A 144,179-nucleotide genomic window follows, 5' to 3' on the forward strand; every position below is an offset into this window, starting at 1 on the left:
AGTCTAGGTCTAAGAGGCTTCTAAACAGCTTCTACCCCCAAGCCATAAGACTCCTGAACACCTAATCAAATGGCTACCCAGACTATTTGCATTGCCCCCCCCCCCCTTTTTTACACCACTGCTACTTTTTTGTTGTTATCATCTATGTATAGCCACATTAATAACTCTACCTACACATACATATTACCTCAATTAACTGGTGGCCCTGCACATTGACTCTGTACCGAAACCCCCCTGCATATAGTCTTCCAATTGCTATTTTATTGCTGCTCTTTCACTACTTGTCACTTTTTTTTTATTCTTATCCATATTTTTTAAACTGCATTGTTGGTTAGGAGCTCGTAAGTAAACATTTCACTGTAAGGTGACCTGCTGTATTCGGCGCATGTGACTAATAACATTTGATTTGATTTCCTGCCTGTAGAATATGCATGTTATTGATACCATTTGAAAGGAAACACTTTGACGTTTGTGGAAATGTGAAATTAATGTAGGAGAATATAACACAATAGATCTGGTGAAAGATAATACAAACAAAAAAACATGCCTTTTCAATTTTTTTGTTTGTTCAATCATCTTTGAAATGCAAGAGAAAGGCCATACTTTCAGATAGCAGTCTAGGTGTAATTTAGATTTTGGCAACCAGATGGCAGCAGTGTGTACAAAGTTTCACACTGATCCAGTGAAGAATTACATTACTGCACAATATTTTGTATCAAGTATGCCATGGGTTTACCCAAATGTGCTGAATTGGTCAATTGATACATTTTCAAGTACATAAGGGTATACAAAAATGCTATGGTAATAAAAAATGTTCACACACCCAGAAATGTCATACATGATGGATCATTAACTTATACACAAACTTTCACACATCTAGATGGCCGGGCGATGTGGTTGTTGAGCCAGAGACAGCAGTGGGGTCAAACTGTACACCCTATGCTACATTTTATCTCTGGGACCCTCAGGATGACAAATCAGAGCAAGATGACTGAATGTAAGTACATAATTTACCTTCAGAGGTGAATGGATCAAACCAGTTGCCATGATAAAAGGTTTGTTGTTGTTGTGCACCATCCTCAAACAATAGTATGGTATTTTTTCACTGTAATAGCTACTGTTAATTTGACACCTCAATTAGAGTAACAAGAATTTAAGCTTTCTGCCCAAATAAGACATATATATGTCGCGGAAAGTTGGCTGTTGTATACAACGTCATTCTAGTTACATTAGTGCACGTTAGCAACAACCATCCCAGTTTAGGGACGCCGATCCCGTAGAGGATTTATTAGACATTTTAACTTGTCATGTATTTGAGGTTTAAAAAGGCTTCTAAAGTTTGTAATTTCCACTTAGAAATTGCAGACTTGATTTCCCCTTACGAAAAATGTATCAACCTCTACGGAAATGTCCATTAATTATAATTTTACAATTCCTGTTGTTGCAGTATTATTTTCCTGACGTAGCAAACTAGCTCAAATTAAAATCCTGCATCTGTATATAAAAAATAATGATGATTCATTAAAAAATGATATGGTACGATATCACAGGGCATGAAAGTTACAATGGTGCCGGAGGGGATTTGCTGCCGTTTACAGGCTCCTAACCAACTTCTGGATATCAGAACAGTGATTACTCACCTCGAACTGGACGAAGATGTTTTATTTAATGAGTCCGACGCGAAGGATATACTGCTTCTCCAAGACCAGGCCCAAATCCCTGTCATTTGTGTGAAGAAAAGACAGAAATACAGCGGGTGGAGTTCGGGGTGCCTTGTTAGAATTTGTTGGTGACTGAGTAACCCAACAATACAATTAATTATATTGGCCAACGTGCAATTACTAGAAAATAAACTGTAAGATCTCCGTTCGAGACTATCCTACCAACAGGACATTAAAACCTGAAATATCTTATGTTTCACTGAGTCATGGCTGACGACATGGATAATGTACATTTGGCTGGGCTTTCTGTGCATCGGCAGGACAAAACAGCTACGTCTGGTAAGACGTGGGTTGGGTGTGTGTGTCTATTTGTCAATAACTGCTGGTGCGCAATGTCTAATATTAAGTAGGTCTGGAGGTATTGCTTGCCTGAGGTAGAGTACCTCATGATAAACTGTAGACCACACTACTGTATCTACTAAGAGAGTTTTCATCTATATTTTTCTTAGCCATCTATTTACCACCACTAACCGATGCTGGCACTAAAACTGCACTCAACAAGCTGTATAAGGCCATAAACAAACAAGAACATGTTCATCCAGAAGTGGTGCTCCTAGTGGCCGGGGTTTTTAATGCAGGCAAACTTAAATCAGTTTTACCTCATTTCTACCAGTATATCACAAGTGCAACCAGAGGGGAAAAAAAACTCTAGACCATCTTTACTCCACACACAGAGACCCATACAAAGCTCTCCCTCACACACCATTTGGCTAATCTGACGCTAATTCTATCCTCCTGATTCCTGCCTACAAACAAAAACTAAAGCAGGAAGTACCAGTGACTCGCTCAATAAAGAAGTGGTCAGATGACTTGGATGCTGCGCTACAGGACTATTTTGTATGCACAGACTGGAATATGCTCATTGGCATTGAGGAGTAAACCACCTCAGTCACCGTCTTCATCAATAAGTTCATCAACAACGTCATCCCTACAGTGACCGTAAGTACATATCCCAACCAGAAGCGATGGATTACAGGCAACATCTTCACCGAGCTAAAGACTAGAGCTGCCACTTTTAAAGAGAGGGACACAAATCCGGAAGTTTATAAGAAATCCCGCTATGCCCTCAGACAAACCATCAAACAGGCAAATTATCAATACAGTACTAAGATTGAATCCTACTACACTGGCTCTGATGCCGGCTCATACACCGGCTCATTGACTACAGCTCAGCGTTCAACACCACAGTGCCCACAAAGCTCATCACTAAGCTAAGGACCCTGGGACTAAACACATCTATCTGCAACTGGATCCTGGACTTCCTGACGGGCCATCCCAAGGTGGTAAGGGTATGCAACAACACATCTGCCACACTGATCCTCAACACAGGGGCCGAACACCCCCATTCACATCGACGGGGCTGTGGTGGAGCGGGTTGAGTGATTCAAGTTCCTTGGTGTCCACATCCCCAACAAACTATCATGATCCAAACACACCAAGACAGTCATGAAGAGGGCAACACATTTTTCTACAGCTGCACTATCGAGAGCATCCTGACCGGTTGCATCACCACCTGGTATGGCAACTGCTAGTCATCCGACCGTAAGGCACTACAGAGATTATTGCGTAAGGTCCAGTACTTCACTGGGGCCAAGCTTCCTACCATCCAGGACCTCTATACCAGACGGTGTCAGAGGAAAGCCCAAAAAATTGTCAAAGACTCCAGTCACCCGAACTCATAGACTCTTCTCTCTGCTTCCGCACGACAAGAGGTACCGGAGCGCCAATTCTAGGTCCAAAAGGATCCTTAACAGCTTCTACCCACAAGCCATAAGACTGCTGAATAATTAATCAATTGGCCACTTGGACTATTTGCATTGTCACTTTACCCCTACCTTCACGTTCAAATTACCTGGACTAACCTGTACCCCCACACGTTGACTTGGTACGGGTACCCCCTGTTTATTGCCTCGTTATTGTTATTTTGTTGTGTTACTTTTTTTCTTTTATACCTTTGTTTATTTATGAATATTTTCTTAACTCAATTTCTTGAAATGCATGATGGTTAAGAGCTCATAAGTAAGCATTTCACGGTAAGGTCTACACCTATTGTGTTCAGTGCATGTGACAAATACAATTTGATTTGATTTCCCAATATACTGGGAGAAGAACTCATATCTCTGATATCCTGCCAAAAAAGGGAAACATTTACAATGTACTGCCTAAGGTGGAACCAAAGAGGATTGCAACATAAAACCACTCTGGGACTTTGCAGAAATAATCTCTAAATATGAACATGTCTATGAAAGGAAATTACACTCGTCCTCCCCTGGAGGACATTTTCATATTAAACATTGTTTGCCGGCTGCAAAAGTGGAGCTATTTTCAGCCCGGCCGTCGCACTGTGTCTTTGGAACAGTCACAGGGAGTAAGAGAAGGCCCACAGGTCAGTGGGGTGTTTCTACAACTCTCCCTCTATGGGATAGAAACACAAATAAATGACTGGCAAACTGGGTTCTTCATCTCTGTTGAAATGGGATTTGTCTCTGTGGTGAAGTCGTCAGAGAGGACAAAAGCACTCCATTATCGTACCTCCACAGGCATCTGTCTTGCCAGTTGGCACAGAATGGTCGTTTAAAAGGAGGACTCTACAGAGAGATTAGGCTAACTGATAATAGCTTTGGTTAGGTACCAGAATGATCACTATGTGAAACACTCATCGTCCTTTATTACAAAAAATGACATTGTCTATAAAAAAACACATAGAACAAATATGCACATTTATTCAGATCATACTTATTATGTTTTATACTTATTGGTTGAGGTAGATAAAGAACTATAGATGTGTAGTTGAATGAGTCATGAGTACAGTATTATCTTAATCAAACCTGTGGGTTTCACATCAAGCTGCAATACAACCTCTCTGCTCCTAAAGGACCAACACAGCTACAGGTACCTGCCAAAATAACGGAAACACTTGAGTAAATGCGGGATACGAAGTTTACTGAAAGCAGGTGCTTCAACACAGGTGTGGTTTCTGAGTCATGCTTAGGGTCATCTATAACAATGCTGAGCAGGTCATTATTTTGGCTACCATGGCTATGCCCCCATCGGATGCCAATGCCTCCATCCACAAGGCATGGGTGGTCACTGAATGGTTTGATGAGCATGAAAATTATGTAAACCATATGCCATGGACATCTCAGTCACCAGATCTCAAACCAATTGAACACTTATGGGAGATACTGGAGGGGCGCCTGAGATAGCGGCAGCTGAAACCACCATCAACAAAACATCAAATCATGGAATTTCTCGTGTAAGAATGGTGTCACATCCCTCCAATAGAGTTCTGGATAATTGTAGAATTTATGCCAAGGTACACGAAAGCTGTGGCCCTACACCCCGTTAAAATACACATTATGTTGGTGTTTCCTTTATTTGGGCAGTTATCTGTAGGTTACGAGTACTAAATCAAATAATTAAGTCATTATTTAATCGCCAGTAATCTCTCGTGGACAGATATACATAAACATAACTGGTACCATAGAATTTTTCAGGAAGGATTGGAATGCTTAAGATAAATCAACATTTTGCAGGTGTTAGCATCTTTCTAATTTTGGAAGGGGAGGTGACATTCGACCCATAGACTTGCCTGTAACTTGCAAAGAGAGAGGGTGGAGCTCCTCATTCCACTTCCACTCCTTGGTCGAGCATATTTTCATCTTTAATCAAGCAGCTGCCCAATTATGTAAGACTTTTGTTTTAGGTTAACCGAGATTACATTGCCAGGAAACATTATGGCAAAGGAAAAGAGTAGCGTATTATATACCTGGCCCCATTTCTCCTGCCTATTTGCAGCTCACCTAATTATTGTTCTTCCTGCAACAGTTCCCTCAGGAGAGCATGCATTGTCTTATTGATTCGTGTGCTCTGATTCTGCTTCTGTTGCAGCTTGACAGTTTACTCACCAAAGGAGCAGTTTGATTGTTTGCTGTTGTGTGAAAGGCAATAATGTATTTATTACCCACTGCCCAAAGCTATCTACAATGTTGTTGATCTTCTGAGTGTCCCATGTTCTATGCAACGAAGAAAAAAATATATATTCTTATTTATGTATGTATTGATATATGACGCATTTAAAACGGTAAAAGAACAACTCATCATGTAAATAGGACGGGTTGGGGATGATTGAATGTCTCAATTGAAAATATGTGCCAATTGGCGGTCTGATATTGTATGTGTAACCAACCGTATGGGACATATAGGAGAAAGAAAACAAGTTTTACAGTACAACAGAAAATAGATCAGATTATTCTCTCCATTATGCATGAGCGAGGCTATGATTGAATCTAGAGATCTGCACATTCTCCTCTCGTGATTCGATTAGAATTCAGTAGCAGGCAATCGTTTGTTGTTATTTCTGAAAATGTCTATCACTTCAGTTTCGCTCCCAAAATATTATATTTTTCAACTATTGCCTCCACAATTTTCTCCCTCTATATTTATCTCATCTGGTACTCTGGGAAGATGTAGAATTGCACCCAGTGCTATCATTTCATTTCAGCATAAATATTTCATTGTTACATATCATGTTCTTTTTACTCTATCGAGCTGACCTCCAAGGTGGTTTTGGCCATACTTTCCTCCTGGAAAGATCATTTCTGCAATATCTTTTGTGACGCATGATACTGTCTAAAAACCATATTGCAGGATGCAGATTTCAAATGAATTCTTGAAGAGATTCAATTGAGTTATTTATAGAACTCCACTTAAGAGCAGGCTATTCTTTGTGTGGCAGGGTGCATTAGTCCCCAACAATGGCTGAAATATTTGCTTGAGGAGAGAGTGAGAGAGAGACAGAGAGCGAAAGAGAGAAAGAGAGCGAGAGAGAGGGAGAGAGTGGGAGAGAGCGGGAGAGAGCGGGAAAGAGCTAGAGCTAGAGAGAGAGAGAGCTGGAGAGAGAGAGAGAGAGACAACCTGAGGGACAGCCAGTGAAAAGTGCAAAGTAATGTCGATAATATTTCCCATCTTGTTTTGTTTTATCTTTCATAACATGTCATGTGTCTTCTCAGTCATGAGAGCGAGACTGTCTTCTCAGTCATGTTGACACTGGTCCACTACCATTGCTTTAATGTATTGTTGTTCTCATTAATATTCTTGTTGTAGTTGCTGTTAATGGTAATCCCATGTCCACTACTAATATTATTATTGCTGTTGGTCCCACCATTTATTTATATATAAATATATATTATATATAAACATATATTTTTATTTTATTTATATTTTTCGATATGTATACTTTGACAATGTAAGTAATAATGAACTTGCCATGTCAATTGAATTGAGAGAAAGAGAGAGAGGACAGCACAAGAGAGAGAGAGAGGACAGCGCAAGAGAGAGAGAGAGGACAGCGCAAGAGAGAGAGAGAAGGACAGCGCAAGAGAGAGAGAGGACAGCGCAAGAGAGAGAGAAGGACAGCGCAAGAGAGAGAGAGAAGGACAGCGCAAGAGAGAGAGAGAGAGAGAGAGAGAGAGAGAGAGAGAGAGAGAGTAGGACAGCGCAAGTGAGAGAGAGAGAGAGAGAGAGAGAGAGAGAGAGAGAGAGAGAGAGAGAGAGAGAGAAAGAGCGAGAGTAGGACAGACAGACAGACAGACGCAGTGTGGGTCTTGATGTTGTGAAGATTCCAGGTCCATTGTTTGGTCTTTTAAAACAAATCACATAGGACAATAGTAAAAGACGCCATCTTTCCCTCCTTGCATTTTATAGAAACACTTTATTTTTTATCACCAGACACAACTATGTGTCTATATGAGAATGCTAGCAGGCGTGCTTTGATTCTAAACTGTCTCTTAAATGTCCTATTCCAGGTGGAAGCCCCTTTATATGAATAAACACAGATAACTCCCACACCTCATTAAATGGGTTGGAATCAATGTCTCCCCCCAGGTATTTTGTTACAGGGCAGTGATTTATGTGCAACAGCTTGTGACATGAAAACTAATACAGTGACTTAAAAGCAATTATCCCACTCCCCTGCTGTCTAACAGGCATGTCCACCAACTAACTTGAGATTCCCTCGTGTTGCGGCACTGATTTCTACGCTGCCACACCAAATAGCTTTATTCCAGGCGAAATGTGTTAAATGTCTGTCAGACTGCCTGAATTACCTGGGCTGGAGATCTGGGATTACACAATTAACAAGGGGCTGTGTTCAGAATGGAACTAGTATATGTTGGTTGCCATTAGAAGCTATACCATAGCTAATGTTTACCATACCCATACAAGAAAATAGTATCCCCCTCTACTTGAAATCATACTCTGAGAGGTGATTCCATTCCATTACAGTTGAAAATAATCAAAACATTTGTTTATTGAAAATAAAAACTCTTAGACCATAAAATGAGTTTGAGATTACAAGCATCTATTTTCAGACCATAACAGATTCCTAGACATGCATCTTTTAACCATTCAGGTAGGTCTGTCTTGGTACTAATTATGGAACTAGACCATGGGTGATTTGGTTAGATAACGAGGGTGAAGAAGTAAATAATTTATTCCTCTAATAAGAGAGTGCCCTCGGCCAGCGACCCTAATCTGCAGTTTGGAGAGTGGATGGTAATTTAATCTGTCCTACTTTAACCTTTCTCACCTAGCTTACACCTCTGTTCTGGAAGCGCGTCCATGCTCCTCTCTGTAATCAGAGCTAGGCTGAAACACGGGCTCTCTTTATTGTCCCACCCGTGTGGAGACAAATGACTCTGTCTGTTCTTCCTCCTGCTCCTTTCCCTGCCCCTTTCCCTGCTCCTTTCCCTACCCCTTTCCCTGCCCCTTTCCCTGCTCCTTTCCCTTTTCCTTTCCCTTTCCCTGCCCCTTTCCCTGCCCCTTTCCCTCTCCATTTTCCTGCCCCTTTCCCTGATTTTGATGCAAAGAGGCAGAATCATTAGATCATTTGTTTTGGTACTCTCCATATTTGTTTTGGTACTGCCACTGCATTGTCATCGTCACTTCTGGTTGTACGCGGAACGAGGAAGAGCTCGGTTTTGTTTGTTTGTAAGGTTTGTTGTTTAAAAGTATATTGGAAAGTTCTTGGTAACTACCTAGCTTCTTATGAAGCAATCCCGCGATACATTTTGCATCAGTTGCTGGGACTGCTTGTATCTTTCCAGTGTTCCCGCCGACCAAGGACGTGTCTGAGGAGCTATTTGGCATCGCAGCTAGCCTAGCTGCTAGCTAGCTGGACATCAAGCTAGTGAGGTGTTCTTGAACGCCGCCCACGACGCAGTTAGCCATTACGGCTGGGACCGCAGATTGTCCCGGGTTTGTGGCTGTCTAGATCCCTGCTGTTTGTTGTTTTCAATCTTCTCTGTGACCTGCCCTGTCTGGAACTGCAAGGAGTAACAGCCTAACATACATTGCTAGCTACCATGACAAAGACCAAAGCCGATGGGAGTACCGTTGAGGACAGTGGTGTCTCTCTCTCACATGTGAAGGATCTTTTCAACTAATAAAATGAGACCTATAAGCAGTTGTTGCAACAACAAGAAAATAGTTTCAAGTGTTTTGTCCAAATACTCGTGGATTCTACTAGTAAAAGAATGGACGCCCTGACCAGAGAGGTCCAGGACCTGAAGAACAGTTTGCAGTTCTCCCAGGGTCAGCTCGACAAGTTGAAACAGGAGAACGGCAAGATAACAGCAATCTGTAAGTCAGTGAGAGAGGACATCAGTTCTGTGTGTGAATCCATGATAACAATGACAGATAAATGAGACTATGTCGAGGGACAATCAAGGCGAAACAACATAGTTGTGGACGGAATTGCAGAATCTCCACATGAGACCTGGATGGAGTCTGAGGACAAAGTGAGGGAAGGGATCTCTGAGAAATTGAAGATGGACCACAGGAAGATTGAGGTGGAGCGCGCCCATACGACTGGAAAACCCACCACCGGCCCAGCTGACAGGCCCAGGCCGATAGTGGTCGTTCCTGAGGTTCAAGGACAAGGTAGCTGTTCTGGAAAGAGACAAAAACTTGAGAGGAACATATATTTTCCACAACGAGGACTATCCTGAAGCTGTGCTCCAGTAGAGAAAATAACTGAACCCAGCCATGAATGCTGCCATAGCGTGTGGGGAAGAGCAGCCACGTGTATCAATCACACTTTTACTAATGCTGTAGAACTTTGTTCTAAAGCTGTATCCGTACCCATTGGGTGCAGTGATCACAATATAGTGGCTATATCCAAGAAAGCCAAAGTTCCAACAACTGGGCCTAAAATGGTGTATAACAGAAAATATATTGCTGTGACTCTTATGTGGATGATGTGATTAATGATGACCATCCAAATGCTGCACTTGATGAATTTATGAAATTGCGTCTTCCAATTATTAATAAACATGCACCTGTTAAGAAACTGACTGTTAGAACTGTTAAGGCTCCATGGTTTGATAAGGAATTGAAAAACTGTATGGTTGAAAGAGATGGGGCAAAAGCAGTGGCTAATAAGTCTGGCTGCACATCTGACTGGTTTACTTACTGCAAACTGAGAAATTATGTGACTAAACTCAAGAAAAAGAAGAATAAACTTTATTATGATGCCAAGATCAATAATATAAAGAACGATGGAAAAAAAACTATGGAGTATTTTAAATGAAATTATGGGCAGAAAGACAAATTCAACGCCATCTTTCATTGAATCAGGTGGCTTATTCATCACAAACCATTTGATGTTGCCAATTATTTCAATGATTATTTCATTGGCAAAGTGGGCAAACTTAGGCAGGAAATGCCCACGGCAAACAGTGAGCAATTATATTCATGCATAAAAAACGAATAATGATAGAAAAGCAGTGCAAGTTTGAATTTTGTAAAGTTACTTTGGGAGAAATGGAAAAATGATTGTTAACGATCAATAATGACAAACCTCCTGGCATTGACAACTTAGATGAAAGCTACTGAGGATGGTAGCTGACTTTATAGCCACTCCTATCTGTCATATTTTTAATCTGAGCCTAGAGGAAAGTATTTGTCCTCAGGCCTGGAGGGAAGCCAAAGTCATTTGGCAAAGTAAACAGCAGACCTATCAGTTTGCTACCAGCTCTGAGCAAACAGTTGGAAAAACTGTGTTTGAGCAAATACAATGCTATTTCTCTCTAAACAAATTAACAACAGACTTTCAGCATGTTTATAGAGAAGGGCACTCAACATGTACTGCACTGACACAAATGACTGATGATTGGTTGAAAGAAATTGATAATAAGAAGATTGTGGGAGCTGTACTGTTAGATTTCAGTGCAGCCTTTGATATTATTTACCATAACCTGTTGTTGAAAAAAATTAAGTACTATGGCTTTTCAACCTCTGCCATATCGTGGATTAAGAGCTATCTATCTAATAGAACTCAAATTGTTTTCTTTAATAGAGGATCTCTAATGTCAAACATGTAACGTGTGGTGTACTGCAGGGTAGCTCTATAGGCCCTCTTCTCTTTCCTGGTTTTACCAATGACCTGCCATTGGCATTAAACAAATGCATGTGTGTCCATGTATGCTGATAATTCAACCATATATGCATCAGCAACCACAGCTAATGAAGTCACTGAAACCCAAAACAAAGAGTTGCAGTCTGTTTTGCAATGGGTGGCCAGTAATAAACTGGTCCTGAACAGCTGAATCTGGTAATTAATGGTGTGGCTGTTGAACAAGTTGAGGAGACTCAATTACTTGGCATTACCTTAGATTGTAAACTGTCATGGTCAAAACATATAGATTCACTGGTTGCAAAGATGGGAAGAGATCTAGCCGTAATAAAGAGATTGTCTGCTTTTTTGACACCACACTCCAAAAAGCAAGTTCTGCAGGGTCTAGTTTTGACTACTCTTGATTATTGTCCAGTCGTGTGGTCCAGTGCTGCAAGGAAAGACCTAGTTAAGCTGCAGCTGGCCCAGAACAGAGCAGCATGTTTTTTATTTTTTTTATTTAACCTTTATTTAACCAGGTAGGCAAGTTGAGAACAAGTTCTCATTTACAATTACGACCTGGCCAAGATAAAGCGAAGCAGTTCGACACATACAACGACACAGAGTTACACATGGAGTAAAACAAACATACAGTCAATAATACAGTGTATAATACAGTATAAACAAGTCTATATAAGATGTGAGCAAATGAGGTGAGATAAGGGAGGTAAAGGCAAAAAGGTAAAGGCAAAAAAAAGGCCATGGTGGCAAAGTAAATACAATATAGCAAGTAAAACACTGGAATGGTAGATTTGCAGTGGAAAAATGTGCAAAGTAGAAATAAAAATAATGGGGTGCAAAGGAGCAAAATAAATAAAATAACTAGGGAAAGAGGTAGTTTTTTGGGCTAAATTATAGGTGGGCTATGTACAGGTGCAGTAATCTGTGAGCTGCTCTGACAGTTGGTGCTTAAAGCTAGTGAGGGAGATAAGTGTTTCCAGTTTCAGAGATTTTTGTAGTTCGTTCCAGTCATTGGCAGCAGAGAACTGGAAGGAGAGGCGGCCAAATAATGAAATGAGAGCACCTGTGGGGTGGGAGTGGAGCTAGGCACTGCAGGACCTGGATTAACCTCCACATCACCAGAGGAACAGAGGAGAAGTAGGATAAGGGTACGGCTAAAGACTATACGAACTGGCCGTCTAGCACGTTCAGAACAGAGAGTAAAATGACCAGGTTTCTGGGCACAATAGCATAGATTCAAGGCATAGTGTACAGACAAAGGTAAGGTAGGATGTGAGTACATTGGAGGTAAACCTAGGCATTGAGTAATGAAGAGAGAGATATAGTCTCTAGAGATGTTTAAACCAGGCGATGTCATCGTATATGTAGGAGGTGGAACAACATGGTTGGTTAAGGCATATTGAGCAGTGCTAGAGGCTCTACAGTGAAATAAGACAGTAATCACTAACCAGGACAGTAATGGACAAGGCATATTGATATTAGAGAGAGGCATGCGTAGCCAAGTGAACATATGGGTCCAGTTAGCCGACCGGGTTAGCAAGCAAGCAGATAGCAGTGGCTAGAAAGTTAGCCTTTGGAGGACGTCGCGATGGGGTAAGTCAGTTTTTACCTCTTCATGTGGTGACGTCGATAGACCAGTCGTGGAATTAGTAGGGTTCCAAGTAGCTTTAGGTAGGTAGCAGGCCTAGCTGATTAGCATAATGGGCCTTCAGCGGGTGTCGCGCCTGAGGGGCCTGTTGGGAGTCCTCGGGCAGATTATGTCGGTATTCCAGTCGTAGGGGATCTGCGGGGTTCCATGCCCCGTACCGGCTGTAGAAGGGGTCCGGATATTGTAGCCCAGGAGTATGCTTCGGTGGTAGCCCAGGAGTATACTTCGGTGGTAGCACAGGAGCCCTGGCCGGGCTAGCTTCAAGCTAATTTGTGCTTGCTCTAGTTGTGAAGATCCAGATGAAAATGTTCAGTTTGCGGTAGGAATCCGGGTATAAAAATAAGAGGTCCGTTAGGCTCTGGTTAGAGTCACGTTTTTCGAACTGACGAGAGCTTTCCGAGCTAAAGGTTAGCTGATGACCGCTGGCAATGGTTTGCTGACTGATAGCTGGTAGTTAGCTGGCTAGCTTCAGTTTAGGGATTCCAGATCCGAAGTAAATATAAATACTTTAGGAAAAAAAAGAAAAATCCACGCCACATTGGGTGAGAGTATTTAGATGTTGAGGTTTAAATATTTTAAAGGATATGCGACGAAAAATATGTAAAAATATATATAAAGGACACGACAGGACAAAGACGTCTGACTGCTATGCCATCTTGCATTGATATTTTGCTCTTAATTAGTTTTGCTCTTAATTGTAATCAAAGGGCTGATATAAATACTATGCATGCCAGTCTCTCTTGGCTAAGAGTTGAGGAGAGACTGACTGCATCACTTATTTTTATAAGAAACATTGTGTTGAAAATCCCACACTTATCCCACCAGACATGCCACCAGGTTGTCTTTCATAGTCCCCAAATCCAGAACAAATTGAAGAAAAGGTACAATATTATTTAGAGCCCTTATTGAATGGAACCACCTTCCATCTCATATTGCTCAAATAAACAGCAAACCTGGTTTCAAAAAACAGATAAAGCAACACCTCACGGCACAACGCCTCTCCCCTATTTGACCTAGATAGTTTGTGTATGCATTGATATGTAGGCTACGTGTGCCTTTTTTAAAATGAATGTCGTTTTGTCCTGTTCTTGTCTAATGATGTTCTGTATTATGTCATTCTGTATTATGTTCCATGTTTTGTGTGGACCCCAGGAAGAATAACTGCTGCTTTAGCAACAGCTAATGGGGATCCTAATAAAATTCCAAATACCAAAATACCTCCCCTGCCCCTTCCCTGGCCATTTCCCTGCCCCAGAGTAGATAATTTAGAGACCGTCTCTTTTTTCATCCTTTTCTTCTCTGCTTCTTCGACACCAGGTCTGTACGTCACAGGCTCTGGTATGTTGTGGACCGTTAATGATGTTCTAGGAGAGATGGCCCTTAGGGTCGTGTTTGTGCATGGGCTTTACTCTTTTCTCTGTTCCACACATTAAGACCAATACAACATTAATTCACTATTCAACTTAGATTATCTTGTTTGTTTTTTATTCTGATCCCTCAATGATTTGATTAAGTACGTGTACCAGCTAACTTAATGTAATTTTTTCCAACATTATTGCTCTAACTGACATTTGTATGGCACATACATTTTGAACATGAAATAAATCCTTTGCATATCCTCTTCCTCAGACGTCATGTTAATGATAATCTCTCATGGACAGATCAACGTAGACATAACTGGTACCATAGAATCTGTCGGGAAAGAATGGGATGCGTGGGATAACGAACAGCAGTAGTTCCTGTGGTTTGGGTTTTTCCTCAAATCATGATTTCGCAAGTGTTAGTATATTTAAAATTTCGGAAGGGGAGGCGACCTTCGGCATAACAACATAAAGCAACAGGCAAATGTATCATACATTTACACAGCAGTCGTGCATGGCGTCAGTTCTATGTGCTGATCGCTTTTTTACAGAAAATGAGTTGACACAAAAATAGAGTTCACACCATTTAGATTTAAGAGGTGATTTTGCATGAGGGTTCCGATGCATGTGAAGTTCCATTCCCACGGGGAGGTTAATTAACACTGTAAGTACTCAAACATTATGCACTAATAATGTCACTAGTTATTCTTTATAGGCCTTCTCCCACGAATCCATTCAGCTTTTCTTCCGTGGACTAATACGATGCTCAAGGCATGAATCAATTGCTATTACATTGCCAAATGACCCTGGAAAGATTTCCTCTGCTATGTGGGAGGTTTAGACAGAAAGATTTCCTCTGCTATGTGGGTGGTTTAGACAGAAAGATTTCCTCTGCTATGTGGGAGGTTTAGACAGAAAGATTTCCTCTGCTATGTGGGTGGTTTAGACAGAAATATTTCCTCTGTTATGTGGGTGGTTTAGACAGAAATATTTCCTCTGCTTTGTGGGTGGTTTAGACAGAAAGATTTCCTCTGCTATGTGGGTGGTTTAGACAGAAAGATTTCCTCTGCTATGTGGGAGGTTTAGACAGAAAGATTTCCTCTGCTATGTGGGTGGTTTAGACAGAAAGATTTCCTCTGCTATGTGGGTGGTTTAGACAGAAAGATTTCCTCTGCTATGTGGGAGGTTTAGACAGAAAGATTTCCTCTGCTATGTGGGTGGTTTAGACAGAAAGATTTCCTCTTCTGTTTGGGGGTTTAGACAGAGAGATTTCCTCTGCTATGTGGGTGGTTTAGACAGACAGATGTCCTCTGCTATGTGGGTGGTTTAGACATTAATATTTCCTCTGCTTTGTGGGTGGTTTAGACAGAAAGATGTCCTCTTCTGTTTGGGGGTTTAGACAGACAGATGTCCTCTTCTGTTTGGGGGTTTAGACAGACAGGTGTCCTCTTCTGTTTGGGGGTTTAGACAGAGAGATTTCCTCTGCTATTTGGGTGGTTTAGACAGAAAGATTTCCTCTGCTATGTGGGAGGTTTAGACAGAAAGATTTCCTCTGCTATGTGGGTGGTTTAGACAGAAATATTTCCTCTGCTATGTGGGTGGTTTAGACAGAAAGATTTCCTCTTCTGTTTGGGGGTTTAGACAGAGAGATTTCCTCTGCTATGTGGGTGGTTTAGACAGACAGATGTCCTCTGCTATGTGGGTGGTTTAGACATAAATATTTCCTCTGCTTTGTGGGTGGTTTAGACAGAAAGATGTCCTCTTCTGTTTGGGGGTTTAGACAGACAGATGTCCTCTTCTGTTTGGGGGTTTAGACAGAGAGATTTCCTCTTCTGTTTGGGGGTTTAGACAGACAGATGTCCTCTTCTGTTTGGGGGTTTAGACAGAGAGATTTCCTCTGCTATTTGGGTGGTTTAGACAGACAGATGTCCTCTGCTATTTGGGGGGTTTAGACAGATTGGTGGGATCCTGTGAAAGACCTATATTGAGAATGAAGAATGTGTTTGTTTTAATTGACTGTGTTTTGTATCTTAATGTCTATATTGTCTATATGTCACATCTGCTCCTGCTACACCCCCTAGTGGACATTCGTTGTCTCCTTGACCTGCAGCCACTCCTCAAGTACACTTTCTCTCTCTCGCCCTCCCTTTCTGTTTGTTTGTGATTGTGTGGTTGGAGACTGGTGTGCTGGAGCCAGAACGGATCTTCACCAACTGCAACCTGTTCCATAATCAAGACCTCTACAAATGCTCAGTCTTGCCACTTCCACTCTGCCACATTGTAATCTCTGCTCAGTCAGTTTATGATTCTAGCTATTTATCCTCTCACTGCAGTTTTGCCATTATGACTCTGGCTCCTGTTCTAAATCTCACCACCCTGCTACCCTGTTCTGGATTCACCACACCACCACTCCATTGGATTCCTCTCCGGACCTGTTTACCCTGTTCCAACCCAGCTCACTCCATCCCTCCACATCTAATTTCCTACCACTCATCCAAGCTTCTCCGAATCTGCACTCCATATCTCCCTGTGTTACAATAAATACCTTGGTTCATTCATCCCTGTTTCTTGGTCTGAGTCTGATCTTGGGTTCCCCTGTGTTGCTCCGCTTAACACTATATTTATGTTTATCTATACTTGCCTGTTGTATGGGCTTGTTTTTGTATTGTGCAGTTCCCATTTGTAAAAGAGACTTTAGTCTCAATATGACTTCCCTGTTGAATTAAAGTTAAATAGAGTGTGCTCCTTACTGACCCAGGCTGATGTAGAAGGACGTCAATATAATGTAAAAATCCATTATAAGATCCTGTCCATGAAGGTGAAATGTTCAATATCTGTGTTGGGGATAAAGGGAGAGCATGGTACGATATCGAATTGCTAATTTCTTTTTTTGTATATTTATCTTATAGTCCCAGACAATCTAGACGTCATGTCTAACTGGGGATTGAGCTGTTTTGTGAATGCTACTGTACAAAGGGAAACATTGACATACGCGTACAAATGCATAGCTGCAAAGACAAAGTACAACTGAAAACAAATCCCCTTCCAACTACAACTGTGCACATATGAGCCTGTGTGTTCATTTATGGAAATCAGTAGCTTTTGTGCTTTGGTTTACTAAGCTTTTCTAAATATTGCTTTTTTTATTGTCATTTTATCTCTTTTATCTGAGAAGTGAAAGACAACAATGGTGGCTGGATGGGACATGTGAAAGGAGAGCAGAAGTAAATAACCCAGAGGCTCCAACACCCATACATTCAAAGAACGTTGCGAAAATCGCTGCTTTTGCAGATGCAACAACTGGTTTTGTTTGTGAAGCCTTAAGAAGCTATTGGCTATCTCAGAAAGAGATTGGTACACTATTGGCTATCTCAGAAAGAGATTGGTACACTATTGGCTAGCTCAGAAAGAGATTGGTACACTATTGGCTATCTCAGAAAGAGATTGGTACACTATTGGCTATCTCAGAAAGAGATTGGTACACTATTGGCTATCTCAGAAAGAGATTGGTACACTATTGGCTATCTCAGAAAGAGATTGGTACACTATTGGCTATCTCAGAAAGAGATTGGTACACTATTGGCTAGCTCAGAAAGAGATTGGTACACTATTGGCTATCTCAGAAAGAGATTGGTACACTATTGGCTATCTCAGAAAGAGATTGGTACACTATTGGCTATCTCAGAAAGAGATTGGTACACTATTGGCTAGCTCAGAAAGAGATTGGTACACTATTGGCTATCTCAGAAAGAGATTGGTACACTATTGGCTAGCTCAGAAAGAGATTGGTACACTATTGGCTATCTCAGAAAGAGATTGGTACACTATTGGCTATCTCAGAAAGAGATTGGTACACTATTGGCTATCTCAGAAAGAGATTGGTAGACTATTGGCTATCTCAGAAAGAGATTGGTACACTATTGGCTAGCTCAGAAAGAGATTGGTACACTATTGGCTATCTCAGAAAGAGATTGGTACACTATTGGCTAGCTCAGAAAGAGATTGGTACACTATTGGCTATCTCAGAAAGAGATTGGTACACTATTGGCTATCTCAGAAAGAGATTGGTACACTATTGGCTAGCTCAGAAAGAGATTGGTACACTATTGGCTAGCTCAGAAAGAGATTGGTACACTATTGGCTAGCTCAGAAAGAGATTGGTACACTATTGGCTATCTCAGAAAGAGATTGGTACACTATTGGCTATCTGAGAGACACACAGAGAGCGACCGAGAGAGATATTTAAAAATAGCTTTATTGGCCCACTACTCAGCTATGTGCAGAATACCGTAGCTTCTCTCTGCTACAAGACAACATCCAGGAGACACATTCAACAACAACTAACACAGGACTGTAACCTACTCCTGTTTCCGTTCAGAAGTTGTGCTGCAAAACGCACTATTCATGACTGTTCATTTAGTTTCTGTGATTCCTACATTATGCTAAGCATGTCCCGAGTGGCATAGCAGTCTAAGGCACTGCATCTCAGTGTATGATGCATCACAGGTTCGAATCCAAGCTGTATCACAACCTACCGTGATTGGGATAGGATGGTACACAATTGGCCGGTATAGGCCATCATTCTAAATAAGAATTTGTTCTTAATTGACTTGCCTTGTTAAATAAAGGTTACCTTTATAACAAATCAAATGTACTTTGTGTGGCTTCCTAAGAATAGAGTGACAGTGGGGCTGAGTTGACTCCCCGAAGAGTAAGTACTATGTTTGCCCTGATCTTCTTAGTGGATACTAAAGGCTGTGTGCAGTATGTTGAGAATGGTTGGCAGTGAGAGCCATTCAATAGTTTTGTGGGAAGGATTGTTTCCTTTTTCCTCTGCGCCTTATAACAACCTGATACACACTGATCATCTGATTGCTGTACAGGAGCGACTGCTTTCATCCGTTCTGCTGAAAAATAGATCATGTTACATACTTGTCTGAGAGATGGTGCTGCCAGTCCCAAGGTCTCCAGGTCCCTCCCTCTGAGCACACAGAGCACAATCCACAGGAAGATGTTAGGAAGATTGTTCTGCTATTTCCAACCCTGTCTTCCCCATGTACTGTAAATAAAGGTTAAAAAAATTGAAAACACACCTTCCCTATCTCCCAATTAACTACAGTAATCCTATTTATAAACCTCTCCTCCAACGTTCAACACCAACCAGGGGTTGGAACCAGTTCAGGGAACAGAACCGAAAACTGGAAAATAACAAAAAAAATTGAGGAACAGAATCAGAAACGGGAACGAAAGTGATCTATACTGTTCTGGAACAGAACCGTTATTTTAAAAGCCTGGGAACTGGTTAATTACATTATTTTAGCTTCTCTGCATTTTTTTTAAGTGCCACCAAAAAATGTTTACAAAGCGCCTACTGTATGCAAATGCCCTCTCTGTCACCGTATTCCAGTGTCTGCCAGCCAGTTGAAAATCTTTGCCAGTGTGTTTGCGTGTGTAAGATACCTGCCTCTCCCCCTCCAAAGCATTGCCTACTATAGCCTACTGACATTACAAGCGTAATTCAGAAGTTAGGGAGAGAGATGTTTAATGATAAAATAATGGATTCACTTTTTCAATATAATTCTGTGGACCTAATTTAGATAATGCATGTCATAACAAGATGCCCAGTGCTTCAAGCCTCCTCCTCCTCTCTCGCTTTCTCCCCACCCGCAAAATGTCTGTCGAATCTTTCGCCCTACACTTCTCTGTCCAATGCATATACAGTTGAAGTCGGAAGTTTACATACACTTATCAGTCATTAAAACTAATTTTTCAACCACTCCACAAATTTCTTGTTAACAAACTTAGGACATCTACTTTGTACATGACACAAATAATTTTTCCAACAATTGTTTACAGACAGATTATTTCACTTATAATTCACTGTATCACAATTCCAGTCGGTCAGAAGTTTACATACACTAAGTTGACTGTGCCTTTGAACAGTTTGGAAAATTCCAGAAAATTATGTCATGGCTTTAGAAGCTTCTGATAGGCTAATTGACATATTTTGAGTCAATTGGAGGTTTACCTGTGGATATATTTTAAGGCCTACCTTCAAATGCAGTGCCTCTTTGCTTGACATCATGGGAAGAAAAAAAAAAAATCTGCCAAGAAATTGTAGATTTCCACAAGTCTGGTTCATCCTTGGGAGCAATTTCCAAATGCCTGAAGGAACCACGTTCATCTGTACCAACAATAGTACGCAAGTTTAAACACCATGGGACCACGCAGCCGTCATACCGCTCAGGAAGGAGACGCATTCTGGCTCCTTGAGATTAATGTACTTTGGCGCGAAAAGTGAAAATCAGTCCCAAAACAACAGCAAAGGACCTTCTGAAGATGCTGGAGGAAACAGGTACAAAAGTATCTATAGCCACAGTAAAATGAGTCCTATATCGACATAACCTGAAAGGCTGCAAGGACGAAGCCACTGCTCCAAAACCGCCATAAAAAAACCTGACTATCGTTTGTAACTGCACATGGGGACAAAGATCGTACTTTTTGGAGAAATGCCCTCTGGTCTGGTGAAACAAAAATAGAACTGTTTGGCCATAATGACCATCGTTATGTTTGGAGGAAAAAGGGGGAGGCTTGCAAGCTGAAGAACACCATCCCAATCGTGAAACACGGGGGGGGGGGGGGGCAGCATCATGTTGTGGGGGTGCTTTGCTGCAAGAGGGACTGGTGCACTTTACAAAATAGATGGCTTCATGAGGAAGGAAAATTATGTGGATATATTGAGGCAAAATCTCAAGACATCAGTCTTGGAAGTTAAAGCTTGGTCGCAAATGGGTCTTCAAAATGGACAATGACCCCAAGCATACTTCCAAAGTTGTGGCAAAATGGCTTAAGGACAACAAAGTCAAGGTATTGGAGTGGCCATCAGAAAGCCCTGACCTCAACCCTATTGAAAATGTGTGGGCAGAACTGAAAAAGCGTGTGTGAGCAAGGAGGCCTACAAACCTGAATCCGTTACACCACCCATGTCAAGAGGAATTGGCCAAAATGCACCCAACTTATTGTGGGAAGCTTGTGGAAGTCTACACGAACCGTTACCCAAGTTCAACAATTTCAAGGCAATGCTACCAAGTACTAATTGAGTGGATGTAAACTTCTAACCCACTGGGAATGTGATGAAAGAAATAAAAGCTGAAATAATTAATTATATTATTCTGACATTTCACATTCTTAAAATAAAGTGGTGATCCTAACTGACCTAAGACAGGGAATTATTACTAGGATTAAATGTCAGGAATTGTGAAAAACTGAGTTTAAATGTGTTTGGCTAAGGTGCATGTAAACTTCCGACTTTAACTGTAAACAACTATAGCTTACCCGCTCCATAGCAAGCTGCTCAATCTGCACTAATTTGTGAAGTAATTGAATGTAGAGCTAAATGTAAAACAAATGTTGACTTCTGAGGTTTAAAAAGGAACAGAGAGACTGTTACTTTTTGTGGTTTCGAACCGGTTCAGAACTTTATTTTGCTGGACGGAACAGTGGAACGATACCAACAAATAAAAAGGTTCTGTTCAGAACGAACCGATTTGAAAATGTAGTTGGGTTCCATCCACTGACACCAACACATCTGACTGAACAACAAACCCACTCTTGTTTTAACGGCTCTGCATTATAAATATTTGAGAAAAATGCATTGTACTGTAGTCTATCTTTTCACAACTGGAGAAGAAATCCAACCAACAGGTCAATCATTGTACATAATGTTTTTTTATTTGATGTAAGTACATTTTCAAAATTCCTATTCTTGTATCTAAAGACATTTCAGGTGAAGTGGTACTGTCTTTAATTCATAACGTTATACACCTGTGGAGAAACATCAGCAGACACAATCCACACTTTTTGTGCTTATCTTTTTTTGCAAGTATTTTTTTTGGTAATTATTTCAGTTTTCACATGTTCACAATAACAGACTAAATTATCTTCAGTAATTCTTATACCAACATGCTCACAATGTTTCTGACCTTTTTGTAATCAAAAACAACACCAAACAACACTCTGTTTCTATGTGCTGGTCTATCGTGGCTGCTTCAGTCTATTGTGGGTTTCTTTATGGATCACAGATTCAGAAGGGCGTGTAATAAAAACAACATTACAGGACTTGAGTATTCACTTAGAACAAGGGCTCTACCACTGTGTATAACTAGCTAGAAAACAGTCTCAGACAGATCGCTCCAACTGAAATAGAAAATTGCATACTTTAATCTCCCTCTCTCTTGTAATATATGTTTTTGACGGTAAACAGATCCATCCTCATTTGCATTAATTTCATAATTGATACCTCAAACTGTGTAGGATAGAAGTTTTTTAAATGGCATGGTCTGAATATTCTATTTATTTATTTTTGTTTTGGGACTGAGAAGGGTCTATTTCTGATCATTAATTAATTATCAACTATATTCAAATACAATCCTCTCTGATTGATCTATGATAATGTTACCATATAGTGTGCATTAAGTGAGTATGTACAGGTTTATCTTTTTCAAATAATTTCTTGTTATGTACAATATAATTCAGCCAACATTGTGCAAAAAAGCTCCAGTCTCCATTTGAAGGCCACCGTGTGTCTTGTCATTCTATGCTCTTTTCCAGAACTTGTAAACTAGAGTACTTAGTAAGACTAATCTTTTTGAACTGGGTGTTAGTTTAATCTTTATTTAACTAGGCAAGTCAGTTAAGAACAAATTCTTATTTTCAATAACGGCCTAGGAACAGTGGGTTAACTGCCTTGTTCAGGGGCAGAACAACATATTTTTACCTTGTCAGCTCGGGGATTTGAGCTTGCAACCTTTCAGTTACTAGTCCAACACTCTAACCCCTAGGCTACCTGCCTCTAACCACTAGGCTACCTGCCTCTAACCACTAGGCTACCCTGCAGCCCAGTGAAGTGGTAAGTAAGGTGATGTAAGGTGGTGGTAAACAATATACAATCAACTCAAAGGAACATGATGTTTTTTAAAACACTGAACAAAAACTGCACTCAGGTCCTCACTGTCAGTTCAGTGACTCTGGTTGTAACCAACATGTACAGTATTCAGATTGACAAACACACAAAGGAAATGATCCCATATTTACAGATCTGTAAAATGGGCAGCATTCACTTTTACATCGTCATCGTATAACCATCTTTGTTGAGTGTTTAACATGCTGAATAATCCTCTTTATAGGCTCTGCTGTTGTGGAAGTAACACAAAACCACCTTGCAGACTCTCCTGGAACAGGGCTACTCATGTGAGCCTACAAAGTGTGTTACGCTCACTGCATCACCAGGTACAGCATATTACAAACTGGGTGGTTTGAGGCCTGAATTCTGATTGGCTGAAATTGATATGACAAAACATGTATTTTTACTGCTCTAATTACATTGGTAACCAGTTTATAATAGCAATAAGGCTCCTCAGGGGTTTGTGATATATGGCCAAAATACCATGGCTAAGGGCTGTGTCCAGGCACTCCGCGTTGCGTCGTTCATAAGAACAGCCCTTAACCATGGTATATTGGCCATATACCACACCTCCTCGGGCCTTATTGCTTAATTCGACTATGCACAGGCCAGTGTGAGACACCTCCCACTATGATTCTACAGGTATAATGAAAAGAACAACATTAACATCAGTCTGCTGTATTACTCAGACTTTCATTCAGTTCTCACAGGGATGAGAATGTTACAGCTTGTTGATGGATGTCATTATTTACATATAAAATATAGTACATTTTAGGGTTACTTAGAATATGATATTTACATATGAAAGGTTCTGAAGGTATCCTTGTAAACAAATGTAACTGACAACATAAAATACTTTGGAATGAAGTTAGTCCTTTGTAGCTCAGTTGATAAGACATGGTGCTTGTAACACCAGAGTAGTGGGTTTGATTCCCGGGACCACTCATACGTAAAATATATGCACACATGACTGTAAGTTGCTTTGGATATAAGTGTCCGCTCAATGGCATATGGAATATCTTGATAGAAAATGAATCTAAATGGGGAAAACCACATTGTGTACTGTATTAACCTCCAATCCTCTGTTTGGATAGGAGATCTAAACCATACCACTGAATAGTAGTCAAAATGCATGGATGGATTGTCCATGTTCTTTTTAAAGAAAACATATGTTTTGTATAGGAAGTCAACAACTATATTTTATATTTGTGCTGAGTATTTCATTATAATGTATAATTTCCATGAAAGTGATTCTGGAAAATACATAGAATGGGCAGTGCAGGGGCAACTAAAAACATCCTAACAAATAGAGACTGTTTTCGACCGAGACAAATAAATATAATATTGCATCAAATAAAGAAAAATGATGATTTCTGCTTTTGTCTTTTCACTATTTTGGTGTTATTTTAATCATCTTTCATGAGATCTGAAACAATTATCACTATTGATCAGAACTGGGTTGAAATACTATTTCAAATAGTTGAATTACTTTCCCATACATTGTAAGTAAGTATTCAGATATAATTTATTTGAAAAGACAAGTAGTTGACAATTTTAATGTATTTGAAAATTGTATTTGAAATAAGTATTTGAAAATCCTCTTAAAATTGTGCATTGAAGATTTGATTATATCTTTCAGTGTTTGATGAGCAGATATATTGAATGGGTTTCATGATATTCATAACATCCCTGTTGTATATCCAAATCCTTTCACGTCATAACGCTTTAAAAACAGACAAAGCCATCTAATAAGCAGTAAGCTAAAACTGTGAAGTCACTATGAAAAGTACAACATTCAGTAGCAATGCCTAGTGGAAATTATTGAAAGCTCAACAATTGATCATGCTGTTTAATTAAATATAGATATTTTTTAGGCTGAAGAAACGAGAACATCGTCACCCGTTTGACCTTTGAATCCATCGCTAGAGTGAAAGTATATCCAAAAGAGCGGTTCTGAGGAGAGTGACGAGGTGCCCAACAGCTCACCATCATCTAGTACAGGTTGTTGATGTTGCACATCATAGTTCTGTTGTTCAGTTAGCGTTGAACGTTTTAGCGACTAGCTCTATAGAACTGAAGTGTACTGCAGCAGCAGTTAAATAGACCATGCAGTCTGTATCTGTATCTCACGATAACAAAAGAAGATTTGCAAAGTTTGGCCATATTGTATCAGTTATACTGTATGTAATATTACACAAAATAATGACATTATTATGGAAATGATTAGAAAATGTCTGTGCTTTGTCATTTTTAATTCTCTATTGCGCATTATAAAAAATAATTGCTCACATAACAAACGTGTGTTGTGACTAAATTGCAACATAATATTTAGATGTGGTATACAGTGAAAACAAGAGCAGCATGTCCTCATCAATGACCTACAAGCCTCATCAATTTCTGCAAGGATGTCCCCAACCATGTCTATTACCCTCATCAACGTACCCCAGCACCTAATCATCAATATCTATTGACCAGCATGCCAACAACTACGACAGAAACCATCAACCTGTCATGGGATGTTGAGCAATGCTATCCTGCCTATTCTTTTCTGCACTCAAGTCACACATCCATTGTTAAAATAAGCCCCTGTGCGTGTGTGTGTGTGTGTGTGCGTGTGTTTGTGTGTGTGATTTGGTGTGTGTGTGTGTGTGTGTGTGTGTGTGTGTGTGTGTGTGTGTGTGTGTGTGTGTGTGTGTGTGTGTGTGTGTGTGTGTGTGTGTGTGTGTGTGTGTGTTTGTGTGTGTGATTCGGTCTGTGTCTGTGTGTGTGTGTGTGTGTGTGTGTGTGTGTGTGTGTGTGTGTGTGTGTGTGTGTGTGTGTGTGTGTGTGTGTGCATGCACGTGTTAACACCTACGATAACTGTTGTTAACCCCTTTGGGGAAAGCACCTTCTCAGGACTACGCCTCTCTTTTCAGTCCTGTTTCTTGGTTTTTGACTTGTATCTCACTAAAACAAACTCCTCCTTCACGACCCCTTAAGGAACATCTTAATGTGTGTCCATTTCCATCTGAAAGCTGTTTTGATATATCTTTCGGTGTTTTTCAAATTCGCCAACTGACTATGGCTGTATCCATTTTGGGAGGTTAGCCATCAGTTTGATACTTGGGGGAGTTTAAAGAATAGTGGTGAAAAAATCCCATACTTCCTCTGGAGTCTCCTGCGTTCCTGAAAGTGTTGAAATCGAACCAGCTATTCATCCTACCCACTCTGGCAGCAGGTATTTTTAGAAAGAGCATTGTCGGGACAGCATGAATAATTTATCATTCTGATGCACATTTATCTTCGACCTCCGTGCCATCTGAATGCAGCTCCTCCACCAATAACATCATGGGGTCAAAACTCATCAATGTGTGTAACACAATCTCACACACAGACCAATTGTGCTCTTTAGTGCTTTTAAAAGATTGTTGATAAAACTGTGCCATCAGATATATCCTTGGAGAGTAAGCGTTTGAGGAAGAAAGATGTCTTTTGTCCATTGTCATTATTTCATTGAGAACAGCCATCCAGAACCTAAAGCATAAGTTATACAGTAGACGCTCCGAGGCAGTGGTGAACACATACATACATACATACATACATACATACATACACACATACATACAGTGCCTTCAGAAAGTATTCACGCCCCTTGACTTTTTCCAAATGTTGTTGTGTTACAGCCTGAATTCAAAATGGATTAAATGGACACAATACCCCATAATGTCAAAGTGGAATTATTATTATTACATATTAATTGAAAAGCTGAAATGTCTCGAGTCAATAAGTATTCAATCCCTTTGTTATGGCAAGCCTAAATAAACTCAGGAGTAAACATTTTCTTAAAACATCACATAATAAGTTGTATGGACTGTGTGCAATAATAGTGTTTAACATGATTTTGGAATGACTATCTCATCTCTGTACCCCACACACAGAATTATCTGTAAGGTCCCTTAGTTGAGCATTGAATTTCAAACACAGATTCAACCACATACACCAGGGAGGGTTTCCAATGCCTCGTAAAGAATGGCACCTATTGGTAAAAAAAAAAAGAGAAAAAAAAGAGATCCCTTTGAGCATGGTGACGTTATTAATTACACTTTGGATGATGTATCAATACACCCAGTCACTACAAAGATACAGGTGTCCTTCCTAACTCAGTTGCCGGAGAGGAAGGAAACTGCTCAGGATTTCAACATGAGGCCGATGGTGACTTTAAAACAGTTAGAGTTTAATGGCTGCGATAGGAGAAAACTGAGGATGGATCAACAACATTGGAGTTACTCCACAAAAATAACTAAATGACCAATTGAAAAGAAGGAAGCCTTTACAGAATAAAAAATATTCCAAAACATGTATCATGTTTGCAATAAGGCACTAAAGTAAAACTGCAAAAAATGTGACAATTTTTTAAACTTTTTGTCTTGAATACAAAGCGTTATGTTTAGTGCAAATCCAACACAACACTGAGAACAATCACTGAGAACTACTCTTAAGAGTTTCAGGATAAAAAAATAAACCGAATGGAGCTAAGCACAGGCAGAATCCTAAAGGAAAACCTGGTTCAGTCTGCTTCCAAAGGACACTGGGAGACAAATTCACCTTTCAGCAGGACAATAACATAAAACACAAGGCCAAATCTACACTGGAGTTGCTTACCAAGAAGACAGTAAATGTTCTTGAGTAGCCGAGTTACAGTTTTGACTTAAATCTGCTTTAAAATCTATGGCAAGACTTGTCTAGCAATGATCAACAACCAACTTGACAGAGTTTGAAGAATGTTGAAAAGAATAACAGGCAAATGTTGCACAATCCAGGTGTGGAACGCTCTTAGAGACTTACCCAGAAAGACTCACAGCAGTAATCACTGCCAATCCAGGTGTGGAAAGATCTTAGAGACTTACCCAGAAAGACCCACAGTTTTAATCACTTCCAAAGGTGATTCTAACATGTATTGACTCAGAGGTGTGTATGCTTATTTAAATTAGATATTTCTGTATTTTATTTTCAAAACATGTTTTCACTTTTTCATTATGGGGCATTGTGAGTAGATGGGTGGGAAAATCAATTTATTCCATGTTGAATTCAAGCTGTAACATAACATAATGTGGAATAAGTCAAGGGGTAAGGATACTTTCTGAAGGCACTGTACATATATTAAAACATACATACGTGCAAACATACATACATACACACATACAATACCTACATACATACAATACATACAGTTAGCTAAACAGTCATGGTTTTATGCTTGTCTTTGTGACTCCTACAGCAGCTAGCCTGGCTCCGTCTTTGTGACTCCTACAGCAGCTAGCCTGGCTCCGTCTCAGAGACGGTACTTTCTCAGCAGCTCCGCCTGCCACATGTACTTCCTCTCCGGGAAGCGTTCAGGGATCTTGATCTTACGAAAGTCCTGGATGCACTTCTCCAGCTCCTCCTCAATGGTCATCTTCTCCTTAGCTGGCCTCTTCTTACAGGTGCTGGTGTCTCGGGAGCTAGTGGTGAGCGTGCGGAGGAGATCACTCTTCCTGCGCTGTTCTGACTGCTGCAGCATCTGCACTGGGCCCTTCTTCAGCGGCCGGTCCAGGGTCTGGACATGGGAGTGGGACTGCCGGTTGACTGGCCCACAGATGACGGTGCCCTGGGGTGAGCTGGCCTCTGACTGGCTCTCAGAGCTGGAGGTGGAGAGCTCGTTGAAGGAGGTGCCGCTCTCGCCCTCTCCGTCACCCTTGTGGTTCTTGCAGCAGCAGTCACAGGGTGGGGAGGACCACCGAGAGGTGCCACCTGGAACACAGAGGGAAGAGACGGTGAGACAAGGTCTAGCAACAAAATACAACACAATAACAAGGTTAATTTGGCGCTGGCAATATGCTGCTGTCACTACATATGGCAAACCTGTGAGCATTACATTTTATCTAAATTGTGTCACCTAAAACATGGATTGTCCTTGGACAAAGAAATGGACTCTAAACAAATAAACACACACCAAAGAAGTGAAGTAATCTCTGACACAGAGGAAGAGGAATAATAGACAAAGAAAGGTCACAGAACAATGTCCCTTCCTGAATGACTTGGTTGCTTTACATAAGAATCAAAGATCCAGGCAATTTTTGTTGAAGTTTTAGTCACAATAGGTGGGTCGGAAAGTCTATAGACTATTTATCTGGAATCTTCTTCAGATGTGTTTGAAGCAGACAGCACACTCACCAGCCCCAGACTCAACCGTGCATTGGTAACTTCCTTTGACACTTGGCTATTGTTTGCATGCAACTTTGTGTGTGTGCTTCAATTGTTCCCCAAAAAATGTAACTCAAAGGAAGTGATGTTATGTAAGAAATTGCTGGTTGTATAGTAGAGCAGTGTTCTCAGCTGTAACGTTTAGGTAGCATAGAAACCAAGGCTTATTTATGTTTCATGGTTACCTCTTAAATAATTCAATAAAGAGGGAGCTATTGCCTAGGAATTTATTTCCAATTTAGCAAGAAGAAGACATCGCCTCTTGAAACACGTTTGCTTTGCACACATTTTCTTTTCATCAAGTTTAACCCAACAGTTTCATTTTATGTACAGCACAGCATTTAACATAAATAAAAAGTATCTACTGGCAAATATATAATTTAGCTTTTATTAATCTAAGCATCAACAGTGGTTTAAGTTTGTTTACTTACTAGCATGACGAGAATCTATTTATACATCCTACATGTAGTCATTTTATACCCCAGTCTTTCCACAAGACCCACCATGAATCACTCACAGTAGGCTATAAATCTATACAGTAATTACAGTCATATAAATACAATATTATTTGCAGTCAGATTTCAGGGAGCTCTGATGTCGTTTTCCAACACTCACTGTCATCTAAGTATAACCAGTGCATAGCTGCACACAGTCGAGTGCTACCTCTGTGGAATAGGGCATGCCATCAAATCTTGTGACAGAAATGGAGCGAAACGCCCTCAGTCACAGCCACTCCGGCAGCCACACAAAAACTCCATGGCTGCCTGCCCTAAGGGCCCTGGTCGAAAGTAGTTCACTACATAGGGAATAGGGTGCCATTTGGCATGCAGCCTGTAATTACCACTGACAGCACAACACATCTTCCCCTACTCACTGGAGGACTGTGAATACTAGGCTGACATCTGACATGAGGGTTGGGTTCTTTCTAATGTGTTTATGTGCCGGGGAGGGAAGGCAACAGACATCTCTTGTGTTTATGTGCCAGGGAGGGAAGGCAACAGACATCTCTTGTGTTTATGTGCCAGGGAGGGAAGGCAACAGACATCTCTTGTGTTTATGTGCCAGGGAGGGAAGGCAACAGACATCTCTTGTGTTTATGTGCCAGGGAGGGAAGAACACAGACATCTCTTGTGTTTATGTGCCAGAGAGGGAAGGCAACCAACCTGGACCCAGGGGTAAACGTAAATCCAGGACACTCCAATTAGTATGATACAGTATTCTAAGTTTTGTATGGTATGTATTCATTTGTGGATGTCCATCATCAATTTCGTATGATAAACTCAGCAAAAAAATAAACGTTCCTTTTTAGGACCCTGTCTTTCAAAGATAATTCGTAAAAATCCAAATAACTTCACAGATCTTCATTGTAAAGGGTTTAAACACTGTTTCCCATGCTTGTTCAATGAACCATAAACAATTCATGAACATGCACCTGTGGAATGGTCGTTAAGACACTAACAGCTTACAGACGGTAGGCAATTAAGGTCATAGTTATGAAAACTTAGGACACTAAAGAGGCCTTTCTACTGACTTTGAAAAACACCAAAAGAAAGGTGCCCAGGGTCCCTCCTCATTTGTGTGAATGTGCCTTAGGCATGCTGCAAGGAGGCATGAGGACTGCAGATGTGGCCAGGGCAATAAATTGCAATGTCCGTACTATGAGATGCCTAAGACAGCGCTACAGGGAGACAGGACGGACAGCCGTCCTCGCAGTGGCAGACCACGTCTAACAACACCTGCACAGGATCGGTACATCCGAACATCACACCTGCTGGACAGGTACAGGATGGCAACAACAACTGCCCGAGTTACGCCAGGAACGCACAATCCCTCCATCAGTGCTCAGACGGTCCGCAACAGGCTGAGAGAGGCTGAACTGAGGGCTTGTAGGCCAGACAGGACTGGCAAAAAATGCTCTTCACTGACGAGTCGCTGTTTTGTCTCACCAGGGGTGATGGTGGGATTTGCGTTTATCGTCAAAGGAATGAGCATTACACCGAGGCCTGTATTCTGGAGTGGGATCAATTTGGAGGTGGAAGGTCCGTTATGGTCTGGGGCGGTGTGTCACAGCATCATTGGACTGAGCTTGTTGTCATTGCAGGCAATCTCAACGATGTGCGTTACAAGGAAGACATCCTCCTCCCTCATATGGTACCCTTCCTGCAGGCTCATCCTGATATGACCCTCCAGCATGACAATACCACCAGCCATTCTGCTCGTTCGATGCATGATTTCCTGCAAGACAGGTATGTCAGTGAAGAGCCCGGATCTCAATCCCATTGAGCACGTCTGGGACCTGTTGGATCGGAGGGTGAGGGCTAGGGCCATTCGCCCCAGAAATGTCCGGGAACTTGCAGGTGCCTTGGTGGAAGAGTGGGGTAACATCTCACAGCAAGAACTGGCAAATCTGGTGCAGTCCATGAGGAGGAGATGCACTGCAGTACTTAATGCAGCTGGTGGCCACACCAGATACTGACTGTTTCTTTTGATTTTGACCGCCCCCCTTTGTTCAGGGACATATTATTCAATTTCTGTTAGTCACATGTCTGTGGAACTTGTTCAGTTTATGTCTCAGTTGTTGAATCTTGTTATGTTCATGCAAATATTTACACATGTTAAGTTTGCTGAAAATAAACACAGTTGACAGTGAAAGGACATTTCTTTTTTTGCTGAGATGATATTACAAATTACAATTCATATGGTATGTAAAAAATTGTAATTTGTACAATATCTTACAAATTTGCAGAACGTATGATATGTTACAAATTCCAATTTGTTGTGGCTAACATTACCTAGGTGGCTAATGCTAACTTTAGCTAGGTGGCTAACGTTAGCTAGGCTAGGGGTTAGGGGTTTAAGGTTAGGGTTAGGGGAAGGGTTAGCTAACATGCTAAGTAGCTGCAAAGTAGCTAATAAGTAGAAAGTAGTGACAAAGTTGCTAATTAAGTCAAATGCTGAAGTTGTCTGTGATGAGATTGGAACAAGCCGAACCATCCTACTTTAGTTTTTGTCTTAAGTAACTTTGTACAAATCTGTCGTTCTGCCCCTGAACAGGCAGTTAACTCACTGTTCCTAGGCCGTCATTGAAAATAAGAATTTGTTCTTAACTGACTTTCCTAGTTAAATAAAGGTTAAAATAATTTATTTTTTTAACCATACACAAACGTATAAACGTAACATATCATTTAGTGTCCTGGATTTACATGTACTATGTCTATGAGACTAATTGTGTCACTCAGCATGCATAGGGACTTTTGATCGATGAGCTGGTGCCTCAAAATTGGTGTTGATAAAAATGGGCCCTGACTATACAGAACGGCTAAATCCGCTAGTCAATTTTCATGTCCAAATAAAATTAACAGCTACACCAAAACAGTATTGAAAAATGTTGCCTGTTAGACTTGGTCAGGGTTGGGTAGGTTACTTTCTAAGTGTAATCCGTTACAGTTACTAGTTCTCTGTCCAAAATTGTAATCAGCCACGTAACTTTTGGATTACCCAAATTCAGTAACATAAACTGATTACATTCCGTTATTTTTAGATTACTTTCCCCTTAAGAGGCATTACAAGAAAACAAAAATGTATGTTACCAAATTAATGACATCTATTGCAGGATAAATCAATGTTAAAGTTAACAAATCTGGCCATATATGGATGTTAAATTTTACTTCTTCTAACCCATCGCTTTCTACTACATATAATAATACAATTAAATTATATCTTTACATTAAAAACCAAAGTCGATCAGAATTCCAGTCACTGCAATAAATGTTATACCCCTTGATCTTCAAGAATAGGACTTGGAAATATGGAAGTATAGACTAGCCAAATTGTTTTACCTGAGCATGACCCCAAAACTAAGGACTTATTAGCCAGCCCTACTATGTTTAATATTTAGTTGTCATGGAGGACTGATTGGGTTCATTGACTCCAGTTGAAAATAAATGCTGCGCTCATGGAATGGCATGCTTTCAGCACTACTGAAATGTGCTATTTTTAATTTTTATTTGTTATTTTTATTTCACCTTTATTTAACCAGGTAGGCTAGTTGAGAACAAGTTCTCATTTGCAACTGCTACCTGGCCAAGATAAAGCATAGCAGTGTGAACAGACAACAACACAGAGTTACACATGGAGTAAACAATAAACAATAAACAAGTCAATAACATAGTAGAAAAAAATAATCTATATACATTGTGTGCAAAAGGCATGAGGAGTTAGGCAATAAATAGGCCATAAAAGTGAATAATTACAATTTAGCAGATTAACACTGGAGTGATAAATGATCAGATGAACATGTGCAGGTAGAGATACTGGTGTGCAAAAGAGCAGAAAAGTCAATAAAATAAAAACAGTATGGGGATGAGGTAGGTAAATTGGGTGGGCTATTTACAGATGGACTATGTACAGCTGCAGCGATCGGTTAGCTGCTCAGATAGCAGATTTTTTAAGTTGGTGAGGGAGATAAAAGTCTCCAACTTCAGAGTTTTGCAACTCGTTCCAGTTGCAGGCAGCAGAGAACTGGAAGGAAAGGCGGCCAAATTAGGTTTTGGCTTTAGGGATGATCAGTGAGATGCTCTTGCTGTGTAGAGTATTGGAAGCTATTTTGTAGATGACATCGCCGAAGTCGAGGATCGGTAGGATAGTCAGTTTTACAAGGGTAAGTTTTGCGGCGTGAGTGAAGGAGGCTTTGTTGCGAAATAGAAAGCCGACTCTAGATTTGATTTTGGATTGGAGATGTTTGATATGAGTCTGGAAGGAGAGTTTGCAGTCTAGCCAGACACCTAGGTACTTATAGATGTCCACATATTGTTACGGTGCGTGAATGAGGACCCAAAAGCGAATTAACTTAAACAGAGCTTCTTTAATTACCAAACATAGGTAGGCTCAGACGGACCGGCAGATTCCGACAGGACAAGACAAGGTTACAGCAAACATGACGACAGTCTGGTTCAGGCATGAAACACAACAAACAAGAATCCGACAAGGACAGGAACAAAAACAGAGAGAGATATAGGGGACTAATCAGAGGGAAAAGGGGAACAGGTGGGAGAAGGGGTGACGAGGTAGTCAAGAGGAGACAAGGAACAGCTGGGGGAAAGCGGGGGAGAAAAGGTAACCTAATAACGACCAGCAGAGGGAGACAGGATGAAGGGAAAGGACAGAGACAAGACACAACATGACAGTACATGACAGTACCCCCCCACTCACCGAGCGCCTCCTGGCGCACTCGAGGAGGAAACCTGGCGGCAACGGAGGAAATCCTCGATCAGCGCACGGTCCAGCACGTCCCGAGAGGGAACCCAACTCCTCTCCTCAGGACCGTACCCCTCCCAATCTACGAGGTACTGGTGACCACGGCCCCGAGGACGCATGTCCAAAATTCTACGGACCCTGTAGATGGGTGCGCCCTCGACAAGGATGGGGGGGGGGGGGGGAGACGAGCGGGGGCGCGAAGGACGGGCTTGATGCAGGAGACATGGAAGACCGGGTGGACGCGACGAAGGTATCGCGGAAGAAGAAGTCGAACTGCGACAGGATTAATGACCCGAGAAATACGGAACGGACCAATGAACCGCGGGGTCAACTTGCGAGAAGCCGTCTTAAGGGGAAGGTTCTGAGTGGAGAGCCAAACTCTCTGACCGCGACAATATCTAGGACTCTTAGTTCTACGCTTATTAGCAGCCCTCACAGTCTGCGTCCTATAACGGCAAAGTGCAGACCTGACCCTCTTCCAGGTGCGCTCGCAACGTTGGACAAAAGCCTGAGCGGAGGGGACGCTGGACTCGGCGAACTGAAATGAGAACAGCGGAGGCTGGTACCCGAGGCTACTCTGAAAAGGAGATAGCCCGGTCGCAGACGAAGGAAGCGAGTTGTGGACGTATTCTGCCCAGGGGAGCTGTTCTGACCAAGACGCAGGGTTGCGAAAAGAAAGACTGCGTAAGATGCGACCAATAGTCTGATTGGCCCGTTCTGCTTGACCGTTAGACTGGGGGTGAAAGCCGGAAGAGAGACTGACGGAAGCCCCAATCAAACGGCAAAACTCCCTCCAAAATTGAGACGTGAATTGCGGACCTCTGTCCGAAACGACGTCTGACGGAAGGCCATGAATTCTGAAAACATTCTCGATGATGATTTGTGCCGTCTCTTTAGCAGAAGGAAGCTTAGCAAGGGGAATGAAATGAGCCGCCTTAGAGAACCTATCGACAACCGTAAGAATAACAGTCTTCCCCGCTGACGAAGGCAGTCCGGTGACAAAATCTAAGGCGATGTGAGACCACGGTCGAGAGGGAATAGGAAGCGGCCTGAGACGGCCGGCAGGAGGAGAGTTACCGGACTTAGTCTGCGCGCAGACCGAACAAGCAGCCACGAAACGACGCGTGTCATGCTCCCGGGTGGGCCACCAAAAACGCTGGCGAATGGAAGCAAGCGTACCCCGAACGCCAGGGTGGCCGGCTAACTTGGCAGAGTGAGCCCACTGAAGAACGGCCAGACGAGTAGGAACGGGAACGAAAAGAAGGTTCCTAGGACAAGCGCGCGGCGACGGAGTGTGAGTGAGCGCTTGCTTTACCTGCCTCTCAATTCCCCAGACAGTCAACCCGACAACACGCCCCTCAGGGAGAATCCCCTCGGGGTCAGTGGAGGCTACTGAAGAACTGAAGAGACGAGACAAAGCATCAGGCATGGTGTTCTTAGAGCCCGGACGATAAGAAATCACGAACTCGAAACGAGCGAAAAACAGCGCCCAACGCGCCTGACGCGCATTAAGTCGTTTGGCAGAACGGATGTACTCAAGGTTCCTATGGTCAGTCCAAACGACAAAAGGAACGGTCGCCCCCTCCAACCACTGTCGCCATTCGCCTAGGGCTAACCGGATGGCGAGCAGTTCGCGGTTACCCACATCATAGTTACGTTCCGACGGCGACAGGCGATGAGAAAAATACGCGCATGGGTGGACCTTGTCGTCAGAGAGGGAGCGCTGAGAAAGAATGGCTCCCACGCCCACCTCTGACGCGTCAACCTCGACAACGAACTGTCTAGAGACGTCAGGTGTAACAAGGATAGGAGCGGATGTAAAACGATTCTTGAGGAGATCAAAAGCTCCCTGGGCGGAAACGGACCACTCAAAGCACGTCTTGACAGAAGTAAGGGCTGTGAGAGGAGCTGCCACCTGACCGAAATTACGGATGAAACGACGATAGAAGTTCGCGAAGCCGAGAAAGCGCTGCAGCTCGACGCGTGACTTAGGGACGGGCCAATCAATGACAGCTTGGACCTTAGCGGGATCCATCTTAATGCCTTCAGCGGAAATAACAGAACCGAGAAATGTGACGGAGGAGGCATGAAAAGTGCACTTCTCAGCCTTCACAAAAAGACAATTCTCTAAAAGGCGCTGGAGGACACGTCGAACGTGCTGAACCTGAATCTGGAGTGACGGTGAAAAAATCAGGATATCGTCAAGGTAAACGAAAACAAAGATGTTCAGCATGTCTCTCAGGACATCATTGACTAATGCCTGAAAGACAGCTGGAGCGTTAGCGAGGCCGAAAGGAAGAACCCGGTATTCAAAGTGCCCTAACGGAGTGTTAAACGCCGTCTTCCACTCGTCCCCCTCCCTGATGCGCACGAGATGGTAAGCGTTACGAAGGTCCAACTTAGTGAAAAACCTGGCTCCCTGCAGGATCTCGAAGGCTGAAGACATAAGAGGAAGCGGATAACGATTCTTCACTGTTATGTCATTCAGCCCTCGATAATCTATGCAGGGGCGCAGAGACCCGTCCTTCTTCTTGACAAAAAAAAACCCCGCTCCGGCGGGAGAGGAGGAGGGGACTATGGTCCCGGCGTCAAGAGCTACAGACAAATAATCTTCGAGAGCCTTACGTTCGGGAGCCGACAGAGAGTATAGTCTACCCCGGGGGGGGGTGGTTCCCGGAAGGAGATCAATACTACAATCATACGACCGGTGTGGAGGAAGAGAGGTGGCCCTGGACCGACTGAACACCGTGCGCAGATCGTGATATTCCTCCGGCACCCCTGTCAAATCACCAGGCTCCTCCTGTGAAGAAGAGACAGAGGAAACAGGAGGGATAGCAGACATTAAACATTTCACATGACAAGAGACGTTCCAGGAGAGGATAGAATTACTAGACCAATTAATGGAAGGATTATGACAAACTAGCCAGGGATGGCCCAAAACAACAGGTGTAAAAGGTGAACGAAAAATTAAAAAAGAAATGGTTTCACTATGATTACCAGAAACAGTGAGGGTTAAAGGTAGCGTCTCACGCTGAATCCTGGGGAGAGGACTACCATCCAGGGCGAACAAGGCCGTGGGCTCCTTTAACTGTCTGAGAGGAATGTCATGTTCCCGAGCCCAGGTCTCGTCCATAAAACAGCCCTCCGCCCCAGAGTCTATTAAGGCACTGCAGGAAGCTGACGAACCGGTCCAGCGTAGATGGACCGACAAGGTAGTGCAGGATCTTGAAGGAGAGACAGGAGTAGTAGCGCTCACCAGTAGCCCTCCGCTTACTGATGAGCTCTGGCCTTTTACTGGACATGAAGTGACAAAATGACCAGCGGAACCGCAATAGAGACAGAGGCGGTTGGTGATTCTCCGTTCCCTCTCCTTAGTCGAGATGCGGATACCTCCCAGCTGCATGGGCTCAGCACCCGAGTCGGCAGAGGAAGATGGTAGTGATGCGGAGAGGGGGGCAACGGAGAACGTGAGCTCCTTTCCACGAGCTCGGTGACGAAGATCAACCCGTCGCTCAATGCGAATAGCGAGTTCAATCAAGGAATCCACGCTGGAAGGAACCTCCCGGGAGAGAATCTCATCCTTTACCTCTGCGCGGAGACCCTCCAGAAAACGAGCGAGCAAAGCCGGCTCGTTCCAGCCACTGGAGGCAGCAAGAGTGCGAAACTCAATAGAGTAGTCTGTTATGGATCGATTACCTTGACATAGGGAAGACAGGGCCCTGGAAGCCTCCTCCCCAAAAACAGATCGATCAAAAACCCGTATCATCTCCTCCTTAAAGTCCTGATACTGGTTAGTACACTCAGCCCTTGCCTCCCAGATTGCCGTGCCCCACTCACGAGCCCGTCCAATAAGGAGAGATATGACGTAGGCGACACGAGCAGTGCTCCTGGAGAAAGTGTAGGGCTGGAGAGAAAACACAATATCACACTGGGTGAGGAACGAGCGGCATTCAGTGGGCTCCCCAGAGTAACACGGCGGGTTATTGATTCTGGGCTCCGGAGATTCGAAAGCCCTGGAAGTGGCCGGTGGATCGAGGCGGAGATGGTGAACCTGTTCTGTGAGGTTGGAGACTTGGGTGGCCAGGGTCTCAACGGCATGTCGAGCAGCAGACAATTCCTGCTCGTGTCTGCCTAGCATCGCTCCCTGGATCCCGACGGCTGAGTGGAGAGGATCCGAAGTCGCTGGGTCCATTCTTGGTCGGATTCTTCTGTTACGGTGCGTGAATGAGGACCCAAAAGCGAATTAACTTAAACAGAGCTTCTTTAATTACCAAACATAGGTAGGCTCAGACGGACCGGCAGATTCCGACAGGACAAGACAAGGTTACAGCAAACATGACGACAGTCTGGTTCAGGCATGAAACACAACAAACAAGAATCCGACAAGGACAGGAACAAAAACAGAGAGAGATATAGGGGACTAATCAGAGGGAAAAGGGGAACAGGTGGGAGAAGGGGTGACGAGGTAGTCAAGAGGAGACAAGGAACAGCTGGGGGAAAGCGGGGGAGAAAAGGTAACCTAATAACGACCAGCAGAGGGAGACAGGATGAAGGGAAAGGACAGAGACAAGACACAACATGACAGTACATGACACATATTCTAGGTCGGAACCATCCAGGGTGGTGATGCTAGCCGGGCGTGCGGGTGCAGGTAGCGAACGGTTGAAAAGCATGCATTTGGTGGTACTTGTTACTTATTTACTTGTGAAAAATGAATGCCACATGCTGCATTTGCTATAGGCCTATTGTTTACCTTGTTGTTGGTGACACTGATATCTTGATAATATGCAGCTGTATAAAGGGCAAATCCATTGATGAAACAATAACAACATGGTCGCCCCTCCTCTGTTTACGTAAAAAGCTGAGGGATGGACTTGGAGAAACTTATCCACTCTCAGATGAATAGACAGAGCTATGGATGCAAGGACTAATCATCTATGATATAACAGTAAAAGTATTGTTTTAACCAAGTATTAAAGTAGTAAAGTAGTAAAGTAGTAAAGTATTGTTTTAACCATGTTATGAGGGTATACAGTGTTTGTTTACATTTACAATGTTTACAAACATTGGAGAAAGACAAGCTTATATTTTGGGTTCTCATGGAGTGTGACAGTTTAACCCACGAGGCATTTATGAGTTACATTCTGGATATATATAATTTATAAGTTCAAAAATTGATGTAGCAACTACAGATTGTCCCTTTAAGTCTATCAAAAGTGTGTGAGTTTGAGCATGTGTCCGTTAGGCCTATGGATATGTATTTATCAGCATCAATTAGATTGAGCAATAAAAGCCTATGTTATTCCATAGGCTTGGATCGGCACTATGCACCTGTTGCGAGAGCACATTTTTCACTGGCTGTCCACTGGTTTCAAAAAAAATGATTGATAGGCAGCTTAAACTTCTTGAATTCAACCATTATTGGGTTCAAATACACATTAAGAATTGTGAACAGCCATCCACAACAACCACAATCCGTAAGGCGCAAATAGCAAACATCAATACACTATGTAGATATCAATAATAAGTGATATCCGTATCACCGTAGACTACACCACTGCTGTCATCCTTACCTCCAAGCATTTATTCAAGGTGGAAGACAGCAGTCGCACCATTTGAAAACATAGCTTGGACTGTAGCTTACAAAAAACTATTCGTGCTCTTTTCTCACGATTGATCAGATATATTTGGTGTGTCATAGTGGTCTCTGACATCATAGTGGTCTCTGACATCATAGTGGTCTCTGACATCATAGTGGTCTCTGACTTGTGGTCAGACTCACTCAGGTGGAACAAACTTAAACTTGTGTCTTTTTCAATTCTGATTTTAATGTCATTGACAAAACAGAGAAGTGTCAAATATATTTTATTTTTTGCAAACATCCTTTCTGATTTTAAAAGTAATCCTCAAGGTAATCATCTAGTTTTTCAAAATATATATATATATATATATTTGTAATTTAATGGATTACAGTTACCATTTTTTTGTAATCCCTTACATGTAACAGATTACATGTATCTGTTACTCCCCAACCCTGGACTTGGTTGTGGGGACAGTAGTTAGGAACTGTACTGCTATTATTTTCTTACAATCTGTTAGGTAAATGACCTGGTGTTGACAGACACCTTGGACACCTTTTACAGTGTTTAAAACACATGGCATGGTCCTATATACTCTTCTCTCACATTCACATCTGGAATGATCACCTGTTTGTCTACGATAATTGAAATTCTTATACAGTGCCTTGCGAAAGTATTCGGCCCCCTTGAACTTTGCGACCTTTTGCCGCATTTCAGGCTTCAAACATAAAGATATACAACTGTATTTTTTTGTGAAGAATCAACAACAAGTAGGACACAATCATGAAGTGGATCGACATTTATTGGATATTTCAAACTTTTTTAACAAATCAAAAACTGAAAAATTGGGCGTGCAAAATTATTCAGCCCCTTTACTTTCAGTGCAGCAAACTCTCTCCAGAAGTTCAGTGAGGATCTCTGAATGATCCAATGTTGACCTAAATGACTAATGATGATAAATACAATCCACCTGTGTGTAATCAAGTCTCCGTATAAATGCACCTGCACTGTGATAGTCTCAGAGGTCCGTTAAAAGCACAGAGAGCATCATGAAGAACAAGGAACACACCAGGCAGGTCCGAGATACTGTTGTGAAGAAGTTTAAAGCCGGATTTGGATACAAAAAGATTTCCCAAGCTTTAAACATCCCAAGGAGCACTGTTCAAGCGATAATATTGAAATGGAAGGAGTATCAGACCACTGCAAATCTACCAAGACCTGGCCGTCCCTCTAAACTTTCAGCTCATACAAGGAGAAGACTGATCAGAGATGCAGCCAAGAGGCCCATGATCACTCTGGATGAACTGCAGAGATCTACAGCTGAGGTGGGAGACTCTGTCCATAGGACAACAATCAGTCGTATATTGCACAAATCTGGCCTTTATGGAAGAGTGGCAAGAAGAAAGCCATTTCTTAAAGATATCCATAAAAAGTGCCGTTTAAAGTTTGCCACAAGCCACCTGGGAGACACACCAAACATGTGGAAGAAGGTGCTCTGGTCAGATGAAAGCAAAATGGAACTTTTTGGCAACAATGCAAAACGTTATGTTTGGCGTAAAAGCAACACAGCTCATCACACTGAACACACCATCCCCACTGTCAAACATGGTGGTGGCAGCATCATGGTTTGGGCCTGCTTTTCTTCAGCAGGGACAGGGAAGATGGTTAAAATTGATGGGAAGATGGATGGAGCCAAATACAGGACCATTCTGGAAGAAAACCTGATGGAGTCTGCAAAAGACCTGAGACTGGGACGGAGATTTGTCTTCCAACAAGACAATGATCCAAAACATAAAGCAAAATCTACAATGGAATGGTTCAATAATAAACATATCCAGGTGTTAGAATGGCCAAGTCAAAGTCCAGACCTGAATCCAATCGAGAATCTGTGGAAAGAACTGAAAACTGCTGTTCACAAATGCTCTCCATCCAACCTCACTGAGCTCAAGATGTTTTGCAAGGAGGAATGGGAAAAAATGTCAGTCTCTCGATGTGCAAAACTGATAGAGACATACCCCAAGCGACTTACAGCTGTAATCGCAGCAAAAGGTGGCGCTACAAAGTATTAACTTAAGGGGGCTGAATAATTTTGCACGCCCAATTTTTCAGTTTTTGATTTGTTAAAAAAGTTTGAAATATCCAATAAATGTCGTTCCACTTCATGATTGTGTCCCACTTGTTGTTGATTCTTCACAAAAAAATACAGTTTTATATCTTTATGTTTGAAGCCTGAAATGTGGCAAAAGGTCGCAAAGTTCAAGGGGGCCGAATACTTTCGCAAGGCACTGTAAATATGATAATGTCCTTTTAGTGTAAGAGCTGTTTGAAAATGCCGCCTAACATTTTTGCCTGTTTTGGTGGGATGGAATTTTGGCCTGACATCATCAGGCAGTAATTTTTTACTATTTTTGTTTCTAATTGACCATTTTGAAAACAATCACAGTGACTTGCTAAGAAGCTATTTTTGTTTCTAGTTGACCATTTTGAAAACAATCACAGTAAGGTACTTAATTGTTACACAGAAATGATTTGATATTGAGATCAAATTGGCTGCATAGGACCTTTAACAATGGTTGTGAGTGACAGCCTGAGATAAAAATATTACAGACATGACATGACAATGAACTCTAATTCTCTACACTAAAACGGTCAAGAGATTACATTGAAGATGTTTCTGCTCATCACAGGAGGTTAGTAGAAAACATATTAGTGGCTCGGGCTCTGACAGCTCTATTCACATCATAAACCACTGGATCAGTGCAGATGAAGGGGAGGAGACAGGTTAAAAAAGTTTTTGTTAAGCCTTGATACAATTGAGACATGAATTGTGTATGTGTGCCATTCAGAGCGTGAATGGGCAAAACAAAATATTTAAGTGCCTTTGTATGGTACTGGTACAGTATGGTACTGTAGTAGGTGCCAGGCACAGCGGTTTGACGGTGTCAAGAACTGCAACGCTGCTGGATTTTTCACATTCAATACTTTCCTGTGTGTATCAAGAATGGTCCACCACCCAAAGGACATCCAGCCAACTTGACAAAACTGTGGGAAGCATTGAAGTCAACATGGGCCAGCATCCCTGTTGAACATTTTCTACACCTTGTAGAGTCCTTGCCCTGATAAACTGAGGCTGTTCAGATGGCAACTTAATATTAGGAAAGTGTTCCTAATGTTTTGTACACTCAATGTATAATCTAGTCAGCAACATATACCGTATGCCGTGGGGGATGGGAGGATAGGTTGTTACATGAGACGTGGGCCAGAGTCTCTCTCTCTGTGTCAATCCATACCTCCCATGTTGTAAGCCACGTCTGTGGCTGGCATCTCTCTTTCCCCTGGCACTGTCACCACACCATCACCTGCCCAGGCAGGGGTAGAACATGCTATGTTCAGATCCCTGCTTGGTCCAAGGCTGTGGGGCTGTGGGAATAGAGGCTGTGGAGCTGTGGGAATAGAGGCTGTGGGCTGTAAGAATAGAGGCTGTGGGAATAGAGGTTGTGGGGCTTTGGGAATAGAGGCTGTCGACTGTGGGGATAGAGGCTGTGGAGCTGTGGAGCTGTGGGAATAGAGGCTGTGGAGTTGTGGGAATAGAGGCAGTGGGGCTGTGGGAATAGAGTCAGTGGGGCTGTGAGACAGTGGGAATAGAGGATGTGGGGCTGTGGGAATAGAGGGTGTGGAGCTGTGGGAATAGAGGCCGTGGAGCTGTGGGAATAGAGGGTGCGGAGCTGTGGGAATAGAGGGTGTGGAGCTGTGGGGCTGTGGGAATAGAGGTTGTGGGGCTGTGGGAATAGAGGGTGTGGAGCTGTGGGAATAGAGGCCGTGGAGCTGTGGGACTGTGGGAATAGAGGGTGTGGAGCTGTGGGAATAAGGGTGTGGATCTGTGGGAATAGAGGGTGTGGAGCTGTGGGGCTGTGGGAATAGAGGGTGTGGAGCTGTGGGAATAGAGGTCATGGAGCTGTGGGACTGTGGGAATAGAGGATGTGGGCCTGTGGGGCTGTGGGAATAGAGGCTGTGGTGGGAGCTGGTTCATGTGATCTCCTGTGTTCTCTCTGACTCTGGTACGGGAGGTCTGAGGCTGTCGTTGTCCATCCCCAGCCCACATGCTCCTCCCTCCCTCTCTGACAGACTTCCTATGCCCTGAGCTATTGATCTCAGATCTCAGAGGGGACCTCTGCCGTCTCAGTTATCAGAGCCCACAAAGGGAGCTGCCTCACCTCCTCAGACAGCCACCTCCCTCCTCCTCCTCCTCCCCTTTCATCACACAGCTCTCCTCCCTGCATGGCACTAAGCGTCCCTATCAATCTGCCTGCTCCTCCAGCATGCCTACCCGCGCTGCTCTGCTCTGCGTGCCACGCATCTTTCTCCCCTCTGTCTCTCCGTCCACCCATCCATCTTTCTCCCCTCTGTCTCTCCGTCCACCCATCCATCTTCAGGCCCCTCTGTCTCTCCATGTACCAATCCATCTATCTCCCCTCTGTCTCTCCATCCACCCATCCATCTATCTCCCCTCTGTCTCTCCGTCCACCCATCCATCTATCTCCTCTCTGTCTCTCCATCCACCCATCCATCTATCTCCCCTCTGTCGCTCCGTGTACCCATCCATCTATCTCCTCTCTGTCTCTCCGTCCACCCATCTATCTATCTCCTCTCTGTCTCTCCATCCACCCATCCATCTATCTCCCCTCTGTCTCTCCATCCACCCATCCATCTATCTCCCCTCTGTCTCTCCGTGTACCGATCCATCTATCTCCTCTCTGTCTCTCCATCCACCCATCCATCTATCTCCCCTCTGTCTCTCCATCCACCCATCCATCTTCAGGCCCCTCTGTCTCTCCATCCACCCATCCATCTCTCTCCCCTCTGTCTCTCCGTCCACCCATCCATCTTTCTCCCCTCTGTCTCTCCGTGTACCGATCCATCTTCAGGCCGCTCTCCAACCATATCAGTTAATCAGCATCAGTGGAGGTGTGCAGACAATTTCCCTCTGATTGATTTCTGTCATAAAGCGCCAGGGTATTCACGGAAGAGAAATCATCTCTGTTGAACAAAAGCAAATAACCCCTCTCATTGTAATTTGTTTCAGTTTGGCACGGCAAAGCGACTGACATGCATATTTCTAATAGGCTAAGACAATGTATTCCTTGTTAGAAATAGTGGGTGAGGCTAGATTTGCAGAGTAAAGGCAGGACAGATGTAGGATCTTAATTTGAGCCAGTTTGCTACAGCAGGAAAATAATCCTGCAGCAGCATGAAATGTGAATTAATATGTGGATTATAATTCATGGACACAGGGATGCTGGCCCATGTTGTCTCCAATGTATCCTACAGTTGTGTCAAGTTGGCTGGATGTTCATTGGATGGTGGACCATTCTTGATACACACGGGAAACTGTTGAGTGTGAAAAACCCAGCAGCATTGCAGTTATTGACACACTCAAACCGGTGAGCCTGGCACCTACTACTGTAGGGCAGCCTAGCCCCAGAAGTAACTCTTCTTATCAACTGTATGCAAGAATTTCATTGTGTTGTCTTGGGAATTCAGCCTTCTCTGTGTTGATCTTGCCAAACCCCATTGTTACAACTCTGAGAAGCATACGTTACATCCTGTAGGTCTGATATCTGATTGGAGGTTCACTTTACATGTACAGTAATATTATTGGTCAACAACTCAGGTTTTGAATCCAAGTAACTCAGATACTTATTAAAGGGTTTAAGATTCATTGTTCTTTCTCTTATGTGTCCCTGTCCTGCTGTGGTGAGATGCTCTCTTTCCTTCTCCACCTCATGCACTTCTGGGGCGTGGCCTTTCAGGCTATGGTTTCAATTCAATTCAAAGGGCTTTATTGGCATGGGAAGCATATGTATACATTGCCAAAGCAAGTGAAATGGATAATAAACAAAAGTTAAATAAACAATAAAAAATTAACAGTAAATATTACACTCACAAAAGTTCCAAAATAATAAAGACATTTCCAATGTCATATTATGTTTATATACAGTGTTGTAATAATGTGCAAATAGTTAAAGTACATATGGGAAAATAAATACACATAAATATGGGTTGTATTTACAATGGTGTTTCTTTATCACTGGTTGCCCTTTTCTTGAGGCAACAGGTCACAAATCTTGCTGCTGTGATGGCACACTGTGGTATTTCACCCAAGAGGTATTTGAGTTGATTTTTTAAAATTCTTTGAGGGTCTGTGTAATCTGAGAGAAATATGTGTCTCTAATATGGTCATACATTTGGCAGGAGGTTAGGAAGTGGAGCTCAGTTTCCACCTCATTTTGTGGGCAGTGAGCACATAGCCTGTCTTCTCTTGAGAGCCATGTCTGCCTACGGCGGCTTCTCTCAATAGCAAGGCTATGCTCACTGAGTCTGTACATAGTCAAAGCTTTCCGTAATTTTGGGTCAGTCACAGTAGTCAGGTATTCTGCCGCTGTGTACTCTCTGTTTAGGGGCGAATAGCATTCTAGTTTGCGCTGCTTTTGGTAAATTATTTCCAATGTGTCAAGTAATTATCTTTTTGTTTTCTTGGTTGGTCTAATTGTGTTGCTGTTCTGGCTCTGTGGAGTCTGTTTGTGTTTGTGAACAGAGCCCCAGGGCCAGCTTGCTTAGGGGACTCTTCTCTGGGATAATCTCTCTGTAGGTGACAGCTTTGTTACGGAAGGTTTGGGAATAGCTTCCTTTTAGGTAGTTGTTGAACTTAACAGCTCTTTTCTGGATTTTGTTAACTAGCAAGTATCGGCCTAATTCTGCTCTGCATGCATTATTTGGTGTTTTTCTGCATGCAGAGTCACAATTTGGTGTTTGTCCATTTTGTGAATCCTTGGTTGCCATAAGGGGCAATGGGTTCTATAACTGATTCAAGTATTTTTAGCCAGATGCTAATTGGTATGTTGAATTTTATGTTCCTTTTGATGGTGTAGAAGGCCCTTCTTGCCTTGTCTCTCATATCATTCACAGCTTTGTGGTGCTGATGTTTAGGTTGAAGTAGGCATAGTTTTTTTGTGTGCTCTAGGGCAACGGTGTCTAGATGGAATTTGTATTTGTGGTCCTGGCAACTCTGACCTTTTTTGGAACACCATTATTTTTGTCTTACTGAGATTTACTGTCAGGGCCCAGGTCTTACAGAATCTGTGCAGAAGATCTAGGTGCTGCTGTAGGCCCTCCTTGGTTGGGGACAGAAGCACCAGATCATCAACAAACAGTAGACATATGACTTCAGATTCTAGTAGGGTGAGGCCATGCGCTGCAGACGGTTCTAGTGCCCTTGACAATTATTTTATATATATATGTTGAAGAGGGTGGGGCTCAGTTGCATCCCCACCCCTCAGCCCTGTGGTAAAAAACAAATGTGTGTTTTCTTTTGTTCAATTTTAACTGCACAATTGTTGTTTGTGTACACCGCTTTTTATCAATTTGTATAGAAGAGCCTCATGCCAAATTGAGTCAGAGGATTTTTTTTTAAATCAACAAAGCATGAGACGACTTTGCCTTTGTTTTGGTTTGTTTGCTTGTTTGTCAATTAGGGTGTGCAGGGTGAATACGTGGTCTGATGTATGGTAAAAAGCTCAGTTGACATTTGCTCAGTACATTGTTTTCATTGAGGAAATGTACAAGTCTGCTGTTAATGATAATGCAGAGGATTTTCCCAAGGTTGCTGTTGAAGCATATCCCACAGAAGTTATTGGGGTGAAATTTGTCTCCACTTTTTGTGGATTGAGGTGATCAATCCTTGGTTCCAAATATTGGGAAAGATGCCAGAGCTGAGGATGATGTTAAAGAGTTTAAGTATAGCCAATTGGAATTTGTGGTCTGTATATTTTATAATTTCACTGAGGATACCATCAACACCACAGGCCTTTTGGGGTTTGTATTTTCTCCTGTAGTTTATTTAATGAAATTGGAGAATCTAGTGGGTTCTGGTAGTCTTTAATAGCTAATTCTAAGATTTGTTATTGATAATGTAAATATTTTTGCTGTTTGTTCTTTGTTATAGAGCCAAAAAGATGGGAGAAGTTGTTTATCCATACATCTCTCTCTCTCTCTGACCATGCTGAGATGCTTTGTAATGCTTTGTAATGCCCGTTAATGCTTTGTAACTTAAGTTTATGCCTTGTATGTGAATCCATTCATTTACAAAGTCATTAAATACACTTGCATAAATTATATTATCCTACATTTTCTTATTTGCCTATTACTGTAACTCTACTATAATGTTCTATTACTCTAACTCAATTATAGTGTTCTATTACTGTAATTATAGTGTTATATTACTGTAACTCAACTATAGTATTATATTACTGTAACTCAACTATAGTGTTCTATTACTGTAATTATAGTGTTATATTACTGTAACTCAACTATAGTATTATATTACTGTAACTCAACTATAGTGTTCTATTACTGTAATTATAGTGTTATATTACTGTAACTCAACTATAGTGTTATATTACTGTAACTCTACTATAGTGTTCTATTACTGTAACTCTACTATAGTGTTCTATTACTGTAACTCAACTATAGTGTTCTATTACTGTAACTCAACCATAGTGTTCTATTACTGTAACTATAGTGTTCTGTTACTGTAACTCTACTATAGTGTTATATTACTGTAACTCTACTATAGTGTTATATTACTGTAACTATAGTGTTCTATTACTGTAACTCTACTATAGTGTTATATTACTGTAACTATAGTGTTCTATTACTGTAACTCAACTATAGTCTTAATATTCCTATTTATCCTATGGAGTCAGATAAAGATAATTAATTTACAGTTTTTTACAATCACTAGGACCCATTTCTCAATACGTGAGAAACTCTTCACACAGTGAGCACAACAGCAGTCTATGTGGGCTAAACTGTGGAGCATTTTTCATTGCTTTGGCACAAAATGCTTCTTTCAAATTTCATGAATTATTTTCTCACTCCGACACAACCACCACCAAAACTCCACGTACCTACAGGCCAATTTGCACATGTTTACATTCTCTTTTCAAAACTGTTAAATTTAAGTTCAAAACCTAACATAACACACATTTAATAAGACAGCAATTTGCTACATTTCTACAATAATACCGTATTGAAATATATTCAAAATCTAAAAAATGAAATACTATCCAAACAATTAGACCAACCACAGCTGATTCCCATTGTATCTGAACACCTACCCAGGTGTTTGTCTTTCAATTTCATTATCATCTATACAAAAGAGGACATTTTAAGAATAATTCTGTACTGTAATGTGAACATGGACCCAGCCAGAGATAGAGAAGTGGCTGACAGAGGAAGAAGAGTGGCTGGGAGAGGGAGAGGGAGAGGAGTACGTATGCATGGTGGAAGAAGACTGAGAGGAAGATCAAGAGCTGTAGTCTCAGATGAGACTAGGGCTACTATAATTGATCACGTAATAAATCATGGTCTATCAATGAGAGAGGCTGGTCTGAGAGTGCAGCCAAATCTGCAACGCTCAACAGTGGCATCTATTGTGAGAAATGTCAGTCAAAACAACAGGTAAGATGTGCATTCTGCAAGGGCATCTGACTGAACTGCACATTACAGAAGTAAATTGAGCAAAGCCTCCAAACCCACTTGTGTGTAATTTTTTGGATATTTCTGCTTAGGACCCAACTGTTACCTCCCACAGGTGGGAGAGGTAGGATTTTCATTGCTGTGCAGGAAACTGCAATCTTTGATATGGTCATCAGAAACAATGGCCTAAAACTCACAGAGATTTGGGACAGGGTGTTGGCAGAGAACATTACATTTGGAAATATTCACAATGTAAGCATAACAACTATTTCTAGAGTCCTGAAACAACATCAAGTCAGGGTGAAGCAGTTGTACACTGTCCCCTTTGAGAGGAGCTCTGAACGAGTCAAGCATCTCAGAAACCAATATGTCCATGTAAGATGACTATAAAATACAGAACTGGTTTTGAACAAAACCAAACAGGGCAGAGGCACACAATAGCATGTTTTAGGTATAATGTAAACTACTGTAATAGCCTAACTCTTATGTTGCCTTGTGGATTTATTTTATAGAGTCATGGAGATTGAAGCCAGGCAAACACCCCATATATTCATCTTTGTGGATGAGGCTGGTTTCAACTTGGCCAAAACACGGCGGCGCGGAAGGAATGTGATTGGGAAAAGCGCCACAGTGGATGTCCTGGGCCAAAGGGGTGCCAACATCACAATGTCTGCTGCAATATCCTCTGATGGATTGCTGTTACACAAATCGCTAATTGGGCCATACAACACCGAGCATCTCATTTCATTCCTGGATGACCTCTATGGAAGGGTTGTGCCATTCAACACCGAGCATCTCATTTCATTCCTGGATCACCTCTATGGAAGGGTATTGTCAGGTGTGGAAAGGGTTGTAGTGAGGCGAAATCGGCCAACGTTTGTAATTGTATGGGACAGTGTGGCATTTCACCACTCCCATGAAGTCACAGAGTGGTTTGCAGCCCATCCCAGGATGGTGTCACTTTTCCTCCCACCTTACTCTCTATTCCTCAACCCAATAGAGGAATTATTTTCCTCCCACCTTACTCTCCATTCCTCAACCCCATAGAGGAACTATTTTCCTCCCACCTTACTCTCCATTCCTCAACCCCATAGAGGAACTATTTTCCTCCTTCCTTACTCTCCATTCCTCAACCCAATAGAGGAATTATTTTCCTCCCACCTTACTCTCCATTCCTCAACCCCATAGAGGAATTATTTTCCTCCCACCTTACTCTCCATTCCTCAACCCCATAGAGGAATTATTTTCCTCCCACCTTACTCTCCATTCCTCAACCCCATAGAGGAACTATTTTCCTCCCACCTTACTCTCCATTCCTCAACCCCATAGAGGAATTATTATCCTCCCACCTTACTCTCCATTCCTCAACCCCATAGAGGAATTATTTTCCTCATGTAGGGGGAAGGTTTATGACCACCATCCACATGATCAAATGTCCCTCCTGGACACAATGAATGCTGGATTCCTGGACATATCTGCAGAAGATTGCCAGGGACGGACCAGGTATGCCAAAATAATCTTTCCTGGGTGTATTGTCCAAGATGACATAAGATGTGATGTGGATGAGAACCTGTGGCCAAATGCAGAAGACAGGGTTGACTAGCATTGCTACTGTATCTGTATCGGTAGACGGTGTATATACACATTGTTGTATTTTGGAATCACTCAATGCCATTCAATGACATAAAACATATTGAAGCATATTGCATAATGCATGATTCATTCCTGTAACATATACTGCAGTGAATTCTAAACCGTAGAGAGGTGTCATTCTTGTTTTTTCAAGACATTTGACAAAACAAAACATTGTGTAATGCTACCTGTTGTTAGTGTTTTTTAGGTCATTGTTTTATTAGTGACAAAGTGTGCTTGTTGGGTGACAACCTTTGCTATAGTGTTATGGAAGAGCGAGTTGATTTGAGACATGCATGAAGTGTTTTAGTAGTTTTAGTACATTTTGGATGTGAAATTAACTGCTGTGCCAGTTAGGAGAACTGTGTGAAGAGTTTTGAAAAAGTGACCTACAGTATGTATTGAGAAACGGGTCCTAGCGATTGTAAAAAATAACTGTAATGGGCTAATTGCTTATTCTTATTACGAGTCACATGTGAGGTTTTTATGATATCATACATTATAAATATTATGCCCACTACACTATCATATCCCGTTCAAAAGGCACTTAGATATTTTGTATTGCCCATTCACCCCTTGTCTCAAGACTTAAAAATCCTTCTTTAACCTGTATCCTCCCCTTCATCTACACTGATTGAAGTGGATTTAAGAAGTGATATCAATAAGGGATCATAGCTTTCACCTGGAGTCACCTGGTCAGTCAACGTCATGAAAAGAGCAGGTGTTCCTAATGTTTTGTCCACCCAGTGTAGATTAAACTATATGGAACATCTTGAGTGATGCCTTTGACTGCATGGGGTCTTCAAACTGCAATCGTTTTACATCAGTCCCTCTGTCTTTTATAGCTGTTGTGTGTGTGTGTGTGTGTGTGTGTGTGTGTGTGTGTGTGTGTGTGTGTGTGTGTGTGTATTTGTGTCCCTCTACTCCCTTGTGAAAATGTCTTGCTTCTTTAATTTAGCAGGGTGTTATATATTTGGGCTAAAAGTGACACTACTTGGTGACAGGTCTCAGCAAGACACTTTTCACATCCCATTTGTTCAGCAGTGTCTGTAGTAGTGTGTGTAGCAGTGTGTGTAGCAGTGTGTGTAGCAGTGTGTGTAACAGTGTGTGTAGTAGTGTGTGTAACAGTGTGTGTAGTAGTGTGTGTAACAGTGTGTGTAGCAGTGTCTGTAGTAGTGTGTGTAGCAGTGTGTGTAGCAGTGTGTGTAACAGTGTGTGTAGTAGTGTGTGTAGCAGTGTGTGTAGCAGTGTCTGTAGTAGTGTCTGTAGCAGTGTGTGTAGCAGTGTCTGTAGTAGTGTGTGTAGCAGTGTCTGTAGCAGTGTCTGTAGCAGTGTGTGTAACCGTGTGTAGCAGTGTGTGTAGTAGTGTGTGTAGCAGTGTGTGTAGCAGTGTGTGTAGTAGTGTGTGTAGCAGTGTCTGTAGTAGTGTCTGTAACAGTGTCTGTAGCAGTGTCTGTGACAGTGTGTGTAGCAGTGTCTGTAGTAGTGTCTGTAGTAGTGTGTGTAGTAGCGTCTGTAACAGTGTGTGTAGCAGTGTGTGTAGTAGTGTGTGTAGTAGTGTGTGTAACAGTGTGTGTAGCAGTGTCTGTAACAGTGTCTGTAGTAGTGTGTGTAGCAGTGTCTGTAACAGTGTGTGTAGCAGTGTCTGTAACAGTGTGTGTAGCAGTGTCTGTATTAGTGTGTGTAGCAGTGTGTGTAACAGTGTGTGTAGCAGTGTGTGTAGTAGTGTGTGTAGCAGTGTCTGTAGTAGTGTGTGTAGCAGTGTCTGTAGTAGTGTCTGTAACAGTGTGTGTAGCAGTGTATGTAGTAGTGTCTGTAGTAGTGTGTGTATCAGTGTCTGTAGTAGTGTGTGTAGCAGTGTCTGTAGTAGTGTGTGTAGCAGTGTCTGTAGTAGTGTGTGTAGCAGTGTCTGTAGTAGTGTGTGTAGCAGTGTGTGTAGCAGTGTCTGTAGTAGTGTGTGTAGCAGTGTCTGTAGTAGTGTGTGTAGCAGTGTCTGTAGCAGTGTCTGTAACAGTGTGTGTAGCAGTGTGTGTAGCAGTGTCTGTAACAGTGTGTAGCAGTGTCTGTAACAGTGTGTGTAGCAGTGTCTGTAGCAGTGTCTGTAGCAGTGTGTGTAGCAGTGTGTGTAGCAGTGTCTGTAGTAGTGTGTGTAGCAGTGTGTGTAGCAGTGTCTGTAGTAGTGTGTGTAGCAGTGTCTGTAGTAGTGTGTGTAGCAGTGTCTGTAGCAGTGTCTGTAACAGTGTGTGTAGCAGTGTGTGTAGCAGTGTCTGTAGTAGTGTGTGTAGCAGTGTCTGTAGTAGTGTGTGTAGCAGTGTCTGTAGTAGTGTGTGTAGCAGTGTCTGTAGTAGTGTGTGTAGCAGTGTCTGTAGTAGTGTGTGTAGCAGTGTCTGTAACAGTGTCTGTAACAGTGTGTGTAGCAGTGTGTGTAGCAGTGTCTGTAACAGTGTGTGTAGCAGTGTCTGTAGTAGTGTGTGTAGCAGTGTGTGTAGTAGTGTCTGTAGTAGTGTGTGTAGCAGTGTCTGTAGTAGTGTGTGTAACAGTGTCTGTAACAGTGTCTGTAGCAGTGTCTGTAGTAGTGTGTGTAGCAGTGTCTGTAGTAGTGTGTGTAGCAGTGTCTGTAGCAGTGTCTGTAGTAGTGTCTGTAGTAGTGTCTGTAGCAGTGTCTGTAGTAGTGTGTGTAGCAGTGTCTGTAGTAGTGTCTGTAGTAGTGTCTGTAGTAGTGTGTGTAGCAGTGTCTGTAACAGTGTCTGTAGTAGTGTGTGTAGCAGTGTCTGTAACAGTGTGTGTAGCAGTGTCTGTAGTAGTGTGTGTAGCAGTGTCTGTAGTAGTGTGTGTAGCAGTGTCTGTAGTAGTGTGTGTAGCAGTGTCTGTAGTAGTGTGTGTAGCAGTGTCTGTAGTAGTGTGTGTAGCAGTGTCTGTAACAGTGTCTGTAACAGTGTGTGTAGCAGTGTGTGTAGCAGTGTCTGTAACAGTGTGTGTAGCAGTGTCTGTAGTAGTGTGTGTAGCAGTGTGTGTAGTAGTGTCTGTAGTAGTGTGTGTAGCAGTGTCTGTAGTAGTGTGTGTAACAGTGTGTGTAACAGTGTCTGTAGCAATGTCTGTAGTAGTGTGTGTAGCAGTGTCTGTAGTAGTGTGTGTAGCAGTGTCTGTAGCAGTGTCTGTAGTAGTGTCTGTAGTAGTGTCTGTAGCAGTGTCTGTAGTAGTGTGTGTAGCAGTGTCTGTAGTAGTGTCTGTAGTAGTGTCTGTAGTAGTGTGTGTAGCAGTGTCTGTAACAGTGTCTGTAGTAGTGTGTGTAGCAGTGTCTGTAGTAGTGTGTGTAGCAGTGTCTGTAGTAGTGTGTGTAGCAGTGTCTGTAGTAGTGTCTGTAGCAGTGTCTGTAGTAGTGTCTGTAGCAGTGTCTGTAGTAGTGTGTGTAGCAGTGTCTGTAGTAGTGTGTGTAGCAGTGTCTGTAGCAGTGTCTGTAGTAGTGTGTGTATCAGTGTCTGTAGTAGTGTGTGTAGCAGTGTCTGTAGTAGTGTGTGTAGCAGTGTCTGTAACAGTGTCTGTAGTAGTGTCTGTAGCAGTGTCTGTAGTAGTGTGTGTAGCAGTGTCTGTAGCAGTGTGTGTAGCAGTGTCTGTAACAGTGTGTGTAACAGTGTGTGTAACAGTGTCTGTGGTAGTGTCTGTAGCAGTGTCTGTAGTAGTGTGTGTAGCAGTGTCTGTAGCAGTGTTTTTGCAGTGTCTGTAGCAGTGTGTGTAGCAGAGTGTGTAGCAGTGTCTGTAACAGTGTGTGTAACAGTGTCTGTAGTAGTGTGTGTAGCAGTGTCTGTAGTAGTGTGTGTAGCAGTGTCTGTAGTAGTGTGTGTAGCAGTGTCTGTAGCAGTGTCTGTAGTAGTGTGTGTAGCAGTGTGTGTAGCAGTGTGTGTAGTAGTGTGTGTAGCAGTGTCTGTAGTAGTGTGTGTAGCAGTGTCTGTAGTAGTGTGTGTAGCAGTGTCTGTAGTAGTGTGTGTAGCAGTGTCTGTAGCAGTGTCTGTAGTAGTGTGTGTATCAGTGTCTGTAACAGTGTGTGTAGCAGTGTGTGTAACAGTGTCTGTAACAGTGTCTGTAGCAGTGTCTGTAGTAGTGTGTGTAGCAGCCCCATATGAAGAGCCTCTGCTGGGCCTGCTGTGCTCTCCTCTTCATTAAGCTTTTATTTGTGTAGTGTCTGTAGTAGTGTGTGTAACAGTGTCTGTAACAGTGTGTGTAACAGTGTCTGTAGTAGTGTGTGTAACAGTGTCTGTAGTAGTGTGTGTAGCAGCCCCATATGAAGAGCCTCTGCTGGGCCTCTGCTGTGCTCTCCTCTTCATTAAGCTTTTCTTTGTGTAGTGTCTGTAGTAGTGTGTGTAACAGTGTCTGTAACAGTGTGTGTAACAGTGTCTGTAGTAGTGTGTGTAGCAGTGTCTGTAGTAGTGTGTGTAGCAGTGTCTGTAGTAGTGTGTGTAGCAGTGTCTGTAGCAGTGTCTGTAGTAGTGTGTGTAGCAGTGTGTGTAACAGTGTCTGTAGTAGTGTGTGTAGCAGTGTCTGTAGTAGTGTGTGTAACAGTGTCTGTAGCAGTGTCTGTAGTAGTGTGTGTAGCAGTGTCTGTAGTAGTGTGTGTAACAGTGTCTGTAGCAGTGTCTGTAGTAGTGTGTGTAGCAGCCCCATATGCAGGGCCTCTGCTGTGCTCTCCTCTTCATTAAGCTTTTCTTTTAATTAGGGACATCTATTTCCAGGCCATTGAAAAATGGCCTTTTTATGTTTAGCTTTCAGACTCCTAACCTCGTTTCCAGTGACCAAGTCTACATAAATGAATGGGACCAATTAGTGATAAAGATCATAGTGCCGAACCACAAAGTCTTTAAACACAGAGTTGTAGGGACCACAGGTCACCCTCCTGGGAGCAGGACCTGATAGTCTGTCTGTGTTTAGCGTTCTCTTACAAGGCCTCTGACCAGACCTCTCTCACCTTCTCCCAAATAAACTTCCATCCTTACAGAGACTATATCACTATATAATCAAGTACTGGCATGCTCCACTCTGTAATTCATAATCAAGTATTTGCGTGCAGGGTTTAGAAGGCATGTAGACTAGAATATAAAGACACTCATTAACTGTTAACGCATACCATAATTATCTCTTTTGTATACTCCATTTTACTTTACTACATTTGACACACATTTAGCATATAAGCAGTATTTTGCCTTAGCATTGCAAAAGCAATGCAAACTCTATCTAAGAGTATGTAGAACTGAAATGTCCCCCTATAAAGCTCTGCAGACATCAGACCACTTCAATATGGAAATGTATCAGACGAGTTCCGACTGCTCCCAACGCTGTTTCCACGTCATTTCAACAAAAAAATTATATGTGATGACGTTGAATCAATGTTGAAAACTGATCGGATTTTTAAAAAGTCATCAACATAAGGGAATTTAGTATTTTTTTCCACTTTCAAACTAAATCCAACGACACTCTGAAATGTTTTATTGATTTAACATTTTCAATTCACGTTAGTTGACAACTCAACCAAATGTCGATCAAAACTAGACATTGAACTGCCGTAAGTGGCCAGTGGGCTGTCTCGTACTATGATAGAGAAGGATCTTGTTCTTGTTCAGTCTCGGCCACAGAGGACCGTCTGCGTTAGTCTTTAAAATTACAAAGCTGCATCGATGGCCGTGTAAAATCAAAACATTTTATATGAGAAAGACCCGGTAGGATATCTTACTAGTCACATCTTGTTTTCACATTGTACTACAAATTCTACAATAACCACTACTAGTATGAATACGGACATTCCCAAACTACAGTATGCAATGGGTGTTTTGCATGTCAATTACAAATCTTCCAGTTTTTTGATAGGATGTAATGTGATGACTGTTAGTCCCACAAACTGATTCTACTGCAGCCCTAGACTGAATACTGTTACAGTGTAGGCAGACAAACACTCTCCAACACACTGGCCTCTGATTAATTATGAACAGATGATGTCTATATAAACGTCCCATCAGCGGCAGTTCTAGCCTGTATGGCTCCCTCGGCGAACCCCCCACCATTCTGCACTAACTGTCATTTTTATTCAGACATTTGGAACAAAACAAATAAATAATCAGAACAGTTAAAACAATATACATATAAAAATATATAAACAAATAGAAGTAACAAAGACAAATATAAACACATTTTGTGTTGATTTGGCACTCGAGCATCAATACATTACCCATCCCCCAACACTGTCAACCAAGAGTCAAGACTAAACCGATTCACCTTGGTGGTGTGTAGACTGGTTTTATATTATTCTTAAAGATTTCACACAAACCAGAAACAAATGCAACAACATGTCTGTGAAACTATATATTCACAGTATTATGGATGAATTGAGGTTTATTTGGTAGCATTTCGTAGTGTGACTGATTGACTAATTGCATTAGTACTGTACAAAGTTAGAGGTGCGATATTTGATAGATTCCCCCGCTCCCCCTACCTCGGGCTTCCAGTGTGGAGACCTTAGGTCAACCTATCCCCGCCCCCCTCCCCATCTCGTACTTTTGAGTGGGAGACCTTCCCAGGCAGTAGCCTGCCTAGCTCACAAACTAGAACCATGGCGCCCACTCCGACAAGGTTAATTGACCCACTGTCCCACACGGTGACATAATATCATTGACGTGATGTGCAAATGGCCGATAGAAAATCGATCGCACAAATGTCACCACTCCCCAAAAAATTGTGCGGGCAGCCCTGTGCCGGCCCCGGCAAGATGCCGCCCTGGGCGGCTGCCTATGTCGCCTATACCTAAATCCGCCACTGCATCCCATAATCTGCAAACAATATCATAACTATTATCATGCACCAACAGAGCCCTTCCGCCTTTCTCTCGCTCTTTCTGATGTTCAATTTCTCTCTCTCCCTTATCCTTCCTCCCTCCCGCATGTGTGCCCCTCTCCCGCTGTCCGCAAGAGCTGCTTACAGAGAGCAAACATATTGGTATGGCCATGCTGATTCCTTTATCTGTCTCGCTGCAGGAACAAAGTGTTGATGCTGCATTCGGGGGAGAGTGGTCCGGCGGTAGATAAACGGAGAAATCAGAGCTCCAGGACACCAATAATGAGCAAAATTAGCACTGCATCCACTCTCCCTCAGCAAACAATTGACCGCCTAATTCATGGCCAGCTTTTCCCACACAGAAACCAACCTCTTTTGAGACTGGGGGATGTCAAAGTAAGAAAGGCTCAGGTCATTTTTAAAGGGAGAGCAGATTGATGGGTGTCAGATCAATATGCTGTATTAGACGTAAATCCCCTTATCATGTCACCGCTGGCTCGGCGTCTCTGCCTGCCGCTCAGATCTATGCTCGGAGATGCTTATCTTAAAGGGCATGTGAAGGAGGGAACAGGGGAAATGTGTGTCCAGCAGCAGCATCACTCATATCCCACCAGGGAGGGAAGGAATCTCTCTCTGGCTACTGATGGATCTGTCCCCAACACTGGCTCTGAGCGTGTGTGTGTGTGTGTATGTGTGTGTGTGTGTGTGTGTGTGTATACACTGTAAACAAAATCAGGGATGACTAGATAGGGAACAAGTAGTCTCTCTATTTCTTTACTAAGGTAGGCCTGGATTTCAACACAATGTCTTCTGTAATTAGTCTGACCAGGCTCCCAGCTAGTTGCAAACAGCCTGATATTTGAAAGATATCAGTCGAGCATCCTGAGAGTATATACAGTACAGAGCAGTAGACTAGAAGTTTTGTTTGCACACTTCCTGACACTTTTAAAATGGGGCACATTTTTCTATGACTGCCTGGCTTTTAAGCTCGATCAAATTATTTTATAGCAATGCTGTCGTTCCTTCCCAGGAATTGTTTAGAAAATACGGATTTTGCGTCTGGTCATGCCAGCTCACTGAGACTAAAATGTCATATCTTGATGACATGCAGGTATGATAGCAGAAAACAACGCGCTGAAAGAGTTCCTAATGTTTTGTACAGTCAGTGTATATAAAGCCTTTCCTGTGAATAAATATGATAACATTAATATGATAATATAATACTGGTGATGATGCCAGTCTGTTCTCACCACGTGGGCCAAACGCAGGCCTTGAGATTCAAAGGCAGCTAGAGACAGTCTGGAAATCAATGGAGCCATTCCCAGGGGTCTCATTAGGGCTGGGGGAACGAAACGGCATTGTGGATATGGGACACAAACGCTGGAGCGAGCCTCCAAATATGCCCTAACTATGCTAATTCAAGTCGCAATTAAGCCATGTGTTTTTCAGCTTATCGGCTGTGACTTAGAGACGTTTGTGCATATGCTAGCTCACCACAACTTAAGACGGAGAGAGAGAGAGCCTCAATGAGCTTGGCGACATCAATGCAATTTCATACAGAGGCTGTAAGCTACAGTAGCTCATTTAATTCTCACTTTTTAGCACAGCCCTGTGTTCTTGACGAACTTAATGGCATTAAATGTGACGTGTGCGTCAGCTCGGTTTACAGCGCTGAGCTGTGTGTGTGGTGGGTCACTAGGTACAACAGCTTTGGCTCGTTGTGGCTTTCTGCCTCGCGCCAGACTTGCTCTCACAGAATATCATTACATAGTTACGTCAGTGTGTTTCACACATCTGCTGTTTGTCAGGGCTTTAGCAGCGGGGCCGTGGATCTGACACACTGCATTTAGCTCCACATAGCACTCTACATGAAGCCTCCTCCTACACATATTAGTCATATTAAAGCCAATAAATACTACATATCATGGAGATAACATGTTTCTCACAACATCAGTGAAGCTTATGAATCTGCCTTATGAAACATAAATATATTGGTAAATTACTCTTAAATGTCAACCTGCAGTTGCCACATCCATTTTTGGACTTATAAATTAATGATGTGTAAAAAATAAAAATAAATAAAACCCATTGAGTATTGAAGAATATAATTTATAAATGCATTATTAGCTTAGTACAACTATCGTACCCCATCAAAACCCAACATTTACTCCAATGTTTATAAACAAAGCAAATGTAAACACCATATACCATTAAAAAAAACATTCAAACTATAATTTTGATATATATCATGGATGATCAGTCCTTGCATCCATAGCTCTGTCAATTAATTTGAGAGGGGTCCATTTCTCCATGCTCATCCCTACGGTTTTTACAGAAAGTGGTGGGGAAGACACATAGTCATTGTTTCAACTGCTGATTGTTACTTTAATGAAAACCACTAACATTGTTGTGGCGTTTCTGAGGGTTCAAAGGTTGGCCACTATGACGGACACAAAAGAACAACATAGATCTGTAGTCATGGTTACGGCAACGCATATACCTGTCAGCCCCTCACAGCTTGAGCAGGCACAGTGGATAGTTTAATGGCTCCAGCAATGTGCTTAGATGTTGCATCTACTGTGGGAGAAAAATCCAGCTCTTTGGTAATTTTCCATTACCCATGTTGGAGAGTCTCCGGTCGCCTAGTAATCCCATACTATTTCCTTTGGAAGTAGGAAGAAGAAGCAGTATAAGACTAAGCGCAGGAGTGGTCCAAAACAGAGTTAAACATTAGACATAATGAAATAGAACTACAGTATTTGTAATACATGTATTATTCCTTATAGAGGACCTGTGGGTGCACCACCAATATAATCTAACCTAAGCCAGATGTGGGCGTACACAAGCCAGAATTAAGTCACAAAGATAATAGTGGCGTGTGGCCAAGGGGAGTTAATCATCTACATGAGAAGGAGGGAACATGTCTGGTGGAAATACTGATGTTCTGAACAAGAAGGGCAGTTCCTCCATGGAGTTGCTCGGCTTTGTTACTTTCTGTAATAAAGTCTATTTGAGTTCACAAGCTCCTGTATCTGAGAAATATTTGACTCAATATTTCCACTACACTATCAGCCTCTTTCAGGCAGGCCTCAAAACCATAGAAACCACGAGCAGGACTGTCAATAACCCAATTCACTGTAGCATGAAAGACAACATGGAAATTACGAGTATGTAGCAGCTCAGATGTACCAGGTGCAAAACAACGCGGGCATCAACCTAATTGTGTTTGGCAGAGTCTCGTGTTGAAATTGCACAGCTTGTACATATGGCAGAAAGTTCCTCTCCCTGATTTGGTGACAACATTATTTTTAAAACCTTGAGTAACTAATTTTTTGGTTGAATACCCCTCCATAGTGAATTTACTGGTGAATGACTAGCCATCGGGTTCGGTTTATGACTGTCCATTTGCAGCAATCAGCCAGCTAAGATCAAAACCCTTCTGCTCCTATCCTAGGTGTTAAAGGCAGATGCTGCTCTGTCATAAACGCACGGTGTGACCGGCAGCCAGAGACGGATGGCTGGGAGCAGACGCCGCTTCCTTTTAGTGGTGTTTAGAAACAGCAGGTCTTTATAGGGACTGGAGTGGAGCCCTACTCTTATTCTGCCAGATGTTGCCTCTTATTCAGCATTCTGGGCCTTGGCCATCTCTGTCTCTGTGTGTCTGTGTGTCTGTGTGTCTGTGTGTCTCTGTGTCTGTGTGTCTCTGTGTCTGTGTGTCTCTGTGTCTCTGTGTCTGTGTGTCTCTGTGTCTGTGTGTCTCTCTCTCTCTCTCTCTCTCTCTCTCTCTCTCTCTCTCTCTCTCTCTCTCTCTCTCTCTCTCTCTCTCTCTCTCTCTCTCTCTCTCTCTCTCTCTCTCTCTCTCTCTCTCTCTCTCTCTCTCTCTCTCTCTCTCTCTCTCTCTCTCTCTCTCTCTCTCTCTCTCTCTCTCTCTCTCTCTCTCTCTCTCTCTCTCTCTCTCTCTCTCTCTCTCTCTCTCTCTCTCTCTCTCTCTCTCTCTCTCTCTCTCTCTCTCTCTCTCTCTCTCTCTCTCTCTCTCTCTCTCTCTCTCTCTCTCTCTCTCTCTCTCTCTCTCTCTCTCTCTCTCTCTCTCTCTCTCTCTCTCTCTCTCTCTCTCTCTCTCTCTCTCTCTCTCTCTCTCTCTCTCTCTCTCTCTCTCTCTCTCTCTCTCTCTCTCTCTCTCTCTCTCTCTCTCAGCAGGTCCACTGTGCATCCAGTCTACCAGGATGGGCAAATCTTCAATCTCCTAATAGTCACTGCCATTACCTGAATCAGAGGTGAGGGAATCAATAGAGGCAGATGTCATGCTCTCCATTCCGCCACTGGGAAACGATGACATCAGTCATCCTTTTCAGGGGACCAATCTAATACAGCATTGTTTAATTTGTCTTTATTAATACATTGAATTTCTTAGACTTGGTTATGGACTTGGATATTTCCAACTCCTTCCATCATCTACCAACACAGTAATGATCAATCCAACAGCATTCAATCAATGTTGCTGCATCTTCTCAAATGATACATTTGATCTTCCATTCAATGACATGTTTTATTGCAGGTTTTAATGGACTTTGATGGAAGATGTGAATGGAAGGAAAATAACGTTGAAAGAAAAGCCAGGCGGTGCCCATTTAGCAAAATGAAAAAGGTCCCTGGAAATAATAATAACGACCACAGACATTCCTATTTCTATTTCAATGTGCAGTGCAGAAGCATCCTTTCCTAAATGTGAGTCGGTTCAAGAATTAATACTGTAAGTCTTTATCATTGTGGTTCACTGATGAAAGTTTGAAAAGTTCATGAAATACGGCTGACAATCCACTCTGCGAATGCCTATAATTAAATAAATCATTTTTGATAGATGAACAATTGCATATGATCGCCATTATGAGAATGGTATTACTCAGTTGAAAGAGCAGTGGACTGTGAACGCACACCTTAGATTGTACAGTATATATCATTAAACAGCCCACACATAGGACTAGGCTGTCATTAAAACATCCCTGGCTATAAAGTCACTATAAATCTGTTCTTAGAGTAAACAACTGTTCTGATGATGGATAAATGCCATCGGCCCAGTGCACTTTGACAAGATCAGCACTCCACACCAGTGTTGTTTTGGACAACCAACTACCAAGCCAATAAAGCTTTGATGAAGATGATGGATGTGTTCTATTTCTTTACTGTAAATCTTAACGTAGATATGTGAGGCTAAAGTTAAGTTGTGAATTAGCTGTGTGACATTTGCAACTTTTTTCATTAAAAGCCCAAAAGTACAGGATCCACTAAATGTCAAAAATGACATGAAAATAAATTGAGGGACAAGAGGTTGCCCCATGGAATGGAAATATTGTTTTTTCCCCACCTTATTTACAAACAACATATATGAGCCTGACACTATCAGGAAACGAGAGCGCCACTGCTAAGCTCTTCATTACACTTGTGTCACTATACGTTGACAAACAGGCCTTATGGAGAAAAAAAAAAGAACGTATTAATGGATTGACATATTATGATTGCCTATTCACCTGTAAAGATATACATGATATATATCACATATGTAAGTCTGTGCAAACCATTTCAATAACAGCTAAATGTTGAATGAATCCAAGCACACAGATACTAACACATTAACTTTGAAAAGTAATAAAGAACTTAGTTAGATAGCAGACTCCCTGCATGTCTCATTTGGTGGTCTCTGTGTTCAGCTCCACTAAACTGTGCATAGTCCTCAAAAGCTCTTATTCTAATCCACCAATTAATGTCTAGTCTGTGGGGTGGCCTCCAATGCCCTCAAAGGTATTCTACTGCTCCACTTCCCACCAAACTTCTCACAGCAGAATTCATTAGCATGTCAAGCACAGAGCCAATTATTTGGCATTAGAGTGTCTGGCTAAAGGGCTTACCTACAGTACATGAACTTGTCAAATCACACTTGCATCAACCCAAACTAGCGTTGCATAGGGAGGTTATATTATTGGAAACTTTCTAAGTTTACCAGTAAACTACCCAGTAAACTACTCAGTAAACTACCCAGTAAACTACCCAGTAAACTACTCAGTAAACTACCCAGTAAACTACTCAGTAAACTACCCAGTAAACTACCCAGTAAACTACTCAGTAAACTACCCAGTAAACTACCCAGTAAACTACCCAGTAAACTACCCAGTAAACTACTCAGTAAACTACCCAGTAAACTACTCAGTAAACTACCCAGTAAACTACTAAAATAAAATGAATGACAAAGCTGTAAAACATTATTCTGAATATAAACCATCAACTAAGTGAATACCATTGTTGTTTAATATGAGGGTTTCTGCATGAAATATCCTTGATTTATTTTTTTAAACGCACTTTAGTTTATTTTGCTATGTCAATATGTCTTTGTTTTGAATGTTTTGCCGCCAAACTGGTAACAGTTGTGAAAAAGGAAAATAGTTGGAAAAGGTGCAGAGTTAATTGGAAATAATGGCATTGATGATTAGATGTTTTTTTTTTTATTAATTAGGCTACTTTCTCTTGTTTTTCATATGGTCTATCCTATAAAAACTCATGGACCTTATGGACATATAATATGAATAATAAATAGGTATTCCTTTTTGAAAAGTTAAAGTATAAATTACCAAAATTACCATAGACTGCCATAGAGTACTTGTTAATTACCAAAATTACCATAGACTGCCATAGATTACTTGTTAATTACCAAAATGATAGAAGATTCCTGTAACTACCTCATCCCCATATTGTTTTTATTTACTTTTCTGCTCTTTTGCACACCAGTATTTTTACTTGCACATCACCATCTGCTCATCTATCACTCCAGTGTTAATTTGCTAAATTGTAATCACTTCGCTACTATGGCCTATTTATTGCCTTACCTCCTAATGCCATTTGCACACACTGTATATAGACTTTCTTTTTTTTCTATTGTGTTATTAACTGTATGCTTGGTTATTTCATGTGTAACTCTGTGTTGTTGTTTGTATCACACTGCTTTGCTTTATCTTGGCCAGGTCGTTTTTCTGGAGGCTTTAAGAGTGGGCTCTTTAAACATTAATGGGGGAAGAGACAGGAATAGGAGGGCTGTAGTGTATGAGTTTAGTAAGATACAGGAATAGGAGGGCTGTAGTGTATGAGTTTAGTAAGAGACAGGAATAGGAAGCTGTAGTGTATACGTTTAGTAAAATATAGGAATAGGAGGGCTCTAGTGTATGAGTTTAGTAAGAGACAGAAATAGGAGGGCTGTAGTGTGTAAGTTTAGTAAGAGACAGGAATAGGAGGGCTGTAGTGTGTAAGTTTAGTAAGAGACAGGAATAGGAGGGCTCTAGTGTATGAGTTTAGTAAGAGACAGGAATAGGGGGGCTGTAGTGTATGAGTTTAGTAAGAGACAGGAATGGGAGGGCTGTAGTGTATGAGTTTAGTAAGAGACAGGAATAGGAGGGCTGTAAAGTGTATAAGTTTAGTAAGACACAGGAATAGGAGGGCTGTAGTGTATAAGTTTAGTAAGAGACAGGAATAGGAGGGCTCTAGTGTATGAGTTTAGTAAGAGACAGGAATAGGAGGGCTGTAGCGTATGAGTTTAGTAAGAGACAGGAATAGGAGGGCTCTAGTGTATGAGTTTAGTAAGAGACAGGAATAGGAGGGCTCTAGTGTATGAGTTTAGTAAGAGACAGGAATAGGAGGGCTGTTGTGTATGAGTTTAGTAGGAGACAGGAATAGGAAGCTGTAGTGTATGAGTTTAGTAAGAGACAGGAATAGGAGCGCTCTAGTGTATGAGTTTAGTAAGAGAGGAATAGGAGGGCTGTAATGTATAAGTTTAGTAAGAGACAGGAATAGGAAGCTGTAGTGTATGAGTTTAGTAAGAGACAGGAATAGGAGGGCTGTAGTGTATGAGTTTAGTAAGAGACAGGAATAGGAAGCTGTAGTGTATGAGTGTGTTAAGAGACAGGAATAGGAGGGCTGTAGTGTATAAGTTTAGTAGGAAACAGGAATAGGAGGGAGGTAGTGTATACGTTTAGTAAGAGACAGGAATAGGAAGCTGTAGTGTATAAGTTTAGTAAGAGACAGGAATAGGAGGGCTGTAGTGTATAAGTTTAGTAAGAGACAGGAATAGGAGGGCTCTAGTGTATGAGTTTAGTAAGAGACAGGAATAGGAGGGCTCTAATGTATGAGTTTAGTAAGAGACAGGAATAGGAGGGCTGTAGTGTATGAGTTTAGTAGGAGACAGGAATAGGAAGCTGTAGTATATGAGTTTAGTAAGAGACAGGAATAGGAGCGCTCTAGTGTATGAGTTTAGTAAGAGAGGAATAGGAGGGCTGTAATGTATAAGTTTAGTAAGAGACAGGAATAGGAAGCTGTAGTGTATGAGTTTAGTAAGAGACAGGAATAGGAGGGCTGTAGTGTATAAGTTTAGTAGGAAACAGGAATAGGAGGGCTCTAGTGTATGAGTTTGGTAAGAGACAGGAATAGGAGGGCTGTAGTGTATAAGTTTATTAGGAGACAGGAATAGGAGGGCTGTAGTGTATGAGTTTAGTAAGAGACAGGAATAGGAAGCTGTAGTGTATAAGTTTAGTAAGAGACAGGAGTAGGAGGGCTGTAGTGTATGAGTTTAGTAAGAGAAAGGAATAGGAGGGCTGTAATGTATAAGTTTAGTAAAAGACAGGAGTAGGAGGGCTCTAGTGTATGAGTTTAGTAAGAGACAGGAATAGGGGGGCTGTAGTGTACGAGTTTAGTAAGAGACAGGAATAGGGGGGCTGTAGTGTATGAGTTTAGTAAGAGACAGGAATAGGAGGGCTCTAGTGTAGTGTATGAGTTTAGTAGGAGACAGGAATAGGAGGGCTGTAGTGTATGAGTTTAGTAAGAGACAGGAATAGGGGGGCTGTAGTGTATGAGTTTAGTAAGAGACAGGAATATGAGGGCTGTAGTGTGTAAGTTTAGTAAGAGAAAGGAATAGGAGGGCTGTAATGTATAAGTTTAGTAAGAGACAGGAGTAGGAGGGCTCTAATGTATGAGTTTAGTAAGAGACAGGAATAGGGGGGCTGTAGTGTATGAGTTTAGTAAGAGACAGGAATAGGAGGGCTCTAGTGTATGAGTTTAGTAAGAGACAGGAATAGGAGGGCTCTAGTGTATGAGTTTAGTAAGAGACAGGAATAGGAGGGCTGTTGTGTATGAGTTTAGTAGGAGACAGGAATAGGAAGCTGTAGTGTATGAGTTTAGTAAGAGACAGGAATAGGAGCGCTCTAGTGTATGAGTTTAGTAAGAGAGGAATAGGAGGGCTGTAATGTATAAGTTTAGTAAGAGACAGGAATAGGAAGCTGTAGTGTATGAGTTTAGTAAGAGACAGGAATAGGAGGGCTGTAGTGTATGAGTTTAGTAAGAGACAGGAATAGGAAGCTGTAGTGTATGAGTTTGTTAAGAGACAGGAATAGGAGGGCTGTAGTGTATAAGTTTAGTAGGAAACAGGAATAGGAGGGAGGTAGTGTATACGTTTAGTAAGAGACAGGAATAGGAAGCTGTAGTGTATAAGTTTAGTAAGAGACAGGAATAGGAGGGCTCTAGTGTATGAGTTTAGTAAGAGACAGGAATAGGAGGGCTGTAGCGTATGAGTTTAGTAAGAGAAGGGAATAGGAGGGCTGTAGCGTATGAGTTTAGTAAGAGAGGAATAGGAGGGCTGTAATGTATAAGTTTAGTAAGAGACAGGAATAGGAAGCTGTAGTGTATGAGTTTAGTAAGAGACAGGAATAGGAGGGCTGTAGTGTATAAGTTTAGTAGGAAACAGGAATAGGAGGGCTCTAGTGTATGAGTTTGGTAAGAGACAGGAATAGGAGGGCTGTAGTGTATAAGTTTATTAGGAGACAGGAATAGGAGGGCTGTAGTGTATGAGTTTAGTAAGAGACAGGAATAGGAAGCTGTAGTGTATAAGTTTAGTAAGAGACAGGAGTAGGAGGGCTGTAGTGTATGAGTTTAGTTAGAGAAAGGAATAGGAGGGCTGTAATGTATAAGTTTAGTAAGAGACAGGAGTAGGAGGGCTCTAGTGTATGAGTTTAGTAAGAGACAGGAATAGGAAGCTGTAGTGTATGAGTTTAGTAAGAGACAGGAATAGGGGGGCTGTAGTGTATGAGTTTAGTAAGAGACAGGAATAGGAGGGCTCTAGTGTAGTGTATGAGTTTAGTAGGAGACAGGAATAGGAGGGCTGTAGTGTATGAGTTTAGTAAGAGACAGGAATAGGGGGGCTGTAGTGTATGAGTTTAGTAAGAGACAGGAATAGGAGGGCTGTAGTGTGTAAGTTTAGTAAGAGAAAGGAATAGGAGGGCTGTAATGTATAAGTTTAGTAAGAGACAGGAGTAGGAGGGCTCTAGTGTATGAGTTTAGTAAGAGACAGGAATAGGGGGGCTGTAGTGTATGAGTTTAGTAAGAGACAGGAATAGGAGGGCTGTAGTGTATGAGTTTAGTAAGAGACAGGAATAGGAGGGCTGTAAAGTGTATACGTTTAGTAAGAGACAGGAATAGGAGGGCTGTAGTGTATAAGTTTAGTAAGAGACAGGAATAGGAAGCTGTAGTGTATGAGTTTGTTAAGAGACAGGAATAGGAGGGCTGTAGTGTATAAGTTTAGTAGGAAACAGGAATAGGAGGGAGGTAGTGTATACGTTTAGTAAGAGACAGGAATAGGAAGCTGTAGTGTATAAGTTTAGTAAGAGACAGGAATAGGAGGGCTGTAGTGTATAAGTTTAGTAAGAGACAGGAATAGGAGGGCTCTAGTGTATGAGTTTAGTAAGAGACAGGAATAGGAGGGCTCTAGTGTATGAGTTTAGTAAGAGACAGGAATAGGAGGGCTGTAGCGTATGAGTTTAGTAAGAGAAGGGAATAGGAGGGCTGTAGCGTATGAGTTTAGTAAGAGAGGAATAGGAGGGCTGTAATGTATAAGTTTAGTAAGAGACAGGAATAGGAAGCTGTAGTGTATGAGTTTAGTAAGAGACAGGAATAGGAGGGCTGTAGTGTATAAGTTTAGTAGGAAACAGGAATAGGAGGGCTCTAGTGTATGAGTTTGGTAAGAGACAGGAATAGGAGGGCTGTAGTGTATAAGTTTATTAGGAGACAGGAATAGGAGGGCTGTAGTGTATGAGTTTAGTAAGAGACAGGAATAGGAAGCTGTAGTGTATAAGTTTAGTAAGAGACAGGAGTAGGAGGGCTGTAGTGTATGAGTTTAGTTAGAGAAAGGAATAGGAGGGCTGTAATGTATAAGTTTAGTAAGAGACAGGAGTAGGAGGGCTCTAGTGTATGAGTTTAGTAAGAGACAGGAATAGGAAGCTGTAGTGTATGAGTTTAGTAAGAGACAGGAATAGGGGGGCTGTAGTGTATGAGTTTAGTAAGAGACAGGAATAGGAGGGCTCTAGTGTAGTGTATGAGTTTAGTAGGAGACAGGAATAGGAGGGCTGTAGTGTATGAGTTTAGTAAGAGACAGGAATAGGGGGGCTGTAGTGTATGAGTTTAGTAAGAGACAGGAATAGGAGGGCTGTAGTGTGTAAGTTTAGTAAGAGAAAGGAATAGGAGGGCTGTAATGTATAAGTTTAGTAAGAGACAGGAGTAGGAGGGCTGTAGTGTATGAGTTTAGTAAGAGACAGGAATAGGAGGGCTGTAAAGTGTATACGTTTAGTAAGAGACAGGAATAGGAGGGCTGTAGTGTATGAGTTTAGTAAGAGACAGGAATAGGGGGGCTGTAGTGTATGAGTTTAGTAAGAGACAGGAATAGGAGGGCTGTAGTGTATGAGTTTAGTAAGAGACAGGAATAGGGGGGCTGTAGTGTATGAGTTTAGTAAGAGACAGGAATAGGAGGGCTGTAGTGTATGAGTTTAGTAAGAGACAGGAATAGGAGGGCTGTAAAGTGTATACGTTTAGTAAGAGACAGGAATAGGAGGGCTGTAGTGTATAAGTTTAGTAAGAGACAGGAATAGGAAGCTGTAGTGTATGAGTTTGTTAAGAGACAGGAATAGGAGGGCTGTAGTGTATAAGTTTAGTAGGAAACAGGAATAGGAGGGCGGTAGTGTATACGTTTAGTAAGAGACAGGAATAGGAAGCTGTAGTGTATGAGTTTAGTAAGAGACAGGAATAGAGGGGCTCTAGTGTATGAGTTTAGTAAGAGACAGGAATAGGAGGGCTGTAGCGTATGAGTTTAGTAAGAGACAGGAATAGGAGGGCTCTAGTGTATGAGTTTAGTAAGAGACAGGAATAGGAGGGCTCTAGTGTATGAGTTTAGTAAGAGACAGTACTAGGAGGGCTGTAGTGTATGAGTTTAGTAGGAGACAGGAATAGGAAGCTGTAGTGTATGAGTTTAGTAAGAGACAGGAATAGGAGCGCTCTAGTGTATTAGTTTAGTAAGAGAGGAATAGGAGGGCTGTAATGTATAAGTTTAGTAAGAGACAGGAATAGGAAGCTGTAGTGTATGAGTTTAGTAAGAGACAGGAATAGGGGGGCTGTAGTGTATGAGTTTAGTAAGAGACAGGAATAGGAGGGCTGTAGTGTATGAGTTTAGTAAGAGACAGGAATAGGAGGGCTGTAAGTGTATACGTTTAGTAAGAGACTGGAATAGGAGGGCTGTAGTGTATAAGTTTAGTAAGAGACAGGAATAGGAGGGCTGTAGTGTATAAGTTTAGTAAGAGACAGGAATAGGAGGGCTCTAGTGTATAAGTTTAGTAAGAGACAGGAATAGGAGGGCTCTAGTGTATAAGTTTAGTAAGAGACAGGAATAGGAGGGCTCTAGTGTATAAGTTTAGTAAGAGACAGGAATAGGAGGGCTCTAGTGTATAAGTTTAGTAAGAGACAGGAATAGGAGGGCTGTAGTGTATGAGTTTAGTAAGAGACAGGAATAGGAGGGCTCTAGTGTATGAGTTTAGTAGGAGACAGGAATATGAAGCTGTAGTGTATGAGTTTAGTAAGAGAAAGGAATAGGAGCGCTCTAGTGTATGTGTTTAGTAAGAGAGGAATAGGAGGGCTGTAATGTATAAGTTTAGTAAGAGACAGGAATAGGAAACTGTAGTGTATGAGTTTAGTAAGAGACAGGAATAGGGGGGCTGTAGTGTATAAGTTTAGTAAGAGACAGGAATAGGAGCGCTGTAGTGTATAGGTTTAGTAGGCGTAAACGTTTAAATTTGGTGGTCCTACAAGAGACACACAGTGATGGTGGTAATGAGGTAGTGTGGGGCACGGAGTGGGAGCGGGAATATTTCCAATGTAAGTGCAGGAGAAGCAGATTCTGTTCTCACCATGTCTAGATCTTAAAGTAATATCTACCTCAGAGGTTGAGAAGGGGCAGGTGTTTTTTTCTGCATTTGTTTGTTCATTTCTATGCTCCCAGCAGGGGGGCTGACCGGGTGCAGCTTTTTGAAAAGCTTAGACAGGTCCTGCTGCAGTATGACAGGAATAGCTGTATTGTAATTGAGGGGGGGTGGGGACTGTAACTGTACGACAGATTACATACTAGATAGGAACTGAGAGGAAGCTCATCCACAGTCGGGGGTGGTCTTAACCAACATGTTGAAACAGCATGGACTAGTAGATATGTGGAGAGACAGAATCAGGGAGACAGGAGCTACACATGGTTGAAGGTGGTGGAGGGAAAGATTAGTGCAGCTAGACTAGACAGGATCTAAGGGGAGCTGTAAACAGGGTTCTGGGCTCCTAGTGGTTTATCAGGATCTATGTCAGTAAGGGGAGCTATAACAGGGTTCTGGGCTCCTAGTGGTTTATCAGGATCTATGTCAGTAAGGGGAGCTATAACAGGGTTCTGGGCTCCTAGTGGTTTATCAGGATCTATGTCAGTAAGGGGAGCTATAACAGGGTTCTGGGCTCCTAGTGGTTTATCAGGATCTATGTCAGTAAGGGGAGATATAACAGGGTTCTGGGCTCCCAGTGGTTTATCAGGATCTATGTCAGTAAGGGGAGCTATAACAGGGTTCTGGGCTCCCAGATCTGCTCTAGTGGCTTTTCAGACCATCACATGGTAACGATTGAGTATAGCTTGTCAGGTGTACCTCGTCCAAGGTTTTACTGTCACTTTAGTGCTAAATTATTGCATGATTCCCCTTTTTCTGATTGGTTTGGTGTCTTTTGGGAGAGTTGGAAAGGAAAGAAGGTTGAGTTTGAGAACCTAAGACAATGGTGGGAGGAAAACACACTGCCCATGGAACAGCTAGGATAAGGTCTACTATTCAGAATTTGGAGCAGGATATTAGAGACATTGAGAATAGCCTTATTGGGCAGCAGGACTTAGGGTCAGAGAGGGAGTTCAGGGCTAAGCGGACACAGCTGGGGTATTATTTTACAGGATCAGGTGAAGGGTACGCTCATTAGAGAACGGATGCTACCCTGACGGACATAGATGCTCCTAAAGCCGGAGAAGAAGTTGGCGCACCTTCTACTTGATGTGACCTTCACAGTCTCTGACGTCGGATCCAGCGGAGATGAGGAGGATGACTATGGATTCCTATGCAAATGTTTCTGTGGTGTATTTCGGGTGTCCTTTGAGAACTCTGAACTACCAGTCAGCTACCAGCAGGTAGTGCTGTCACTACTGCCGTAGAAGGGGGACTTAGTTCTATTGAAGAACAGGAGGAAGGTATCGTGCTCTGCTTGGATTACAAAATACTGTCCAAGTGTTTGGCAAATCGGCTGAAAGGTTGTTTGGAACCAATAGTTCACAGGGACCAGGCATACTGTGTGCCTGGGTTGGACAATAATGGGCAACTTATTTCTTTTGAGAGATGTGATAGACATCACTGGGATGCATGAAGGTCCGATTATAGGGAGATGGGCCAGAGCAGGATGTCCTAGTCTTCCTGGGGGGCTACAGTGGGGCAGAGCAGGATCTTCCTGGGGGGCTACAGTGGGGCAGAGCAGGATCTTCCTGGGGGGCTACAGTGGGGCAGAGCAGGATCTTCCTGGGGGGCTACAGTGGGCCAGAGCAGGATCTCCTCGTCTTCCTGGGGGGCTACAGTGGGCCAGAGCAGGATCTCCTCGTCTTCCTGGGGGGCTACAGTGGGCCAGAGCAGGATATCCTAGTCTTCCTGGGGGGTTACAGTGGGCCAGAGTAGGGATGAAGTTCCTAGGGTTGTTGGTGGAAACTGGGAGGGGCTGGTGGAGAAGGTTGTGGCTAAGTTGTCTAAATAGCAGTGGTTGTTGCCACTGATATCTTTCAGGGGAAGGGTCCTGTTCGCCTGGCCACAACAATTTTTTAGCACAGGCTGATGATATTGGATCCCCCACAGTGTCTTGTCAAGCAACTTCAGAGGTTACTGGTGGATTTATTTTGGTTTGGCCAACACTGGACACGTGCAGCAGTGTTAAACCTCCCTTTGTATGATGGGGGTCAAGGGCTGGTAGACATTGGATCCAGAGTTACAACGTTCCATCTACAAGCTGCACAGAGACTTCTGTAACAGCAGGTGGTGTCTTGGAGAGACACTGCTTGGGCTGTTCTGAGGAGAGCAAGAGACCTTGTTCCTGTTGGATCAGGAGCAGGTCGATATGTCAGCCATTACTCCGCTGTACCGTGCCGTGCTTTGGGCGTGGGGAAAGACTATCTGTTCACAGAGATGTTTCACGGCCAGGAGCAAGGATAATGGAGGAGCAACTGTTTCACAATCCACTCATCCAGACCTCTGTCAGCTTGCGGGCCAGGCTTGTGAGAGTGGGGTTTCCTAAGTTGGGTGACCTGCAAGAAGAGTCTGGGTGGAAATATGGCAGCGACATGGTGGAGGCTTCCTCCATAAAGTCAACCAGGCTGCTGCAGTAGGTGGTGGAGGGGTTCCGAGCTGCACTGACAGACTCGTTCAGAGAGCTGCTGGGGACTAGGCAGAGACTGAACCGTCTAACTACGAATGACACTGACCTACCTCCGTTCACCATTGCTGCCGCTGCAGGGGAATACCAGGAGGGTGAGGGAATGATGTTATCGTTTAAGACTCCGGAGCTGGAGTCCTTTTGCACAGCCAGCAAAAAAGCTCTGTATGCGGTGGCTGTGAAGGTGGCTCTGAGGGCAACAGGGTGGCCGGGGTTTTGGGACCGGGCTCTTCTCTGAGAGGATGTTGGCGCTACCTGTATAATCCTCCCATAGAGGAGCTTATTGCTGATCTACAGTGGAGGATTATTCACGGAGCTATCGCTACAAACAGATATGTGTCACACCTTGATCAATCAGTGGGGAGGAGGTGTCTTTTCTGTGGGGAGGAGTTTTTTTCTTATTCCAGGTTGGTAGGGATGTTTTCTGCGTCTTGGGGGGTGGTGCACAGGCCTAGGTTTGGGATTGACTGTGGACCTATATGTAGCAAATAGGCGTAGTGGATTACATGGGGGGCAAAGTTTCAATATGGAAGAAGAGGAAACATGAGATGCTGGGTGTGGGACGTAGGGACCCCAGAGCTGTGTTGCTGTGGCTGGTGCGGTCTCGGCTACAAGTGGATTATGTATATGGGGCGCTGGTGAACCGTCTGGGGAATTTTGTGGAGATGTGGGGTATCAGGGGGGTTCTATGTGCGGTGGGAGGGGGAGGCTTGGTTTTAACTTTCAAGTTTGTTCAAATTTAATTAAGTTTGTGTTTTAATGATGTAAGTATTTGTGCCAAGTGAAGGTATTTTTAAAATCATATCTCTCTCTCTCTCTCACCAGCAAGATCTCGCCAACGAGATCTCATGGTCTCATTTCAGTATTCAATGTTTGTCCAGGGAGGGTTAAAACAGGAATAAAAATATGATTAAATGTAGGCATTTATTCTGACGGGTTGTGGTAAGTAATAGGGTTTCGGATAGGATTAAAACAGAAAAATGAGTGCCTAGCACGGGGATTGAACCTGCGAATCTCGGAGCCGTAGCTCGCGGTTTAAGCACGCTCTATTGCAAACTGCTTGCCTACTAGATGGTAATAGTTGCTCATGTTGCCCCTAGTGGATGGTATCGAAGGCATCTCCCTACTAGATGGTAATAGTTGCTCATGTTGCCCCTAGTGGATGGTATCGAAGGCATCTCCCTACTAGATGGTAATAGGTGCTAACATTGCCCCTGGTGGACAATATCGAAGGCATCTCCCTACTAAGGATGCCTTCGCATTACCATCTCCCTACTAGATGGTAAAGAGGACTGGAATATGTTCCAGTCATCCTCAGAGAACAACATCAACCTATGCTCTGACTCAGTGAGTGCATTTATAAAGAAGTGCATTGGAGATGTTGTACCCAGAGGTGAGACCAAGTCATTGTTTTACAAGTCACAAGTAAGTCTCAAGTCTTAGCACTCAAGTCCCAAGTCAAAACAGGCAAGTCCGAGTCAAGTTTGAAGTCCTAAACTTTGAGCATCGAGTCCTAAACTAGTCATAATGTGCTCTTCACCAAATGTAATACCATTTCATATTTTTAACAAGAGTAATAGTTAGTATATCACATTTATGCAAACCATGAATGCTTTAAAAAATATCTTTATGTTTACTGCTTTCCAAATAAAGGTTATATTTCCATGGGAATACATGGGTAGTCATGTAGTGATGTATCGACTATCGGGACCGCTATGGGGCGCAGTCGGGCGATGTAGGCTTGTACACAATCACACACACACACACTCTCTGTGTGTGTGGTTATAGTAGACTAACATATGTCAATTGTTTTAGGAACAGCAGTAACATCAGGCAGGATTTAGGCTACTAACTGCCTAGCCAGTTTTAGCTCAATCTTGGGTGCAATGATCACGTTCCCGCACTCACTGACTGTGTGGAGGCTCATTGATTTAACATTACGTTAGCCTACATGCAACACTAGCAAAGTTATAAATTACATAGCTGCCGGCATATTAGCCATGACTTACAGTTCTTTGTGCAGCTTCAAATGTCGAACAAAGTTGGAAATTGCTGCACCTCCGTTTGTAATTTTCTTCCTGCTTGTTTTGTAAGTTGCAATCCGCTTTTGTTGATACAGCGTCGTCTTTATATCCAAAAATAATAATTTTGGGTATCATCTTTCCAAGGGCTCCATCTGAATTCACCCGCCGACGTTCCTCTGCACTGCCACGCACAACTTTTTCTCAGCTGGCACAATTTGATTGGCTGCTGTCCGATTAACACTGTAATCCGTTAAATGAAGAGTTGATGCGCTGCACATTTTATTTAATAGCATCATTTTTAATATTTGGGCTTGAGGAGGGTATCAAGTCTGGTCGAGTCAAAAGGCTAAATTCCAAGTTAAGTCATGAGTCACTGGTGTTAAAGTCAAAGTCGAGTTGCAAGTCATCATATTTGTGACTCGAGTCCAGGTCATTTGACTCGAGTCCACACCTCTGGTTGTACCCACTGTGACAATTAAAATCTACCCTAACCAGAATCGCCATCACACTGCCCTATCCCATCTGGACAAAAGGAATACCTATACCTAAGAATGCTGTTCATTGACTACAGCTCAGCATTCAACACCATAGTACCCTCCAAGCTCATCATCAAGCTGGAGGGCCTGGGTCTCAACCCCACCCTGTGCAATTGGGTCCTGGACTTTCTGATGGGCCGCCCCCAGGTGGTGAAGGTGGGAAACAACATCTCCACTTCAATGACCCTCAACACTGGGGCCACACAAGGGTGCGGTTCAGTCCCCCAAGGGTTCAGTTCCCTCCTGTACTCCTTGTTCAATCACGACTGCGTGGCCATGCACGACTCCAACTCAATCATCAAGTTTGCAGACAACACAACAGTAGTGGGCTTGATTACCAAAAACGACGAGACAGCCTACAGGGAGGAGGTGAGGGCACTCGGAGTGTGGTGTCAGGAAACCTCACTCAACATCAACAAAACAAAGGAGATGATTGTGGATTTCAGGAAACAGCAGAGGGTGCACCCCCCTATCCACATCGTGACAACCTCAGGAGAAATTTGACTTGTCACCCAAAACCCTGACAAACTTTTAGAAATACACAATCGATCACTAGTCACTTAATACAATGAACTCTAAATAATGCCACTTTAATAATGTTTCCATATCTTACATTACTTATTTCACATGTATATACTGCATTTTATACCATCTATTGCACCTTCGCCATCACTCATCCACACTTGTATGTACATATTCTCATTCACCCCTTCATATTTGTGTGTATTAGGTTGTTGTTGGGGAATTGTTAGATTACTTGTTAGATATTACTGTTAGATATTATTGTTAGATATTACTGTTAGATATTATTGTTAGATGTTACTGCACTGTCAGAAGCACAAGCATTTTGCTACACTCGCATTAACATCTGCTAACCATGCGTATGTGACAAATAAAATTTGAAATTATTTGATTTAGGTGCTCATGTTGCCCCTAGTGGACGGTATCAAAGGTATCTCCCTACTAGATGGTAATAGGTGCTCATGTTGCCCCTAGTGGACAGTATCGAAGGCATCTCCCTACTAGATGGTAATAGGTGCTCATGTTGCCCCTAGTGGACGGTATCAAAGGTATCTCCCTACTAGATGGTAATAGGTGCTCATGTTGCCCCTAGTGGACAGTATCGAAGGCATCTCCCTACTAGATGGTAATAGGTGCTCATGTTGCCCCTAGTGGACAGTCTTGAAGGCATCTCCTGATGTCCTGAGGACCTGGACAAATGTCTAAAACTGCTGTGGATCTGGTGTGACCTGGCTGCTCTCACACACACACACACAAGAATGAGTCACACTGTGCAGAATGCACTCATACACACAAACACACACACACACACACACACAAACACACACACACACACACACACACACAAACACACACACACACACACAAACACACTGATTTATATCTTCAGTCTCCTGGATCAAACCCCCCAGCTCAGTCTGAAGGACACATTGAAAGGCCAGTACACACATAAAGAGCAAATTAGTCAACTGTATAACAGTGGAGGCTGGTGGGAGGAGCTAGAGAAGGACGGGACTCATTGTAATGGCTCTAATGGAGTAAATAGAATGGAGTCGATCATGTGGTTTCAATGTGTTTGATGTGTTTGATACCGTTACATTTATTTCATTCCAGCCATTACAATGAACCCGTCCTCCTATAGCTCCTCCCACCAGCCTCCTCTGCTTTAGAAGTTGTCTGTCATAGTACTATGAAATAAAATGGGAGTCCTTTTACCTTTCATACCCTTTTTATACATTCACCTATTCATTTTATTTGGTAGTCAAAGACGTTTTTTTTTCCCTTTTCACTGCTGTTGCTGAAGGTTTCGCTGCGTTGTTTTCGATATTCTGGTGACCTGATTCCGCGTGTGACCTTGTTCTGTAAATGAGAATCTTCGTCCCTAACCATAGAACATGGAATAAAAATTAGCTTGAAAATAGGAAAGGAACGCTGCTGCAGACCTCAGACTCCATGCAGTCAGCTGTCTGAGGAGAGGGACGTGGGCTATGACAAAAAAGGAAAATAGACGATCACAGGAACACTCTAAAGTCCTTTGTGCCTCTGAAGGAGAGAGGGATGAAATGGATGTGAGCACTCTTGTCTCCTGGAGGGCATGATGAAAGCACATTCCTCCCTGGCTGTTTATTTAGTTAGACTTTGGTTTGGGGTCGGATTGTGTGGGTGGCTTGGGAAGATGTTAAAATGCTTCAGTGCATTTTTCCATTTGTCTACTTTTCTCAATGCCGCTATGCATCCTCCATCCTCAACAGTACCCCAGCTATGCTGCAGTCCCGCTCCTGCCTCCATCCACAAGAATACCCCAGCTATGCTGCAGTCCCACTCCTGCCTCCATCCACAAGAATACCCCAGCTATGCTGCAGTCCCACTCCTGCCTCCATCCACAAGAATACCCCAGCTATGCTGCAGTCCCACTCCTGCCTCCATCCTCAAGAATACCCCAGCTATGCTGCAGTCCCACTCCTGCCTCCATCCTCAAGAGTACCCCAGCTGTGCTGCAGTGCCACTCCTGCCTCCAAGGTTAGGGTTAGGTTTCAAATCAGATTTTATGACTTTGTGGCTGTGCCAGTTAGTGACCATTCTGCAGACCTGCCTCTAGAACAAGATTCATGACGAAAAAAACATTAACTTGCGTGAGAGTCACAGGTCAGTTATGCTGTCGGTTCCTGAATTAACTTGAATTCACTTATTAAGATGGCTTGTTAGACCAAGGTAGTTTTACAGTAGTAGTCCCCTGTTGAAAATGATAACACATTTTAGAAAATGCATGTACAGTAGTATTGTTATTATTATGATGAACTGTATGCATGTTGTACTAACTACAGCACTGCTAAAAGCACTGTACTATGTTCGCTCATTACATTATGTAACATTTCCTCAAAGTTCTTCCTTTCAATTGCACAATATATATTTATTTGTTTATTAGTAGGGAACTATTAATTTAAGATTAATGAATAGGAATAAAATTAATGCTTCAAGTTGACTAATGTTCTTGGCTTATCAAAGAAGCAATTTTCCAGTTCTCTTTAATGTAACAAATCAGAATGATGATAACAATCTTTTCCCCAGACAAATTGATTGTGTCTACGATCATTGTAATCAGGCTCTCATACGGCTTTCTGCTGGTGCTCTTTAAATCTGAATTTATGGCTTGGATAGTCTGTCAGATTTGACTGCCAGGCAGGTGTGGAGAGCTAAGGAGGCTGTATCTCTTTAATGTGCATTGGGTTGGCAGGATGAGAGCCTGGCTTTGACATCAAAGAAGAGATGAGCACATCCTTATCCAAGCTGTGTGCTTCAGAGGAACTTCCCAGCTGCCTATCGTGTAACTCCTTGTCTCCATCCACTGTTAACACCTCCCCATGTCAGACTGGACCACTGACCAACATGCCTCTAGACTTAAGACTTTTTATTTTAACAAGCCCAATGTTGCAGCCACAGAAGAGAAGTGTGTCCACTGCCACAGCTCTGAAGTGAGACGTGGACTTCCTCTGTGGTTCTGTCTGTGTGAAGTGTGTTCTCATATTTATGGTGGCAGTTGCTGGAGCAGCCCCATTCAGTCACTAGAGAGGCTGTCTCCATCATTCCTCTGACCTCCTGCAGTTAATGAGGCACAGGACCCCTGTACCGCACCCTCCCTCTCTCTCTTCCCAACCACCTCTCCCTCCAGCCCCTCTACCTCACCCCATCCCAACCGCTCCTCATCCTCCTCCCTCTCTCTCTTCCCAACCACCTCCCCCTCCAGCCCCTCTACCTCACCCCATCCCAACCGCTCCTCATCCTCCTCCCTCTCTCTTTTCCCAACCACCTCCCTCTCCAGCCCCTCTACCTCACCCCATCCCAACCGCTCCTCATCCTCCTCCCTCTCTCTCTTCCCAACCACCTCCCCCTCCAGCCCCTCTACCTCACCCCATCCCAACCGCTCCTCATCCTCCTCCCTCTCTCTCTTCCCAACCACCTCCCCCTCCAGCCCCTCTACCTCACCCCATCCCAACCGCTCCTCATCCTCCTCCCTCTCCTCACGTATTCATGACTCCCTGCCAAGGACGATTACTTATTCAGAAAAAACTCTATAAATCATGTCATACAGGGTGTGACAGCCGTTGAAATATGGCCTTGCTGGAATTTTCGGTCATACTGACAATTAACTCTAGTATTGATTTTATTTTAGCGCCTCTGACAAACCTAAATGCTGATGCGAAAGCTGCAAATCCAATATTCGAGCTAAACCTAGAACAGTTTACTCACAACCACATTGGTATATTGACGTGTGGAAATGGCTCAATTTTTACTGCTTTAACAGATTATTAGAGTAGATGACAGTAAAAGACAACTATAGTTATTAGAAGCTAAAACCTTGTGGCGAACTTTAACACCTGGACATTGAGCTGAGGGTGGATAGTAGAGCATCATAGGAGATGGTTGCTGACCCCAGCATGCTCCTATCTGATGGGTGTCGCACACACATCTGGGGATTTCTCCCTCTACATCTCTACGTTAACGGTACATCTCTACACTAACGCTACATCTCTACACTAACGCTACATCTCTACACTAACGCTACATCTCTACACTAACGCTACATCTCTACACTAACGCTACATCTCTACACTAACGCTACATCTCTACATTAGCGCTACATCTCTACACTAACGCTACATCTCTACATTAACGCTACATCTCTACACTAACGCTACATCTCTACACTAACGCTACATCTCTACACTAACGCTACATCTCTACACTAACGCTACATCTCTACACTAACGCTACACCTCTACACTAACGCTACACCTCTACACTAACGCTACATCTCTACACTAACGCTACATCTCTACACTAACGCTACATCTCTACACTAACGCTACATCTTTACACTAACGCTACATCTCTACACTAACGCTGCATCTCTATACTAACACCAGCACCACCACTGCAGCACCAGCAGCAGGAAAATTAATAGGTAGCTGATAAGTTACAGCCACTCCTCGCCTGTCTAATAAGTTACAGCCACTCCTCACCTGTCTAATAAGTTACAGCCACTCCTCGCCTGTCTAATAAGTTACAGCCACTCCTCGCCTGTCTAATAAGTTACAGCTACTCCTCGCCTGTCTAATAAGTTACAGCCACTCCTCGCCTGTCTAATAAGTTACAGCTACTCCTCGCCTGTCTAATAAGTTACAGCCACTCCTCGCCTGTCTAATAAGTTACAGCCACTCCTCGCCTGTCTGATAAGTTACAGCTACTCCTCGCCTGTCTGCACAGCGGGATACAGATGGAGAAACAGAAGGGAAGAGAGAGCCGATGGCAGTTTCTGAGAAAAACAAAAAATAGAGAAATATGGAGAGAGCAGCCAATTGGTGGTGCCAAACGACGGCACGGCCATAATGTATAATTACCTCCATTACCATCATTACTCTTGTATTGAAATGTACCCACTTTCCCTCTCCGTCTACAAATGCCCCAAAATAGCTTTGAATTTTAAATTATACATTGTGATGGAAATAGATGAACCCCCACCCTCACGCTTCTCGTCTTCTCTCACAGATTTTTTCCAGAGCACATGCTCTCGTTAGTCGTGCCCCTCTATCTTTCTGAGCACTGAGTCAGCTGATGAGACGGGGGCCATCTTGACAGACCCATATTAACTCCAATAAGAGTGGGCCATTCCTGTTTTTGTTTATGTTCTTTGCCTCCGCCTCCGCAATTACCGCAGAGTGCCTTTCAAAGCACTCATTAGGAATGCAAATAGCGTTTTCTTCACATCGACAGACACAAGCCCTACAGCTAGTTGGTCATTTTTTATTCACATCGGTCTAAGAGCCCCTGATAGTGAATACTATATACAGGACGGCCTTAACATGCCACTGTAAAATATGGCTCATTTACACAAATAGGATTTGCCTGAAAAGCAATGCAATGACACGATTACTGGTTGTCCCAGGTTGGGAAGGAGGCAGTGATGAATACACACAGCTGTTTTATACTGAACAAAAATAGAAAAGCAACATGCAACAATTTCAAAGATTTTACTGAGTTACAGTTCATCTGAGGAAATCAGACAATTGAAATAAAGGTCCCGATTTAAATTACATTCAGCATGACGCCTTCAAAAGAACTATACAAATGTGTTACAAAGCATCTATAACTGTATGTCATGCTTTATAAAGGGTTTATAAATGTGGCATAACTGTGTGACAAAATCACCAATATGAAATGTGACATAACCCACTATGTCGAATATGATATAAATATGTGCTCTATAAATGGTGACATGTGGTGCTGAAGGATGACACACGCTCTAAAGTAAAGTCATGTTCGTCACATTACACCTAATCTCCTTCCCAGACACATCTGCCCAGATGCACGAAAGGTTTCGTGGACCAACGCATCAAACTTTGACCTTCAGTAGTTAGTTAGGGTTAGGTTAAAAATAACATTTTAAGAAGATATATTTTGGAAATGGGAGGGTTATAGCCATAATTATGACTGTGGCTGTCCTTCATAAATCAGCAGAACATTAATAACCTATTTATTGACACTATGTCGTGTCCTGTAATACTTTGTTTGAAGTGAGACACCTTTGTACATAACACATAACACATGCATATAAATGCCTTATGTCGCACGATGCTGTATTTACTTTAAAGTTAGACCCCTTTGGTAATTTATAACACATACATACAAGCCTTATATCGTATGATGCTGTACTTACTAGAAAGTCAGACACATCAGAAGTCTACCCCTGATGAGGTTTAAACATTGTTGTGAACACAGAAAATCAAATTTTGTTATTTTTCCATTAAAAAAGTGGGGTAAAACCGAAGCCTGGAAAAACAAAACATGTAATTTTCTTTTATAAATTTGAAAAAGGCCCTACAAACGTATTTTGCTGTTTATGACTGCACTTTAGAGTGTGTCATCCTGCAGCATTGCATTTTGGGGAAAGTTGAGGTCAGCTCCAATATGCACTCAAAAAGGAAAGAGATTGGGCCATCCTAGAAATGTTTTATAGTAATATAATGTATACAATTTAACAGACACTTCTATCCAAAGTGACTTACAGTCATGTGTGCATACATTTTTACATATGGGTGGTCCCGGGAATCGAACACATTATCCTGGCGTTGCAAGATGCATGACAAGGTTATAAATGCTTTGTGAAGCCTCAATTTAGTATGATTTATAAAGCCTTTATTATGCGGTGCTTATGCCACCCTTTATAAAGCACAGGTTTATGTCATATTTAACCTCGTGATTTAAGTCACATTTGACATTGACGGTTATGTCACACAGTTATGGCACATTTATGAACCCTTTATAGAACATGACATACGGTTATGGATGATGTAATGTAATGTAAAATGTAATGTGATGTTAACCTTCTAAATGAGAAAATATGGGTTTTCATATAAAGTATATAAACCAAATCAGTGGCCACGCCCACGTGAGTATAGGCATTACGTCGGCGTCATGGACCGCCCTTTTCTCAGAAGTGTATAAAACCCACTCCTGACAAAATGTATATTAGACTAGAAAACATGCAGCTGATGCTACATGTGAAATGGTTAAGAACTACAACTCTATAGGCCATTAAGACTAGAACACATGCAGCTGATGCTACATGTGAACTGGTTAAGAACTACAACTCTATAGGCCATTAAGACTAGAAAACATGCAGCTGATGCTACATGTGAACTGGTTAAGAACTACAACTCTATAGGCCATTAAGACTAGAACACATGCAGCTGACGCTACATGTGAAATGGTTAAGAACTACAACTCTATAGGCCATTAAGACTAGAAAACATGCAGCTGATGCTACATGTGAAATGGCTAAGAACTACAACTCTATAGGCCCAGGAGACCATACAGCGTGTAGCGTTGGCTACACGTCTGGAAATGGTTAAACTCTGAGACTATGGATCACTACAGAATAAGATCAAATCCTAGACGTAGAATTACTAGTCTGCAGCTGGAAATTACGTAAGTCTAGTACGGGAATACCGACAACCTCGGAAGCATCTATTCTATGCAACAACCATCTGTACGCCTGACGTATCCATTACAACAGACACTTTCCAAACCCTCTGAGAAAGCTACAACCACGAAAGACATTGTGACTTCTAGGGAACACTCTGATGAACTGACTCTCCAGCATACGGACCAGCGATTCTAACAGAGAAGACAACAACGACATACGGGCATGAATATATACATTGCAATTATTTTTGAATGAACAGCCGTTCATGTGCAAAGGATTAGCATTTCAATTAATATAATTATCAACTGTGTGTAGTGAATCCATGTTGTCTTTCCCGCTTTTTATCTGTCCCCACTCCTTTCCATTGTCTACCAAGCCGTCATACAGGTTTAGCCCACAAGGGACTTATCAATGCATTGTGTTAGTAACCAATAACTACGTTGTTTGTTTATGTAATTCTGTGATTTGATTAGTTAGTTAGTAAATAAATAATTAAACCAATTTGTATATGCTTATTCATTTTGGAGGCTAATGTTAATGCTGATATCTAAGGGTTTGCGACGTTCAGTAATGAGAACTGATGAGGTAATAATAATACATTAATACAACAGTGTACTTGACAAGATATGAAAATATCTGAAGAGTTATATTAGGGAATTGAAACTCTATAAACATCATATTCCTGTGGTGCCCCGACTTCCTAGGTAATTAAAGTTACATGATTAGTTTAATCGCGGAATTAAATTACACATAGAGAATTGATTTGATAAGATACAATCTTCACATTTAATGACAGTCCAGACACGACAAAAAAATGCTCACTAACAAGGATATAAACAAATGTATACAGACAGTATAATAAGCTTTTTTGTGTGTCTGGAAAATTTCTGGGACCTTTTATTTCAGCTCATGACACATGGGCCAACACTTTACATGTTTCGTTTATATCTTTGTTCAGTGTAGTATGATCTCATGGAGAAATGGACACGCTAACATTGTTTATTTACCTTTCAATTCCTTGGAGCCATGAGTGTGTGATAAAAAAACAACATCAATCATGCAATTACGTTCCTCACAGAGGTAATGCTTGTTAATCACCTGTCACGCCCTGACCATAAAGAGTCCTCGGGGTTCTCTATGGTGTTTTAGATCAGGGCGTGACTTGGGGGTGTTCAAGTCTTTAATTTCTATGTTGGTGTGAGTATGGTTCCCAATTGGAGGCAGCTGATGATCGTTGCCTCTAATTGGGGATCATACTTAGTGTGGTCCTTTTCCCACCTGTGTTGTGGGATATTGTTTTTGTTTAGTGCTTTGTGCGTTACGAATAGTTTATTTATTTGTTGTTTTGGATTTCACTTAATAAATATGTGGAACTCTACTCAACCTGCGCCTTGGTCCGCTCATTATAACAAACGTGACATCACCAGGGTCACGGTTCATGTTCATGTTTTACTGGACATAGAGCTCATCCATTTCAGGTGTCCAAATCAAGTGTCTGAAATTCAAATGATCAGACAAAAAGAAGAAGTACTGTATTAATACATTATTTACTGGTTGAATGCAAACTCATATCATACTCTTATTTACATTCCTACAGACTCCATCCTCCTTTAGTTGCAATAGGTCATTAAAAAGTACTGAAAAAAATAGAGAAATACAGTAGCTAAAACGGCAGCTTGAGGGCATACATTAATAAAACAAAATACATTTTCCAAATGATGATTGTGTTTATTAACTAGAGTAATTTGACTGTCAATTGTTTCATTCTCCCATAACTGTATTGGCATTTTAAGAATGTGTGGACTTAAAGCTGTTAAATATTATCCGATAAAACTGATGAGCACACACCAAACCGTTTTAGTTGCAAAAGTCTTTTGGAAAGTTAGAGCCATTCATCAGTGACTAGTACGGACTGCGATCAATGTGCTCGACATTTAGGAAATGTAATGAACAATCCCTCTCCGCACTGCAATGCTAAAATTGCTTTGTGTGAAATGTCTACCGCCGGTAATGGTGATATTTTCCGAGGAGAGGGAGAGAGAGAGAGCACTCTGGATGAAGTTATCGACTGGCTCTAAGACTGAATAAACCTGACACGGTAATCCCTTCCCCCAGAGCCATCCTCTTGCTTACCTCTCAACAGCCCTGCTAAGAGGAGAGTTCCTACTACAGCCATGGAATCCCTTGGCCTAGGACTGAGGGCGGGCAGGCAGGCTGCACACACAGCCTCCTGAACGGGTGATGATGCTGCCAGGTCCTGGTGGACAGCTCTAGGGGAGGTGGATAACATACCTGTAAATGATGTAGTCCCTCTGCTCTGTTGAAGTAGAACATTAGTCAGTTGGGTTCCTTGTCATGGAGATTCCGAAGAGTTAATTGGGAAAGGGTTATTTTCAGAAGCACTTAACCTGCTTAATTTCCTCCTGTCTGTTGGTGCAATTACATCCAAAATCAGACACAACAGCACTTAATGCTCAGCCCAATTCAAACGGATGCCGGACTAGAGTAAACGCAGGCCTACAAATTAGCATCTATTTAATTACAACTGGTGTTTCCTTATAGTCAAATTGCTTTTCAGCAACTAACAGAAAATGGCCTTAACTATCTGAAGGCTCAGTGTATCATACACACTAAAGAACCACGTAAAACTGCCTAAAAAACATTGGCAACAGTGAAAAGAGGGCAAAAGATATTGGGACAGAATACATAACAAACACAATACCTTAAGCTCTAACTAACCTGACGTCATGCATCTTGCTCCTCCACCTGTGCCCCCTGCTGATTCTCCCCCTGAACACAGAGATAATGACTCATTTAAGACGCATTAGCATGTAAACCATTCCACCTCTACCTGCTGTCAAAATGGGCACATCACGTTCCCAGGAGAAATTCCAGGAGACAGCATCAATGCCAAGTCGTCCCTCGTAATAAACAGCATGAAAAAAGTTCCAATGATCAAGTCAGAAGCACGGGGACCCATTGAAACAGCGGAACATGCATGAGTAAGTGTTTGACATTTTGACAAGAGCATTTTGTATGCGGAAGGACCGGAGGGACGTAGGGAGAGAGAGACAGAGACGGCCCGCAGTTCCCCTTTTGTCTTCTGTTTTGTTGGGTTATTCAGAGTGACTGTTCAGATAGAACTAGGAGGAGGCTGGGGCTGATGCTGGGGCTTGTCATGCAGAGGCACGCAGCCTTGGAGCCCATGGGTGAGACTCAACCTTAACGTGCCAACCAGCCATTGCATGGTGTGCCAGTCAGTCAGTCCTGTGGACCAAGCTGTCCAGGTTTAGCATTTCCAGCAGCATATCCTATCCTACTGTAATAGCTTCATGCAGCACCTCTTGCTTCTTCCTCTGTCCCCATACAACCTCAGAGGCCCCACGAGTCTCTCAAGTGACCTGTCCTTTTACAGCTGCCAGAGACGATTAGCAACCTATGAAAAACCTGCTTATTATTACTACCAGAAGCGGAACACTCCATATTGTTCACTTTGTTTGTATCAGCATAGTATCTGACCAGAAGTGTAGGGGGGCATTCAAGCCTGGCTGAGTGCTGGCTCAGAGCTGGCCGAGTGGGGTCAAGGGTCAGAGGAAAACATATCCATCAATTTGCTAAGCTGCAGCCTAGGGCTGGGCTTCTGGACATTAGAGCACACTGGCTATGACTTATTATGACTGTATACTTTACGGGCATGTCTCTCTTCGTGAGGTGTATAGCACTACATTCAAAAACAAGGCTTCTTGATGAGAATTAGCATAGGGATCTAGCCAAGTAGTGATTTAATGCAGTAATCCATGCAATTAGTAAGATATTGAGCATGGTTCAATGCTAAGCAGCCTGCAGAATTTGATCTTGAGTATGTCCTTCCTCACAATACAATATTTTCCAAATGCCAGTCATCCAATATTACAAACAGCTTGCTGTATAATTCAATGCAACAGAATGCTGACTCAATTAGGCGTTAGAACTTTTAGAAAGAGCTAATCGTTCTTGTTTGAGACACCACTAACCAGGCATTGAGGCCTGCTTCGAGTATATGCCTGCCCTATATGGATCTCTGATCACGATGCAATAGATAGCCTGTCACCAGTGACTGGCCTAATGTAGGTCCAACAGCTTTTAGCTAATGTAATGGCTAAGTGCTAGACTCAGACGGCCACTGCTCTCTCTTACTGTATTTCAGAGGTTTTGGCTCTCTCTTCCTGTATTTTAGGTTTTGGCTCTCTCTTACTGTATTTCAGAGGTTTTGGCTCTATTTTACTGTATTTCAGAGGTTGTGGCTTTCTCTTCCCTGCTATATACAGTACCAGTCATAAGTTTGGACACTTGTCCCGAAGCTACTCCTGCGTGTCTTGGCTGTGCACTTAGGGTCATTGTCCTGTTGGAAGGTGAACCTTCGCCCCAGGCTGAGGACCTGAGCGCTCTGGAGCAGGTTTTCATCAATGATCTCCCTGTACTTTGCTCTGTTCATCTGTGCCTCGATCCTGACTGGTCTCCAAGTCCCTGCCGCTGAAAAACATCCCCACAGCAAGATGCTGCCACCACTATGTTTCAACATAGGGATGGTACCAGGTTTCCTCCAGACTTCACACTTGGCATTCAGGCCAAAGTGTTAAAACTTGGTTTCATCGAGCCAGAGAATCTTGTTTCTCATGGTTTGAGTCCTTTAGGTGACTTTTGGCAAACTCCAAGCAGGCTGTCATGTGCCTTTTACCAAGGAGTGGCTTCAGTCTGGCCACTCTACCACAAAGGTTTGATTGGTGGAGTGCTGCAGAGATGGTTGTCCTTCTGGAAGGTTCTCCCATCTCCACAGAGGAACTCTGGAGCTCTGTCATACTGACCTTCGGGTTCTTGGTCACCTCCCTGAAAAAGCCCCTTCTCCCCGCAGTTTGGCTGGACGGACAGCTCTAGGAAGAGTCCTGGTGGTTCTTCTTCCATTTAAGGATCATGGAGGCCATTGTGTTCTTGGGGACCTTCAATGCTGCAGAAATGTTTTGCTACCCGTCCCCAGATCTGTGCCTCGACATAATCCTGTCTCAGAGCTCTAAAGACAATTCCTTTGACCTCGTGGCTTGGTTTTTGCTCTGACATGCACTGTGAACTTTGGGACCTTATATAGACAGGTGTGCACATTTCCAAATCATGTCCAATCAATTTAATTTACCACAGATGGACTCCAATCAAATTGTGGAAACATCTCAAGGATGATCAATGGAAACAGGATGCACCTGAGCTCAATTTCAAGTCTCATAGCAAAGGGTCTGAATACTTATGTAAAAACAAAGGTTTTTCAATTTCTAAAAACCTGTTTTCACTTTGTCATTATGGGGTATTGTGTGTAGATACCTGAGGATTTTGTTTTTATGTAATTGATTTTATAATAAGGCTGTAACATAACAAAAGGTGGAAAAAGTCAATGGGTCTGAATACTTTCCAAAGGCCCTGTATATATATATATACATGAGATCTGTGTGTATATATATATATATATATATATATATATATACTGAACAAAATGTAAACGCAACATGTAAAGTGTTGGTCCAATGTGCTGAAATAATGCACAATATGCACTAAAAGCTTATTTCTCTAAAATGTTGTGCACAAATTTGTTTACATCCTCGTTAGTGAATGTTTCTCCTTTGCCAAAATAATACATCCACCTGTCAGGGGTGGCAAATCAAGAAGCTGATTAAACAGCAGGATCATTACACAGGTGCACCTTGTGATGGGGACAATAAAAGGCCACTCTAAAATGTGCAGTTTTGTCACACAGCACAATGCCACAGATGTCTCAAGTTTTGATGGAGCATACAATTGGCATGCTGACTGCAGGAATGTACAGCGGAGCTGTTGTTACAGGTTTTCTCTACCATAAGCCGCCTCCAATGTCATTTTATGGAATTTGGAAGTACATCCAACCAGCCTAACAACTGAAGACCACGTGTAACCATGCCAGCCCAGAACCTCCACGTCCGTTATCTTCACCTACGGGATCATCTGAGACCAGCCACCAGGACAGCTGATGAAACTGAGGAGTATTTATGTCTGTAATAAAGCTGAACAACCCATGGCTGCACCCCTGCCCAGTCATGTGAAATCCATAGATTGGGGCATGGTATATTTATTTAAATTGGCTGATTTCCTTATATGAACTGTAAATTGTTGCATGTTGTGTTTATATTTTTTGTTCAGTGTATGTACACTACTGTTCAAAAGTTTGGGGTCATTTAGAAATGTCCTTGTTTTTTAAAGAAAAGCAAATGTTTTTGTCCATTAAAATAACATCAAATTGATCAGAAATACAGTGTAGACATTGTTAATGTTGTAAATGACCATTGTAGCTGGAAATGGCAGATTTTTTAATGGAATATCGACATAGGCGTGCAGAGGTCCATTATCAGCAACCATCACTCCTGTGTTCCAATGTCATGTTGTGTTAGCTAATCCAAGTTTATCATTTTTAAAAGGCTAGAGGAACTGGATAGAGGAACTAGAAGGCCAGCATCCCCTTCACTGTTGACATTGAGATGTTGGTGTTGATGTTGATGTTGGTGTTTTGTGGGTACAATTTAATGAAGCTGCCAGTTGAGGACTTGTGAGGCATCTGTTTCTCACACTAGACACTCTAATGAATTTGTGCTCAGTTGTGCACAATGGTTGGGTGCTGTGCTCCCACTCTTCTTTCTATTCTAGTTAGAGCCAGTTTGTACTGTTCTGGGAAGGGAGTAGTGCACAGCGTAGTACGAGATCTTCAGTTTCTTGACAATTTCTCACATGGAATAGCCTTCATTTCTCAGAACAAGAATAGACTGACAAGCTTCAGAAGAAAGTCTTTCTTTCTGGTAATTTCGAGCCTGTAATTCAACCCACAAATGCTGATGCTCCAGATACTCAGCTAGTCTAAAGAAGGCCAGTTTTACTGCTTCTTTAAGCAGAACAACAGTTTTCAGCTGTGCTAACATAAATGCAAAATGGTTTTCTAATGATCAATTAGCCTTTTATAATGATAAACCTGGATTAGCTAACACAACATGCCATTGGTTGCTGATAAAGGGCCTCTGTACGCTGATGTAGATATTCCATAAAAAATCTGTTGTTTCCAGCTACAATAGTCATTTACAACATTAACCATGTCTACACTGTATTTCTGATCAATTTGATGTTATTGTAATGGACAAAAAATGTGATTTTCTTTCAAAAACAAGGACATTTCTAAGTGACCCCAAACATTTGAACGGTAGTGTATATATATACACAAAGGTATGTGGACACCCCTTCTGTCTCGCCCTGACCATAGAGAGCCCTTGTTTCTTGATGGTATAGTAGGTCAGGGCATGACTGGGGGTATTCAAGTTTATTATTTCTATGTGGTGTTGTAGTTTATTTTTCTATGTTGGTGATTTGTATGATTCCCAATTAGAGGTAATCGTTGTCTCTAATTGGGGATCCTATTTAGGTAGCATTTTTCCCACCTGTGTTTGTGGGATATTATTTTGTGTTTTGTGCATGTGCACCACGTAGTCACGTCTCGTTGTTAGTTTATTTGATTTATTGTTTTGTTTTGCTAAGTTTCACTTTATAATAAATGTGTGGAACTCAACACCCGCTGCGCCTTGGTCCGTCTCTCCTCACGTTCGTGACACCTTCAAATTAGTAGATTCGGCTATTTCAGCCACACCCATTGCTGCCAGGTGTATAAAATCGAGTACACAGCCATGCAAACTCCATAAACACACATTTGTAGTAAAATGGCCTTACTGAAGAGCTTAGTGACTTCACATTTTGTCAAATATATGCCCTGCTAGAGCTGCCACGGTCAACTGTAATTGCTGTTATTGTGAAGTGGAAATGTCTAAGAGCAACAACTGCTCAGCCGCAAAATGGTAGGCCACACAAGCTCACAGAACGAGACCACCGAGTGCTGAAGCGCGTAGTGTGTAGAAATTGTTTGTACTTGGTTGCAACACTCACTATTGAGTTCCAAACTGCGTCTGGAAGCAGTGTCAGTACAGCAACTGTTTGGTGGAGGCATCATGAAATGGGTTTCCATGGCCGAGCAGCCACACACAAGCCTAATATCACCATGTCCAATGCCAAGCATCGGCTGGAGTGGTGTGAAGCTTGCCGCCATTGGACTCTGGAGCAGTGGAAATGCGTTCTCTGGAGTGATGATTCACATTTCACCATCTGGCAGTACGACGGACAAATATGGGTTTGGCGGATGCCAGGAGAACACTACCTGCCCCAATGCATAGTGCCAACTGTACCTTTTGGTGGAGGATGAATAATGATCTGGGCTAGGCCCCTTAGTTCTAGTGAAGGGACGCTACAGCATACAATGACACTCTAGATGATTCTGTGCTTCCAGCTTTGTGGCAACAATTTGGGGAAGGCCCTTTTCTGTTTCAGCATGACAATGTCCCCGTGCACAAAGCAAGGTCCATACAGAAATGGTTTGTCGAGATCAGTGTGGAAGAACTTCACTGGCTTGCACAGAGCCCTGACCTCAACCCCACTGACTACATTTAGGATGAATTGGAACGCCAACTGCGAGTCTGAACTAATCGTGCAACATCAGAGCCCAACCTCACTAATGGTTGAGAGCAATGGTTGGGTGCTGAATGGAAGCAAGTCCCCACAGCAATGTTCCAACATCTAGTGGGAATCTTTCCCAGAAGAGTGGAGGCTGTTATAGTCAAAGGGAGGACCAACTCCATATTTATTCCCATTATTTTGGAGTGAGATGTTGGATGAGCAGGTGTCCACATACTTTTGGTCATTTAGTGTATACAGAGAGAGAGCGAGAGAGAGAGAGAGAGAGAGAGAGAGAGAGAGAGAGAGAGAGAGAGAGAGAGAGAGAGAGAGAGAGAGAGAGAGAGAGAGAGAGAGAGAGAGAGAGAGAGAGAAAGAGAAAGAGAAAGAGAAAGGGAAAGAGAAAGAGAAAGAGAGAGAGAGAGAGAGAGAGAGAGAGAGAGAGAGAGGTGAGTGAGTGAGTGAGTGAGTGAGTGAGTGAGTGAGTGAGTGAGTGAGTGAGTGAGTGAGTGAGTGAGTGAGTGAGTGAGTGAGTGAGTGAGTTAGAGAGAGCACTGGGAGGGCTCTGATGGGGCATGAAAATGGTCATGCTATTGTTTGCAGATTATGGGATGTTTATATAGACATCATCTGTTCATAATTAATCAGAGGCCAGTGTGTTGGAGAGTGTTTGTCTGCCTACACTGTAACAGTCCATAGAGAGACTGCAGAGAAGGAATTTAGAAAGATCTAATCACATTCATATTGAATGTGCAGGAATTAGAAGCTAAAAGGCCCCCAACACAACACAAAGCAGACTGCCACTGACATTTCCACACCCAATTAACTATTTGGAGCTACACTGAACAAAAATATAAGCATGTAAAATGTTGGTCCCATGTTTCATGAACTGAAATCAAAGAAATGTTCCATACTGTACGCACAAAAAGTTTATTTCTCTCAAATGTTGTGCATAAATGTGTTTACATCCCTGTTAGTGGGCATTTCTCCTTTGCCAAAATAATCCATCCACTTTACAGGTGTGGCATATCAAGTTGATATGAAAGGCTATGAAATATAGCAACCAGTGCATTAAATGCTGATGAGATTATTCCATTATTCATCATAATGTTTGGAGATTAACATTTATTTCCAAATGAGTTTACTGTATTGTAAAGGTTGTATTACAAATATTTTGACTGATTGAGGAATTAGGCAGTGGCATGGGAATAGCCTGTAGGAATGGCTCATGAAGATGAGGATAAACTGAGCATAGCCCACAGTTCCGTTGTCATAGTCAGCAACATACTGTCAGCAAACAAAACATTTTGGTACACGGCTAAGGATAAACATTGGTTTTATATGTGCATAATAACTTACTACTCTATAAGGCCACAAACCCCTGAAACCATGCTGCTAGCTGATGCAGTGGATTTAACTACTGCACAACATCTCAGCTTATTTCCATGCAATCATGTCCTATCTGTCTAAATTTCAGGATTATACTGGCTGTGGTGCAATCTGAGTTATTTTCAACATGATTTGCTGTCAGTGCAATTGGTGCAATGAGGCAAACTTGGACATCATGACATACGGCAAGAGAATGCGAGAGTGAGAGAGTCTGACAGAGACAAATTAAGCAAAACAATGGCACATCAGACTAGAAATGTTATTTTTCTCAGAGAGGATTAACTTGTGTTTGTCTTAAGGGACGACTGGGGACGTTTTCCTCTCAGAGCCACCGTTCCTCAAAGCGCATGCAGTCAGAGAGCCATAACAGGCGGAACCGGACACATTGTCTTTCTCCCTCCATTGGTGCTGCTGATGTTGGAGCTTTACTGCAGAGCTAATTCAGTTACCGTGTGCGAGTGCTGCATTATGAAGTGTGCAGTGCATTTCCTCCCTCCATGCCTGAGTGAATGTGAAAACAGAATAACGTCCTGCTGACGTGTTTTCTCTCTCTCTCTCTCTCTCTCTCTCTCTCTCTCTCTCTCTCTCTCTCTCTCTCTCTCTCTCTCTCTCTCTCTCTCTCTCTCTCTCTCTCTCTCTCTCTCTCTCTCTCTCTCTCTCTCTCTCTCTCTCTCTGTCTCTCTCTCTCTCTCAAACCTGACTAGGCTTTGATGTCTGGAAGACTCGCTGGAAAACTTCAGCCGTCTCTAGGAAGGCACGGAAACCGTTTGAAGAGCAAATGCAAACTTCCCTAATGGCGTGTGTGTGTGGGTGGAGGAAAGGAAGCAATGTTGAAATGATCTTACGATTTGACAATAAAAATGGTTGTTGGTTGTTAACCCTAAAACTGTGATTCGAAATTTACCCAATTGGCTTCTTATGGCATGACCCTGGTCTTCACACAGCTTGTACAGAGAATCAATGAAGCTACTGCATCTTCCCCTCAGAGTTCTCCTGCCCCTCCCTCCTTAGCTACAGTTCCTTGGGTAAGGAAGGCATAGTTCAAATAACACAGACGTCATAGAGGAATACTCTACAATTTACTTCCCCTGCCACCCAAACCTAGTCCTCTGGGACAACCAGGTTTCCTAGAACTGTTTACACTAGAAGCATTGGAGAGGACATCTTTATTCAATTGATACTGACCTTCAATCCCACCTATAACGCCTATAACGGCCATAGGCCACATTCCCGGATCAGCCTTCCTCACATGTCCACTTATACACATTCTCATCACAGCACAGCAAAGCTAAGAGCCTCCAGAGAGTATAATTGTCCTTAGCTAGCACTGTTCCACTGCTCATTGGTAGGAAAGAGTTGTTGAGACGAGGCGATTGTTGACTCAGGCATTCTCATGCAGTAGAGGGAATTGTGTGCTCATTAGCCAAGACTATGATCTTGCAAACATTTGTCTTCAAATGTACACTTGCAAAGTAAGCGAACAGTAAGCAGATACGTTTGTGAACAGAAGGATAATACAAATCTTCATTGCACTAATGGCAGATATATCCACACGTCTAGAGCTTACTGCATTCTAACACATTAGTAGTATGGAGGTATTATGCTTGGTCAGGACTGGGAAGTGGCCACTAAAGGCCACAGCATATAACCACAGCATATAACCATTTTGAAGGGAATAATCACACATGATGATATTCACCCAATGTTGATCATAACTGTTGCTGGACCTCCCACGGATGACATTTGGAGAGATTATGTTAATGAGCACTTTGGAGGAAAAGCAGAGACCCATAGTCTGTGTAGCACAACGGACTCAGCAAACCTCTAGGGTTCTCAGTGACATTTTGCTTAGAAGAAATGTATAAATATTTATTTATTATTTTTGATGTTGAAAACAGTTTCTAATTAATTTCTACTGTTTGAGTGGAAGATTGCTTCCACCAGGATTACCGTTTTTTTAAAGCAATTATATTTTCCGTTATTTTGTCTCCGATGTGATTGAGCATCATTCACATAGTCATCACACTAAATATTTTCAGTGTTTAACCATAATAATATGTTTTCTGTCTATAGAGAAATGTGCTGTTGTGTTTAAATTTTGCCTAAACCAAATTCACTCACTTGTTTAATGAAACACTGTATATTGTATGTGTATAAACATGCATGGAAAGCATATCTCAGGCCGACTAACTATGTCTATAAGACTTTATCAGACAAAGATTTCATTCTCTTTGTTATGTTTATCTATGCCACAGCCATTCTATATACAGTAAGATCTGTGAGAAGATGTGCTTGGATGGTGACAGCAGGACAGTGAGATATCTTCTGTTTCATCATCTAGGGATGATTTAGCACTTACTATTTATCATTCTGGAACGAATTGGGAAAATCTCTGAAGCTGGTGACTTTTATCTCCCTCACGAACTTTAAACATCAACTATCTGAGCAGCTAACCGATCGCTGCAGCTGTACATAGTCCATCGGTAAATAGCCCACCCAATCTACCTACCTCATTCCCATACTGTTTTTATTTTATTTACTTTTCTGCTCTTTTGCACACCAGTATCTCTACCTGCACATGTTCATCTGCTCATTTATCACTCCAGTGTTAATCTGCTAAATTGTAATTATTCACTCCTATGGCCTAGTTATTGCCTACCTCCTCATGCCTTTTACACACAATGTATATAGATTCTTTTTTTTCTACTATGTTATTGGCTTGTTTATTGTTTATTGTTTACTCCATGTTTAACTCTGTGTCTGTGTCACACTGCTTTGCTTTATCATGGCCAGGTAGCAGTTGCAAATGAGAACTTGTTCTCAACTAGCGTACCTGGTTAAATAAAGGTGTTCTCAACTAGCCTACCTGGTTAAATAAAGGTGTTCTCAACTAGCCTACCTGGTTAAATAAAGGTGTTCTCAACTGACCTACCTGGTTAAATAAAGGTGAAAATAAAAGTCCAATACATCAAAGAGTTGTATAGGTAAGCATGCTTGTCCTTGCTGCATGTCTTCATATAATGGGCTATTTTTCTTTTTTCTGGTGCGTGGAAAACGCCTTACTCCAAATATACACGACAGTCATGGCTTTGTCACAGTGAGGTATATAAGCATATACACGCCCCTACAAAATAAGAACATTAAATGTCCCGCGTGGCTCAGTTGGTAGCGCATGGCACTTGCAACACCAGGGTTGTGGGTTTAATTCCCATGGGGGACCAGTATGAACAAATATGAAGACTTATGCACTCACTACTGTAAGTCATTCTGGATAAGAGTGTCTGCTAAATGACTAAGATGTAAATCACGTCTAAATCACCATGTGATGTGTGAGTAGGGGCAGTCCAAAGGGGAACATGCTCTACCAAAATATACCAGCGCAAAACTACCAGAACCTCTCTCTCAGGGGTCAGTATCTGTCAAAAAGTTTCAAATGAGTGGTGTGTGTGGTTTCCTGAAATTAATTAAATTGCCAGACTGAATTAAAAGCCCTGGACATATTTAATGCAAGAACTCTTAATTGCAGTTTGTTAAATTACTGCTGCCTAGTCACAATTTCCCTTCATGTTCTGAGCAAGGGTGTTTGTCATGCCTCATCCCTGAGAGAAGAGAAGGATTCCTTAAGATAGCTCCTTGACAGGGATGTGTTCCAAACGGCAACCTATTCCCTACATAGTCTACTACGATTGGCCAGAGGCCTATGGGCCTTGTTAAGAAGTAGTGCACTATATATCTAATAGGATGACTTTTGGGACAGAACAGGGGCAGCACAGCCAGTTTCACACTGTTGTAGACTTCAAGGTGGGTCATAATAGCAAGCTGAGCACGTCACAATTATAATCAAACTCACATCTCCTCTACATGCTGCCCACAAAGCTGTCCCAGTTGCATACCAAGAAAAAGTCATTTTACCTCCACCGTAATATTTCTACAAAACATCAGACAATTCGTGCAGCCATCAGCAGAGATATTACAAGTTACAATATTTCAAGCCAAACCGATCTGTCCTTAAAAGGCATGCTGACGGAGACTTAACGTCATTCTCCATCTCAAGGTTATATTTCTGAAGGGCTCCTGGATAGAGAGTTTCCTTCAGACCCTTTCAGGCATTTTTTATTACTGCATCATTGAAGTGAAAACACAGCTCAGGTATTATCCATCTCCCCACATTCTACTGTAGGTAAGATGTGGCTACATTCCAGACAGCCATCAGAGCCCAGCCGACTGTGTTTTTTTGAAAAGAGCATTTCCCTGGCAGGCTGGCACCGATCCTGCCAGTCAGTCCATTATGGCTGGAAGGTTTCACATGAGTTTTTCCCCACAAAAGGGCTTTATTACAGACATAAATATAAAAAAATGTCACATAAACTGAAATTAGGCGAACTATTAGAATTTTAGCAACCAGGAAACGGTGGAGAGATTTCTGCATATTGCACATTTAAGTGAGAGAATGTATCTGCACCCTGTGTTATTCACTGTTTACTGAATTTCTCTCAAATTGGTTTTCTTCTATAAGGTCTCCCAGAGGTGTGGGAGGCTCAGGCAATTTGCCAAGCAGTTTCCCAACCTGTCAGAGGGCACACATCGGGTGATCAATTGTACTCTAAATACCACAAAAGATGCTGAACTGAAAGGAAATATGAGTTGATAACGTTAGATGTGATTTCTTACTTTTTCCAAACCTTGTGACCTTGTAATTTATGATCCACATAAATGCTCGTATGAGGGAAGATTCATAGGGAATAACTTAAAAAATAAAGTAATGATCAGTAAAACTTCAGTAAGATGTTATATGACACTTATATACTGCACTGAACTACACATCAGCTGTGTAACATAATTCAATTGTGATTGCGCATTCAATTCAAATGTACTTTTAAATATACATAATATCTCAGAATATCCAAAGTAGACTATCTTTTATACGTGTATCTATAGCTGCAAAGCTACAAAGTTTACTATTTCTGAATGTCTACTATCAGGTGTGAATTATTTTAAGCTAATTTCCCGCAATTCTACACCCTTTGCATGGGGCAGAGATTTTTTTGCTGTTTTAAAGCTAATTTCCCACAATTCTACACATTTTGCATGGGGCAGAGATTTTTTTTTCTGTTTTAAAGCTAATTTCCACAAATTCTATGCATTATTCCATGTCTTCTGTGTGTTTATATGATACCAGGGGTCAAACCTAAGCCCGACCTAGTAAAAAAATGAAGAAGAAGAAAATTTGAGTATGGAGGGTATAGAAGATGCACCAATTCACATCATAAAACCCACCCATTCTAGAACCTCATCCTTCATGAGCTCTTGGGAATAAGTCAATAGCCCTATTCCTGCAATATAGCTCAAGGGATCCTCCAGTGAGTGGGTGACCCAGGAACTCCCAGCTGGCTAGGGTCTAATGGGAACTTATTGTGCGAAGGCGATGACAAGCTGAGACATTCTTCTGCAGTCATTTACTGTCTACCAAATACAGACAGACAGGGTGACAATTTAATCTCATGATTGACGGTGACAATCTGGGCCATTTTTCTGTGTCACAGAGGGGTCGAGAGGAAATCAGTTCTGCACTCAGGAGAGTTTCTCAGGAGCTGCAGAAAGGAACAAACTGCATCCCTTCATCAAACCCCTCATCAACTGTAAAAATATGTATAAAGTAAGATAAGGCAGGAGACAGACAGAGAGCACCTCCACTGAGTTTCCTCCCTTTCCAGGACCCTCAACCACTGGCAGAGGGACACAGCATAAGCTGTAGTCTAGCCATGTCAATTAGCTCCATCAGCCATGTATGTGCAATGCAGTATGATTTACCTTACAATCTACAGCCAGGTTCTTCAGCCGTGTATATGAAATGCAGTATGGTTTACCTTACAGTCTACAACCAGGTACTTCAGCTGGGTATGTGAAATGCAGTATGGTTTACCTAAAGATCTAGAAGCTTCCAATTGTATCAAACTGTCAAATTTAAGGTTCTCAAGCGTTTATTTAGTTGTAAATCATCTAGGACTGATTTTACCTCACCATTGGAACTGTTGACAGTAGAATTCAAAACCTGAAACTGTGTATACTACACTTAATGCCATATCTATGAGCAAGTAATGTCAACCTTACGGAAAACCACTACATTCACACAGAAAGCCAAGGCAATATTGCATCTCACTCCCTTCTACATAAATAGACTTGGTAACCTTGCATTGTGGGGCAGCAGTGGCACAATGACACAGTCATAGAAAATTGAATTTAGAATTAGAAAAACTTTATTGTCCACACATTGTGGACATTTGTCTTTGGGTAATTTTGTGAAGTAGAACAGCACCAGTAACTGCTAAGGTGGAAATAATGAGGTAATGAAGTGCAGCAATGAGAGATGAGACTAAAACAAAAGCACCCACCCATCAGCCCCCGGCTCTGCATGCTTCAGCTGAAGTAAAGAAATCATTGGAAATGCAGCATACACCAAAACTGGAGAGAACAGTCGGCCCAGCTATCTACAGTTCAAGTCAAAAGTTTACATACATCTTAGCCAAATACATTTAAAGTCAGTTTTTCACAATTCCTGACATTTAATCTGAGTAAAAATTCCCTGTTTTAGGCCAGTTAGGATCACCACCTTGTTTTAAGAATGTGAAATGTCAGAATAATAGTAGAGAGAATTATTTATTTCAGCTTTTATTTCTTTCATCACATTCCCAGTGGGTCAGAAGTTTACATACACTCAATTAGTATGCAGCAAAGCACCCCCACAACATGATGCTGCCACCCCCGTGCTTCACGGTTGGGATGGTGTTCTTCGGCTTGCAAGCCTCCCCCTTTTTCCTCCAAACATAACAATGGTCATTATGGCCAAACAGTTCTATATTTGCTTCATCGGATCAGAGGACATTTCTCCAAAAAGTAAGATCTTTGTCCCCATGTGCAGTTACAAACCATAGTCTGGCTTTTTAATGGCGGTTTTGGAGCAGTGGCTTCTTTCTTGCTGAGCGGCCTTTCAGGTTGTCGATATAGGACTCATTTTACTGTGGACATAGATACTTTTGTGCAAGGTCCTTTGCTGTTGTTCTGGGATTGATTAGCACTTTTCGCACCAGAGTAAGTTCATCTCTAGGAGACAGAAAGTGTTTCCTTCCTGAGCGGTATGACGGCTGCGTGGTCCCATGGTGTTTATACTGCGTACTATTGTTTGTACAGATCTACGTGATACCTTCAGGCATTTGGAAATTGCTCCTGAGGATGAACCAGACTTGTGGAGGTCTACAATTTCCTTTCTGAGGTCTTGGTTGATTTCTTTTGATTTTCCCATGATGTCAAGCAAAGAGGCACTGAGTTTGAAGGTAGGCCTTGAAATACATCCACAGGTACACCTCCAATTGTCTCAAATTGTGTCAATTAGCTTTTCAGAAGCTTCTAAAGCCATGACATAATTTTCTGGAATTTTCCAATCTGTTTAAAGGCACAGTCAACTTACTGTATGTAAACTTCTGATCCACTGTAATTGTGAAACAGTGAATTAATTATAAGTTAAATAATCTGTCTGTAAACAATTGTTGGAAAAATTACTTGTGTCATGCACAAAGTAGATGTCCTAACCGACTTGCCAAAACTATAGTTTGTTAACAAGACATTTGTGGAGTGGTTGAAAAACGAGTTTTAATGACTCCAACCTAAGTGTATGTAAACTTCCGACCTCAACTGTACCTGCACAGTCAGCCCAGCTATCTACCTGCACGATCAGCCCAGCTATCTACCTGCACAGTCGGCCCAGCTATCTATCTGCACGGTCGGCCCAGCTATCTACCTGCACGGTCGGTCCAGCTATCTACCTGCACAGTCGGCCCAGCTATCTATCTGCACGGTCGGCCCAGCCATCTACCTGCACGGTCGGCCCAGCTATCTACCTGCACAGTCGGCCCAGCTATCTATCAGCACGGTCGGCCCAGATATCTACCTGCACGGTCGGCCCAGCTATATATCTGCACGGTCGGCCCAGCTATCTACTTGCACAGTTGGCCCACCTATCTATCTGCACAGCGTTTACATGCTCTAAATGCTACAGAAAGAGTACAAAGGCTTGATCCGAGAATCGAGTGCATTAAACTCCCTGGACTGCAGAGTGTTCTGCAGCTCTTAGTGCAGTTACACAGTGCATTAAGCTGCCTGGGAATGAGACAAACCTTTTCTGGCTGTTGTTAGCGTGGCGTTTGTTAGCGTGGTGGCTGTTAGCGTGGCCGTTAGCATTATGTCTGCCTCTGCAAGTCGAAGGAAATAGTTCACCCTCTGTAAGAGTTGAAGGGAAACCAGAGGAGGAATGTGGGGAGAAGCTGACCCACTCAATAGTAGGTTTTGAAGATGAGGGAGAGCTGAAAAAACTCTCTGAAGCCAAGGAATCAAAACAATAAAGCCGTCCTTCAGTTGCCCTTGGTGCAATATAATCAGGAGGAAGGATCTGGGCCCCTCGCTGGTACAGATCAGGACAGATCATTACAGCATATACGTTTACACGTTTATACGTATCTGCGCTTATCTCCCTGCTTCACAGTTTTAAGAGCTTAACCAGTGTTGACCATTTTTGTGTTGCAAGCTAATTGCTGTGGGTCCAGCTACAATGTCGCTGGTCGGCGCTCTGCTGGACAGGATGTGTGCTGATTGCAGACATCCTGGCAACACCGTGGCGGAAGGCGTAGTGATTAAACGGTAGCTCTGCACAGAAATGTCAGCCTATAACATCTCTAATGGGCAAACATTTGATTCAGGGGTGATGGATTCTGATAATTGTCTGCTATGTCTGCCTCTTCCACACACATTCCCCTCCACAGGCACGCACACCCTTCTGAATACATTACCAACACCTTGGGCCCCCATCAACAGAGCTGAACATACTGATCTCACAATTAGAGGTATTCCTCCGAGGCATGTTTGGTATCTTGACCATGGCCCCCGCTGACTTCTCACACTATTCAAAAAGCGGGGTCTAAAGCCAGTCCTGAGTCCTGATGCAAACAAATTAAATATTCTATATGTTTGCTCAAGTGCAACACAAGGGATGAAAAATTCAAAGCACATAGGAGATTTCCCTGAGGCTCGGTATGTAGCTCTTTAAAACATGTAAGGGGACCTTCAAAGCTGGAATATCTAATCTTAATTTGACCTATACTGTCACAGCAACATAATCCTGCAGCAACAGGATTTTAACGTTTAGTCCATAACAATATGGTGGGTGCTTATATTTGTTCTATTTCACACCTGATTTTTGCATATCCCACTCTTCCCGAGACCCCCACAGAGCAGGGTCACAGCCAGGGTTTGACATTCAACAGCAACCCTGGAGGTTTTAGGGTTAAGTGCCTTGCTCAAGGGCACATCAGCAGATTTTTCACCTTGTCTGCTCTGGGATTCAACCTAGCAATCTTTCGGTTACTGGCCCAACGCTCTAACCACTAGGCTACCTGCCGCCTTGTTGCTTGATCAGTGGTTAGGCTATTAGCTGGCCAAAAGTAGGCTACATGAAAAGTGCAAAACTGTTAAAATAACTGTGTGTTAGTGTGGGTTCAGTAAATGTATCCTACATTTGTACTATCACAAACACACACAGTGAGACTACAAAACAAACTCTGTCATCCATAAAGATCGGAAAATCATATATTCCGGGACCACATACGCACAGATGCATATGAAGCTCAGGTTTCAGGATTAAGGATTGTATTCTTAATAGAATCTTGATCCATTGCAATACCACTTCTCAAATCCATATCAACAATGCCACAGGTCATCAAGCTATAGATCAGGGATGGGAAACTCCAGTCCTCGGGGGCCCGGAGTGATGTCACACTTTCCCCCCATCCCTAGCAAACACAGATGATTAAACTAATTGGATTCCAAACTGAAGATCATGATTAGTTGATTATTGTAGTCAGATGTGTTAGCTGGAGCTGGGGCAGAAGTGTGACACCGATCAGGCCCTTGAGGAATTGAGTTGCCCATCCCTGCTATTGCTATGCCATCAAGGAAGAACTGCTGGTCATATCTTGGTGGAATCTTCACTGGGATTCTATTGAAATAAACATTTTTGAAACAATATTATCCTGCCCAAAGCCTAAGACGCTGGATAGCCTTTCATAAAATTGATATTGGCTACACAAGTATTAAATTCTCAAGAACATCTCTACAGTTCCATTATAGGTAGAAATGATTCAGCTCACCAGAGTAACATAAACGTGTTAAAGTAAGCGGAGAGCATAATCTTTCTAAAGGCTCATTTTAACATCGGTGGGCCCATTGCACCCATCTTCCTCTAGAATTACAACAAGAATAACTCTACTCTCCAAATGGGAGATGTCATGGCCACTTTCTGGCTAAATGGGTACCAAAACTGTGCAGTATCAAGCAGTTGAGATGGGTACTTAAAGTTAGATGGGTATGAAGGGTCAGTATCCTCACCATGTAGATATCCACATTCAAAAGTGCAGATTGGTCATTTAAGTTTCATGGGTATAAAGGGGCAGTATTATAAGGAATAGTCTCATCACCATGGATATCCACATTCAACAGTTTCCTTTGTTATTCTTATAGTTGGTGACATGTACTTCCTTGGATAAAGATTACATTTCTAGACAGTCTACAGACAGACTTGGATATGCTGTGTATATAAATCAGAGGTCTCCTTCCTCTAAGTTACATGTAGATGCTGATTACCATTTGATTGTCTAAGTGCATCAAATGCAAGAGAGGATTTATCGAGCACCTACTCTAACCTCAACAGATATCCAATAATGCAATGACATGCACGTATTTATTCGAAATTGTCATTGAGATTAGGGCTTTTTTTTTAAACAAATGCTTATGTTATTTTCAATACTCTGCCAAAGCCAAGTGCCCAGTGTTACGCTATGTATGGCAGCATCAGCGTATTTGTGAAGTCCCTCCAGTCACTCTTTGTCCCATTATCTGTTGCACCAGAGAGCACTTACTCCATCACAACAGCAGAGGCATCCGCCTTTTCAATCCACTGTGCATACAACCATGCATAGAAAACATCAGAAAATAAAATGGATTGATAGAGACGTGGGAGCAGGTTGTTTGCGCTGTGCAATCTTTCCCTCAACAGGTCTTACTTAGTCAAATGCACAGCATCTCCAGAGTTCCCAGGATTGCCTTGGGGCCTGTGATTGCAGTCATTACACAGTTTGGAGAGCAGGTCAAGGGCCAGCCAGACAATCCATTCCATCCTATGCAGATATCCTTCCTCTCTCCTCTCTTCCCCTGCCTCCCTGGTTCTGTCTGAATAATGCAGACTTTGGGCTTGGTGACTGCCCCCCTGACAGACTGGACTGTGGAGCAGCTGCACCTATCAAGAGCAGTCTTTGCACTGTCATGCCTTTTCTCCAGATAAGCAAATTGGTTGAAACAGGCATAGCGCTCCATCCCAAAATATCACACCAACATTTTACTGTAAAATGTTCATTATTTTTAGCACCTTGATCCAGCTGAAACCGGTGCATGTGTGTTTTTATGATTCCACTCTGATGGGGTGTTAAGGTCTTGAAAGTGTGGGGTCACAAATGGTGCCATACACCCTGCCACCCACCTGCCACAACACATTACAGGAGAATTATTCATTTCTAAGCTAATAGAGTTCCCTGTCACACGACTTACCATCAACATATGAAAGGCTTTCGCAATGACAGAATCTTCTCTAACGTAATCATTTAATGTACACATTTACACCAAAAGGAGGGGCCCAGGCGAAATTAATAATTTTGCAAACAGTTTAGAAATTATTATTTTGCCACCAAAAATGATAGCATGATTTATTGTGTCTTCGACATGCAGGCCCTAGCAGTGAGTCCTCATAATGTCTTTGCAAATGATTGATTATCAATCACTCTAACCATGCGACAAATTGGTAAATAAATTAGCTTGCGAAGGATAGCAGGCGACGCAGCCGCCGAGACGGAGCAGTGAGGCCTATGAAAGGCAACTGGTGCACTCTGCCAGGGGCGACGGGGGAGCAGGAGCGTGCCAGGGAGCCAGAGAGGGAGAGAAGACTAACAAGAGGCTGTCACTGACTTCATTGATTCCACTGGGTGCCTTCAACCTTTACACACTTCCTGTGTGCACTCACCAGCTAAATATTGGTTGACCGGATCCAGAAAGCAATGTTATTTCACTGTAAACAAGGAGAGGTCTTCGGAGCATACTCTCATTGACAAATAGACAGGGTGTCACTGGAACTTGCGTTTGTGTAGACCAGACAGTGACAATTGCATGCTACTCATCAGAACTGTGTGACTCGTGACACAGATTTACCTACTGTGGAATAGTATCTGCTCATTTTCTAAAGGAATAAACTTGGAGAATCTCGAGATTGTTGCACCTGTTAATCAGGAAACTTAGAATGCTCCCAACATTGGAAGTCTAATAACATCTCCCTTTAACTTAATGACACAGCAGTATCTACAGTATATGCTTTAAAAAAAGGTCTCAATATGTTTTATGAGCTCAGAGTGGAATGCAGTCACAGTATAAGCTTGCTTTGCGTTCTACCTTTTGGCAGAGCCTTTGCAGCAAAGGAACACAGTATGTACTTTCAACTCTGATTGTATGTGGTATTTTGTTGCACCATAAAATATTATGAGAGCCATTATAAAAGCCATCATCCTACCCTGCCTCCAAATGATGGCTTGGAGAGAAATGAAGAGAGGCTGCAGCACACTCAGTATGGAAGATGAATAGCACTTCCAGGTAGGAATTTCTGGAAACAAATGGGTTTAGGCCCATGGGGGAATTCAACAGAGCACTAAGAGGGAACTCATATAAACCAATTAAAGGAGTGAAATCGATTTAGATTAGCTCCAGAGTGGGCAGACAGACTGTCCTCAACACATACCAGCAATCACAATACACATGATGTTGTTCAATTTGTAGAAGGCTGTTTTCAGTTGTCTTTTTACAGGGTGGATTGGAACATACCATTTCCACATAAGATACACAGTTTGGCAAGCATTGATCACTGGCACACACAGCCGGGGACTGAGTGACTATCTCTGTGCATCATGTTCTTGTGCGTGTGTGACCACTCTCAGAACTACTTCAAAAGCAGAATGCCTGGGGGAAACGTGTGAAGCAAGTGTGCCTTCTAGTGGTGACTTGGAGGACTATTTGACATGGGGTGTGTAGTTAAACTGACACCTGGTAAAAACGAAAGCCACTTACGATAAAAGATGTATTCAGTGTAACTTGACCAGATCTTGTCTTCTGTGTGTTGATTCACGGATGACGCTGTGACTGAAGAGTTACAGGCAACCATCTGGAAACCACACTCGGACAGCATGTCAAATGATCTCTCAAGGTGTTTGAACTTCAGGTAAAACCTGGAAGTATATCGATCCGGTGTCCTGTCCGGATCTCGACTCTCGTTCAAGGTCTCCCCAAAAACTTCCTTGGCTAACGCAACCCTCCCACAAATCAAAATCCGCGGGACCCTTCTGAATTTGGAGTCGGTTTGACTCTCTCTGCCTATTGTACAAGAGCCCCTGTACCCAACCGTAATAAATCCACTTTTTCGGTCTGCCGGAACGAGTGATGACGGCGGACACATCTTGTGGTCGCTGCCTTGAGAACCATCTTCAAAATCACTGTGGAAGTATTCGTCTGGGCTGTGTTTTAAATCTTCGGGCGTCAATAGTTTGACCAAGTCTGGCAACTGGAAGTACTCCGCCTCTTTCCTAAGCCTCCCCTTCTCTGGAAAATGGTCGGGCAGTACAACTTGTTTGTCTCTGAGGTAGTCCAACACATATCGAAATAGAAATCCATCTCTGTCGATAAAATAGCGTCCCTTAGGGTCCCGCGCCAAATCATTAGTGGCATCCTTCTTAGGTGAGAATATTTTGCCCAGCAAGGAATTTGGGGTGCTTACTAACGTTGCATGACGCGTGTAATACACCTGTCCCCCGACATTTAATTCTACAACATCTGGGAAACTATTCTGAACAGATCCTTGTTCTTTTGACGTAGGGTTAGTCCTACAGTTTCCACTCAATGCCATTGTTTCCGTCATGAATGACTAAAAACTCCACCGAATTTTAGATGGTGGATTGAAGTCCAAAAGTTGCTCTCAATGTTTACTTGAAATTAAACAAGGTATCTTGGTGTTTGATTATTATTTTTTAAAGCTACAATTAATAATTCAACAAACTGAACGTAGATTTTGATAAAGAAGCCGTATAAAGCCAGTCATTCACCTACCAGTCCTAGTGGTCGTAGAATAATAGCCTAGTGGAGGATGTCCAAGAGACCGCTGTCAAAATGTACAATTAACAGAGCTGTGCAGTTGAAAAATCTGTGTTCTGAGAGTACAAAAAAATATACGGACGCATCAAAGGTTTGCACCGTACCAGCCTGCATCAGTTGCTCTGCAATAATTGGCCCTGGGAGAAGAACATTACCGAGGGAAATGACTGAGGTTCATGAGAATCACCGCGGCCAGATAACATAGAAACACTGACAAACGGAACATCAGCTGTCTTTCTGCTGTTTGCCAGAGCAAATTGAATATAGATAATACTCTACATCAATTTCAAAATATATCTACAATATGTTAAATAAAAAAAACTCCCCCCAACAACTTCCAAAGTCCAAAGGGAAATGTATCGTTATCACCGGCGTTTTATCTTTAACTTCCTTTGAACACGAGGAATTGGTCTTGCTGATGAAAAAGACTGTCTGAAAAATAGTAACTTCACATGGGTTGAATCCACTCCGCCCTAAGGAGCCATGTAGTGTAGTAGCCTATTACTGAGAACACCTGGTCCAGATTGAAATCTATCCAATTGCAGAGACAAACCCAGTGCTGAGGTTGTGCTGTTAGCGGTCCGAGGCACTCATTTTGTCATGGGCGTGCGCGCGCTGAAGGCTGGATAGCTGGAGCTGTCGGAGGATATGAAACGATTCTCCCGGTCCCCTCCGAGCAGGGTGGTGCCCGTAAAAAAAACGTCTCTGCTGATGTTGCCTCAGCGGTGCAGGGATAAACCATAATGGGTATTAAATAATGACATAATCTTAAAGGAATATACTGAAATATAAATTGAATATACTGAAATCCACCTTTCACATTTTTTTATTTCGACCTCTGATAAAATTACAGTATAGGTTAGTCGTGTGCCAACTGAAAATGAGCCTAACAAGACTACGTTTCAAAAGCCAACACCCAATCCGAGTGCGATCATTTCTCCATTAGCTCAGTCCATGAGAGGTTTTCTTGAGTATTTAAAACGTAAACAATTTCAGACTCGGATAGAATGGGCCTTAGGGTTGTCAACCAGAGTAAGCCATGATAATCAAAAACAAATAGGCCTACTAAACAGTATCAATTTGCACTGCAATTCAAAGGTCTGGTGTTGCTTACAGCTACTGCCTTAACTGTTAACTTCAACTTTCTGATAAATATGCAACAGCGCCACTCGCTGTATGTTCGACGCTCCGAAATAAAACGCTCCTTGTTTCAGAACCACGGACAGCTCCACCCGCTCACTGGCATCTTGCACGGCGACGCGCCACTATAGTTTGCTGCACGTGCACGTTTTGGCATTCTTTGTTGAAGTTTGTTGAAACTCAACGTGCTAAACAATCAAAAAATTAGGGGTTCAACAAGGGTTCTTCGAAGAACCTTAGGGTTCTTTGCACTGAAAATTGCCCCCGAAAGGTTATTCCAAGAACCAAATAGGAGGTGGAGTTCATCGAGGAAACTCCTTAGTTGGTGTGGGTTCCTGCAGGAAACTAACTGCCCAATTGAAACATGTAAAGATCTCCTCAATTCAAGGTACGGTTTGTCCCTTGTATGATTTAAATGTATCTTGTTTTAGATATCAATCAACAAAGAGGTAAGAATATGTAGGGTATAAGAATATGTTGAAGGATAGCTGTATTGGGTGCAGATGACTGAACTGCTCACTTTTGTGTCTGTGTCTGCAGGTTTACGGATGAGGAGGCATACAAAGGTATGTCATTTGGTATTGGTATGTTATACAGATCACGTTAACCATCCTCCTCCCTTACCTCGTCAATGAATATCCCATAGGCCTCTACATTATGACAATGTATATGTATGAAAACCATTATCAAAACAGTTTTTTTTTCATTCACATTCATCACAAAACCAAGGTATGAATACTGTCATGTGCATGTTTTGTATAATGTGCATCTGTTTAATTACTATTTTTGGGGTTCACAGATTCTGATGAAGATAACAGGAAACCTGTTTGATCACCATGCACTGTAAAAATCCTTCTGGCTATGGATACGGAGAACATCAACATGTCAGAGGATAGATCTACTGCTGGGAGTTAACCTCATATTTAGATTTAGTTTATTCTGCTTTGCCACTAAAATCAAAATTGTTGTTATTGTTATAGGTATTATTATTATTAATAATAATAATAATAGGGGGGTAGTTCAAAAATGAACCCCAAACGGTTCTTCAAAAGCTTCTTCAAGGATCCATTAAAAGGGGTTCTTTAAAAGAACGTATAGGGGGTTCCACACATTTTCAATTTGAAGAACCCTTAAATGATACTCCAGGAACCTTTTCTTTTTGTAGTGTAGTCTGTGTTAATGTCTGTTAAGTGTTATTCTACATCTCATACAAGAGTAGAATAGTTATCTTGGATAGAAGTGTTAGGGGCGAACAAGGCAATTATTGAGCCCCCGATACACAAATCATTTGGCCTAGCGATACTTTTTCATGGATAAGGCTAAAAAGCCCTATTGATTTTAGAAGCCAAGATTGCACACAGTACCCAAATAGACCATGTTTGGAATAACTTGACAATATGTTCAAGATAACTACTAAGTCTACATTTCAAAACAAAAGATAGTACCGCTACTACTTTGTTAGATACAAGTTCTCTCTGGATTTGGACGTGACTGGAAGTCCCAGCAGTCATTGTAAATGGGTGTTCTGTCCAAGATGCCACATTACATCTGAGAGGGGTGGTACCTTCATATTTAAAATAACTTACCTTCAATTTGAATATTTGATGGATTCCTCCCTCTGCAACTTTCATCAAGTGATTAAAAACCGCTCTAGCGGTTTGACCCTGGATGATACTCAGTTACTTCAACAGGCCAATACAGTAATTAGAAGAGAAGATGCAATTGCCCTCTTTTAAAAAAAGACTAAAACTGTAAATGTTTGTTTTCTACTCAATGTCTCCTGTGGTATTTCTGCAGGCCTGCTGCTCCTCAGAGAGGGGGCCTTGCTGAGACCTCTGTGCACTCAGTTGGAAGTAGGCCATGGCTGTAATCATGAATAAATGCATGCAGCCTTCACCAACGCCATGTGCTGCTATTTAAAAGGCCTATGATGACCACCTGTAAGTTGTTATACTGTTGGTGTAGTAGGGTTATGGCAGTTTCAAATGAGGTACATTACAAATCAACATCACGCTCTTGCATTTCCATCTGTTGTCTCTCTTTCATCTCTTGTCTCATTGCAAAACTTAGAGGCTTTGTTCAGTGAGCGGGAGATGAAAACCTAGTTAATTGTAACAATCTATCATCATTAGACACCTGCAACTGACTGGAGGAGCGGGTCTAGATCTACTAGATCTACTTTACCATTGGTAAAGACTACAGCCCCTCTCAGACTACAGCCCCTCTATGGATGGGGCTTAATGGAAGCATCTCAGGGACAGAGAACCCCCTACTCACTCACATCTCTCTAGACAGAGAACCCCCTACTCACTCACATCTCTCCAGACACAGAACCCCCTACTCTCTCACATCTCTCTAGACAGAGAACCCCCTACTCACTCACATCTCTCTAGACACAGAACCCCCTACTCACTCACATTTCTCTAGACAGAGAGCCCCCTACTCACTCACATCTCTCTAGACACAGAACCCCCTACTCACGCACATCTCTCTAGACACAGAACCCCCTACTCACTCACATTTCTCTAGACAGAGAGCCCCCTACTCACTCACATCTCTCCAGACACAGAACCCCCTACTCACTCACATCTCTCTCGACAGAGCCTATGATGTATAATAACTTAATAATTCAAATCAGGATTATTTGGTGTGTGTGTGTGTATGCGTGCGTGCGGCATGCTTGCTTGTGCTTCCTGCCCAGATGAATCCCTCTGCATTTCATTGCACTGCTTTCAGCCACTTGCAGCAGGGGATTGGGGCCCCTCCAGAACCGTGTGGATGAGATTCAGGGGGAACTGGCGCCTCGGAGGAAAAACTGATTATAGATCTGAGAAGCAGATAGATGGCAGCATGTCCCTTTATTTAGCACTTATCATTGAACCTGATAAGAGTTATTGCGGGGTTTGTGTCTGTGCGATAAGCCAGGCGGTTGACAACTTGCTATTAGAGGTGTTGAGTGGGCCTTGGCCTTAGTGGCTTAGTCATCCACATCTCTATCACCACAACTGTGTTGCTGCTCTGGGGAGACAATTATATTGGAAGACTTCTGCAGTTTTACATACAAGCTCACGTATCAATGCCAAGTCCAGCCTTTAGGCCAAAGTAGGTTCAGGAGGACAGACAGAGTGTTGTTTAAAAGTGATTATGTGTGTATTTCTTCTAAATCCGGCCTAGTCCAGATTCAATGGAGGACATTACAGCATGTGTTCTAAATATATAGCATGTGTTCTTAGACCATCATGATGAAACATGCAGTGACAAGAAAAAGCATGTGAACCCTTGGGAAATGCCTGGATTTATGCATAAATTGGTCATAAAGTTTGACCTGATCGTCATCAAGGTTACAACAATAGACAAGCTAAGTCTGCTTAAACTAATAACACACAAACAATTGTACGTTTTCATGTCTTTATTGAACACACCGTATAAACATTCACAGTGCAGGGTGGGAAAAGTAGGTGAAGCCTTGGATTTAATAACTGCTTGACCCTCCTTTGGCAGCAATAACCTCAACCAAACGTTTTCTGTAGTTGCGGATCAAACCTGCACAACGGTCAGGAGAGATTTTGGACCATTCCTATTTATAAAACTGTTTCAGTTCAGCAATATTCTTGGGATTTCTGGTATGAACTGCTCTCTTGAGGTCAAGCCACAGCATCTCAATCGGGTTGAGGTCAGCTCTGACTGGGCCACTCTAGAAGGCGTATTTTCTTCTGTTGAAGCCATTCTGTTGTTGATTTACTTCTGTGTTTTGGGTCTTTGTCCTGTTGCATCACCCAATTTCTGTTGAGCTTCTATTGGCGGACAGATAGCCTAACATTCTCCTGCAAAATGTCTTGATAAACTTGGGAATTCATTTTTCCATCGATGATAGCAAGCAGTCCAGGCCCTGAGGCAGCCAAGCAGCCCCAAACCATGATGCTCCCTACACCATACTTTACAGTTGAGATGAGGTTTTGATGTTGGTGTGCTGTGCATTGTTTTCTTCACATATATTGTTGTGTGTTCCTTCCAAACAACTCAACTGTAGTTTAATCTTTCCACAGAATACTTTGCCAGTAGCGTTGTGGAACATCCAGGTGCACTTTTGCAAACTTCAGACGTGCAGCAACATCTTTTTTGGACAGCAGTGGATTCTTCCGTGGAGTCCTCCTATGAACATCATTCTTGTTTGTTTTTTTACGTATCGTAGATTCGTCAACAGAGATGTTAGCATGTTCCAGCGGTTTCTGTAAGTCTTTAGCTGACACTCTAGGATTCTTCTTAACCTCATTGAGCATTCTACGCTGTACTCTTGCAGTCATCTTTGCAGGATGGCCACTCCTAGGGAGAGTAGCAACAGTGCTGAACTTTCTCCATTTATAGACAATTTGTCTTACCTTGGAGTGATGAACATCAAGGCTTTTAGAGATACTTTTGTAACCCTTTCCGGCTTTGTGCAAGTCAACAATTCTTAATCTTGGGTCTTCTGAGATCTCTTTTGTTCGAGGCATGGTTCACATCAGGCAATGCTTCTTGTGAATAGCAAACTCAAATTTTGTGAGTGTTTTGTATAGGGCAGGGCAGCTTTAACCAACATCTCCAATCTCGTCTCATTGATTGGACTCCAGGTTAGCTGACTCCTGACTCCGACTAGCTTTTGGAGAAGTCATTAGGGGTTCACATACTTTTTCCAACCTACACTGTGAATGTTTAAATGATGCATTCGATATAGACAAGAAAAATACAATGATTTGTGTGTTATTAGTTTAAGCACACTATGTGTGTCTATTGTTGTGACTTAGATGAAGATCAGATCAAATTTGATGATCAATTTATTCAGGAATCCAGGTAATTCCAAAGGGCTCACATACTTTTTCTTGCCACTGTATATCATCTGATGTACTGGGTGCAACATAGTGTTTCTAGTCCTCGTACATACACACCAAAAAGAAAAGGCTTATTGAGTATCCTTCAGGGGTTCTTCAAATTGAAACTGTGGGGGAAGCCCTTTAAGTTCTCTGAAAAAACCCTTTCTGGATCCTTGAAGAACCTTTTGAAGAACATATCTGCCCCCCCCCCCCCCCCTATTATTATTATTATTAATAATATGCATAACAATAACAACAATAACACAATATTATAGTTGTCAGTGTTTATTATGATGTTAGTGGCAAAGCAGAAGTAAATCATCTAAATGAGATAAACTCCCAGCAGAGCCCCAAGTCCGATGGATATATCCTCTGGCTTGTTGATGTTAAGGTGTTGATGTTCTTATCTAAAGCCAGGATGATTTTGCTGTGCATGGTGACGTAACAAGTTTCCTGTTATATTCATCAGAGGTGTAGGGAGGGAGTCTGTCAATCAAAAAAAATGTAATTATACAGGTGATTAACAAAACACACTCACGACAGAATTCCTACCGTGGTTTTGTGATGAATGTGAATGAAAAAACCTGTTTTGATAATGGTTTTTATACACATACCTTGTCCATAATGTAGAGGCCTATGGGATATTCATTGACAAGGTAAAGGACGAGGATAGTACATGTGATCAGCATAACATTCAGGCTGTATCACAACTGGCCGTGATTGGTAGTCCCATAGGGACAGCGCACAATTGGCCCAGAGTCGTCTAGGTTTGGCCGGTGTAGGCCGTCATTGTAAATAAGAATTTGTTCTTAACTGACTTGCCTAGTTAAATAAAGGTTAAATAAAAAAATATATATATAAAAAATGACAAATGACATACCTTTGTACGCCTCCTCATCCGTAAACCTGCAGACACAGATACAAAAGTGAGCAGTTCAGTCATCCTCACCCAATACAGCTATCCTTCAACATATTCTTATAGCCTACATATTCTTGTTATTGATTGATTTCCATTTTCTATTTTAGAATGATTTGCACAAATATGAAAAGATAGATGGTATCATCATTAAACAAGATCAATTTAGATCATACAAGGGACAAACCTTACCTTATGTCACGCCCTGACCATAGTTTACTTTGTATTTTCTATGTTTTGATTGGTCAGGGTGTGATCTGAGTGGGCATTCTATGTTACATGTCTAGTTTGTCTAGTTCTATGTTCGGCCTGATATGGTTCTCAATCAGAGGCAGGTGTTTGTCATTGTCTCTGATTGGGAACCATATTTAGGTAGCCTGGGTTTCACTGTGTGTTTGTGGGTGATTGTTCCTGTCTATGTGTTTTTCACCAGATAGGCTGTTTTAGGTTTTCGTTACGTTCATCACGTTCTTTATTTTGTAGTGTTTGCATTGATTCGTGTTTTACGTTTGTTCATTAAAACATGGATCGCAATCTACACGCTGCATTTTGGTCCGACTCTCCTTCACATACAGAAAACCGTTATAGAATCACCCACCACCAACGGACCAAGCAGCGTGTCAACAGGCAGGAGCAGCGCGAGGAGACGCGCAATAAGGACTTCTGGACATGGGAGGAAATCCTCGACGGGAGAGGACCCTGGGCTAAACCAGGGGAGTGTAGCCGCCCAAAGGTGCAGCAGGAGAAGAAGCAGCAGGAGCAGCTGCAGTGGGAGAGGCTGCACCACCTGGAGAAATGGACATGGGAGGAAGAACTGGACGGTAAAGGACCCTGGGCTCAGCCTGGAGAATATCGCCGCCCCAAGGAGGAACTGGAGGCGGCGAAAGCTGAGAGGCGCAGATATGAGGAGGCAGCACGACGTAGCGGATGGAAGCCTGAGAAGCAGCCCCAAAAATTTCTTGGGGGGGGGCTAACAGGGAGTATGGCTATGCCAGGTAGGAGACCTGGGCAGACTCCCTGTGCTTACCGGGGGGCTAGAGAGACCGGACAGGCACCGTGTTATGCAGTGGTGCGCACGGTGTCTCCAGTGCGGGTGCATAGCCCGGTGCGGTATATTCCAGCTCCGCGTGTCGGCCGGGCTAGATTGAGCGTCGAGCCTAATGCTATGAAGCCGGCTCTACGCAGCTGGTCCCCAGTGCGTCTCCTTGGGCCGGTTTACATGGCACCAGCCTTGCGCTCGGTTTCTCCGGTTCGCCTGCATAGTCCAGTGCGGGCTATTCCACCTCGCCGCACTGGCAGGGCGACCGTGAGCATTCAACCAGGTAAGGTTGGGCAGGCTCGGTGCTCAAGAGCTCCAGTGCGCCTGCACGGTCCGGTTTTTCCAGTACCACCTCCACACCCCAGCCCTCCGGTAGCAGCTCCCCGCACCAGGCTTCCTGTGCGTGTCCTCGGCCCAGTACCACCAGTGCCAGCACCACGCATCAGGCCTACAGTGCGCCTCGCCTGTCCAGCGCTGCCAGAGCCTCCCTTCTCTTCAGCGCTGTCGGAGTCTCCCGCCTGTTTAGCGCTGTTAGAGCCTGCCTTCTCTACAGCGCTGCCGGAGTCTCCCGCCTGTTCAGAACTGCCAGTTAGCATAGAGCTGCCAGTTAGCATAGAGCTGCCAGTTAGCATAGAGCTGCCAGTTAGCATAGAGCTGCCAGTTAGCATAGAGCTGCCAGTTAGCAAGGAGCTGCCAGTTAGCAAGGAGCTGCCAGTCTGCAAGGAGCTGCCAGTCTGCAAGGAGCTGCCAGTCTGCATAGAGCTGCCAGTCTGCATGGAGCTGCCAGTCTGCAAGGAGCCGCCAGAGCTGCCAGTCTGCAGGATGCCGCCAAAGCTGCCAGTCTGCAAGGAGCCGCCAGAGCTGCCAGTCTGCAAGGAGCCGCCAGAGCTGCCAGTTAGCATGGAGCAGCCAGGGCCGCCAGTCAGCATGGAGCAGCCAGGGCCGCCAGTCAGCATGGAGCAGCCAGGGCCGCCAGTCAGCATGGAGCAGCCAGGGCCGCCAGTCAGCATGGAGCAGCCAGTCAGCATGGAGCAGCCAGTCAGCATGGAGCAGCCAGAGCAGCCAGTCAGCATGGAGCAGCCAGAGCTGCCAGTCAGCATGGAGCAGCCAGTCAGCATGGAGCAGCCAGAGCTGCCAGTCAGCATGGAGCAGCCAGTCAGCATGGAGCAGCCAGAGCTACCAGTCATCATGGAGCAGCCAGAGCAGTCTGCTAGCATGGAGCAGCCAGAGCTGTCAGTCAGCATGGAGCAGCCAGAGCAGCCAGTCTGTGTCGACCAGATCTGCCAGTCGTCCAGACTCTTCCAGATCTGCCAGTCGTCCAGACTCTTCCAGATCTGCCAGTCGTCCAGACTCTTCCAGATCTGCCAGTCGACCAGACTCTTCCAGATCTGCCAGTCGACCAGACTCTTCCAGATCTGCCAGTCGACCAGACTCTTCCAGATCTGCCAGTCGACCAGACTCTTCCAGATCTGCCCGTCGTCCAGACTCTTCCAGATCTGCCAGTCGTCCAGACTCTTCCAGATCTGCCAGTCGACCAGACTCTTCCAGATCTGCCAGTCGACCAGACTCTTCCAGATCTGCCAGTCGGCCAGATTCTCCCAGATCTGCCAGTCGGCCAGATTCTCCCAGATCGGCCAGTCGGCCAGATTCTCCCAGATCGGCCAGTCGGCCAGATTCTCCCAGATCGGCCAGTCGGCCAGATTCTCCCAGATCTGCCAGTCGGCCAGATTCTCCCAGATCCGCCAGTCAGCCAGGATCTTCCGGATCCGCCAGTCAGCCAGGATCTTCCGGATCCGCCAGTCAGCCAGGATCTTCCAGAACCGCCAGCCAGCCAGGATCTGCCGGATCTAACTACCTGCCTGGGCTTCCTCTCAGTGCTGAGCTTCTTCTCAGTGCTGAGCTTCCTCTCAGTGCTGAGCTACCCATCTGTCCCGAGTTACCTCTGTCCCGAGCTGTCCCTCTGGCCCATGTTATCATTGTGGTGGGTAACCTATTTAGGGACGTTTAGGAGGGGGATTAAAACTGTCATGGAGTGGGGTCCACGTCCAGCGCCAGAGCCGCCACCGCGGACAGATGCCCACCCAGACCCTCCCCTATAGGTTCAGGTTTTGCGGCCGGAGTCCGCACCTTGGGGGGGGGGTACTGTCACGCCCTGACCATAGTTTACTTTGTATTTTCTATGTTTTGATTGGTCAGGGTGTGATCTGAGTGGGCATTCTATGTTACATGTCTAGTTTGTCTAGTTCTATGTTCGGCCTGATATGGTTCTCAATCAGAGGCAGGTGTTTGTCATTGTCTCTGATTGGGAACCATATTTAGGTAGCCTGGGTTTCACTGTGTGTTTGTGGGTGATTGTTCCTGTCTATGTGTTTTTCACCAGATAGGCTGTTTTAGGTTTTCGTTACGTTCATCACGTTCTTTATTTTGTAGTGTTTGCATTGATTCGTGTTTTACGTTTGTTCATTAAAACATGGATCGCAATCTACACGCTGCATTTTGGTCCGACTCTCCTTCACATACAGAAAACCGTTACACCTTAAATTGAGGAGATCTTAACATATTTCAGTTAAGTGCCTGCACCTGCTGCCCTTTCAAATCCAAATGTTTCAATTGGGCCGTTACGTTCCTGCAGGAACCCACACCAACTAAGGAGGTTCCTCGATGAACCCCACCTCCTATGAGGTTCTTGGAATAACCTTTTGGGGGACATTTTCAGTGCCAAAAACCTTAGAAGAAGTGTAGTTGAGTCTTGATGCAGTACATTGCAGGTGACTGATTGTTATTTGATCACCCAGTTGCAGGAGAAGTTTCCAGCAATGCAGGAAATGTCAAACCTGCAATGTATTGGAGGTTTATCAGACTTGATTTTGCCTTACGAAAACATCCATTAATTATAAACCTCATAAAAATTCACATTTCCTGTTGCTGCAGGATTATTTTCCTGCTGTAGCAAAACTGGCTCCAATTAAGATCCTACATCTGTACATTACCTCTGGCTACTGGATGAGTCATTAATACATTATTTGATTTATTCAGTAGCCTCTCTGATTTGTTGGGGCACAGTCAGAGGGTCCTTTGGTGACTTTGAAGCATTTTCTAATTTGCAGCCGCTTTTGTTGCCCTAATTTTCATTTTGAAGTGTAAGCTAATTATTTGAAATTGGCAATTCCAAAATCATCACATTTGGTTGTGTTTTAGAGTGTGCATAGGGACTTATAAAACAATTATAGGAATGTCTTCTGAAATGATTTCCCCTCTCCAATTCTCCTATTCACTTTCCCCTCAAACTAGCAGTATAGTGTTCCCTTGTTTAATCAATCAGTTGTAGTGTAGTGTTTCCTTGTTTAATCGATCAACAAAAATTATGTTTAATTAACTTCAGTACACAACGGACTGTGTATCTACTGTACCTTGGACCATCATGGCAGGGATTTGTTAGTGAGGGTGCTGCCACAGGAATCTGGCTGATACCAAACTCAAAATCCTCCTGACTTGAGAGGCTGTTTTGATGTTGTCAGCACCATGCGTTGATAATGAAGGGGCTGTTATTTTCTTGGTTGGTTCTCCTCTTCGTCTTTCTCACTCAAACACCCACAGGCACAGCCACACACTGCCTCCGAAACCACCCCCTACCATTACAACAGGCACAGCCACACACTGCCTCCGAAACCACCCCCTACCATTACAACAGGCACAGCCACACACTGCCTCCGAAACCACCCCCTTCCATTACAACACTTAGGGGTCAACCAAAAAACATTGTAGAGAATCAATCAATTCGTCCACTCAATTTCTGAGCAAATACTTCATTAACAAACAGCCTCCTTTCCAAACCAGTGAGGCACAGCTCATCCTCGCTGTGTGGTCACGTGGGTCATGTCAGCCAGGCTAGTGCCACACCAGGTTAAGATTTTTCCTGAGCCTTTCTCAGTGGCTGCTCCATATACTTTGGGCACAGGCAGGCAGTTTTCTCTGCTAAACTAGGTCCAAGGCTGTCCCCAGAGAGAAGCAGCTTTAACATGGAGCCTAGTGCACATTAAGGGCTTTGGCAGGCGCTCCAGGAGCTGAAATAAGTGGGGCCACCAGACAGGGAAAGAAATTGGAGTGCTTGTCCCAGAGCCAGCAGCTCTCTCAAATCAAGTGCAGGGCCATCATCCTGTTGTCTAATGAAGGAGCCTGCTGCAGGTGCAGGGAAGGATCCCTGGCTGCGGGCTAAGTCAGATTGGGGTAAACAGAAAAGCAATAGGAAACAAAAGTGATTATACGCCCACCGTTGTTGTATACAATGCCCATCTGATGCCGCTGGCCACCGGGTCTCAGCCCCCAGGATTCTGGAATCCTGGTTGGTTGCCAAGTTGCCATAGTTGAGCAGGATGACATGATTCATTAATCAGTGTTCAAGTTCTGCATGTTACCTGTCGAGAGCATATTCTCTGAGCTGAAGACATGTGGACGGGTTTAGAGATACATGGAGCTTGATTACAGTCTATTAGGATGGGAGGTGGGAGATGAATGGGGAACAGTTCATTTTACAGTATCGTATAGGCCTAAGCGAATTACATGAGCATGCAATGTTTTACATAATGCATATATGTTGAATATATACTCACTTGCCTATTGTGTATTCACTAGCTTGATTATGTATTCACTCAGTAGTCTTTAGTTGTGTACGTCAGCTGTACATTGTTGAGGTTACATAACATAACTCTCCGCACTCAGCCTTGTGGTGTCTGTGGTTGCTTGAACTATAGGATAAGTTCTGCACTATAGAGCTTTGAGATAACTCTGTAATGAAAAGCGCTATACACATCAAATGTATTATTATTATAGCTTTACTCTCAAACTGGCTGGAATAAGAGCAGAGTACAAGAGATGGAGCAAGTAAAGGGGATTTACACCACTGTAACCCCAGTGACATCGCATTCCCTTGAGTTGTTTTTGCTGTAGTTTTACGACACATTTACCAGCATGTATAACTCTGTGGTGTCTCCCATGGGGGGCTTTTGATATGTGGCCACTCTTTGGAAGAGTGGTATCCTCCCAGCTTCTAGGACATTAACCCTGTTGATTTGGTAAATCATGCAGAGGAGATGTTGCTAAGCACCCGCTCTGCTTCTGTCTGGGGAGCTGCCACTTTGGCTTTATACACTGGAGGATTTATGGGGCTGCTCTCAGTAATACTAAGGCTGTTTGCTTTTATTATACTTTCTCATTGTCTTGTCTTATGTTTGTATGGTCCAGGTGCCTGTCAGGGGCATGTCAGGGGCATGTCAAGGGCATGTCAGGAGCATGTCGGGGCTGATGGCTGTTTTCCTTCCCTTCTCCTGGGCAAATTTTTACGGAGGTCATCAAGGCCTCTAATCTCTCGGTAGTGGATACCATTAACTGGCATCTGATCAATCAATCTTTTCTGAAATGTCAAGGGGGCATCATAAACTAATGCTGTGGTTATTGATCAAGTTTTTATCAATAGAATGTGTTATTTTGTTCCATAACAGTAGGTGCATAGAAAAATGCCCCTTCTAGTAAAAAGACCAGTGGTAAATGAATTCTTATCAAGGATAAAGAACAGTCTCTGCTCTCATTTAATGTCAACAACCACCGCAGTAATAACCTTACATCCACATTAAACAGAATAACGTGCCTGCCTAGAACATGGACGCCTCTGAAACTTGTTTTTGGCTTTATGTTACAAACAGGAATTCTGGGAGATAGTTAACAATTCATTATTTGTGTGTGAGTCAAAGGGAAAGTGACACACCAGATCTGGAGAATGTATAATTCAGTTGTAATATATGTCTTCCAATGAGTTTTGTTTCTGCCAGCTGTGATTCTATCAGAAGTGGAGCACATCTGTGGGCGTGGTCCTCTCCTTCCTTTATTTCCTCTTCACAACATTTTGCCTCTCACAGACATGTGGAGAAGTGCTATGACATAACAGCAGGTACTAGTGAGTCGACTCTCGCACCAGTTCCGGGATTGTAGATAACTAATTAAATCGGCCATGTAGTTACACCATAATTGGCTGAGAAATGGATGAAAGGATAAAACGTGTTAACATGTGAAATATACATTCTGAGTTATAGCGTGAGTAAAATATTTAGAATTCAGACTTTGCAGAGTATGTGTCATTTTGTCTGTCACTTGCTTTCACTGAGAAACATGTTATTATGAAAATGTACACCTATTTCACTTTGTAAGAGTTCCATGCTGAGAAGAGCAGAGAGGGACGGGGGTGGAGATGGTGGTAAAAAGGCTGTTGTAAACCACTCAGATACTCAGGCAATAACACAGCATTAAAGCAAACTGTTTAGCAGTAGGTTATTATTCCTGCATAGCAATGCTCTGACCTAGATTCTCCACATTCTCTGTCAGTTTAACATGTTCTCTAATTAAGTGGAGAAAGGAGAGACATGTTTTGAAATGATTAGAGGGGAAAGCATTTTTAGGGCCATGATTAGTCAAGGTTTTTTTCCCTGAATGAATTTGAGTTGGTGTATCAAATTGATTTCTCTCGTACCAGGAAAAAAGACGGATTCATGTCTGCATCCATACGTGGTTTAAGTGATTTATTGTATTTTCTCCTCTCCCCCAGTGTTTGGAAGTCGGTATTGTCAGATCTGAGTCTGTCAAGCTTTGACTCCATGTGTACCTATGAATTTGTATATAATTGATGTAAGTGCACATCAAAAGAACAGACGCTACAGTGCGAAGTGACTATCCCACTCATATTAATGTCACAGAAATTATATGGTAATAGCTACAGAGTAGAGTCAGAGGACAGAATATTTCTGTCATTCTGTGCTCCTTTAGCTCTTTGTACTCCTTCGTCCATTTTGTACAGGTGAAATCTACATCAGTGTTCATAGTGAACCTTACATCACGGTCACTGACTTTCAGTCTCTTCCTGCACATTTTTCCATTAGAAGCCATATCCTCCTATTATTTCACAGTGTCTCTCACCATCAAAGGTGAATCCTCCCACAGCATGTGTCAGTCCCCAGTCCTCCTAATCACACACCTTCCTCTGAGTTTCTCCCTCACAGAGCCATTGATCTCTTCCTCTTCCTCCTGATGAAAGAGGCTGGCATTGTTCATGCAGGGCATCTCATAGACTTGTCTTTGAAAGATTTCTGCCCTCAGATTCTATCTGTTACTAATAGCCTTTACAACCCACCCTCCTATACCTACACTAACCCATTCATCTTATCAGAGCCATTCCCAAATCAGGTGTACTTTACTGTGAAATGCTAACTTATTAGCCTTTTCCCAACAATGCAAGTTAAAAAGTAAGAAAAATTGTCAAAAGAAAAAAGAAAATAGTAAAACAATAAAATAACAATAATGAGGCTATATACACTGAACAAAAATATAAACACAACATGTAAAATGTTGGTCCCATGTTTCATGAGCTGAAATAAAATACCCCAGAAACTTTCCATACTGAAAAAAATGATTATTTCTCTCAGATTTTGTGCACAAATTTGTTTACATCTCTGTTAGTGAGCATTTCTACTTTGCCAAGATAATCCATCCACCTGACAGGTGTGGCATATCAAGAAGCTGATTAAACTGCATGATCATTACACAGGTGCACCTTCTGCTTTGTCACACAACACAATGCTACAGATGTCTCAAGTTTTGAGGGTGTGTGCAATTGGCATGCTGACTGGCATGTATGTCCACAAGAACTGTTGCCAGAGAATTGAATGTTAATTTCTCTACAATAAGCCGCCTCCAACGATGTTTAAGAGAATTTGTCAGTACGTCCAACCAGCCTCACAACTGCAGACGTGTGGCGTTGTATGGGTGAATTTTATCGATGGCAATTTTAATGCACAGAGATACCGTGACGAGATCCTGAGGACCATTGTGGTGTCATTAATCTGCTGCCATCACCTTATGTTTCAGCATGATAATGGACGGCAAAATGTGGAGATCATCCGTTCCCCTACTCTGCGTCTCACAAAGACACGCAGGTTGGAACCAAAAATCTAAAATTTGGACTCATCAGACCAAAGGACAGATTTCCACCGGTCTAATGTCCATTGCTCGTGTGTCATTTACTTGAACTCTGTGAGACATTTATTTGGGCTGAAATTTTGGAGGCAGGTGACTCTAATAAACTTATCCTCTGCAGCAGAAGTAACTCTGGGTCTTCCTTTCCTGTGGCAGTCCTCATGAGAGACAGTTTCATCATAGCACTTGATGGTTTTTGCGACTGCACTTGAAGTTGGAGTGTCAGTGTAGTACGTGTGAGTGTGTGGGTAAAGTCCAGTGAGTATGCATGTGTCCCAACCACAGCCTAAACATGTATCATGGTACCATGGTTCTCAAAACATACACAGATTGGCAATGACGCCACGGTCTCTACACACCTTCATGAACAAAGCTCTCATCTGAACAATTGTTAAAGGGGTGATTTAATATAATGTATATGTTCCACACAAATAAGGGCCACAATGGAAATACTGTGGTTCCTACCATGTCACAGACATTTCTACCTTTATATTTCTATAATCGGATAACTTCCTCTGAGTTTTTAAAATATTTTGGTGTGTAATACTGTTTCCTCTCTCCATGCAGTACTTTTGCTTGCCAGAAGGTGGCGCCAAAATGTATTCGCAAACAAGAATTTGAACCCTTTGATGCAGCATCTGCAACCTAGCACGACCAGGGAAGACAACACACATTTATTCATTTTTCTCATTAGCGTCATGACAGAGACACCAGCTAGATCAAACACAGAAGAGTATGAAGATAGGCTAAAACTGCTTCTCCAATAGAAATCACCGATCACACTTGTAGGCGATGTTATTGCGACGGTGGCTACTTAAGCGCATGCGCAGAAATACGCCATCGGTTGTCTTGTACCGAACTGCGTAAGTGTGCACCGTTAACCCAAAAGCACTCCTTGAATATAAAGTGTTTTTTGACGACAATTAAATTGTGTCAGTTTGCCTCTTTCATGAGGTTGGAGTAATAACATGTTCAACTACTTAAAACATTGGCTGTAATCTAGGTTGTGCCTTTAGATTTCGAGAAAATTAAGGAAGAATTTTTCACATTGACTTCTCAACCCCCCCCCTCCTCACCCCAACCCCGGCAAGCGTTCCCGGAAGTCTCACGATGTTGAGTCTACGGGTTCAGAAGCTCTGTACCTGGATCCTATCCACATTAAGACTTCCGGTTATTGGATTTTGCCTTCCAAATAAAAGCTTTGCGTAGTACATTTCTTAAACATTGAAATGTAGTGTTAAATAAAAGTTTTATTGTACTTTTGTTGTATTTGTAACAGTACTCTTCTTGCGTTGTGTACAATCAGTCATCGACACGGAACTCCATGACACCAGTCATGTAGATTTATTCTGATAGGAACGGCACAAAATTGCACGTCATGCAATGCACGTCTCACCATCCAACTCTGCACTCACGCACGCTGGTTTGGTGCTTGTTCACTGGGCTAGTTACCAAAATAATACAATTACAATATAATATCTTTAACAATGCACCTGATAGGAACTGCACAAAATTGCACGTCATGCAATGCAATGCACGTCTCACCATCCAACTCTGCACTCACGCACTGTACAAAATATATGAACCCCCCCCCCCCACCAGATACAGTAAGTTGCTAGCTAGTACTGGCGGGAATTCTTTACAACAAAATGCACAACAAATATTCTCCAAAAACCGCTGCATCTTATGTGTGATGTTTGAATAACATTTACAAACAATTTGATATAAATTGTACATTTAAATCATCACTTGAGAGTATAAAAATCACTTTTGATGTACAGTGCTTTGCAACCAACAACTTACCGCTTGTTCACTGGGACGATTCTTACTGGAACATCCCCCCTCGTAAGCAAGCTACGCAAACCAGCCAATAAGATGCCATGTTGAGTAGGTGAAGACAAGACAAACTCAAACCAAAAACCCATTGGCTTAACAATAAAGTGGCAAGGGGAATCACCAATATAACCCTGTAACATATTGCACAAACAAATTGCACTGTACAGGAACAATTATTGACTATGTGTCCATAAAACCAGGGCCCAGTCTAGTCACTGCAAATCAAATGAGTTTGAACAAAAAGGTAGGACATAAGAAGTGTTGCTGGACTTTTACTATGGTCAAACAGCTTAAAATGGGGTGCCTGGACACTATATGGTACAAATACTGCACTGTACAGGAAAAAAGCTTACTTGTGCCGATGTAAAAGTGGGGTGGGTAGTATTCAGTAGGGTCTGTAGAATGTTGTCATCTCATGGGGCTCATAATAATATGGAGTGTTGCTGGACTTTTATGTGGTCAAACAACTTAAAGTGGGAGGCCTGGACACTAATGAGGTACAAATATAGCACTGTACTGGAAAAAACGATTGATTGTGTGTCCATAAAACCAGGGTCCAGTCTACTCACTAGAATACAAATACAAATCTCCAAATACTGTATGTGGCAAACATGTGGCCCATAAGCATATTAATGTGATTGCATATTTTAGTCATTGCCAGATGACGCACTGGTAAAGAGAAAACGTCACTACCTGTCTCAAATAAACTGGAGTGGATAATACTCAGTTGGGGTTCTACGAACCAAATGTGTTCAGTTTTCCAGGGGGGCTGTCGAGCAGCCTGCTGGTTATTATTTGGTTGTTCTTGTAATGCTTACATTTAATCCTGCATGTTATATTCATTCCAAAACAATCAATGAATTGACTGTTTTGTGTTTAATATCAGTTGGACAAATAAAACACCTTAACTTTTTGTTGTTGTTGTTGTTGTTGCTTACCCTAGTGTGAAATAAATCGCCATACCATACACGACTTTCAAGCACTACTGCCTTGCACTAATGGCACTAATGGATGCGCCAAATACAGATTATTAGCAGGTGATTAGTTAAGACTCCAACTGCTTCAAAGACTGCAACAATCATGGACTGTCATACCTGTATGACTGAGACACATTTATACATTATGTTACTAGTGACAAGGTGAAACAAAACAAAATATTATAAACAGAGAATGTAAACGAGGCTCATGTTCAGAACCTATTGCCTGAGGAGAGTTCAAATGAGGGATTGTCAACTGCTCAGCGAAGACCCTCAGAGTGCAAAATTTACACACTTTTGATGATAAAGAACATGCTTCTGATTTTCATCCTGATGTAGCCAAGATGTCATATGATGGAGTGTCAGTGGAGCAGCTCAATCAAATCTCAGAAACCCAAGATACAGAAAGTTATGGTAGAAGTTTATCAGATGAGGCAATCTTAAACTCTATGAAAACTGAATCAGATGAGCAGCATTTAACCGGAGAGGTTGAAGTTGAAATAAGCGAGGATACACTGAAATGTGTTTTTGTCAGATGAGGCAAATTTTGGAGGGTTTTGTTGTACAAATCATAATAATTGTGTGTTTACATTGACTCGTGATGAAGGGGAGAGGGTCCTTTCGGAGAGATGAGGTAGGTACTGTACTTCAAAACATTCTCATGGGTAGGCCTATTTGCATGAAAGATTGAAGAGTCCAATCCTTACTGTGTAGTACATTTTCGATATCCTAACATTTCAGTCACTCAGAAAAGGATCAAGCTCCAGAGAGGGAGCAACTTGCATTGTCATGACATAATAGTGCCGTATATAAGGTGCTCAGGGAATGAATAGCCAATGCCGACCTCTGATGTTTGGCTGCTCAGATCAGAAGCGTGTGATTGGACGAGATACATAAAGTCTGTACAACACAAATAACTTTTGGGAAATCAAGTCACTGCAATTACTGAAAGAAAAACTTAAACATCGGCACAAATAATCATTTTTCCTGTACAGTGCTATATTTTTACCATGTAGTATCCAGCGGAGTATGTGAGCGGAGCGGAGCTGGAGCGTTAAGGAGAGAGGAGCAGAACACACCCAATTTGACTGGAGTGAAGAGCGAGATTCCAAAAGGCTAGCTTCAGCCTTCTCGCCCGCTCCAGTAGCGCTCCAAATAGCGCTCACTTCACGATCTCAGGACATGCCCGGCCCAGTATGCATTTGTAGTCTACGTGTGTGCTGCTATAGCCCTTGCTTTAGCTACTGTTATGGAGTTCGCAAAATATTTTCAGAAAGAAACTGACAAAAGACAAAGGTGCAAAATCAAGGTGACTTACTAAGATGAGGACCAAGAGCAAGAGAGAGAGTGCGGTGATGTAGTGTCCACAACTAAAGAATCATTGAGGAATCTGAAAAGACACATATCCCGAAAGCATGATGGTGTACTTGTTACATACACATGCTAAAATAAAGGAACGAGTTGGGTAGCTAAGTAAGTGTGTCATTGTAGCAAAGTATTATAAACAAAACATCTGATCTCTTAAAAGTTTAGTTCATTTGTGTTATATTATCTATACAATAGGCCTGGTATATCCTCACTTTCAAGGAGCTTTCCGTTTTGATTGGGTTATTTTGCCTTAAAACCTTTAGGCCTACTTATAGAAGAAGACAAAAAAAACTGGGGCTCTCCAAGGGCTCTGAAGGGTGTTTTGCATCCCCAAGGGCTCTGAAGGGTGTTTTGCATCCCCAAGGGCTCTGAAGGGTGTTGTGCATCCCCAAGGGCTCTGAAGGGTGTTTTGCATCCCCAAGGGCTCTGAAGGGTGTTGTGCATCCCCAAGGGCTCTGAAGGGTGTTGTGCATCCCCAAGGGCTCTAAAGGGTGTTTTGCATCCCCAAGGGCTCTGAAGGGTGTTGTGCATCCCCAAGGGCTCTGAAGGGTGTTGTGCATCTCCAAGGGCTCTGAAGGGTGTTTTGCATCCCCAAGGGCTCTGAAGGGTGTTGTGCATCCCCAAGGGCTCTGAAGGGTGTTTTGCATCCCCAAGGGCTCTGAAGGGTGTTGTGCATCCCCAAGGGCTCTGAAGGGTGTTGTGCATCCCCAAGGGCTCTGCGAGTGGAGAAGTTATTCTCTGCTGCTGGCCTACTCTCCAGGCACCATCGCAGGAGACTGAAACTCGTGTTTCTTAAAAACAAATTCAAGGGCACTGAGCCTAATAAGGCATTTTTTGTTTAATTTGTATTTAATTCTAAGTCACAGCCTGTATGGGCAATTTATAATCCATAATGTTTTAATACAAAGAAATGTTGTTTAAATGGTGAGCGCTTTATGTCCCTACCAGCCTGTTGTCGCACTCCCAAATACTTCACAATGCATTTCTTTGTAGGCTATAGCCTTGAAATAATTATAATAATATAGCCTAAATAATACATTTTAGTTCCTTCTTAGGCTCCCTGTCTGACTCCTGACCTATTTAGTGTTTATATGCTGTTTAATATGACATGTAGCCTATTTGAAATGATGAGCGCTTCTTACATTCTCCTTTTCATGTTTATTAAAATACTTTTTATTCAAATCATGTGGTAGCTCCAGGTATTCACAAAAATTGATGGGTGTTGGTTAAATTGTGATTTTAATGAATGGAGTGAATTCGGAGCTGCAGTTTTTTTCCTGTGAGTGCAGAGCGGTTTTTAGCATTGGATGTGGAGCACCATGAGTGATGTGCGGGATTACCGACCCGTTCAACTCCTCTCACATACTCTGGTGTCCAGACACCTCATTGTAAGCATTTTGACCACAGACAAAAAGTCCAGCAGCACTCCGTATTATTCTGAGCCCCGTGAAATGACACCAAATATAGATTTTACATACCCTACTGAGTACTCCTCATAATACTTTTACTGCAGCACCTAGAATAGTTTATGCTCTATAAGCTCATGTGTATTTCAGATACATTGATTTGCATTGGGGACATTTATTTGACCTTAGAACATGTTTTAAAACCCAAATATATATTTTTAATTTTATTCCACCTTTATTTAACCTGGTAGGCTAGTTGAGAACAAGTTCTCATTTACATCAGCAACCTGGCCAAGATAAAGCAAAGCAGTTCGACACATACACCGAGTTACACATGGAATAAACAAACATATAGTCGATAATACAGAAGAAAAAAGTCTATATACAGTGTGTGCAAATGAGGTAAGCTAAGGGAGGCAAGGCAATAAATAGGCCATGGTGGCGAAGTAATTACAATATAGCAATTAAACACTGGAGTGATAGATGTGCAGAAGATGAATTTGCAAGTAGAGATACTTGGGTGCAAACGAGAAAGATTAATAAATAAATACAGTATGGGGATGAGGTAGTTGGATGGGCTATTTACAGATGGGCTATGTACAGGTGCAGTGATCTGTGAGCTGCTCTGACAGCTGGTGCTTAAAGTTAGTGAGGGAGATATGAGTCTCCAGCTTCAGTGATTTTTGCAGTTCGTTCCAGTCATTGGCAGCAGAGAACTGGAAGGAAAGGTGGCCAAAGGAGGAATTGGCTTTGGGGGTTGACCAGTGAAATATACCTGCTGGAGCGTGTGCTACGGGTGGGTGCTGCTATGGTGACCAGTGAGCTGAGATAAGGCGGGGCTTTACCTAGCAAAGACTTGTAGATGACCTGGAGCCAATGGGTTTGGCGACGAGTATGAAGCGAGGGCCAGCCAACGAGAGGGTACAGGTCGCAATGGTGGGTAGTATATGGGGCTTTGGTGACAAAACGGATTGCACTGTGATAGACTGCATCCAATTTGTTGAGTAGGGTATTGGAGGCTATTTTGAAAATGACATCGCCGAAATCGAGGATCGGTTGGATGGTCAGTTTTACGAGGGTATGTTTGGCAGCATGAGGATGCTTTGTTGCGAAATAGGAACCCGATTTTAGATTTAATTTTGGATTGGAGATGCTTAATCTGAGTCTGGAAGGAGAGTTTACAGTCTAACCAGACACATAGGCACTTGTAGTTGTCCACATATTCTAAGTCAGAACCGTCCAGAGTTGTGATGCTGGACAGTCGGGCAGGTGCGGGCAGCGATTGGTTGAAGAGCATGCTTTTAGTTTAACTTGCATTTAAGAGCAGTTGGAGGCCACGGAAGGAGAGTTGTATGGCATTGAAGCTCGTCGTTAACACAGTATCCAAAGAAGGGCCAGAAGTATACAGAATGGTGTCGTCTGCGTAGAGGTGGATCAGAGAATCACCAGCAGGAAGAGCGACATCATTGATGTATACAGAGAAGAGAGTCGGCCCGAGAATTGAACCCTGTGGCACTCCCATAGAGGCTGCCAGAGGTCCGGACAACAGGCCCTCCGATTTGACACACTGAACTCTATCAGAGAAGTAGGTGGTGAAACAGGCGAGGCGGTTATTTGAGAAACCAAGGCTGTTGACTCTGCCGATAAGAATGTGGTGATTGACAGAGTCGAAAGCCTTGGCCAGGTCGATGAATACAGCTGCTCAGAATTGTCTTTTATCGATGGTGGTTATGATATCGTTTAGGTGCACCCATGACTAGCTCTGATACCAGATTGCATAGCGGAGAAGGTACGGTGGGATTCGAGATGGTCGGTAATCTGTTTGTTAACTTGGCTTTCGAAGACCTTTGAGAGGCAGGGTAGGATAGATATAGGTCTGTAGCAGTTTGGGAATAGAGTGTCTCCCCCTTTCAAGAGGGGGATGACCGCAGCAGCTTTACAATCTTTGGGAATCTCAGACGATACAAAAGAGAGGTTGAACAGGCTAGTAATAGGGGTTGCAACAATTTTGGCAGATAATTTTAGAAAGAGGGGGTCCAGATTGTCTAGCCCGGCTGATTTGTAGGGGTCCAGATTTTGCAGCTCTTTCAGAACATCAGTTACCTGGATTTGGGTGAAGGAGAAATGGGGAGGCTTGGGCGAGTTGCTGTGGGGAGTGCAGGGCTGATGACCGGGGTAGGGGTAGCCAGGTGGAAAGCATGGCCAGCCGTAGAAAAATGCTTATTGAAATTCTCAATTATAGTGGATTTATCGGTGGTGACATTGTTTCCTAGCCTCAGTGCAGTGGGCAGCTGGGAGGAGGTGCTCTTATTCTGCATGGACTTTACATGTGTGTCATAATGCGTGTGTCACTTAAATATGGGATTAATATTTTTATATGACATGAAGAAATACAGGTTGTTGACACTTTTCTACTATTACGTGGAGGACTTTTATTTTTTAAATGTTCGGGATTCGGGACCCGGAAGTACTGTTTTAGTGTTGCTGATATTATTCTCTTGACACGTAGCTAAGTTGGCGGAGTCCAGAGTAGAATTGTTCTACGTTGCAGGTAAAACAGTTAGTATTGCTTTGTGAAGGCCATAGTACATAAATATATATAGCTTGATTAAGTATTTTATCGAGGCCCACATTAATTTAGTATGTTTTCAGTTGTGCTATAAACGAGCTAACGTACCAGCCACTCTGACATTCTGCTCTAAGTCTAAGCTAGGCAGCAGCCAGTTAACTTTAAATACATTTGCATAGTTAGCTGATAATTAGGTAGCTACCACCGTTTTTAGTGAATTAACGAGTTAGCTAGATATCGTTTTAATTTAGCTAACATTTCGCTACATTATTATTGGCTCACGTTAACTGTGCCCTAGCTAGCTGACCTCGTTAGCAAACTACCTAGCACCTTTTTCGGTTGGTTGGCTAGCTGGTCACTACTTTGGCTAACACAATTAGTTAGCTAACTAATGTTACCCAACAATGACTTTACCGTTAGGTAACGAGCCCGGTGCCGAATTGTGTAGTTTAAAAAAACGAACGTTAGCTATAATTTCATTGAACTCCTGATTAAAGCTAAATCTGCCTGGGTACTTTTACACAGGCAGCCTTGTTTTCACTAATGTGGCGTTTTTCTCAATCAGTTCAGCTCTGACAAATATCTGATGTGATTTGTCAAAATACCTATTGGTGTAATAAAAAATAATTATGGGCTGCCTGTAAATGCAGCCTAAAATTGGTAAGAAACGTAAATACAGTATTTGCTAATCTAGCAGTAAAGTAAAGAGGTCAACCACAAACTAAGACCTTAGTTTCCTGGAAACCAAACATTGAATTACGTTGATTTCTATATCGTGGAGAAATTATCGTTTGAATCAAGAAAGCTACCTCTCATGTCTACAAGTCAGAATTGTTGAATGCAATTATATCTTCATTATTTTCACGTATTTTACTGGTTGTCTGTGTGGATGGCCCTTTTTGTCGGTAGGAATGTGAAACAATATATCCACAGGAAAGTATAATTACATAAACTTTTCAAAGCCTGGTAGTGTGTTCAGATTTCTACATCTACACGTGAAACATGCGGGCAGAACAAAGTAAACTCGTGCACCAGCTATATTTTAATATTGTGCCATGCTTCAGGTGATAGAAATGTAAATGCACTACCAGCGCTTTAAAACGTTCATTTAATTACACTTTCCTGTGAATATTGTCTCACATGCCTACCCCCAAATGGACCAACCGCACGGACAACTGGCAAAGTTAAAATATGTTTTTATTCAACATTGTGACTTGTAGAGGATGTGAGAGAGAACTTTCCTGATTCAAACATTAATTTCTGCCCGACGTAGAATTCAATTTTGGGTTTCCAGGCGAAGGTGTTGGTTATCAGTATCTTCGCTGCACCGACATTATTAGCTGTTAGCTATCCAGCCAGATAGCTATGTAGCAGCTAGCTAGCTATTATCCCAAATGAAAACTGAATGCTTACAGAGTTCGGTATGATTGCACAACATCAATGTCACTGTTCAGATGGATTAACGTCTTGAAAGTTGGCGAATGGCGTTCCCCATGATGCTGCGTTTCTAGCTAACGTTTGCCATCTCACTAGGCTAATCTGATTTAGCTAGTTACTTGAAAGGATGAAAGGCAGGAATAACACACACAATAACTTCCCAGATACCTATGCGTCAAGAAGCTGTGCTATGCCATCTATTGAATACTGTTGACAATTTTCTCCTCCAGCCTTACTAGTCTTATATGAACCATTTGTTTTTTGCAGACGGTCAGAAATGTCAGGGTTTGACAACCTCAACACAGATTTCTACCAGTCCAGCTACAGTGTAGATGACCACGGGCAACCAGCTGGATATGGCTACAGTAACACAGAAGATCCCTACAAACAGTAAGTTTTGTCAACCTGTTAGTAGTGCTTTAATCATGAAGTGCTTTGAGAGGCAAGTTAAGGACCAAGTTAAGTATCACTTCCACCTTTTACATTTTTTATTTGACCTTTATTTAACTAGGCAAGTCAGTTAAGAACAAATTCTTATTTTCATTGACGGCCTACCGGGTAACAGTGGGTTAACTGCCAACTTGCAGACCTGCCAACATGCCTGCATTTTGCGTACCAACTGTGCAATTCTGTTCATGTACGAGATCCGAGTTAAAAGTACGCAGAAATGAATAGGGTCTGATTATTTATTGAATGAAAAATAAATCTAACATCCCGATTCTCGAGCTGCAACATGTAGACATGTACAGAGTTTGTGTCAATGGACATGGAGATGAATACATCATTATTCGATGTAGCTACCCCCGTGTCTGCCCTTCCTCTTTTTTGTGATGCTGAGTTTTCCGACTCAGCTGTACGTAAACACATGGACAAATCCCTTATCGACTCCGTGTGTTGTGGAAAGGTAAACACTAATTGTTTCAAGCTAACGTTAGCGAACATAAGATGGACGTTCAGCGGGCTCTAAAGTGCCAGCAGTTCACTCGCATTTGCTAGTGAAAGAAATTAAATGCAAATACGAAAAATATCTGGTTGAATTTGTGCGAGTTTGATACATTTAATTCTGCGTCCCATTAGTTGTATTTTCCACGTAACATTACGAGGATCACGCATCCTGATAGACTAACTAATTATGATCCACGTCACAAAAAGCATAACAAAAGTAAAATAAATATAAATATCTTGGCATTAAATGGAGTGGGGAGTTTAGAAGACTGTGTGATGGAGAATGATTCAGTGTCAGGTATTAGCTAAAGAGGTAATGCTTCTAAAATGTCTTTGCACTAGATTTGAGATTTTATCAATTTCGAAAATCTGAAAGTATGTATGTGCTGCAAAGAAATCTAATAGGCACCTTCACATCGGCTGAAACGGCAGACTCTTCTAGCGAACAGCGGTCAGATTCCCTTTGAGGTAGCCTACTTAAGCCCACTTAAGTGAGGAGGAGAGCACTCTGACAGAAGTGGTACAAGGAAGTGGTACAAGGAAAATAACCTCTCCCTCAACTTCAACAAAACAAAGGAGCTAATCGTAGACTACAGGAGACTGCACAGCAGATGACCTGGCCTCCACGATCACCCAACTTCAACCCATCTGAGATGGTTTGGGATGAGTTGGACCGCAGAGTGAAGGAAAAGCAGCCAACAAGTGCTCAGCATATGTGGGAACTCTGTTGGAAAAGCATTCCACTTGAAGCTGGTTGAGAGAATGCAATGTGTGCAAAGCTGTCATTAAGGCAAAGGGTGGCTTCTTTGCGGAATCTCAAATATAAAATAGATTTTGATTGAACTTTTCTTTGGTTACTACATGATTCAGTATGTGTTATTTCATAGTTTGTCTTTATTATTCTACAATGTAGAAAATAGTAAGAATAAAGAAACCCTTGAATGAGTAGTTGTCCAAACTTTTGACTGGTACTGTATACACACACACACACAGTGGCCATTTTATTAAGTACACCACCCTGTTCAAGAAATGGTTCGCTCCTACAGACAGTGAGTCACGTGGCAGTGGCGATATATAGATAGCAGACATCGAGGCATTCAGTTACTGTTTGATTGAATGTTAGAATGGGCAAAACAAATTACCTAAGCAACTTTGAGTGTGGTATGATTGTCAGTGCCAGGTGTGCCAGTTTCAGTATCTCAAACATCCGGCCCCCTGGGCTTTTCACATATGACGGTGTCTAGGGTTTACTGAAAATGCTGAAAAAACGGTAGTCCTTTGGGCGAAAACAGCTCGTTGATGAGAGGTCAAAGGAGAATGGCAAGAATCGTGCAAACTAACAGGCAGGCCACAAATGGGCAAATAACAGCGCAGTACAACAGTGGTGTGCAGAACGGCATCTCGGACCGCATAACATGTCACCACACCGGTTTTCTTTCCAATCAGCTAGAAACAAGAAGCCGCTCCAGTGGACACATTGGACAATTGAGTGGAAAAACCACGCCTGGTTTGACGAATCCCGTCATGCTGATGGCAGTCAGGATTTGGCGTAAGAGGCATGAGTCCATGGCCCCATCCTACCAGGTGTCAGCGGTACAGGCTGGTGGGGTGATGGTTTGGGAAATGTTTTCCTGGCGCACGTTAGGTCTCTTGATACCAATTGAGCAATGTTTCCATGCCCCAAATAAATCGGGCTGTTCTGGAAGCAAAGGGGCTTAATTTACTTGACTTTATGTGCGTTTTGTATTGCTAGGTATTATTACTACACTGTTGGCGCTAAAAACGCTAGAGTATCGCTGCACCTGAGAACATCTGCAAATCTGTGTATGCAACCAATAAAAGTTGATTTGATCAGTCACTTCTCTAACTCACTGTGATCTGAGAATAGCTACACTTTAGAAAAGCCTGTCTCCAATTTCTCACAAGGGCCAGTTTTGTTAGTTCTGTTCCCATGTTGCTTACTAGCTTGAGACGTGACATGTTTGTGTTTTAATAAAGCCATGGAGGGGTTCTGAGAAGTGTTCCTATGTGTCACCCCAGGGGTCAATATGGTCAGTATGACTACTCCCAGCCAATGGGATACGCAGCCCCAGGGATGATGCAACCTCAGCAGCCCTACACCGGCCAGATCTACCAGCCCACACCGGCCTTCACACCTTCCCCCACACAGTCCATGTACGGCAGCAGCTTTGACGACGAGCCCCCGTTGCTGGAGGGTAAGGATAACCCGGTGGTGAGACTCCACGGGGGAAAGGGATGGTTAAGAATGCTTTATCCCAAATCAAGCCCTTTCATCCACCTCCCTAGGCACCTTTGTTGATCTGAGAGGATTGGCTAGTTTTAAGCAATATGGCACAAATTCCACGTGATCTATCAGAAGCCAGGTGGAGGTTTTCGATTGGATCCTATACTCTCAGACCTATGCCAGAGCATGGGGGCCAGAGCATGGGGGCTTCATACTTGGGATTGATTGGGGGAATGAAAGACGCTGGAATTTCCTCAAGGTGAAAGAGTGGTCAGAGGTCGAGGTCGACCGACGATTTGTCAACGGCAATTCCGATTTATTGGAGTTTAAAAAAGCAGATACCGATTTTAAATCGGATATTTTATTTATTTATATATTTGTAATAATGACAATTGCAACAATACTGAATTAACACTTATTTTAACTTAATATAATAAATAAAATCTATTTAGTCTCAAAAATAAATAAATAAATAGTGAAACATGTTCAATTTGGTTTAAATAATGTAAAAACATGTTGGGAGAAGAGAGTATGTGCCATGTAAAAAAGCAAACATTTAAGTTCCTTGCTGAGAACATCTGAAAGCTGGTGGTTCAATATTCCCAGTTAAGAAGTTTTAGGTTGTAGTTATTATAGGAATTATGATGCGTTGACTTTTTCTCTACCATTTGTATTTCATATACCTTTGTTCTTATAGGCACTGGAATTGATAGGCTTGAAGTCATAAACAGCGCTGTGTTTCAAGCATTGCTAGACTTTTTCTCTCTACCATTTGTATTTCATATACCTTTGTTCTTATAGGCACTGGAATTGATAGGCTTGAAGTCATAAACAGTGCTGTGTTTCAAGCATTGCTAGACTTTTTCTCTCTACCATTTGTATTTCATATACCTTTGTTCTTATAGGCACTGGAATTGATAGGCTTGAAGTCATAAACAGTGCTGTGTTTCAAGCATTGCTAAGAGCTGCTGGCAAACACAGTAAAGTTTGAATGAATGCTTACGAGCCTGCTGCTGCCTACCACAGCTCAGTCAGACTGCTCTATCTAATCATGACTTAATTATAATAAGCACACAGAAATACCAGCCTTTGGTCATTTAATATGGTTAAATCCGGAAACTATAATTTCAAAAACAAAATGTTGATTCTTTCAGTGAAATACTGTCCAAATGTTTCTGTTACATTGCACAACCTTCAATGTTATGTCATAATTATGTAAAATTCTGGCAAATTAGTTCACATTTCGCAACGAACCAAGCAAATTGTTGCATATACCCTGACTCTGCTTGCACTGAACGCAAGAGAAGTGACACTATTTCCCTAGTTAATATTGCCTGCTAACATGAATTTTTAACTAAACATGCAGGTTTAAAAATATATACTTCTGTGTATTGATTTTAAACAAGAAATTTATGTTTATGATTAGGTACATTTGTGCAAAGATGGCTTTTTTCGGCAATGCGCTTTTGTTAAATCACCCGTTTGGTGAAGTTGAAGAAGGCTGTGATTCGATGATAAATTAACAGGCACCGCATTGATTATATGCAACGCAGGACAAGCTAGTTAAACTAGTAATATCATCAACCATGTGTAGTTAACTAGTGATAGTTTTTTTTTATAAGTTAACAATCTTAAGTTCAATGCTAGCAAACAACTTACCTTGTGGATGCAAGGAGCCAAGGTCCTTTAGACGCTGCACTCGCTTAACAGGTGGTCAGCCTGCCACGCAGTTTCCTCAGATTGTAATGTAATTGGCGTCCATGCCGATTTAATTGGTCGACCTCTAGTCAGGGGAGCCCTATGATGGGTTTCAGATGTCTTCAAATCAAATGTTATGTCGCATGCTTCGTAAACACCCGGTCACTAACAGTGAAATGCTTACTTACTGGCCCTTCTCAACAACGCAGAGAAAAATATACAAATAAGTAGGAATAAATACACGGTAATGATAACCTGGCATTATACACGGGTACCAAGTCGAAGTGGAAGGGTATGAGGTAATTGAGGTAGATGGTACATATAGTTAGGGATAAGTTGACTAGGCAACAGGATATAAAATGAACAGTAGCTGCAGCATATGTGATGAGTGTGTGCAAAAAGGGTCTATGCAGGTAGTCTGGGTAGCTATTTGGTTAACTATTTAGCCGTCCCATGGCTTAGGATAGAAGCTGTTCAGGGTCCAGTTGGTTCCAGACTTGGCGCATCGATACTGCTTGCTGTGAAGTAACAGAGAGAACGGTACATGCCTGGCAGGAGTATTGGAACATTTTTAGGGCTTTCCTCTGGAGCTCGGCCCCAGTGATGTACTGGGACATAGTGTCTTGCAGTCGTATGCCAAGCCGTTGCCATACCAGGCGGTGATGCAGCCAGTCAAGATGATCTCAATGGTGCAGCTGTATAACTTTGAGATCTTTAGTGAGATCTGTTCTGTATCCGTGTTGCAGTCCCCCTGAGACGGGAAAGTCTCTAAGTCAGAGTTGCCCAGTTATCCAGCTGTGTGCACTAAATGGGTCTGCAGTCGGGGAGGAGCCACCAGGGCCATCCTGCTGGGGAGGAGCCACCAGGGCCATCCTGCTGGGGAGGAGCCACCAGGGGAATCCTGCTAAATCAAATCAAATGTATTTATATAGCCCTTCGTACATCAGCTGATATCTCAAAGTGCTGTACAGAAACCCAGCCTAAAACCCCAAACAGCAAGCAATGCAGGTGTAGAAGCACGGTGGCTAGGAAAAACTCCCTAGAAAGGCCAAAACCTAGGAAGAAACCTAGAGAGGAACCAGGCTATGTGGGGTGGCCAGTCCTCTTCTGGCTGTGCCGGGTGGAGATTATAACAGAACATGGCCAAGATGTTCAAATGTTCATAAATTACCAGCATGGTCCAATAATAATAAGGCAGAACAGTTGAAACTGGAGCAGCAGCACGGCCAGGTGGACTGGGGACAGCAAGGAGTCATCATGTCAGGTAGTCCTGAGACATGGTCCTAGGGCTCAGGTCCTCCGAGAGAGAGAGAAAGAAAGAGATAATTAAATTCACACAGGACACTGAATAGGACAGGAGAAGTACTCCAGATATAACAAACTGACCCTAGCCCCCCGACACAAACTACTGCAGCATAAATACTGGAGGCTGAGACAGGAGGGGTCAGGAGACACTGTGGCCCCATCCGAGGACACCCCCGGACAGGGCCAAACAGGAAGGATGCTAGGGAGGAGCCACCAGGGCCACCTGCTAGGGAGGAGCCACCAGGGCCATCCTGCTAGGGAGGAGCCACCAGGGCCATCCTGCTAGGGAGGAGCCCCCAGGGCCATCCTGCTAGGGAGGAGCCACCAGGGCCATCCTGCTAGGGAGGATCTTATTTTGGAGGTAGGCATACATCTTCCACTCCATTCATCTGATACAGTGGTGTCATAGGGAGACATGCGTTCTCGTCATAAATACTTATTTCTTGGCTTGTAATTTCCTTGTAATTTAAGTGTAAAGTGTATTTCATTCTAGGGGGTATATAGATTTTTGTTCAGACTATTGTATGAATGAGTTGTCCCTCTCACCCAACCCTTTGTCTTATATCTGACATTGTTTTAATATCTTTTCATGGGTATGCCTCATAGAATTAGGCATAAACTTTGACCACATCTGGCAGAAGACCCTGACAGTGCTCCACCCCATGAAGGCAGCAGACGGTAACATTATGAACGAGACTGACCTGGCTGGACCCATGGTGTTCTGTCTGGCCTTCGGAGCCACCTTACTTCTAGTAAGAACTATTCTATTGATGCAGTACATCACTTAAACACTTACATGGTATCAATATGTATTTTACCTTGTGCTCTAATATAACATTGTTTGTCCTGGGAAGAGATGACTATGTAAAAGGGGATGGCTGATGAGTTGTCTATATGTTCCTGTCTAACTGCTACAGACAGGAAAGATCCAGTTTGGCTATGTGTATGGCATCAGTGCCATCGGCTGCCTGGGGATGTACTGCCTCCTCAACTTAATGAGCATGACCGGCGTGTCGTTTGGCTGTGTCGCCAGCGTACTGGGCTACTGCCTGCTACCCATGATCCTCCTTGCCAGCTTCGGAGTCATCTTGTCTTTACAGTAAGTACAAACATGGGCCTGAGAAGAGGTTAGCTCAATATGGTAAAGTCCTGTGTCACTACAATAGATCGTATCTGTTTATTGTAAGTGTCGGGTGGTGCACAACAATTTTATAATCAGCCTTTGACTTTTGATGCCCTATTTGTTTGTTTATGGAGTATTACAGTGCAATTATCTTAGCCACACCAGTGTTTTCCCTATGATATTTTTTTTCTGCAATGGTAGTGGGTTTGGTGGTCCGGGTGCATGCCGACATTTTACTAACTGATCTAACTTTATTTACCTTTTCAGAGGCATGTTTGGAATAATCATCGCAGCCACGATAATTGGCTGGTGCAGTTTCTCTGCTTCCAAGATCTTCATCTCGGCCCTGGCCATGGACGGACAGCAGCTTCTGGTGGCGTACCCCTGTGCCCTCCTCTACGGGGTCTTCGCCCTTATCTCTGTCTTCTAAATGTTGTTTCTGTCTACACCAGGGTTCCCCTAACTCGGTCCTGGGGCTCTGGTGCACATTTCCTTTTTTTGCCCTAGTACTACACATGTTTTGAATAACCAACTCTTCAAGCTTTGATTATTTGAGTCTGTTGTGTAGAAATCCAAAACCAAAATGTGCACCCAGGTGGTGGGACCAGGACAAAGTTGGGGAAACCCTGGTCTAGAACAGTGTTTTCCAACTCCTATCGTCCTGTACCACCAACAGAACACATTCTTCCTGTAGCCCTGGACAAGCACACCTGATTCAACTTGTCAACTAATCAAGCCCTCATTGAGTTGAATCAGGTCAGTTTTTTCTGGGGCTACAACAAAAAAGTGTATGCTATTGGAGGTACTGGAGGACTGGCATTGGGAAACACTGGTCTACACCCTGCAAACGGACCAACAAACCCAACTAACTTTAGGGCCTGTCAGAGGCCCTTCTGTGCTGCACCCCCATCGCAGTGGTGTGGCCAGTTACCCTGTCTGTTGCATTCCATTTTTACACCTGCCTACACAGGTCCGCGCAAAAGTATCAATTCCGAACCCCTTCTATTCAGGACTAAGCACCCATCCACCGACCACCACAGAATCTTATATTCCCTGTAAAGCTTCTTTATTCTGTATGTTTGTTTCTTAGATTTATTTGAGCCTTGAGGCCTTCAGAAAATGGTTTGCACAAGTATTTTACATTTTATTCAACTGAAGCAGGAGATTTGAAATAGAGCAGTTAATTCTGTCGGCCCTCTCATGCATACATGCACATCTGGGTACTCTGAGGTCAACTTGCAACTCGGAAGAGACATGTCTTACAAAGCTGAAATCGTTTTAAATTGCTGAAACACCAAAGCTCTGTGCCCTTCCCCACTATTTCCCTTTCCCAGCCCTAGGCGCATGGCCTAACAGTGAGCCTCCTTAGCTAACTACATGTGGTCAAGGGTGTGTTAGTTATGCAGCTTGTGTGATTGTGAACTTTGGTCAGTCAGTGCCTGTGTAATGACAGCTGCACACATGCAGACTCAAAGAATTTATGTCCCAAAAAAATAAGATGTTGTTTTTTCATTTTCTCTATTGACCAGTGGGAACCAGCTAATGTGTGCCTCATGACCTAGTTTTTGTTCATATTTACCGGCACATTTATTTTTATTGTAAAATGATAGTTTGTTGATCACATTAAAGCTGAAATATGTAACCTTTTGGGCGACCCGACCAAATTCACATAGAAATGTGAGTTATAGCTCTGTCATTCTCATTTGAAAGCAAGTCTAAGAAGCGGTAGATATGTTCTTTGTACGCTATTTCTATGCTTTCCTTAAGTTAAGTTTCACTGTGTAATGGTATTGTACTACAGGTTGTTAAACCACACACGAAGGAGCTCACAGATCCTGAGTTTTGTCTCCTACACCTTAACTTAAATCCTCCTTTTCATGCATTTTGCATTTGATCAGTTTTCTATTGTTTTCAACCCTGTCCCTGGAGAGCTACCATCCGGTAGGTTTTCACTCCAACCCTGTTCCTGGAGAGCTACCATCCGGTAGGTTTTCACTCCAACCCTCTTCCTGGAGAGCTACCATCCGGTAGGTTTTCACTCCAACCCTGTTCCTGGAGAGCTACCATCCGGTAGGTTTTCACTTCAGCCCTGTTCCTGGAGAGCTACTATCCTGTAGGTTTTCACTCCAACCTTAATCTAGCGCACCTTCTAATAGTTAGCTGGTTGATAAACTGAACCAGGTTAGTTACAACTGGAGTTGGAGTGACAATCTACAGGAGGGAAGTTCTCCAGGAACAGGGTTGGAAACCCCCCTGCTGTAGGCTATGCGTTGAGTTTTTTTTTTTTTACTTCAGGTTGAAAGTTTTGGTCTTTTGCCATTCACTTTGGACTGATATTAAAATGTGGCTTTGGAATTTTGGTTTCACACACAGGTGTCATCTGAGAGGCTGTTAATGAGCACAGGGTTTTAAGGTCATTGGGTTTTTTTTTTTGTTTTTCCTATAGATTTGTTTCTGTGCTAAACCTGAGCTCCTCAAATGGATTCGTTTTTATATTTTTGCCCTCTTAAGCAAAATGCGGCAATGAAAATGGAGTGCTTTTCAATGT

General features: G+C 42.6%; 2 protein-coding genes across 2 annotated transcripts in view; one reads left to right on the plus strand and one right to left on the minus strand.

The window, feature by feature from the left end:
* Positions 1–28,064: 28,064 nt before the first annotated feature.
* kctd16b (potassium channel tetramerization domain containing 16b) lies at positions 28,065–109,443 on the minus strand. The gene is made up of 2 exons (XM_021617459.2): positions 107,682–109,443; positions 28,065–28,876 (listed from the first exon to the last, which is right to left on the minus strand). Exons 1-2 carry the CDS (start codon positions 108,523–108,525, stop codon positions 28,419–28,421), a joined length of 1,302 nt encoding a protein of 433 aa, XP_021473134.1. The 5' UTR covers positions 108,526–109,443; the 3' UTR covers positions 28,065–28,418.
* A 23,262-nt stretch (positions 109,444–132,705) lies between these two features.
* Positions 132,706–144,179, plus strand: part of LOC110533349 (protein YIPF5) — an 11,934-nt gene continuing 460 nt past the window's right edge. Inside the window, exons 1-6 of the mRNA XM_021617460.2 lie at positions 132,706–132,860; positions 134,583–134,705; positions 137,301–137,476; positions 141,115–141,260; positions 141,426–141,607; positions 141,899–144,179. The exon at positions 141,899–144,179 is cut by the window's right edge and continues 460 nt beyond it. Of these exons, the coding sequence (XP_021473135.1) occupies positions 134,593–134,705; positions 137,301–137,476; positions 141,115–141,260; positions 141,426–141,607; positions 141,899–142,061 (780 nt within the window). The 5' untranslated portion in view covers positions 132,706–132,860; positions 134,583–134,592 and the 3' untranslated portion in view covers positions 142,062–144,179. The remainder of the gene's footprint in view (positions 132,861–134,582; positions 134,706–137,300; positions 137,477–141,114; positions 141,261–141,425; positions 141,608–141,898) is intronic.

This window comes from Oncorhynchus mykiss, chromosome 10, assembly GCF_013265735.2.
Source record: "Oncorhynchus mykiss isolate Arlee chromosome 10, USDA_OmykA_1.1, whole genome shotgun sequence".
Lineage (NCBI taxonomy): Eukaryota > Metazoa > Chordata > Actinopteri > Salmoniformes > Salmonidae > Oncorhynchus > Oncorhynchus mykiss.

Excerpts from the sequence above, each read along its gene's own strand:
- kctd16b (XM_021617459.2), bottom strand. The coding sequence starts at position 108,525 with ATGACGGAAACAATGGCATTGAGTGGAAACTGTAGGACTAACCCTACG. Across the intron at positions 28,877-107,681 it reads CACTGAATACATCTTTTATC|GTGGCACCTCTCGGTGGTCC; the intron begins GTAAGTGGCTTT and ends TCTGTGTTCCAG.